This window comes from Nelumbo lutea, chromosome 2, assembly GCF_056320005.1.
Source record: "Nelumbo lutea isolate HS-2025 chromosome 2, American lotus-T2T, whole genome shotgun sequence".
In the NCBI taxonomy this organism is placed as follows: domain Eukaryota; kingdom Viridiplantae; phylum Streptophyta; class Magnoliopsida; order Proteales; family Nelumbonaceae; genus Nelumbo; species Nelumbo lutea.
In genome coordinates, this window is record NC_142685.1 from 6582527 (window position 1) to 6726229 (window position 143703).

General features: G+C 41.3%; 7 protein-coding genes and 3 pseudogenes across 17 annotated transcripts; 4 read left to right on the forward strand and 6 right to left on the reverse strand.

Moving 5' to 3' along the window:
* The first annotated feature begins 5819 nt into the window (after positions 1 to 5819).
* Positions 5820 to 11314, forward strand: LOC148868304 (uncharacterized). The gene is made up of 9 exons (XM_088970258.1): positions 5820 to 6303; positions 7831 to 8040; positions 8117 to 8383; positions 8717 to 8751; positions 8837 to 8932; positions 9201 to 9348; positions 9451 to 10157; positions 10276 to 10603; positions 10686 to 11314. The coding sequence occupies exons 1-9, from the start codon at positions 6183 to 6185 to the stop codon at positions 10835 to 10837; spliced, it is 2064 nt and encodes a 687-aa protein (XP_088826384.1). The 5' UTR covers positions 5820 to 6182; the 3' UTR covers positions 10838 to 11314.
* Positions 11315 to 14405: 3091 nt separating this feature from the next.
* On the reverse strand, positions 14406 to 16640 carry LOC148868305 (small ribosomal subunit protein uS12). Its single transcript, XM_088970259.1, has 4 exons — positions 16555 to 16640; positions 15113 to 15268; positions 14916 to 15042; positions 14406 to 14783 (listed from the first exon to the last, which is right to left on the reverse strand). The coding sequence occupies exons 1-4, from the start codon at positions 16557 to 16559 to the stop codon at positions 14643 to 14645; spliced, it is 429 nt and encodes a 142-aa protein (XP_088826385.1). The 5' UTR covers positions 16560 to 16640; the 3' UTR covers positions 14406 to 14642.
* A 5540-nt stretch (positions 16641 to 22180) lies between these two features.
* LOC148868306 (interactor of constitutive active ROPs 2, chloroplastic-like) lies at positions 22181 to 29659 on the reverse strand. Of its 3 annotated transcripts, XM_088970260.1 has the most exons (7): positions 29119 to 29659; positions 28295 to 28405; positions 27774 to 28095; positions 26299 to 26401; positions 24877 to 25057; positions 22609 to 24285; positions 22181 to 22526 (listed from the first exon to the last, which is right to left on the reverse strand). In XM_088970260.1, the coding sequence occupies exons 4-6, from the start codon at positions 26316 to 26318 to the stop codon at positions 22621 to 22623; spliced, it is 1866 nt and encodes a 621-aa protein (XP_088826386.1). In that variant the 5' UTR covers positions 26319 to 26401; positions 27774 to 28095; positions 28295 to 28405; positions 29119 to 29659; the 3' UTR covers positions 22181 to 22526; positions 22609 to 22620. The 3 variants fall into 3 exon arrangements, with proteins under 3 accessions (XP_088826386.1, XP_088826387.1, XP_088826388.1); XM_088970261.1 differs by lacking the exons at positions 28295 to 28405; positions 29119 to 29659 and having other exon boundaries at positions 27774 to 28267; XM_088970262.1 differs by lacking the exons at positions 27774 to 28095; positions 28295 to 28405; positions 29119 to 29659 and adding an exon at positions 26510 to 26686.
* Positions 29660 to 32277: 2618 nt separating this feature from the next.
* On the reverse strand, positions 32278 to 35940 carry LOC148868307 (low temperature-induced protein lt101.2-like). 5 transcript variants are annotated; one of them, XR_016107306.1, is made up of 3 exons: positions 35729 to 35940; positions 35510 to 35643; positions 32278 to 32375 (listed from the first exon to the last, which is right to left on the reverse strand). XR_016107306.1 is itself a non-coding variant. In XM_088970263.1 (2 exons), exons 1-2 carry the CDS (start codon positions 35807 to 35809, stop codon positions 35560 to 35562), a joined length of 165 nt encoding a protein of 54 aa, XP_088826389.1. In that variant the 5' UTR covers positions 35810 to 35940; the 3' UTR covers positions 35396 to 35559. The 5 variants fall into 5 exon arrangements, 1 of the variants encoding a protein (XP_088826389.1); XR_016107307.1 differs by having other exon boundaries at positions 32278 to 32443; XR_016107305.1 differs by lacking the exon at positions 32278 to 32375 and adding an exon at positions 34297 to 34613.
* An 8643-nt stretch (positions 35941 to 44583) lies between these two features.
* Positions 44584 to 46373, forward strand: LOC148868308 (tetraspanin-3-like). Its single transcript, XM_088971543.1, has 2 exons — positions 44584 to 45343; positions 45822 to 46373. Exons 1-2 carry the CDS (start codon positions 44831 to 44833, stop codon positions 46164 to 46166), a joined length of 858 nt encoding a protein of 285 aa, XP_088827669.1. The 5' UTR covers positions 44584 to 44830; the 3' UTR covers positions 46167 to 46373.
* A 1666-nt stretch (positions 46374 to 48039) lies between these two features.
* LOC148868309 (tRNA-splicing endonuclease subunit Sen2-1-like) lies at positions 48040 to 55598 on the reverse strand. Of its 4 annotated transcripts, XM_088972851.1 has the most exons (5): positions 54863 to 54981; positions 54497 to 54580; positions 53893 to 54192; positions 52277 to 53045; positions 48040 to 49609 (listed from the first exon to the last, which is right to left on the reverse strand). In XM_088972851.1, the coding sequence occupies exons 4-5, from the start codon at positions 53002 to 53004 to the stop codon at positions 49447 to 49449; spliced, it is 891 nt and encodes a 296-aa protein (XP_088828977.1). In that variant the 5' UTR covers positions 53005 to 53045; positions 53893 to 54192; positions 54497 to 54580; positions 54863 to 54981; the 3' UTR covers positions 48040 to 49446. The 4 variants fall into 4 exon arrangements, with proteins under 4 accessions (XP_088828977.1, XP_088828974.1, XP_088828975.1 ...); XM_088972848.1 differs by lacking the exon at positions 53893 to 54192; XM_088972849.1 differs by having other exon boundaries at positions 54497 to 54892.
* On the forward strand, positions 54752 to 55980 carry LOC148868310 (UDP-glycosyltransferase 89A2-like; annotated as a pseudogene).
* A 15465-nt stretch (positions 55981 to 71445) lies between these two features.
* Positions 71446 to 95050, reverse strand: LOC148868311 (uncharacterized). The gene is made up of 10 exons (XM_088971155.1): positions 94211 to 95050; positions 93724 to 93754; positions 93484 to 93632; positions 92329 to 92420; positions 92211 to 92218; positions 92030 to 92101; positions 90672 to 90839; positions 88871 to 88966; positions 87287 to 87409; positions 71446 to 71867 (listed from the first exon to the last, which is right to left on the reverse strand). The coding sequence occupies exons 1-10, from the start codon at positions 94228 to 94230 to the stop codon at positions 71769 to 71771; spliced, it is 858 nt and encodes a 285-aa protein (XP_088827281.1). The 5' UTR covers positions 94231 to 95050; the 3' UTR covers positions 71446 to 71768.
* A 5619-nt stretch (positions 95051 to 100669) lies between these two features.
* Positions 100670 to 107136, forward strand: LOC148868312 (carbamoyl phosphate synthase arginine-specific large chain, chloroplastic-like; annotated as a pseudogene). Its single transcript, XR_016106775.1, has 4 exons — positions 100670 to 100953; positions 100986 to 102164; positions 103937 to 104629; positions 105299 to 107136. The product of XR_016106775.1 is annotated as a carbamoyl phosphate synthase arginine-specific large chain, chloroplastic-like (transcript).
* Positions 102814 to 102908, reverse strand: LOC148868313 (U6 spliceosomal RNA; annotated as a pseudogene).
* Positions 107137 to 143703: the final 36567 nt, after the last annotated feature.

A 143703-nucleotide genomic window follows, 5' to 3' on the forward strand; every position in this document is an offset into this window, starting at 1 on the left:
TACCCGATTTGGATCGTCTGGTCCAACCATTATTCACACTACTCGACTCGACTCAACACAAGCTGACCCGGGTTGAGCCAAATCCAAAACGAATCGAACCGGTGGGGCCCGAACCCTAAACCACCCCGCTTGCTTTGTCTGTTTTGGATCGTCCATTTTGGGTCATATCCATATGGACCGACCCAATTTACTTCTTTTGACCCGCTTCGGCCCCAAACCTATACACAAACCTGATATGAGCCGACCCAAGTCAATCCACCATCGACTGAACCGATCCAGTCTGGCCTGACAAAAATGAACAGATACCGGTCCGATCGGATTTGTTCGACCGAACTGAACCGGTTCAGGCAGGGTCTAGTCCGACCGGACTGGTCCGGATCTAAACGGTTCAACCACTCTTGAACTTGATGTGATTACCTCGAAGATAATCCAATTAAATAGTTCAAGTTGGTTTGACTGATTTGCTGCTTGTATAAAAATAATATGCATGTAATGTAATTTGAACCTTCACCACTTGTGTAAATAGCAACTACTATTACCACTAAGTGTTAAAAAAGTATTAGTTTTTATTTTTAAGTACATAAATATAAGATTAATGGGTTTAGGTGGATTGAATTGAGTTAAAGTGGGTTTGGATTGAATCCAACCCATTTAATTTTATATAACTGGATCATTGAGGGATTGGCGAGTTAAATGGGTTGGATTGAAACTCAACCTAAACTAAATCCAACCCAACCCGCCCAATTGCCACCACTATGCACAATACAAAATACAAAAATTTCCACTCTACATATTTGTATTTATTATACTCCTTCCAAATTGAACCGTTTGAAACTTAGATAAATGATTTTATGCCTATGTTGAGATTGTCTACGCGATTTATATATAACAGCTTTCGAGACTGCAAATTGGCCCTGGTCTCACCCAAGCTAAGTTCAAAGCCTAAATTGAGAAGCCCAAGCCCAAATAACACCTTATGTTGGCCCAAGCTAGGCCAATTTTAGTAAATATATATATATATATATATAACATTATATCCATATTGATGATATGCATATTATCTAATCAAAGTTCAGGTCAATTTTCATTCCATCTTTAGAGCTTGAATAACCAAATCCAGTCTGTGCAAAACCTCCGTTGCCTAATCATTAACTAGATATAATCACCGCCTTGTCCTTTTTATTGTCATCATCATCATCAAAGTCTTATCCCTAATTGGCTATATGACCATTGTTTCGCTATTCTGTTGCATTCAATGGCAATGCAATATTTTTTTTGGTAAAAAGCTGATTTCATTGAAAGAACATAAACAACAATAAGAGCGAAAACAAAGAAGAGAGCTTGAGAGCAATAAAACAGAAAAAACAAACTACTACGAAACAAAAGAAAAAGCAACAACAAACGCTAAACAACGAAGAGAACTACTAAATACTAGACAAAAGCCACACTGGAAAATCTCCTTCCAGCCACAACATTGAACGAGCACCTAGCTTTGCTAGCTCATGGGCAGCAGCATTCACACTTCAAGGACACCACAAGAATTTAACTTCCAGACCTTCACAAAGGTTCACTAAATCTTCTTTAAGAAAGACCATATCTGCTGGGCAAAAAGACGAGGAGTTGTTGAAGTAAGAAGTAAGTTTTTGACAATCAGATTCAAAGATCACCCGGGATAAACTCTTCCTCTTAGATGTCTTCACTGCTCCCACAAGCCCATAGCCTCTATCAATAAGGGAGAGTTAGTTGAAAAGGAGTTGCAGGTAGCTCGACAACAAAAACCAACTGAGTCTCTCGCAGTAAATCCATAGGAAGCTTTATTGGGAGCTAGAAAGCCTCCATAAACGTTGATCTTCACAAAACATTCATTAGGAGGGCAACAACAAACAGAAGGAAGGTTTTCCAATTTCTGTTGCAAAAGCAGAGATGTCTCTCTTGTCAACTTGTTCATAGCATTGATTACATTCAAAGGATTAGAAGATGACTTTTCAAATAAACCTCTATTCCTGTCTTTCCATATCTCCCATAAACCAACAAGCAAACTAATAATGTTCTCTAAGTGAGAAGATAAAGCAGATTTGAAAGTTATTGTAAACCAAACAATAAAGGATAGGGAAGGATTAATTAGATCGACCAACAGACCCAAACTTGAGCCAAACCAAACACACTTGATTTTTTCACTTAGTAACAGAGCATGCATCACATATTCATTCATTCTCTTTCTCACACCGAAGGCATATCGGAGATTGCAAAATCTTCCACTTGTAAAGATTTTCATTCATTGCTAGACTATTGTTACACCATCTCCACATAAAGTTTGATTTTTTTCCCCACAAGATCTGCCTCTGTCTGGATTTGGGTCACACAAATCCTGGGAGGCAAAGAAATATGCTTATTTAACTGTTAATTGTACTTACTTAGATCCAATCCAAATAGGTTTGTCACTTTGTCCTCCCAAGAATTTAAGGGAATCCTCATCTAAAGAATCTCTTCAATTGTTTCATCAAGAAACATATGTTTTACTACTTGGACATTCCAAGATATGGAACTACTATTTATTAAAGAAGAGACACATTGATTTTGCCTAGATCTTGGGGCTAGTCCCATTGGTTTGAGATCCTCAATGCCTGGAATCCAAAGATCTTTCCTGATGTTTACTTTATTAGAGCAAACCTTTCTCTAACACCTCTTTTTCCTCTCAAAATACCAGTCCACCCCCAAGATTGGCCATTTCTGTCATTTGCTCTTAAAAAGTGAGAACTGGGGAAATATTTAGTCTTTATTACTCTTGCCCATAAGCTTTGAGAATCATGGCAAAGCCTCCAAACATGCTTTGCTAAAAGGATAACGATTCCTAAAACCCAATCCACCATTAAACTTATTCTTACAAATTTGATCCCACACAACCCAGAGTTTTTAAGATCACTCTTTGTTAGTAGACCTCATGATCTTTTAGGATGAATAGGTTATTTTGGAGTAAAAACATTCATCTTTCAATAAACTAGGGCTAAATTAGAGACGTCCACCCCAAGTGAATTTTACCAGTTGATTGGTCGTACGCCAGTGTCCACCATGGGAGCCGTAATTCATTTGTTCTTTTGGCATGGACAAAACTTCAGCAACACTCTAATAAATCTCCTCCAAAGTCAGTGATAGTGTAGCGGGACTTGATTCTACATCTCTAAGTGACAATTTAGTTTACATACCAACTGGGCCACCACTTAGTTGACTATTTGTAGTTGAAGTATTTTGGATTGATCAATACAAATTGGCAATAGATATATTTTGTTTCATCACATATGAGAGTCACTACAGGTAGAATGATTAGACTTCGCCTCATTACAACTGAGTTCATATTTACTCATCAAGAGCGCACCCCACATCGACCTTACAGCATGTTTCAACTGTTCATATGGAACATCTCCGTAATTGTCATGGGTGATCTTCGAGATGCACAACTGAAACGTGCTGTGAGGTTAGTGTGCGAACTCATTACAACTCCCTCTGACATTTGCATTTTTAAGGTAATGCCTGTTTCATCCATGAACAACATCAAATAGCAATTGTGTATCAATTAGAAGGCCAAAATTATTATTATATATTTTAATTTAAGAAAAATGATTATTATTATTGTTGTTATTATTATTATTATTATTATTATTATGATGATGATGATGATGATGATATGGTTGAAAAACTCCTCCATGAAGGCTAGAGGGTTCAACACGACCTCCCCAACATAAGTCGGGATGCCAAACATCGTAAACTGCTGCAGTGAACTGGATGGCTGAATCGTGGTTGAAAATTTGAAGTTGCTCTAGGTTGAACTGTTTGATGTAGTCTCTGAGCTTATCGTCAAGTCACTAGACGACATTGAGCAGGCAGGTTGCGGACTTCGAGCATCGCTTTTTTGTGGCAAAGTGTATGGGGAACATGTCAACTAACTAGTTCTAACTCTTAATAGAGCCCATGACCATACCTGTACACCACATCCGAGTTGTGGTGATCCCATGCAAAGGCTCGCATCATTTGCCCCATGTAGCTGTGTCAGGGCCTGAAAACTATCAAGGTGGTTGACCAGGTTAGTTGTTTCGTCGTATGATTCCAAGTTAGGGGCCTTGAAGTCTTTCGGCCATGGGGCCATTAGGATCTCACGTCAGGGCCTAAAAGCTGTCGAGGTGGCTGACCAGGTCAGTTGTCTCGTCGTATGATTCCAAGTTAGGGGCCTTGAAGTCTGTCGGCCATGGGGCCATTAGGATCTCAACAGCCAGTGATGAAGTTAGGACACTAGTTGTGTTGAGGAGGTGGCTTCCTTCTCTTATTTCTTTTCCACCTCTTCATTGTCATTTGGGGTGAGGCGGCTTCTTCCTAGGGCGTGGCGTGTTTGTTTGCGATGGCTTCTTCACAACCCTTTGGTCGAGCTGGTGGCTCCAGTCCCGGTCGGTGTTGTGATCTGGCTTAGTTCCTGGATCAAGACCTGGGTTCTGATTCTGATCATCAGACTACTGGTTCTAGTTCTGGTTTTGCCCAACGACCTAATCTCGTTGGTGTTGTTGCTGTTGCATCCCTACTAGTGCAACAAAACAACCTTCCCATGTCCTCATTTGTAGGTTAATCCTGCGAACGAACTGCACCAGCTCGTTGAATTGGCAACCGTCAACTCCAATAGGAACCACGAAGGGCTCGATCAGTGGAAGAGGTGCATTCACAGTGGGTAGAGGGAGGTTAGGGTTCTGCGTAACAGGGACACCTAGTAAAGCCAGGGCTACGATGAATTGCCCAATAGTAACAGAGGGGACATTAGTATGCATGGCATGCTGGTTTTGCCCCCCCCCCCCCTATGACTATTCCATCGTGGTTGTTAACGTTGTTGACGGAAGTGTTGCTAGAAGATGTCATTGAGAACATACTTAAAAAGGAAGTGTGAGAGTATGACTTTTTTGTAGCATTCCCATAAATGACGCCAATTGATGGTGCACAATTTGGTACTCCTTGCCGGTAGACAGCTCGAATGTCGAATTGAGTAGGTCGCCTAGCTAAGCTGCAAAGAAAGAGATCAGAGTGTTCAAGATGCTTTACTCGGGGTGGGCACTCCGATGCTTAAGTCAACGAAGAGTTTTGAGAGAGCTAAATCGTGCGTACATTTTTCTATGAATGAGGATGCCTTTATATAGGTAAGTTGTTGTGAGGCTCATGAAGTGCATCCGAGATCTCTAATGCATCTGATTTGGAGGTGGTTTTCATGCCTAGAGGTGGACTTCGTGTAACCGGCTCTTCCAACGTAGCGTTGTAAGTCGGAGATGACACTTTTCCTGTAGAAGAGGTCGCTCAGCACATTAGACATGTCGCTAGCCGAACTTGGGTCAGGTCGGCCAAAGTAGGCCGCCTCTTACATTAACCTGACATCTTGCAGGGCCGTTCATAGTTTGGCCTGTCGAAGTAGTATCGAGGTCACTAGGGTGGTTGCAAAGTGTCCGAGGCACTTTCGAGGCTTACTTACGTGATGTTGAGGTGTCAATTGATTGTTTTGAGGTACCACATGTCATCACGTCACTGGAGGGCCAAATCACCCCTCATCAGGAGGGCTTTTGGGGTTTTCAATTAGACTCCACACTAAAACATGACTTGCAAATTTGTGTTTGGTGAAAATAAGAGAAACCAAATCAACCTGGCCGTTCCAAAAACCAGAATTGTGACTATAACATAAATAGTTTATCCGGAACACGGATGCTCACCCAAATACAGAAGCAGACCCAAACGGGACCCTAGGAATAACTTCGTGTGTTTTGCTAAAATAAAAAGAGAGAATGAAAATAGAAATTGAAGATAGAAAATAGACAAAGTAGCCAAAATTTCCCGCCCGTTGGGCTGTCAGTCCTCATTTAAATGTTAAATTTTTTTGGGGAAAGAGAAGAATACAAGAAGATAGTAATACACAGACATCTTGAAAAATGGAAAATGGCAATCGATTTGGTTCTCTCTCCGGCTCTCCTTCATTACATTACTAGCACGGTACTCAGTTATAGCTTTTGATAGTTTTTTGGCTGAAACCAGTGCGCCTTCAAAGCTCAAAGTTCCTATATTCTCCGTGACTTTACGCGTTGTTCTTCACCGATCATCTTTTTTATTCCGGAATTCCACACGATTCCCCTAGAAATTATATCTCTTCCTTCCGTATACCTGCTATGGATATAAGGGAGAAAAACAGCGTGGAAATGAATAAGGTTCATCTGATCGATGTTTCTTCTGAGGACGATTGTCTGATCGCCTCGCCTTCTGGAAGCTTACCGAACCTGCAATCTTCTGGTATCTGAGAGTCTTCTTTTTTATTGATCTTGATCTATTAGATGCGTTGGATGCTTGGTTCTGATAGATTAGTCTATTTCCTTCCCATCGATTTTTAATGCTATATTTCATTGTTCTAGGGTTTTACTATTTCATCTGACACTTAAACTTTGTTGTTGTTGCTTCAGATGATGATGATGACGATGATATAATTTGGTTATAATTTTGTTATATTTCTCTTCTTTAAGGGCAAAACCGTTACTTCTCTTTCGTTTTAATAATTTGTTCAAATTGCAGTGCTTCTTGATCGTGTTTTCTATTTGTTCTAAATTGCATAATAGTAAACAGTCCGCTGCATCACCGGTGTCTTTCACGTTGTGATAAATCAATTATGGCAACCTAATTATAATGCAAAGGAAATTTCATCCTTTTTCTTTAGCTTTGTCATTTCTAGATTTTGGTTTCATTGGAGGAATTGAGGGGAAAGGAAGACTTTAACAGCACCGAGTTGCAATTATCATAGAATAATTAGATGCCCGTCTCTGTCTATTTACGATTAGGATATACTGGCACTTTTGGTGAAAAATGAATAGGACATTCTGGTGTCGAATTATATTTATATGGGAATTAGGTTTACCAATATGTAGCCATGTATCCATTGGATTTGCCTACGAGTAAATACAAGTTTTGATTGTTTCACTTAATACATTTCATCGTTTTAGATTAGCCTGCCCAATTGACTGAAGCTATTCATCTCTTTTAGCTACGTAAAAAGCAAATAAGCTGTGCAGTGCTTTAAGTTGTGGACTTAATTCGGTGCTATTCTGGAAAAAAGGCCATTACCCAATGTTAGTCCCGGCTATCTGTGGTCTTTGGAGGGGTAGACTGGAAATGGTCCTAACCTTTTTCCTTTTTCTTTTTTTAATACAAAGTGGCCACTTTCCGACTCACACCTGTGTTCTCCCACTTTCCAGACTGAGATAATACCATTACACCTCCGGTGTTTCAGGAAGCCAAAGTATGGGAATGGCATACTTGCCTAATGAGATGTAAAAGGATTAGATTTATGATATGCATATTTTCAAGATGTTGGCCCATTATGGTCTGATCGTAAATTGTCATGGAGTAGAAGATGTTCAACTTGTTGAAGAGGCAGTGTTCTTATTCTTAGAAATTTTCATCAAGTTGGACTTTTAAGTTCACTGAAATTGAATAGCTTGTTTGTAGTCATTGCTTACCTGTTAAGACAATTAACTACATTCCAATTTCCAACAACATCAACAAACTAGAAAATGACTCTTAAAAACTCAAATTTACGAAAACCTGAATCACCCAAAGATTGGGAAATTGCCATTGGTTCAATAACTTAGAGAAACTAGATATTTCTTTCATGGTTTCTTCTCTTTTGCCACATCTTAATTTGCATAGTCATGCGTGGAAGGATATTTGCATCATATATTGCTTGGAGAAGGAATTTCTTGGTGACATCCTATTTTGTTTAGTACCTGAGTTACATAAGACTATTTGTACCTTGACTTAAATTGATAGGATTCTTGAAAAGTTCAAAGGAGCGTGACAACCTTGAGCTGTATGAAGCTGAATGTGCTCAGGACGACAAGAACGTATCCGATTTACCCCAGGAAGGGGAACTGGCGCCTCCTTTATCTGAATCCTTTGAACCTGAAAGAACAAGAAAATTTGGCAAGTGTAATCTGCGCAAAAGTTTAGCCTGGGACAGTGCCTTTTTTACAAGTGCAGGTATTCTTGTTCAGCAACGTCTTTCTATTTTCATTGAAAATCCTAAATGAAAAGTTCCTTTCTGAGCATTTCCCAGGTGTTCTTGATCCTGAGGAGCTGTCAATGATAAATGATGGATTCAAGAAGGCTGAAACACATCCATTACCAGCAATTCAAGAAGATATGCGGCGATCTAATGAGTCAATTTCCACATTAGATAGTGACAATTTGACGTTGGAATGCCTTGAGGTTGAATTGTTTGAAGATATAAGAGCTTCCATCCAAAGATCCAATGGAATGTCCACTACATCATCTCCTAGTAGTAATGTAGGATCAAGAGAACCAGCCAATAGAAGCATTCCCTGTGAGTATTTTGCTATGTGTGCTCTCCCATTTGTAGAATTGTTTTAACTTTTTGTCAGACTTCAGTATCAAGATCTTTTGCATGCGCAAACTGCACATGCTTGAGATGCATCATATCAATTATTTGAATGTAAAATTGAGATGGATCATCTCAATCTAGGATTTAGAAAATGGTCTGCCACCATCTCTTTGCTTGGGTATATCTGCTGAGGTGTGCTGATAATTTCTAGGTTACGTTTAATTAAATGGTTTTACATGTTTTATGCTTTTCTCTCTACATGTCTTTTTGTTGTTATTTTTTTTTTCTCAAAGTAGTGTGGATTTTTCCTTTCAGCTTCAAAGAAGGTGGAGCTTGCATCTCGAACTAGGGTAAGTACTATTTATAGCTGTCCTTAATGGTCAATATTTTGGTATTCCAAGAGCAATTTGCTATTTATTTCTCCCAAAATCTCAGGCGAAGCAGATAGCAACTTCCAAGAGGCAAAGTATTAGCTTGCAAGGCTCAGATAAATATACAAAGGAGTCTTCTGTTCGTCAACGAGCTATACAGGTATGTAAAATCTAAGCACATGCTCATTACGTATTCATGCTCTGGAGTGTATTCGAGGAATAATTTTGGAAGTGCCAAATTTTTGGCTCATTGAATTTTCTTTATGAGATGTAACAGAGAATCTGGGATTGTTGTATCTAACAATTTTAAAATCTTAACATCAATATAAAGCCTTGATATTGACTGTTTATGGTAGCAATGGCAGTAGTTCTCCACAATGGTGTTTCTGGGATATGGTTTATCTAACATTCTTTAATTGATTTGAAAGGCTGCTGCTAGAAGTGGAGAACAGAATCAATCATTTCTTAAGCCACCCAGGATATCAGGGAATGTCAACCCCACCTCAGCAGCACCAACAAAAAGAACATCCTTGGATCGTGCAAAGGTGGACAGCATTACGGCTAAAGCTGGATCAGGTAAAATGAATTCCATCAATACAGATTAATTTGTCTTACAGATGCATGAACATGCCTTTCTTGATACTTAACTAGTTGACTTTGAACTCGTTACATTTGCAGCTAGAGGAGCATCTGCTATGCCATCCAAGAAGCCTGGTTTAGTTGCTCCTTGCATTGTTACCCCTAGGTGTACACCATCCCCAAAACCTTCTTCAGTTTCTTCTCCCTCTGCCACAACAAAAGTGGAGTCAAAAGCTTCTTGTTCCTCCAGCAGTAGGTCTGGTACCACTTCATCTGATTCTACTGGAAAGTCTCCCCCCAACTCCCGGAGGAACAAAATTCAGTCTAGAAATACGAATCCAGCTTCCTCTGCTTCAACCATCAAAACACCTCTGAAGCTTTCATCTAGAAACAAAACTACATCTGAAAGTTCTCGTCTCTCAGCCTATCTGATGTCTGTGTCTAAGCGCTCTTCGAGCATATCACCTGCCAGCTCTATTGATGGGTGGTCTACAGAATCATCTTCATCAACTTCTACTGTCAACCAAAGATCCAATAGTTCAAAGGCCAGTATTGACATTGGTTCTCCTCACAGAGGGCTCTCTCTTGATGCTAATGCCCCTCACGCATTAGACCAGCAGAAAAATGTACACGATCAGCCTCCTCCAGAGCTAGAGAATCATGAAGCAGCATTGCCAAGTCAGTGTGCCAAGAAAGCTTCCTTGGTAACTGGCATACATTCTCGTTCAATTTCCAATGATATTTCTAGAAGTGCTAAGCCCTCTGGTCTTAGAATGCCATCACCAAAAATTGGATTTTTTGATGCGGTTAGTTTTTGCTCGATTCTTCCATGCTGTATTCCATTTTCCTTGTTCGCAATATGTGAATTTGAATTTGCTTTTCTAGGAAAGTATACACCAAGGTAAAATTCACTTAATTTTTCAGGAGAAATCCTTGGCGCGCACTTCCAGTGGAAGTCTGCAATTTCATTCTGGAGTACGAAGTGGTTTGCCCAAACAAGGACCTGGAATTGGTAACCTTAGCGTGAGTGTTGTTAAGACAAAACCCAGTAAGATTCAGCCTGCAAATACGGTAAGAGGCCCTGGGATCCAGCATGCTGGAATGCTACACCCTACTACGTTAGGCATGAAGTCTACATCTTCATCGCACCATCATGAATCATCAAAGGCTTCACCTAAGTTGTCTGGTACTTCAGCGCCTGCAGATGATCGTCATTGCGTATCCTCAGAGGTTCAGGTGTCTTCTAGAGATGGTACGGAGAACTGATAAAAAACTAGTGAAATTGAAGAACTGCCTGAGATTTACACAGGGTTTAATTTCTGGTTTCATTGCAGAAAATGGAAGCGAAGATAAATTGAAGAGTAAACTGGTTGCAGCAAGTAAGGGGCAGGGGCATGTATTCGCTATTGACACAAGTCTTGAACAACTTCATGGACATCATATTTCTGACGGGAAGGAAAATTTGTTTCATGTTGAACAAGTATAGATCATTAGGACAGGCGTACAACAACTTTTCATCCGAATGTGGATGCAGTGAAAGAGCTTCTAGTTATGGTGGTGAAGAAGGGTCCTCTTTTACAACTTGATGGTAATAATAATCCCAACGGAATTAAAAGAAAAACAGAAAGCATAACGGACGAAGTTTGGAGCTGAACCTCAACGTCGATTTCTTTAACTATGCCGAGAGATTTTCCTTTTTTTTGTTATTTCCTATGGCTGAGTTTGCGTTGCACCAGTGTAAATACATGGGAAGTGCAAGTAGGATCGTTGTAATTCTGGTTTGCTTCTGCTTCATGTTTGACTCTTTTTTTTGTAGAAGTAAAATAGAGTAAAATACTGAGGTCTCCGCAAAAGAGAACCCAAGTGGGTCATTTGCAAGGCTCAAAATATTGATACTCGATTTTTGCGTATCTGAGAATTCTGTACCATCTAAACTCTGGCTTAATTTTTCCGTTGACAGGTCGACAGTGGAAAGTGAATGTTAGCTATTAATGATTAATGATTGAAATCTTAAAGTTTAAACGCTTAATATAACATGCATTGTTGATCTTGGAATGGTGGTGCAAATTTTGCAACCACAGGGACGTTGCAATATTTTCAACTTACTGCAAAAATTGAGTATCGAGATTATCAATAATTTGAACTATATCATCACTTAGATAAATCAAAGTCCAAACCAGTTTCAGGTTTTGGGTCTTTACCCAGTACTTTGAAAATATAGAAATAAATGTAAACAGTTTCATATTAAACATTTTTTGGGCTCCATGGGTCTATACAACGGGGTAGCCCATCCCTCGAACCCATAATCATCCCTCCCCCAAACCTAACCTTCGTGCAAAGTCTTTCTTACAAAGACATTACCAACCAGCCAGCTAGCACCTTGCTTATTAAACAACAGATGCAACAAGATGCTTAATTTCGAGATCCCATCATATTCTATGCAGTTATCAAGCAGAAATCTGCCTAGGGATCTAAATAGGGTCAAAACAATTAAATTTGGTTAGATATTGAATAAAGTGATTAATTGGTTATGTGGACGTACCCTTAATTATCGAACAAAAGGCACAACATACGGTAGATATCATTGTAATTGTAATCCCCTGGAAAGGTGCAGCTGCAAAGTTTAAAACTCAGATCATTCACGAAGAGCTTATCTTGTGTGCAACTACGTTGACTGATTTAGGTCATGTTTGGTTTGTCGCTCTGTGCCTTATTAGAGTATTTGGCTATAAAATTCTTGCCATAGCATAGGGCTCATTCTTTTAAAAATGAAAAATCAATTCATAGCGCAAAAATTGAGACCTGCAATATGAAAAATAATCATGCCCCATCTAATTTATTTTCATTCTTTAAAAAAATCCTATGCCAATAATCATTAATCACCACCCTAAGTCTACAAAATTCTTATCATAGGACTCATTATTTTCAAAATGAAAAATCAACCCATAACCAAGGTTTAAAGTATCAGAAACGCAAGGTGTATCGGAATGTTAAGAAATTCAAAAAAATCATAAAAAATATATTATTAACAATGCTTACAAAATTTATATGATTGTAAATAAATCATTTAAATGCAAAAAAAAACATAATTTAACTTTTATATAAAATGTGACATATCGATACATAATTAGTAGTCGTTGAAAAATGATGGAATAACTAAAATGTGAAAAAAAAACAAAAAAAACTAAAATATAAATGTATATACATCAATTTTCAAATAACCGATATAATTATCACAATATTTATTAATATATAAATTTTAAAAATTAATTTCCGCATTTATTAATAAGCACCACTAAGAAAAGAAAAATAATTGACTTAAAAATAAAAGTGCATGTAAATACACTAAATAAAAACAAATTGGATTGGTTTAGTGGCGAAATTAAGTGCATTAAAATTTGGTGACTAGGGTACGAGTCTCGCTATTGTAAATATTTGTAGCTTTTACACTAACAAAACGAAATTAATGAGAGAGAGAGAGAGAAAGAGAGTCATTAATTAATAGAATTAATGAGATATATATTTAGGCACTAAAATTTAAATTTTCCTTAAATATAGGAGTAATTAACTAATTAATGAAAAAGTTAGACTTAACTAGATAAGTAATAAAAGACATTAATGAGAGATATTCGGTATTTAATACAGATTAATTGAACAAGGGAAATCGAAATGATTCGGTTTGTATCGGTATGTTTCGGGATTGTAAAGGCCGATATAAATCCGAAACGGCCTGATACGGGTCCATATACATATAAGAAAAGATACGGAACACATGAATTTTACATGTTCCATGTATCGGTTTCTTATGGAAACGGTTACGATATTTTAAACTTTGCCCATAACACAAATATTGAGACATCTTGTAACATAAAAAACAATCATGTCCCATCTTAATTATTTTCGTTCGATCATTAATCACCAGTTCACCACCCAAGGTCTACAAAACCACTACGATTAATGTTTATTGGTTTACGTAACACCTTGACACCACCCTTAATGTTTATTGGTTTACATAACATCTTGGCACCACCATTAGTGTTTATTGGTTAACTGTCATGAAAACTTATGCCAATCGAACGGAGCATCCACTAGTAAACATCAAGGCGACAATTTTGGAAACTTAGGTTGTCAGTTTATGACCACTAGACAAGTTTGTTTAAGAATGGATATAACCAAGGCACTGACCAATTTGAAAAAAAAATCACATTTAATATTAGTGTTTGTTCATACACTATTTTCTTATCCAATTCAATTTTACCCATTCTTGTCCATATTAATGAGTTGAAACAAAAATAGCTTAGTGTTGTTCTAAGTTTTGGGGTTCCATGAGGCTAACACATGAGGTGACCCATCCACAAAACCGATATCCTCCACTTTTGATGAATGCAGGATTCAAAGAACAGTAAGTCTGCAATTCTGCATTTGACATTCCTTATTATTTAAATGATTAAAATAAGAAATGCCAAATGTAGCATAATACCGCACTAAAAAGTGAGACATTTCCAACTTCAAAACAATTTGAAATTTTATATCGACGTATTTGTCCAAAACATGACAAAATCTGAAATTGCGATGAAGAGAGGTTGCGAAACTTGCGATGAGATCAAACCAACCTGCGATTAAGTGAGAGACTTCGGCGCAACCTTAAAAGCGCAGTGGCTCTAACGTAACTTGGAACCAGAGGAAAAAAAAAGCCTTCATTAATATCTTTTTAGATACATGAGGTATTTATAATTACAGCTGATGCTCAACTACTTGGCGAACAAGTGACAAGATCAATATAGTAAGAATACTGATTAGCACGTGTTCTTGATGTTGACAACTAGAGAAGCTAAATGGCACGTGTTTTGATGTCGTAATAAAACAGGTGAGGCGTGATAGGAGGTGTCAACGAGGAACTAGGTCCCAACAGGTAGCTCGTTGGCGTAAACTTGGCCACTACGATCTTGGCACAATATCTATACATAAGTTAATGGCGCCTTAGTCATCAAATATTTGGTAAGTTTCAAAGCTATGAAAACTTTTAAGAAATAATCAGGGCACCGAGCAACAGAAAAAAAAAATGAAGCCGATCTTATCCAGCAATTGAAAACTAGAAATAACAGATTCAAGGCATTAAAAGGAAGAAGACGACCGAGAGGGATTGTATCGGAGAGAACTACGACAGAGAAAAAATATTGTTCAGAAAATCCAAACTACTATCTCCATCAAGCTTTTCTGAAAATGAGCAAAGGAATGAAATTTCGCATTAATCCTACAACTCAGCATGTAAAGAGCAGTTTTTCCTTTGCTTAGGACCTTGGCTTCTCCTTCTTCTCCTTGAAAAGAGCTAAGAGAGAGACTCCAGATACCTTAACAACCTTGAATCGAACTCCAGGAATATCTCCCACGGCATGCCCCTTACGTCCAAATCCAGCAATCAATACTTCGTCCTGCACAAACACATTAATCAGTACTCCAGGTTCACAAAGCAAATGGAGAGAATCAGTTTTTCTTTGTCATCCATCTCTTTAGAGGTTTGAACAGAGTTTTCTTATTCTTTTTTTTTTTCAAATTTAACTCACATTCTCCTCTATGTAGTTTAAACAACCGTCATTGGGCACAAAGGCAGCAATCTTTTTTCCATTCTTTATCAACTGAACTCGAGCACACTTTCTGATGGCAGAGTTTGGCTGCTTAGCTTCAATTCCACTGTGCAAACAGTTCAAGTCAGTTAAGGAAAAAAAAACCAAGATTGAGAATCACATAGTTAGAGCCTTACATCTTTTCAAGAACAATGCCTTTGGCATGGGAAGACCCAGCAAATGGCTTCTTCCACTCATTGCCAAGGTGGGATTTCTTATATGCCTTATCAGCCCACCTTTGCCTCCTGCGATGGGACTTGAGCTTGCGACCAGCTCCCATTCCCCGAGTTTTCCTGCATCAAACATTTTGTATAGTTTATGAACGTATGATACTGTGGCTTGAGCTGTGAAGCTTATGCTCATAAAGCTCACTTAATCAACGCCGGACATACTCCAATACATGTCAATGACTACTTTAAATTCTAAGGTTGTGTTTTGTACAATTGTTGTTTCTTGCTGAAAAGTTTAGGGTTGATAAATAGAAATTGGTGTTAAAATATGAGTTGCCATGTAACATGATCAGAAACGTTTTGGGTTGATCAGTGCAATGGTACCAAAACAACCTAAAACTGTAGCAGATAATATCACTGCTTTATAAACAATTCACACCTGGACTTGCCTCAATGAAAATCAATAGAATCACACCAAACTTCCCAAAATAAATTTCCTTACCATTCTCCTATATATCTCAAGAAACCAAAAGGAAGCGGTCCATCAATAAAGTAATCAAACTTGGGCTGCAAATGTTTCCCTCTGTTTTATCATGTCTGGAAGCAACACTCCAGGAACTCACAATCATAGAGATACCCCAATTGCTAAGGGTGGGCAACAGGAAGAGTTTTATCAATAATGATAACCACATGACAGACATGTTAACAGAGCCCCCTAGAATAACTCGACTGAACCCATGGAGGTATGGAGCTAACACGAGATTTCATACAAACTTGAAGACATGTGCACTGTGATTGGGGCACGTCGATACCACAAACACGTTTACTCAGCTAACTTTAACCAGAAACTATTGTACTGAGATGATCAGGAGGCACTAAAACTTTCTATTTTTCTTCTATAGTTGTATTGAAGACCGATTCATGATTCACAGTGCTAATAACACAGAGGCTAAGACTCATTGCTTAACTGAAATATTAAAAATGAAGATAAGGGGATAGATAACTAGCTACAAATATATTCAATTCTATTCCAGAGACGGTGTTTCCGACGGTTAACTGTGTGCGGTTGTCAAATTTTGTTACAGTAACCACATATTCCATCAAATGAATCAGAAAACAGCGATGGAAATAACAGAGCAAAACACTTAGCTTGGCAACATAGGCAAGTGACACGGATATAGAAGCAACCGAATATATTGAAGAACCACCGATTTAGTTCCATGGATCCTATTAAATTACCGGATCTAAAACTACAGAAACGAGAAACTAGAAAGTTTTAAGCAAAACAGTAGAACGGCAGAAGGAAACTATAAGCGAAACGAACAGAAAAAAAAAAAAAAAAAAAAGAACTGATTTAGATGCATTCACGGAAAGCCAAGTCATAAAGTAAGGAGAAGAAATGTTCTTACCCCATGGCGACTGGAGGATAAGGCTCTTCGACTGTGACGGAGGCTAGAGTGCTTCAAAGTTCAGAGACGAAGAGGAAGAAACCGCCGAAGGAAACCCTAATCTAAACCTTGCATTACATATACACTCGCATGCCCTATTTAATTAGAGGAAATTACAGAATAACCCCAAACGTTTCTAGAATTATAAATCAACCCTACATTATGCTAACAACATGTAATTTACACCTGTCCCCCAGGTCCTGTAGGACTCACTCCGTTAGTTAAAATGGACCCCTAAATCCCTAACCAGTAACCATTCCCTTCTTTTTCCAGAAAATGACTTAAATCTCCCTTGAATTTTCCGTTTTATATTAAAATATCCCTTCACTTCTCAAATTAGATTATTAAAACTTACCCTCGTAGTGACGTCACCATAAAAAAAGTTTCCCCTATATTAATATTCCGTCCAAGATCCGTTAGCATGTGACATCAGATGCCGTTTATTTTTTTTCCAAGATCCAATTCTACCCTTTCTTTGCCCAGTTGCTCTCTTAGTGTTGGATGTGCAAAAAATGTAATGAAACACTACAACCGCACATCAGGAAGGTCTTCATTAATTGCGACATAAAGTAAAAGTGATGTTCCGAATGTGCGGCTGTAGGATATTGTTTCCACTGTTTTGTGGTCTGCAGATCCTGACTTAGCACCATAACAAAAGGGATAACAGGGACCATCTTGTGTTGGGTGTACAAAAAATGTGATAAAACACTAGAGCCGCACATCAGGAATATTTCCCTTGTCTTCAAGAATTAAAGTGATGTTCCGAATGTGGGGCTGTAGGGTATTGTTGCCACTTGCCAACACCCTGGGCCTGAAATGTAACCCAGAACCTGGGCCTACACGGGCCTGACCAGGACCAGCTATTAGCCGTGTTTTCCCCCACTGCAAGTAAGTCTGGATCAAGACGTTTCAATACCCTCCCAACATAATCCCACACCACACTTTTCATTTAGCAAGTTTCACTTTTATGGTGTGTCTCAATCTCATGGTGAGATGTATGGTGTCAGATCATATTGGGAGGTGTGTCTCAATCCCACACCACAAAAGTTTCACTTTTGTTAGCTGGTGATCCCAATTCATTGCAAGTTCAAATTAGGATAGCCCATAACCCGGACTTTTGAATAGCTATTCATCATGTGACTTTTTCCCAATATCTAATCTGATTATGGCTGCAACTTGTGTTGGGTTGGTCCAAACCCAACCCAAGGCTGAAGTTCGGGTTTTGGTAAGGGTTATGACCTTAACCAACCTGATCGAACTCAAACCTGACTTAACTTCATATTGCATATATAAATAAATATTATATAAATATGGACTTTTGACTAGCTATTCACCATGTGACTTTTTTCCCAATATCTATCTGATTAGGCTGCCACTTGTGTTGGGTTGGTCCGAACCCAATCCAAGGCCGAGGTTTGGGTTCTGGTTAGGGTCATGGCCTTAACCAACCTGATCGAACCCAAACCTGACTTAACTTCATATTGCATATATAAATAAATATTATATAAATATGAATTTATGCAAGTAAGTACTTACATGTGTATAAATATTCATTCGTGTAAGTATAAATATGCGACCATGCATCTATAAGTGTATATTTTTATATATTTACGTGTATTTTATTATAAGTATTTATTATACATGCATTTTATTTATAAATTATGTCAAAATTTTTAAATTTAAAATTAATTTTTAAAAATATGATAATTATGTTCTTTTACACATGATAATGTTAATATTAAATTAACATGAATCCTCATAATTTAAGAAATAAGTACATTTGGCAAATAAGTCTAGCTAGCCTGAGACCAACCCAAACTCAACCTAAAGTTTTAAGCAAAGTCGAAAGCATTGATATGTATTGGCCCATATTGGCCAATACATATTGTGCTGGTAGCTTCCCGATACACTCCTACAAAGATTGTATCGGGTCAGACCATAGTTCATAAAATAATCAAAATTTAAACTGATCCCTCTAAACCAATTTAAAAAATAAATAAATAAAATATTAAGAAAACACCGACACAGGCCAATACACATTTTGATAATTTGAATCTTGATTTTAAGGTTGGATTATTGGGGTATTGGATCATGTTAGGATTGACCTCAATCCGATATAACTTAGCCCGACTTATTTTTATGATGGAGTCGTCAACAGTTGGAGATTGTGAGGATTGACCTTAGGATCATGTTAGGACTGACCCAGTTCAGAAAAAATATGGCAGTTTTTTTTTTTCAGAAATTGGCAGAAAATTCCATAAAAAAGAAACAATTGAAACCCTTTCAATAAATGAAACTGGCATGTAGGTTATTGCATTTAATCAAAAGAGCTTTCCAAAATATATTATTGCATGAACCATCTCATGGTAACATGCATGGTTATTTAATCTATTGACAACGACCCAAGTGCCCGAACTGAATGAATTTATTGTTTTGTCTTTTAGCGAATAAAATATAATTAAACGTTTTATTTTATTTTATTTGCAAAAATATAATTAAACGTTGATGTTGATCCACTCAATTTCAGCTGCAGCCATCAAGGAGCTCACAAGTCACAACCACTTGAATTTTATTCACTGCACATTCGGTTCAGCCACATGAGCTGTATTTAAGGACCCCTCAGGGAAGCTTTCTTAACCAAAATCGATGAGATTTGAAGTAGGCTTTGATTTCTGAACCTCATGAAATATATCATTTATCATTTAAATTGTGTTTGATTTGATAGAAAACAAAAACAAGAAAAGATCTTAATGAATTTTACAAATTTTAAATGAATTTTCTCTAAACTTTTATGCTTCTTTCTTAGTTTATCAGACCAAACATAACCTTGCGGAAAAGTAAGAAACTGAGGCTGGGATATTTTCTAAGGATCTCTTATAGCTAATGATATAAAAAATGGAATTTGTCCAATGGTTGAGCAATTTCCAATCATGCCTAATTTGTGTAGGCTAGGTCTTGTATTATAACCGGTGGTAGGAAGAAGAGGAACTGGTTGCCAAGGTTCATATAAAATAGGACGGTTGCATATTATTATACATATAATTTGCATATGTTATATGCACCGGTAGTGGCTCAATTGATAAATTCTTTGGTTAGTTGTAGCAGAGAGTTTTGGAGATGGGCTACCCCCGGGCGGGTTGTGTGGGAGACCTGTTCACAGGCTGGGTTTTAGGCATACATATAGTTCGTATTGGCCTCATATTTTGGGCCGGGTTCATTTAAATGTTGAAAACAATCAAGCCCGAGCCCCGCCCATGAATAAGTCTATTGTGTAGTCCCTTGAACCATTTGTTATGCATAAATAAAGTTAGTTCCATAAAAGAAGAGGATTGCATTTAATGGGCACAGCATTCAAACTTTTGTCAAATTTTTACGAACATGGGTTTAATTGTTACTTTAGGTATATGTTTAAGGGTCCATTTGTTTCACAGTCAGAATCGGAATTGGAGTGGTGTATAATGGTGGATCTAGGACCTTTAATCAGTGGGGGCATACCTTATGGTTTTACCTCTTAGGCCTTTTAAAATCATTAAAAAAAGACTTCAATTAAAAAGTCAAATTTCATTTGACCCCCTACTATTATATTTGAGTAGGGGCAATTGCCCACACTGACTTCTACTCATTGATGGTGTATTCTTATATTCTGTTTGGTCCAAACAAACATCGGAATATGAAATGGAATCAGTTGGAATGGGATTTCATTCCTAAGGGATGGAGAGGGAATGGCCATTTCCTCAAACGGGAGAATGCCATTCTGCCAAGAATGAGAATGAGATTTTAATTCCACCCAACCAAACAGTTGAATCGGAATGACCCATTCTAATTCCGATTATAGACCCCTATTCCAGCGAACCAAATGGAACCCAAGTGTTCTCAAAAAAATGATGTGGTACACTGGGGTTTGACTATGATATGGGAAAGATATGATATTTGAAAAACTTCTAACCAGTCAACTGGAATCATAAACATGGTAGCTAATCAGGTGTTATTTATCAAAATTCATGGATGGATTTTGATTGGTCAAAACTCTTCCCATACCATGTCTTTCCCGCATCATAAATTTTCCCGATACACTGTAGTCCAAGTTCAGTGAGAAATAAACAATGGTATAAATAGATGCCATGTCTAATGGAATGAAAAAACGGAAGGGGATTCATTTATGGAGGTGTTTCACTTTAGCTTTGTTTGGAACATGTAGTTGGAACAGGGTAAACCCCCATCTACTCAAGTTTAAAGTTGAAGAAATACAGAGATATATAGAGTGCAACACCTTATATTTTGTATTATTTTATATGTATTTGTACTGACATATTTAACCGAGCCTTAATATCTAAACTTCATTTTGTGTCAGATTCTCCCTTGAACTATTGCAAAGTTAATCAAATAAATACCTCTGCTAGCACGCATTCCTTCAATAAACACCTAAGCTTTCCTTCTGTACTGCTACTTGCTAAATCCAATTTGATGTGATTATGTATCAAGGGAAAAATGTTCCTTTTTCGTCCTAAATTATGAAATAAAGAAGACAAGGACAATATCATCCAAAATGGTAAGTTGAGCATTTAAAAATGTAATATTTTCTGTCCATTCCCGATGGAATGCTAATAGAGGTATTTCTTTACGGAACTTGTGATAATTAGTGGTGAGGCCACAGCAATGTAATGACAGCTACAATTCAAGAAGCCTTAACCCTGAGCAAATGTGAACTCCCCATGTATGGAGTTTACCCAGTTGGAAGATGGTGATGATGTACATAAATGCTTTATGTGGTTTCACCTTCTCGAATCGGAAAGACAGCCAAAGGCATGAGTTGATCTGTTTTTGGGTAGAAAAAGGTATGAATTAATTGAAGTTAGACAGAAGTGTGTTTCAAAGAAGCCTTCATCTTTTGAACGGAAGAAAGTTGGACAACAGTGGTTTTGCCTATCTTGGCTTGTTTTACACCAAGGTACATTCGATAGCAATCCGTTGGTCTAAGACACGTTCTCTGGGGGGAAATCAAAAACCAAATTTGGAGGAGCATGAGAGATCAGAATTTAACTGGCATTGCTAAATTCTTCTAAACTTGTTCGAAACCTTTTAAAGGCATCTCCTGTGCTGGCACTTTGCAGACGAGTACAAATCTGCTGGCCACATTCACCCAACTGAACATTGCCCGCACATTGGAAACATTTCTTGTACTTTATATCACCGATAATCTCAATGTGTGGCGGGATGAATGTGGCCAACAATGCGTTGTGGTAAATAGATCCAGACTCTGCAAACTCTACAATGATACGTAATTAGACGACAACCCCCCACCTGTGATCCCAGAATTCCATTTTACTCAACGCATTGGTTTGGCAGTTGCCAAATGCGTAACAATCTCAATTCAAAAACTTCAACGGCGTGGAATTCCTATTGACATCTGGTTCTTCAGAAACCAAGAACCATTTGTATCGTATTACTTGTTACAGACTTTTATTTTCAGGTCTGCAATCTCAGTTCACAAAGTATACAAGGCATGGTTAAAGTAAATGTCCTTGACAGTACCGTGAAACAGATTTTTAGGTAAATTTAATCAAGAGGCTGTACAGACTACAGAGAATACGCCCAAAAGAAACATCCCAAAACCAAGCTCATACTACAAATAAAGATAGATTGTTGCTGAGGACCCAGCTACCCTCCGTTTCATATTTAATAATGCTGGATAATTGAACAACACTGACAGACAATTTTTTCATACCATTAAAGCGAAAATTCTCTAAGATTAAAACAAATATTTACCACATCTAGCTGACTCCTCCGCAGAAGAGAGAGAGAGAGAGAGAGAGAGGGAGGGGGGGGGGGGGGGGGCGTAAAAGTAAAGGAAATAAAAGCTTTCCGGTTTAAGCTTTACAAGGTAGCCCAAATGCCCAGTAATGGAATTCAGCTTCTCCTACTCACAAAAAAACCTGCAAGGGAAAGAATTCTGTTGTAAGTTACCAAAAAAGAAAAAAATATGAAAAATAAAATCATTCTCAACCTAATGCCTACCATGAGGTCCATCTATTTCTGGCCCTTCTTCCACAACACCCCAATCTTCTTCAGCATGTTGTTCTTCTTCTTGGGTGAGTCATCATCTAGATCTTCTGAATAAGGTGAACCCATATTCCCAACAGGATGGTAACTGTCCAAAGACCCTGATCTATCCATAAATTTGCCATTGTTCCCAGTTGAAAGAACTGCAGCAGCTGCCTCAGCTGCCTTCCTCCATTGGTCCGACTGCACCTTCAACCTCCTCAACTCTGCTTCCATTTCCAAATTTGCTGCCCGAGCTTCCTCCAACTGCTCTGCTACCCTTGCTGCCCTCTTGCTGCTTTTATCTGCCTCCTCAGTTGCATAACCAAGTTTCATCAGAGCTTCTTTCTCTGCAATCCTAGCAGCCTCTACCTCGGCAATGGCCTCATTTCTAGCTTTACTCCTTTCTATTTCCTTCTGGATTTCCACCTTCAGCATCTCATTCTCTTCAGATATATTCTGCAATTCTGTTTCCTTGTCCATTAAGTTTGCTTTCAAATCTTCTACATCTGCTTTGGACTTCGTCAGTTCCATTTCCAGTTGGGATTCCCTCTCCCTGGACTGGTTCATCTTGATCTTAATATTCAACCCTTCATTTTCCTCAGAGATATTCTGCAATTCAGTTTCCTTATCCATCAGGTTCGCCTTCAACTCTTCAATACAGGTCATACTTTTCTTTAGTTCTGCCTCCAGTTCAGCTTCCCTCAGGCTAAATTCAGATTTTGCTTGTTCCACTCGTTCATAGGCACTTTGAATCTGCATTGTGCTCCGAATTTGTTCCTCCTGACACCTGATCTCAGCGGCTTCCAAGGCAGACTTCAGTTGTCCCAACTCTAACTTCAGTGAATTAAGCTCCACCTTGACTTCATTTGATTCTGCAATCTCCTCACCTTTCTCACTTTCTCCTTTATCATCACAAGAAGGCTCTACTACTGACACTTTGCTGTTAGCACTAACCAGATCTTCCCGAAGGTTGCTCACTTGTGCCTCAAAGGAACTCACTTGATCCCTCGACTTCTCCAGCTCTGAAGCCAGAGAACTGTAAGACTCTGTTGCTTTAAGGCTATCTGATTGTAACATCTCAACAGTTGATTTGGCAGTTTCCAGTTCTAGTAAAGTTTCGCTTACCAGTGCTTGGGCTTGAGCCTCAGATTCTTTGCAATCCTTGACTTCAGCTTTCATGTTCTCCACAAGAGAAAGGGCTTCTGCCAGGTCCTGTTTTAAATTCTGGATCTCAGCTTGTGCTGTTTCAGCACGCTTAGTTTGGGCAGCTTCAGAGTCAGCCACCATTTCCAGCTGGATCTTAAGCCTCTGGATCTCATTCATGGCAGACACCAAGGTAGCTGAGTCCACTGAGTGCTGCTTCTGAACAGCTTCCAGTTCAGACTGCCATGCCCGATCCCGCTCCTGAGAAATCTTCCGGAGTTCTTGGATTCGGGCTTCTTCTGAAGCAGACAAGTCCAGAAGCTGCTGCTGGGACTCTTCGAAATTTGCAGTCATGGCTAAGAGCTGCTTCTTTGCCTCTTCTGCCTCCTGCTGGGCTCGCTTCTTCCATGTCTCAGATGATGTAAGCTGATCCTTTGCCTTCTTCAAATCTTCTTGGAGTTGAGCAAGCTGAGACTCCAACTCAGAAACTCTGCTTGGGCGCTTCTTCTATATTTTCAGTAGAAGAGAAAGCATGGTTTAGTAAAGGTTATTTCTGTATTATTTGAGGTTAATTTAGACAGCCAAGAACAAAAATGAAATTTTCATCTTGCCTGAACATAAGAAGAAAATTTGAATAATGATAGAAAAACTGCTAAGGATTATGCAATTTTTCAGATATCTAATGACCACAGACATGGTGAGACTCAAGGAAAGGCACATAAAGGACAAAGGCAGACATATCTATTCATGGGGCCCATCTTGTCTGTAGGGCAAGGAATTCATGGAGTAGCATGAATGCATTATTTATTAGCATTTTTCTTCCTCACTATGCCCTACGATAATTGGGACACCCATTCCTTGCACATTCTATACATTGAGATGAATTTACACATCTTTCATTCATCACAACACAGTTAAGCCTCTGAGACCACTTACCTTTCATTTTCAAGCCTTTGTGTGACATTTAAGGCTATGCATTTGATTATAGAATCTCGAAGTTCCAAATATTTCATTTAAGTTGGCAGTTCAATTAAGGCATTTTAGTAAATTCCTCCTTGAACATGGGTGGATTTATAGTTATTACTTGCTAATTAGTACCTCAGTTACAGGGCTTCTTGGTGACCTTCGTTCATTAACTTTAGGGCTTCTATCTTTTGGTGTCCTGCTCACTGGAGTTGCTGAAGAAACTGAATCAGAGTCAGATCCAGGAGTCTTGAGTTGCCGGGCAGCTCTAGGAGTCCCTTGTGATGTCCTCTGAGGCACCTCTGAGGAGCCACTTCTGTTCTCAGAGTCAGTGGAATGATAATCAGAAGACTATTAACAGAAGAATGTATATTTAATAATTAATGAGACAGCAATCTTCATCACATCAAATGCAAAGGAATTAATGGAGCGTTTAAAACAAATTTCCTTTGACATTGTAGTTCAAATCTGGAAATCAAGTCGTGATCTATAAATTAAATTGAAACATTTATTATATTGTACATTGCAAATCATAATGGAAACTACAATCGTCTGGCTCTTTTTTTTTTCTTTGGGATGAATACAGATTATAGGGTGGCCTTACTCATAAAAGTAAAGGGACCAGACATTAATTGGACTACTCAACAGGTAAACCATGGTGGACATGGAACCTTACTAATAGGAACAGGAGAAAGCATGGCAAATAGTTCTAGATCCAGGTGGGTTGATGTACTGGTAAAACCATGTCCATTGCAAGACATGGGTATGATGAAGAAAGAAAGAAGATGCATAGGGTAGTTACAGAATACGATAAGGAGTGAAAAGATGCACAGAGAATTTGCGAGGTACAACGATACATGTTCAGCACTACACATGCACACAACGCCTTCTATGGAACATATGAAGGTGGGTCGAGGCTTCAAATCAGTACAAACCGATAAAATACCAATAAGACCTAGAACAATTTACAAACACAATAATTTAGAAAGACACCTCCATATTAGATTGCATGAAATTAACTCCACTTGCATATTTCTGGTAGCTTTTTACTTGGATGTGCAGATGTCAAGTGAAAGGAGAAGATTCCAATGTTTTCAAACTGAAGAAGCAACCGAAATTCAATTCATACTATATCCAGCAATGAGGTGCTTCAGTTATTTCTAAGTACAAAAGAGAAGCATCAAAAATAAAACAAACAGGCATGGAAAGCAACTTAAACAAAATAGAAAAAAGGTTGTTTAGAAATTACAATGAAGAAAAGAAACCACAGTCATTAGTTTCTAGTTGAGTTGATAAAACGGCCATAGTTAAAAATTAAAAACAAAAACCACCTTGAGTTTATAAATCAATATATGGTCTATGGCTTCAATGGCCTTTTAAAATTCTAATTTTCTAAACATGAAAGGCATGTAGGTCACATGTGTAACGTGATCCTATCCTACTATTATTTAAAGACGTAGCAAACGATATAGAACTCAAGGCCTACCCTCATAAATACAGTAGCTAGATTCCACAAAACAGTCTTAGATAGAGGCCTGAAATGGATCAGAAAATTACCTTGTTTTTGGTGTCTGCATGTTTTACGACCCCTTGTGGTAACAAAAGGAGAGAATGCAAATTAAAGTTCACTCACTATAACAGCTCCCGGACCCACAAAAGCCTGCAACAATGCAGAGAAATCACAAGTTGAGAAAAGATCAGGCACAGGAATCCGGCGTACACGCACATGAAAAAATAAATGGGTGGAGCGCTCCTCATCAGTACGTACAAGCAACCCAAGCAAACAACATGATCCCTTCAAACAAACTCATCCACGGAAACTACCACCACTACTTCCACCAAACCACACCGAAATAAATCAATGAATCAATAAAATAAATAAAGATATTAGATAAATTTTCGTTCACAAACGGAAGCCTCTTTTCCTCTTTCTCCAATTTACTCCAACATCAGTACTTGCTTATACAGTGTTCTAAATTCATCATTGCGACCACGGGTGCCCACGGAGAAGGTAATGGGCAAGGAAATTTCCTAAAATGCCCCTAATGGTTATCATTTGTCGACTCGTGGACAATCCATCACTCACGGGACGAACAGGGTTATTTTGTTCGCAAGTAGGGGCATTTTTTTGTAGTTTGAAAGACCAAGGGAACAGGGGAACGAAGGCTTTGTCTAATCAGTAATCTCCGGGGCCTCCCTTCTCAGTCCCCGTGACTCAAGGAACCCCGTCCAACCATAGTTTCTTTGCTGATTCTTCAACACTCATATCGTAAGAATGACCACTAACCGCTCAAACGAACAAACCAGAGAGAAATTTTTAGGATGAAAGCACGGCTTTCAAGGAGAGAATGGAAGCACATTTTATGCTTTTGTTTACAGGGGAAAAAATTTGAGGAAGATTCTGTAATCTGTACGTCAAAGGCCTTCAATCCAGGCCCCTGCTTCAAAACAGCTACCACTACCGATAACCGGATCCTAATTACGATGTGAACCAAAGTATGAGAGAAGTGAGGAAGAAATCAGTAGATTCAAGGGTTACAACAGGAAAAACAGATAGAACGTCGACGAGCCGTCGTTCTTTGCAAAAGTTTCAGCATCAGAGAAATGTTCTCGGAAAAGAATAAACCAGAAAACGAAAAGTGGATGAAGAATAATTTAAACACACAGAAAAGCTTTTATCGGTGCGATATTTTGTCTAACGAGAAAAATCTTCGAAAAGCATGAGACCTTCAAGCTCCCAAACTCGAATACAAGCCGGCATTATCTTTCCACGCCATAGCTTTTCCAAGAAATCAGGTTTCTCCAGAAAAGAAGACCAAAAAGCAGCATTCAAGAGCACAAAAAAAGTAGCAGAGCTCAAAATTCGTAGCTCGAACAACGAAAACCACATTAAATCCCCAAATAGCACAGATTTACCACTTTCGCTCGCATTAAAACCAATAAATGGGGAAAGCACATCTACAGAAAAATTAGCTCCAAGAACGAACAAAGATGAAGCAGAGTAACATACTAACATCTGCATTTGTTCTTACCAGCAAGCAGATCTATACCAGAAGCTCGTCAGTTTGTCCTGAGCTACCAAAGTCTCGGTCCAAACGCACTGGAAACGTTGGTTTTTGGATGAAACCAGGAAGACCTGCGAGGGTTCCACGCAAACGTCGCGTCGCTGCTGCTCCTTATCTTCTTCTTCGTTCTTCCTTTTCCTTCTACTTCTTCTACCTTCAGTTCCCGAGGCTCTCTGTCTCTGTGTAGGTGTAACTAGAGACCAACGAATAAGCCTGAGCCGAGCCGTATACGGTGAAAAAAATATGGGAGCGCGATTTTGTCGTTTTCACGTACCCCTCTGATCTCTCTCTGTGCGATAGATTGGATTTAATTAACTAAAATGACCGATTTGCGTCCGAAATTCAATTTATATATTATTCATTTATCAGAGAGAAATAAAATAATTCGGGATAATCAAATCAAAAGAGAGAAAATTTGAATCGATGATGTCTTGTTTGGTGCAAGTGACAGCAGCAGAGGCGAGACCTCCGTCTACAATTAGCATCACCTGTGGTTGGTGCGAGTGAGCGGATAAGATGTATCCGGTCCCACCCTACTGATCGAGCGGATTAGTTAGATGGACCCACAACAAGCAACGACTGTCGTGAATACTAAATGCCTGACAAACACAGAAATCAAATGATCAGGATTCAGGAAGCAACGCCAACGCGTCGCTGGTAATGCAGTAAGCCAGTAAATTTGTTGACTAGTTGACTTACCTCAGTGGGGGAAAAGAATACATAAAATAAGAAGGAATAAAGCTGGCGAAAACGTTAGTGGTTTCTCTCTGTTTCCATGAAAACAGCACGGACGGAGAGGCCGTATGTTTTATCTGGGTTTGGCTCCATCCGTTTGTGTTCGTCGGTCGGTTGTACAATCTACAACCAAACACTACTGTAACAGGTACAGACCGGAGAGGAGCTCAGAGCTCTCAGCCTCTCGGAAAAGGTAAGTTTTAGCAAGTGCCCGTGCCGCCGATGGGACCACCTTAGTTAAATCAGAAATGAAACGAAGGAAATAGGTGATACGTGTTTCTGACTAGAGCATAATACACATATTCTAATCGGACGATTTATGAAGCTATTCTTTATGTTCCACATTGACCGTTAGGATTAATAGATTCCAACTTTTACGGTGAGCCCATGAACCACACATTGCTACTGCATGTCCATGTGATACGATGCATCAATCACCTTGACAACTTCATTAGAGGGGCTCGCTTCACGAGAGAAGACTGTGTCGGACGGACATGATTTAAAATGAAGTGCTCTCGCCGATTTGGATTATTTTAATGTGGAAATTAGAAAATGATTCGGAAAACACATAACTTACAACAGTTGGGAATGTCGTCCTTCTTGTACCATTCATTGGGAATGAATCATCGGATCCCGATTCCAGCTTCCGGGGCTGCACGTCAGCACGTTCTTCAGTTGAGCTTTCCCAATCAGATTTCCCAAATTATCCAAAACAGGCATAGAGGGGAGCAGTTAGCTTCTGAGCTTCGGCCTTCAGCGGTTGTGTCTGGCCTTTGTGCTTTGGAGTAGAAATTACAAAAAGCGTTTTATGGGAATCGGAGTTACGAGGTCCGGCTTTTGTTTGATATCAAGTTTTCAACTATCGCTCTCCTTCGCTGGTGGGGCTTTTGATAGAAAATTAAATGAGAGAGTTGAGTGAGGAAGAGGGCAGAGGGAGTGTGGATGGGCACAACATGTGGCGGTGGGATGGAATGGAAAGCCACTTCCCTAGTCGCTGCTTTTTGAGTTGGGCTTTGGTTGGAGGCCTCTTTTCCTTTCCTTTGCTTGCTTTGCAATGAAAGCAACACCTAATTCTTCCTTTGTTTGCTGAATCAATGCTTATGCTCTTTTCATTTATGCTATAAAAAAACAAATAATATCAACGGTGATTAATTATACATCCCATCAATACAATTAATACGACCAAGGCATTATTATTTTAGTGAAGAAAATTTAATTAGAGTATCGAGTCATTGCTCACTACCGAATTTAGGATTGCAGCAAACAGTGCTGCTACGATTGCATCTGCTTCTCTCTCTGGGCAGACTGCAGGGAACCCGGATATAGAACCCGGTCTGTCCGAAGACGACTGCAAAGCCAGGTCTCTTTTTAAGGAAAAACAGTAAAACACAACGAACTGCCTTGATCTTGTCGGATTTTCAAGAAAAAAAAAAAGGATCCAGATCCGCCGAATCCTAGGATTACCTAGGGATCAAGGACAACTAAATTTAATAATATTCAAACCTTCCTACACCGACGCTCTAATTTTGTTCTCGAATGAAACGCGCTCAAGAAGGTGAACAAAAGAGAAAAGGAATATATATGTATCAAAATATATGGAAATTTACACGATTACAGACAAAATGGCAAAGAAGTTGGCTCATCCATGCAACAACCAAGAAGCAACCTTGAAGAGCATCGATATTCACGTGTTCTAAGCAAAGCAAAAAAAAAAACAAACTCCATGTAAAAGTAATTCCAGCTCATAATACATGTAATAAACCCAAAGCTATCATGTCGTATTGGGATAAGGGTTTACCAAATACCAACAAAGGAATTGGATGTATAATTAATAAGGCTATGGTTGTTTGTTTTAAAGTAATTTTGTGTTGCATCATAAAATAATGCTTTGGTTTTTGGTAGTATGTATTGATGTATTCGAGATGTTTTGAATTGAGGATACAATCAATGAAGGGATGAGAGATTCATCGTATGGATGTTTAAATCTTGCAGAATAAATGGGTGAATTTCAAAAGAATTTTTCTCCCTTTCAACTGGGAATCGCATTCCGTATTTAAAAAATCATATTTTCAATGATCAATCTTGAACCATAAACTGAACCAGATCTGAACCAAAAGAAATAGAAGAAGATTATATTTGATACGGAGAAACAATATCTCCCAATGAAGGTGTTCATGCCCAAAAAAGGATCCAAAGATTGCTCCCACTAAAGATGGTATAGTGCAAGATGGAGCAAAATCAGCAGTATTCTTCTCCAAGAATTATGTCATTCGCAAGAAACAACAGGATGACACGTGAGTACAACTTCCTATCAATTCTTTCTCAAATAACTGATGTCAAGATTGAGTCTTGACTTCTCCCACAACTGGAAATCGATCTGGCAAACTGGGCGGCAATAAAGAATTTTGCAGGGTTGCTTAATTCTTTCTTCTGTGTTTTCCAGCTCTCAAGAGGATGTGAATAATCTCTATCAAAGGCTGCCACCCCTTTATTCTCTTGTAACCCTAAAGGATCAGCTCCTAATCCAATTAGGACTTGCTTATCCAAATCTGATTTGGATCAGACATCCCTTTAGGTGATAAGGATAAAACATTATCTTATCTGTGACGGAAGAGTTTCTGTGGAGGTGGAGGTGAAGGTGGGGTATTCGAAGTTGCTGCAGATGGCGAGGCTGCCAGGAGTAGCGGTTGGTGGGGTCACAGAAGCTAGACTATTAACTTCGAGTTTCGTCCCTTGGTCACAATGTCCATTACTTCTACAGATGAGGTATCTCTTATTTTAAGGATTTATCTCTTTTTCCTAATTAAAAATTCAATGTTTATAAGGGCATTTTAACTGTAAGGAGAGAAGGGAATGCCAATCTTAATACTTCTAATCATTGAAGCACCATATCAATGTTAATCAGTTGCGGCAACTTTCCAAATAGGATGCCAGGTGCAGGTGGGTCCACGTCCGTTTAGACATTCTTGAATCAGGGGGCAATTCAAGAAATGTCAAATTTATGTTTCATCTGAAAAGCCGGCCACCGAAGAAGAAACGTTTTTTCGACGTTTTTGGGTCCAATTGCTTGTGAAATTCTTCCGTGCCAAACACCCACTTGATGGCTGATGTTAAATAGTATTTAATACAGTCATCAAGTGCAACTAATCCTGACAGCATAGAATTATATGATATTCTGCGCCACACTGAAAACATTTCCGGTACTTGCATGTTGTTGTTATGTGTGCGCGATTGGTGTGAGGAGCGCTATGTAAAGAGCAGATCCGGTGGTCTCATACATTAGATACATAATCGAGTGGAAATGGCAGCCAGCAAAAGACGCATATCATGAGATTCAGGAGATCAACTTCGGTCAGGGACTCGGGGTAAGTTCGTGCTTACACCATCCCAACAGCCACTTGCACTTACATCATATAATTGGCTAATGTGGGCCCAACCTCAGGCCTATCAAGATGTGCCATAGTCCGTTTAGACTATGGACCATGGGCCAAGAATTAGAGAAATTTGGTTATGGGAAATACTACCAACACCCAATTACTTGTGAAAAGAAAAGGCTTAGATCTTTCCAACGCCCATGGATGATGGGCCATAGCCCATTTAAATTAAGACTTGAGAATAGATAATGACGTCGAAATCAAGTTGGTAAGGCATGGGCCATGGGCCACGGCTAGGAGAGATCCGGTTGGAGGAAGTACTACCCTCTAGAGAGTAGAGATTGAAAACACCCTTAAAAATCTGGCAGTGAGAACAAATGCTTATATCTTTCCAATTTATCATTCAAAACGTCTCCAACGCAGAAATCAGTCGTCCATGAATGCTTATGAAAGCAATAACCTACACCATTCGATACGAAAAGAAGCAGTAAATCATTATAAGTGGCAAGAAGTACTGTGGTTCAGGACCTGCACCCATTTGTGAAAATCAATTTTACCATATTGTAAAATCCAAAAAGCGATCAAAGTAAAAAATCGGTGCTATCAATTAGGGGTGGCCATGAGCCGAGTTTATTACGACTTATTCGAGTTTTGCTCGTAAAAAATTCAGCTCAGCTCAATTTAAATTGAGCTTCGAATCGAGCTCAAATATGATACATAGGCTCATTTGCTAATTGAATCGAACTCAAGCCTAATGAAGCTTGCAAGCCTAATATAATAAATAAATAAATTTTTATTATATTCATACATACATACATATATATATATATAAATATATATATAATAAATAATTTTTATTATATATAATATTTTTTGTATAATGATTTTATTTTTTATGTATAATACTAAATAATTTTTGTAATTCTTATTTTGTTGTATGTAAAATAAAAAAAATATTTTTAAATATATAATTTTTATTTTTTAGAAAAAAACTTGACTTGTAGTTAAACTCGAATCAAGCCTAAGACTATTTCAATGAGCCAAGCTCGAATTTCCAAACAAGGTTCAAAATATCGATATGCCTGATACGTCATACGGGCAAATCAATACTGAATTTTGTGCCCTTTTTTATTTTTTTCACAACTGGTTCAAGGGAACCGGTTTAAAGCTCCTCCACCCCCTGAACTGATCAAACCCCTGATTCACCCACTGTAGGGGCGTATCAGAGAAATCCCAAAACGATATATATTGACTCATATAGGCCGATACGTGTCGACACTTAAAACCTTGTAACCAAGTATTTGACTCAACTCGAATCCACCCCTAGCTACCATTGCACAAAAATTCATTTTATCGTTTCTTGCCATGGTAATTCTCACATAACCCAAAGTAACTGAAGTATAGATGATAAACATCCATGATGTGGCATATGTTTTCTCAAAATCTCAAAAAATGTCTTTGGGGTTGGGGGAGACCAACCAGCTGGAAGCTGCCAATCGCATAAGGTGAGACCTTACAAGGCCTCACATCTGCTCCAAGCCTCCAAATATATTTGTATTTATCATGGGCTGCATATCAATCACTAGTCAACATGCCAGTATTCCATACACTCTACCGTGGTGATCCATGCTGGTTGGTTGGTAAGATCTTCTGTACTTGTAACGGTCTCTTAGGATCCGTTTGATTTGCAGGAATAGTGGTCTGAAATTGTAATCGGAACAGCTTATTCCAATTTTAACTGTTTAATTGGGCCGACTCGAAATCTCATTTCTATTCATACTGGAATGGCATTCTCCCCTTCGAGGAAATGGTCATTCCCTACCCCCTCCCTTAGAAATGAAATCATATTCTTGCTAATTTTAATTCTCATTCACATTCCTATTTGAACCAAACAAACTATGAGAATGAACCATTCCAATTCCAATTCCAGAGGATTTCAATTTCGATTCCGACTACGAACCAAATGGACCCTTAGAATCGAATCCCACCACCTGAATTGAGGGATGGACTACCCATTGTGTAGCCGCTTGGAGAAAAAAAAGCGTGGTAACTCATGCAATGTACAGGTTTCAATAAACATTTGGTAGGAATATGATGAAACCTGCGTAGTTGCAGCTTCCCCATGGCAAGACTGGTGGACCTCACATGCACCCTGCTCTGTCCCCACCCTAAATCCTTAGTAATGTATTTCATAATACTATATAAAAAAAAAAAAGCCAAAACAGCCATGACACTAGAAGAGTTTTGACCAATTAAACCCTCCATGATTTTTTTAATACCAAAATGGAGCTGGTCAATCCAATATCATCCATGATCCTTACCCATATTTTACAGGTTTGGAAGATCAATACGACAGTTTTCAACAAAGCAGCCAAAATGCATGCTTGAAAATTCCAACACTTTTTCTTTATTCAATTCCAAAACCTGACCATGAAGGCCAAATCAAAATAAAATGCAAAATATAAGTGATAATGGCAACTGCATATGCCACAAAAGATTTTACGAAGACACATAATCTGTGAGAAAGCAAAACCTTATTTTACCAAAAATAAATATAAAAGAAAAATATGCGACATAATTAAAATTTTAACTAAATAAACTATCTAAGGCTTTATATGAACCGAGGAAATATCTTTATTTGCATTGCCACCAAGGTAGTTATTGGCTCAATTTTTTGTTCATCCTCCAGATTAACTACCTGTAATAACAAAATAGAGATTTGAAACAAAGAGCACTAGAAAATAAAATTTATATAAGCAAGTTAGACAAAAGATTTTTATTGTATAAGTTTCAGATTGGCCCTCTGCCTATGATTTTTGGGTCTTTTTCTGCAACTGTGTATATGAAGTCTGTATCATCCAAGTAGTGGAAGCATTGGATCCATTTGGTTATTAATGCATACCATGCAAAAGATTCATACATGGATTGTGAAAACTCAAAAATATTTATTTGAAAAGCCCAAAGTTCAATCGCGTCATAGCAGGATCACCAATAATTAACATTAAGGGCGCATTTGGTTTGCAGAAATAGTGGTCTGAAATCAGAATTAGAATAGGTTATTCCGATTCAAATTGTTTGGTTGGATGGAATTGAAATCCCATTCCCATTCTTGGTGAAATAGCATTCTCCCATTTGGGGACCCTCCCTTGATACCTACTCGAACTCGAACAGATTCCAGTTTCCATTCTATACACACAAATAGACCATTCTGATTTCGATTCTGACTATAAATTTCAAAATTTATATGCAAGTTTTGATTCCATCCCGTTGGTTGGGCGAAATCTGAATTACAACTGAAGAATGACCATTCCCTCCCCACCCTTGGGAATGAGATCTCATTCCAGCTGATTCCAGTTCCGATTTTGATTTCCATATGAATCAAACGGACCCTTAGATGTATGCAATTAACCAACCAATAAAAACCTCTCCAACAGATAAATTAATCATCCATGAATGCTCATAAAAGCAAAAGCCTAAATCAATATGAAAAGGAGCAACGAATCATTATAAGTGGCAAGAAGTAGATCCTGATCAGATGAACAACTACTGTGATTCAACTAAATGTTCAAAGAAAAAATAAAAATAAAGAACAACCTATGTTATTTCTGTAAATTCTGAGAGGACCTGCACCCATCTGTGATCTGTCATCCGACTAACACGTAGATTGCATATATGATTCCAGGAATATAACCCAATAGTGTGAGCAGCAAGTCGATCCAGAATTCAATCTGCAATTCAGAAGGAAACTATAAAAAAGTCTGGACATGCATATTGAATGAAACCGTTAAGTAACGGGCAAGGAAGAGTTATTACTCCACAGCCATAACGAAGGAAAACTCCAACGGGTGGTAGAAGTATTGCCAGCACCACTTCGATAAACGTTTCTGATCCCATTCTCTCTCGCTCGCTCTCTCCCTCCCTCTCTCTCTCCGCTGGGAATTTACTTCAATTCTTCTACGTTGGGAAGGAGACGTTACAGATTGGGCCGTGACGGGGGAAAAGAGATGATGGCAGCCAGAGACAGAGAGAGATGGCAATGCATCGATATCTGGGGATGCAGCTGGAGAGGCCACGTATTGGGGCAAGTGCGACACGTGTCGTGTTCTCATGCAGATGGTTACTTGAACCGTTTCTGTTTGACTAACTTCAGCCGAAAAATATGGCCCATGGGCTTTTCTGCCGTGACCAATGGCCTACATACGTGTGTTCCAAAAAAAAGGATTAGAACAACGTGAGTGATATGGATCCTTTTTCTTTACATAAATTCGAACGGGAAAGGTTGTAAAATGGGAATTGGAATATCTTTACTTTATTTTCCCTATTTTTTTTATGTGTTTGGATTCGCCTCTCAAAGTTTCATCCCGAGGATAAACGGATAAAGGTGATGGATGCATGGAATCTTCCCTTTTTCCCAAAAATCAAACCGACCGAAAATGACGAATGCCAAGATACTGTATCGATATAATCAGTGTTTGGGATAAGGACTAATAGGAATCCTGATCAGGATCGGGATTAGGGATGGGATTGAGGTCCCCAACCCTCATTATATATAATTTATATTATATATATTAAAACTATATCATTATATTATTTACATTATATATTATATTTTTAAAAAATTATTTAAAATTTAAAGTTTTTATTTATTTTTCAAATAAATATTGTTATCTAAAAAACTTTTGGGGATTTGGGTCCCCATGGGGAATCCATTCCCATTGGGGGTTAGGGATGGAGGACAAATTTTATCCTCGGCGGGGATCGGAGACAAAGGATGGGTTAATTTCATAATTGGGGTTGGAGACGGGGAATATGATCCCAACCCCATTGCCATTCCTAGGCAACTGGTTTCACTAAGCCTTGGCAAAAAAATCATTAAATTAGTCAGAGATTCATTAACTCGGGTGGTCAAAATGTAAACCCATTTGACATGTTCAATGGTTTTAACCATTTTTTATTTTATTTTTATTTTTTAAGTAAAACATGTCATCCCTTCAAATTAGACGGTCAAAATGTCGACCCATAAACCGGTGGTCAGAACAGTTCTCTTTTCGGTCATTTTTTAAAACCTTGGATATAATAGTAAATAAAATTGATTGGATGTAGCATTCTCTCTCTCTTTATGCATGTATGCATACTAGCAAAAGAGAAAGAGAGAGAAAGAAAACGAAAGACAGAAAGAGGATTTCACATTTGCCCCCGATAGAGTGATAAAACACGCCCGAAGAAGCAAGAATGTTTATCTTAATGTTCATTAAGAACAATTCCCATACTTATTGATGTAACCGTTTTCGGCCACGTACCAATGTTTTGTGATGTAAAATTTTTTGGCAAAGTACCTCGTTATTCGACCCGGTGGTGGCGTGCCTTAGTGACGAGCTACTTGGTGGCGAACTGCTTGGTGAAGAACTGCCTGGGGCGAACTGCCTGGTGGCGAACTCCCTGGTGGCAAACTGCCTGGGGGCGAACTGCCTTGGTGGTGAACTGCCTGGGGGCGAACTGCCTCGGTGGCGAACTCCCTGGTGGCGAACTGCCTTGGTGGTGAACTGCCTGGGGCGAACTGCCTTGGTGGCAAACTGCCTGGGGACGAACTGCCTGGTGGCGAACTCCCTGGTGGTGAATTGCCTGGGGGCGAACTGCCTGGGGGCGAACTGCCTTGGTGGCGAACTGCCTGGGGGCGAACTGCCTTGGTGGCGAACTGCCTGGGGGCGAACTCCCTAGTGGCGAACTGCCTGGCGTACTCCCTACTAGGTGGTCGATGCCTTAGAGAATGTTGGAGCTCCCTGGTGCGGCGCAATTCGACTGCCCTCAGCATGAGGTGGTCTTCTTTCCTTTGTAGGCTGCGGGAGATGAGGGACCTGCGAGAACTTCATCTTTTCCTCCTCTTTGTAGGTGGCGAGAGTTGAGAGACCTGCGAGAACTCCATCTTTTCCTTCTCTTTGTAGGTGGCGGGAGCTAAGGGACCTCCGAGAACTCCATCTTTTCCTCCTCCTTGTAGGTGGCGGGAGCTGAGGGACCTCCGAGAACTCCATCTTTTCCTCCTTGTAGGTGGCGGGAGCTGAGGGACCTCCGATAACTCCATCTCTTCCTCCTCCTTGTAGGTGGTGGGAGCTGAGGGACTTCCGAGAACTCCATCTTTTCCTCCTTGTAGGTGGCGGGAGCTGAGGGACCTCCGAGAACTCCATCTCTTCCTCCTCCTTGTAGGTGGCGGGAGCTGAGGGACATCCGAGAGCTGCATCTTTTCCTCCTCTTCGCAGGCGACGGGAGCTGAAGGACCTGCGAAAACTGAATCAGAGGTCCCGGGGGTATTTTCCTGGTGGGGGCACTCTGATGCTTAAGTTAGCACTCTTATTGTAGAGAGCTTTGAAGATAATATGAGAGAGCTATAGAGCAGGGTTACTTCCCTTTCTTTTTTCCGCCCTCCCCTTTGGGGGGGTGAGGTCTTTATATACCGGAGTCCTCGCGGGTTAGGTGGGTGAAAAACCTCCAAACGGTAAGACTCGTCGCATCCTGTCAGAACCGGGGTACGGTGGTGAACTCCTCGAGATCGTCAGGCTGGCGCTTGTGTCAGGCGGCCAGGTCGGCGCCTGGGCCGGGTAGTCAGAGGGGTGCCTGCGTCAGTTGGCGGGTCAATGTCTAGGCCAGGTCATCAGGTCGGCGCCTGTGTTAGTCGGCGGGTCAGTGTCAAGGCCAAGTCGTCAAGTCGGCGCCTGTGTCAGTCGGCGGGTCAGTGTCTAGATCAGGTCGTCGGTGGGCGCCTTGGCTGGATAATGCGCTAGGCTGGTCCAGGTCGCGCAGGCCGCGCACTAGGCCGCACGTAGGTCGCGCCAGGCCGGCCAGACTGGTGCCCGGGTGTGTCACCAACTTCGTAAGTTTGTTGGCTGGGTGTTTTCCTAGTTGTCACGAGGTGCCACGTGTCACAATTTCATTGGAGGGCCAAATCTGCCCTCATCAATAGCCCCCCACTCCCGAGCTGATAGTAACTCAGCGAAGGGAGTAGATTTCTTTTGGCCCGTAAGTCGATGAGCTAGTAAGTGTTGATCCAATTACTAGTGTGGCCCGTAGGCTTTGGGAGCGACTCGTAGTCTATTCTTTTTTGACTTTGCCCGTGCTGGAGGGGTGACCGGGTCTTGAGCAGTAATGTGGCCCGTAGGCTTTTGGGAGCGACTCGTAGTCTACTCTTTTTTGACTTTTGCCCATGCCGGAGAGGCGACCGGGTCTTAAGCAGTAATGTAGCCCGTAGGCTTTTGGGAGTGGCTCGTAGTCTACTATTTTTTGACTTTTGCCCGTGCCGGAGAGGCAACCGGGTCTTAAGCAGTAATGTGGCCCGTAGGCTTTTGGGAGCGACTCGTAGTCTACTCTTTTTTTACTTTTGCCCGTGTCGAAGAGGCGACCGGGTCTTAAGTAGTAATGTGGCCCGTAGGCTTTTGGGAGTGACTCGTAATCTACTCTTTTTTTACTTTTGCCCGTGCCGGAGTGGCGACCGGGTCTTAAGTAGTGATGTGGCCCGTAGGCTTGGCCTGCATCAGCTTCGTAATGCCGGTCACCTACTCGTACAACAAGCTACTAGGGGCTCGACCTTCGGGGGCAACACCACTAACTTTAGGGTGCTATATCACACGGGAGCCTTGGAAGGCTCGACCAGTAAGGGCGCCTATGTAGTCAGTTGGCCGCCAACTCCCGCGGAAGCCATGAAGAACTCATCTTTGTAGGGGGGACCTTGCGGAGAGGACTGATGTGGCATTATCTGAATTGAAAGTAAGGTTGGTAGAGCTACTTAGTCCGTTAGCTCCCTGCATAGTCTCCGAGTTCATAAAAAATGTAAAACTATAAAGCGATAGCTTCAATTTCTAAAAAATGAGGACTTAGTTTTGGCAAGATGAGAACTTAGCTTTGGTAGGATGAGAACTTAGCTTTTTGTAGCGTGTTCCCACAGACGGCACCAATTGATGTAACCATTTTCGGCCACGTACCAATGTTTTGTGATGTAAAATTTTTTGGCAAAGTACCTCGTTATTCGACCCAGTGGTGGTGTGCCTTAGTGACGAAATACTTTGTGGCGAACTCCTTGGTTGCGAACTGCCTGGGGGCGAACTGCCTAGTGGCGAACTCCGTGGTGGAAAACTGCCTGGGGCGAACCGCTTTGGTGGCGAACTGCCTGGGGGCGAATTGCCTGGTGGCGAACTCCCTGGTGGCGAACTGCCTTGGTGGCGGACTGCCTCGGGGCGAACTGCCTTGGTGGCAAACTGCCTGGGGACGAACTGCCTGGTGGCGAACTCCCTGGTGGCGAACTGCCTGGGGGCGAACTGCCTTGGTGGTGAACTGCCTGGGGGCGATCTGCCTTGGTGGCGAACTGCCTGGGGGTGAACTACCTTGGTGGCGAACTGCCTGGGGACGAACTACCTGGTGGCGAACTCCCTGGTGGCGAACTGCCTGGGGGCGAACTGCCTTGGTGGCGAACTGCCTGGGGCGAACTGCCTTGGTGGCGAACTGCCTGGGGGCGAACTGCCTGGGGGCGAACTGCCTGGTGGCGAACTCCCTACTAGGCGACCGATGCCTTAGAGAATGTTGGAGCTCCCTCGTGCGGCGCAATCCGACTGCCCTCAGCATGAGGTGGTCTTCTTTCCTTTGTAGGCTGCGGGAGATGAGGGACATGCGAGAACTTCATCTTTTCCTCATCTTTGTAGGTGGCGGGAGCTAAGAGACCTGCGGGAACTCCATATTTTCCTTCTCTTTGTAGGTGGCGGGAGCTAAGGGACCTCCAAGAACTCCATCTTTTCCTCCTCCTTGTAGGTGGCGGGAGCTGAGGGACTTCCGAGAACTCCATCTCTTCCTCCTCCTTGTAGGTGGCGGGAGCTTAGGGACTTTCGAGAACTCCATCTTTTCCTCCTTGTAGGTGGCGGGAGCTGAGGGACCTCCGAGAACTCCATCTCTTCCTCCTCCTTGTAGGTGGCGGGAGCTGAGGGACTTCCGAGAACTGCATCTTTTCCTCCTCTTCGTAGGCGGCGGGAGCTGAAGGACCTGCGAGAACTGAATCAGAGGTCCCGGGGGTATTTTCCCGGTGGGGGCTCTCCGATTCTTAAGTTAGCACTCTCTTTGTAGAGAGCTTTGAAGATAATATGAGAGAGCTAGAGAGCAGGGTTACTTCCCTTTCTTTTTTCCCCCCTCCCCTTTGGGGGGTGAGGTCTTTATATACGGGAGTCCTCGCGGGTTAGGTGGGTGAAAAACTTCCAAACGGTAAGACTCGTCGCATCCTGTCAGAACCGGGGTACGGTGGTGAACTCCTCGAGGTCGTCAGGCTGGCGCTTGTGTCAGGCGGCCAGGTCGGCGCCTGGGCCGGGTTGTCAGAGGGGTGCCTGCGTCAGTTGGCGGGTCAGTGTCTAGGTCAGGTCGTCTAGTCGGCGTCTGTGTCAGTCGGCGGGTCAGTGTCTAGATCAGGTCGTCGGTGGGTGCCTTGGCCGGATCATGCGCTAGGCTGGTCCAGGTTGCGCAGGCCGTGCGCAGTTCGCGCAGGATGCGCGCTGGGCCGCACGCAGTTCACGCAGGCCACGCGCACAGGTCGCGTGTGCCGCGCGCAGGTCGCGCAGGCGCGCGTCAGACCGTGCGCAGGTCGCACTAGGCCGGCCAGACTGGTGCCCGGATGGGTCTCTAACTTCGTAAGTTTGTTGGCTGAGTGTTTTCCTAGTTGTCACAAGGTGCCACATGTCACAATAGGGCCAATTCTGCATTCATCACTTATCATTTAGAGAATTCTCAATATGTGCTTTGAGACGTTTTTTTGAGTGCATTCAATAAGGAGTAGATGTTAAAAGAAAGAGTGATGTGAAGGACGAACCTCCACTGCGGATGCCTTTAAGAGTCATGAGAATGAAATGAATAGAGCATGCACCGCAACAGGGATATATCATCATTCTATGATTCTAGAAACCCGGTTCAGATTTCTCACCCACAAGAATTCTGTCCACATGATAGTATGTAATCCCAGCCACATATGAGAAACATGTGCTTGTTTGTTATTCTGTATTTAGGGGATATACAAATATAAAGTTTGTTGGTAGTTATTGTGGGTAAAGATCCGGGTCCTATCAACAGCCCAACCCAATAACCCATAACCCATATATTATATTCAATTGAGAGGGGAGGGGAGGGCTGGTAATTGTGCGGTGTAGCTGAGGTCCACCGTCCACATGACACATGTGACATGAGATGATAATGATGACAACTCATCAATTCTTCATACATGTTTTATTACTTTACCTTTCTTGTCCAACCCATCTATTCAAGTTTCAATTTTCCAACAAGAAGTAGAAAAAAGTATTATTAAATAATTAATTTTAAAATTATTAAGGGAGAAAAGGGAAAAAAGATTAATTAAAAGGAACTCCACCCACCATAATATGATCCCTCCATGTGCATGTGGTGGTGCTTCCCTCGCTTGACGTTTCTCTCGAAAGCGACTTCGTTCGTCGCGCGCGTCCCATCTCGCAGTCAGTCTCATCAGTCCCACCCACAACACACAAGTGAAGTGAGCCCAGTGCCCAGAGGAGAGCAAATCTGGAAACAAAAGATGGTGGAGATTTGCTTCTGTCTGATGCATTTCTTCCTCCCTTAATCCCTAATCCCTGCTGCCCATCCATCATCACCTACTACTCAAAAACAAAAAGGGTTTTCGAATCATCGATCCCGTTGTCTGGTCGTTAGATACAGATGAACCAACACCTTCACTTCACCTTGGAGGAGAGAGGAATGACCAGGGGGTGGTCGATCCTCGATCGAGACCCACCAGTTTTACTTTGTTTGTTTGTCTCGGCCAAACGCCACGTTGTCACTCCACCAGTTCTGATATTTTTCCAACCACATGACACTGGTAATCGCGCATCGGGTGAACAACAAAAACGAAAAAATCAAATTGAATCGATGGCTAATCGAATTAGTCAATCAGTTAATCAATCGACTTTCATTCAATTTCGATTATCGATTTTCAGAAACCGATAATTAGGAGTGAGCAAGAAAAATAAAAAAAACTAAATTAATGATAAAAATCGATCGAAATTAAATAAAAGATTGGTTAATTGAATCGATTGGTTGGTTTCGGTTAGATATTTAAAAAAAAATTATAGGTACTGATATAATTTCAGTTAACTAAAATAGAAAACCGGTGGTTAATCAAGTGATTGATATAGATATATTTATATATTTTATGTATATTATATATATATATATATTATTTTCTATACATAAATATGTATATATATATATTTATTTATAATATATTACTTATTATTTAAAATATAATATTTTATATATATCTAATATTTTATTATATATTCTTATATTATATATTACAAATAATAAAAAACCGATGATTAACCAAACCGATCAACCGATTAACAGATCAGCTTCGATTCAATTTTGGTTATCAGTTTTTCCAAAATCCAGTGACCCTGGTTCGATTTAAAAATAAGCCCACGGTATGGTTTTCTATTAACCAAAAACTGGGCACCCCTACCGATAATACCGTTTTCTATTACAGTGAAATACAGACAGACTCATTGCAGAATTCTAATTTCCACTGCAGATCAATTACCCCCACCCTATGCATTAACATAATTTCCAGCTGACACCTACCCCAATATACTTTGGGCCTATGATTGTGACCCTGGGCTTAACCGTCATTCTCCCTTTCTATTAACCCAACCTTTAAGGCTTGAACCCCCTGACTCTGAGTGGTAGTCATGAAATCTTCTGGTGATTGATTCTCCCTCTCCCACAAACTAGGTGATTAATGGCCGAAGATTTCTCCCACTTTATGATGGGACTTAGGAGGGTCACGATTTAATACATAGCCTTCACAAATCAAAACCCTCCACTCCCCGTCTCTCCGAAGGGTGATGCTGTGCTTTTCTACAAAGAATATACCCGAGACGGGCCTCTATACAGGCTTTATCCATCTGGGGCCCAGGCACAGGCCCTGATCCCTTCTCGTATGACAAACGTAGAGAACGAAGTAATCGTACGCTGTGCTTTTATTATACGTCCCGCAAATTTAGTTATCTTATAGCTAAAATACTTAAATCACCCTTTAAATCTGTCTTAAATATTGAAATCTCCCTCTCTCTCTTCAAAATGGACAAAAGAGCTCCCTTCCGTTATCAATCCGTTTCTATCCGCGCGTGTGAATTTTTTGAAAAATCTAACCTTGCCCCTTTCTCAGTTCACTATTCTACATTTGCCAAACTTTGCCCCTGAACGAGGAGGAAGAAATTAATAACGCAACCATGGAGGATCTTCCTGCTTTTGTTTTTACCCAACAGAGATAAAATTGGTTTCATTTTAAACATAGAGGCGAAGTTTCAGCATTTACAGGCAAACCTCGAGGGAGGTTTAAGTCTTTTATCCTTATTTCGTCTTATCTATCAAAAGTCAAAACGCCACTTGTCGTCTATCCAGTCCATCGATTTCATTAATCAGATGGTTATAATTGATCCAAGTGTTCTCTATTAGTTGGGCCCATCAGAAGGATATTGGTCGACCGAGTGGGAGAGAGAGACCCCAACTGAACTCAAAGTAATTTTCCATACAATGAAGCATGCTGCCCCATGTGCATTCAATTCGTATAGAGAATTAGAAAGAAAGTTAACAAAAAACCACACATAAACAACCAAAGAATTCTGGGAATCAAACAAATTAAATAAAATAAATAAACCCATCACCTCACTTCATCTATCTCCACTCGGTAGTCCATTCTTCACTCAAAAACACCAAACCAAACCTCCCAAGTCACCCAACCATCAAAACAAAACACAAACCCAGCATCCTCCTTCCTTCACTTCTCCAAAGAACCACCCTGAGTAACTGAGGATCAGGAAATCTTCAAAGTTCAAACACAGACAGATATAGGCAGAGAGAGAGAGAGAGATGAGGGCCAGTAACAGTTTGATCGGAGCCATAAATTTCTTGACGTTTCTACTGTCGATTCCCATACTGGGAGGAGGGATATGGCTGAGCAGCAAGGCCAACACTACCGACTGCATGAGGTTCCTGCAGTGGCCTTTGATCATCATCGGCGTCTCCATCATGGTCATCTCCCTCGCCGGCTTTGCCGGTGCCTGCTACCGTAACACCTTCCTCTTGTGGCTCTACCTCTTTGCCATGTTCTTCATCATCGCCGCCTTGATCGGCTTCGTCATCTTCGCTTACGTCGTCACGGACAAGGGCTCGGGCCGTGTCGTCATGAACCGGGCCTACTTTGATTACTACCTCTCCGACTACTCCGGCTGGCTCCGAGATCGCATCGACGATGACAGCTACTGGGCCAAGATCAGCTCTTGTATCAGGGACTCCAAGGTCTGCGGAAAGATGGCTCGCCAGTATAATGGAGTACCCGAGACTGCTGACATGTTCTATCTCAGAAAGCTCAGCTCTATCCAGGTAACACCAACCAAACCAACATTTCTTTGTTAATTTTGAACAAGATTTGTGCTGCTTATTCAGGTAAACTCTGAGAATTCTAATACAACTACGATCTGATCATGGGGGCAAGTAATCAAACGCCTCGTTTTCCCCCGATTCCTTTTCGTCTCTGGTGATCAAAAAACACGAATCCTTCTTCCTTCTTCCTTTTTGTTTTCTCCCTCCCTGATTAACAAAGTTTCAGGGGTTCTTGATAACTCGATATGCTCCAGTCGAACTGGCGGGGCCGATTAATATTGTTAATAATTCGTCTTTCAAGCTGGTCTGGTCCACTGGTAGCCGGGTTTTAGAAGAAGACCACTTCTGGGCGACTGGTCCAGCTCTGGCCCATTAAGTCTAAAGCAAATGAATCCTTGTTATTTGTCAGCGCAATGGATTAATTTAAGCCTCTGACCAATACCCAAAATTGACGAAATTATTCCATTACTGTATGTAGTCCGGTTGCTGCAAGCCACCCACGGAGTGTGGGTACGTGTACTCGAACGAGACCGTGTGGAACCAGGGAGCAGGGTTGATGGGGACAAACTCGGATTGCTTGAAGTGGAGCAACGATCAGGAGCAGCTCTGCTACGCCTGCGACTCGTGCAAGGCGGGTGTGCTGGCGAGCCTGAAGAGGAGCTGGAGGAAGGTCTCGGTGATCAACATTGTGGTGCTCATCATCCTGGTCATCGTCTACATCATCGGCTGCGCCGCCTTCAGAAACAACCGGAGAATCGACAACAACGAGCCTTACGGCACGGCCAGGATGACAAAGGCTCAGCCTAGTAGGATTCACTTCTAATTCTCGCTTCGTCCTTTTTCTTTGTAACTTTCTTGTATGGAGAATGAAAAGAATAGATCAATCAGTTCATCAGTTGGGTTGGTTCCTGTTTTTTTGCTATGTTCTAAGACCATTTTTTTTTGTCTATAGCTTTGGTTGTTTCTTTGTATGAAGAAATTGAAATTTGATGGGTTTCTGTGTCATTAATTAAAAGTCTCACTTATTCTATTGTGATGTCGGTGTAAAGAAAAAGGGGAAATTAACGAAAAGCTAGGTAGTAGTTTGGAGGTAGGGAAGCCTTGTTTGACGGACTGGTGTCTCAGGTTCTACAAACATTAACAAGTTGAACATTATTTAATTAGATTTTGTGCCTTTAATTAATTTAGCTTAGTTAGTTTCAATGTTGGATATTAATAGTTAATGGGTGGGCCGTGGGCATCAGGGTCCTCCCTGTTCCCACTTTCCATTTGCTTGCACGTGCAACCTTGAAATGCTCCCGAGTCCCAACAAACAAGAGAATATGGACCTTACTTCTGCTGGCCTGGCCTGTTTAGTACCGGGCCGAACCGGAGTGGAACTCGGGTCCGAACTGGTCTGGCGGTTCACCAGTTATCAGCCCTGCCAGCCCACCACACAGAATGACAGAAAATAGCCAACCCGAAGCAAACTATACCAATTGAACTCACATAAAAAGATTTAACTCTCTCATGGGCAGCTCTCCATTACCATTAAACTGCGGCTGTTTGATAAGAGTGAAAGTAGCTAAACTGAATTGTTTTTTCAGTAGATAAAATAATCAAAAAATTTCTATGGTATAGTAATCAATCCGAGTTCAGTTTCATATACTAAACAACTCATAATTTCCTTAAGAACTTATTCACTAATTTGGCTTTTATTGGAGATTCACAAAACTCCTTGTCCTTGAATTTGACTTTCATTCTTATTTTCTATCAAATTCCACTACTTCCAACTATCATCAGACCGCCCCTAAGACTTGAATCTTTTGGGATTGGTTCTCCTAGACATGGTTTACTGTTTTTTCCCTTTTCCATGGATCTTCTGGTACTGAGAATCTCCTGGCTCAGAACTCCTACATCACAGCTCTTATACCTTTTTTTGAAAGTTGAAACCTTAGCCCCAATAACCCAAAATGATAAATTTTTAATATAAAAAATTGGCTAGCGTTTGAAGCATTCAAGTGAAAGGGATCACGCGAGGTTGGGACTTGGGATAGCTGATCATGTGATTGGATTCACTGCATGATAGCAGATCCAGACTCCCATCTTTTAAAATGGAGTGGTGTCTGTTATGGCTCTCTATCTTAGGTGCCCTAGATTTAACCCTTACTCTACATTTCAAATTTCACTCCTAACGGAGGGGGAGGGAATGGCCATTCTCTCAAATGAGGGAATACCATTCCAGCAGGAATATGGAAATGGGGTACCGGTTCCACCCAATCAAACAGTTAGACCATTCCGATTCCAATTCCCAACTCTTGTTCCTGCAAACCAAACGGGGCCATAGTTTTTGTTTTCACCATTTGCAAGCTTAGACCTTTAAGAATCTGAGACATTGGAACGTGTTACTGCCATAAGAAGCTTTTGAAGGAGTAGGAGAAAGTCTCTATTTCTCAGGATTTGGAGCTCCATTCTGCTTTAGTTTAAACCAAGATTCTAAGTATTGAAGTTCTGACCAGTTCAGGGGGTGGCGGAGCCTTAACCCGCTCCCCCTGAACTGGTTTTGAAAAACAAATAAAAAAAGTAAAAAAAAAATTATCAATATCGCCCGATACGCATCTATATTTTGAACCTCGGTTTAGACATGTCCTTAATCGGTCCTTCCTGCAGTGGGGTTGTACATAATTTGGAATGAGAAATTGTATTTGCAAATAGAATGAGAGAAGCAAAGCTTATTAATAATATTAGGAGGAAGAAGGTAGTAAGTATTAAATACATGGTGAGTGACAGGTGCCACCTTCACTGGTTGGAGACATGACAATCCCCATAACCATTTATTTATTTTTGATTGATAATTAAGAAGAGTTCCGCAGGAGTTGAAGCCTTGGAGCACCGCTGTTACATAACAGTAGTCAAAATAAAGACAAATGCAACCTGTACGGGCACCACCATTCACCGACCCGACCCTACATCCATGAACCATAATAATGCTGAGTCTGTCCACAGGCTCTCTCGCCATGTGGTACGTCCAAATAGCCATGCTTTCAGCAGTAGTATTACTGTTGCATGGAGCTCTACATGAAATGAGAGGACTAAAGTCTCATGCAGGACAAGAGCTCTAGCCTCTACGGACAGAACATGCAATCCGAGTCTCCCACGCCCTTCACCAACAAGAATACATTTGCCATGGATTCGTCCGATCTGGCATGAATTTTTTTTCCCTCTTTTTTGCAATCAAGAGATTTCATTAACAGAACAAAGCAAGACAAAACAGGATACAAATATCAAGAGACCCCTAAGAGGCTTTTGACCCAGGAAGGAAAATTGCCAAAGAACCGCCAACCCCACCCACCTCCCCCCCTGTCCCGCAAACCTCTTGGGGCTACACTATGTGCAACAGAATCACCTGTTCACAAAATCAGAATGTCTACACTTAGACACTAAAGCGACAATCTTTTAGTGCCACAAACCTTTTGACCCGAGCCACAATTCTTGATTACTGCCTGAATGAGGATTTAGTGCCAGGGCCTCAGCTTGGAAAGGATTCAGTGCAGAAATAGAACCAAAAGAAATCGCATCTGGCATAAATATTTGCCAAAGGACTTGTCAGATCAAGGAATCCATCCAGACAGTATGTATGTTCACTTTGGAGCCTGGTCTTTACTCTTTTTTGCCTCCCAATAGCCAAAGGGTTGTCTCCACCTCCTAAGAGATGGATATCACACAAACAAATCCCGAATCAAATCACAGCTATTGCTGAGAGTCTGAGACATAAAAGTATGTTTATCTCCTTGGGTAGGTTGAATGAATATAGTGGGGCGAGCTCATTATTGTTTCAAAGGCGGATAAATGAAAACAAGGTCAAGGTGTAACCCCTCTTATAATTCAATAAATTCTCGAACCAGTGGTTTGTGTGTAGGGAACCGCAATTTAGATAACACAAGGAGAGGGAGAGCAATCCATCCAGTCAAAACAAGTGCCTTGCTGACAAACCGTACCAGTACCACTCTTGTTTTGATCAGAACAATGAATGGGCTTGGGGGAGACACCCCAAAGTCTGACAAGCGCTAGAGGGAGCTTGTCATTGTGGGTACCACCTACCATAGATGTCTTCATGTTTTTCTTCATTTCTTATAGAAATTTAACTTTTCCAGTTTTTCTTTTTCTTCTTCTGGATCTGCATTATGCCTTTGTTCATTATCTTGGGCAATTTCTTCTTGGTATTTCACATCTCCCACCCTCATTTTTGCGTTATTGTTGCAAGCTCTAGAAACCATCCTACAGTCGCTGCACATAAACAAGAATCTTCAAACATTATAGATTCCGATCGTGAAATTTTACAAAATTTTCATTAATTAACAATTGTGAAGGACTCTTTCAAGCAAAATAGAGTGAAAATAATAAAACACAAATTTTCCCATGATCATGAATCACTATAGGTTTGATGGTGAACTTGCAGAAATAAAATGTACGTTAAGATCACAAAACTGCAGCTCATCCCCCAATCTAGTTCACTACATGAGTGACATCAGATAAACTTTCCATCACATAGAGATGAGTAGATGACAAACAATGAGAACAAAGAAATGAAGTGGCAGTGGCTTTTAACTAGATCAAATAAATTCCTCAAACGAGTTGAATTAAGCCTGGAATGAAGAGGCAAGTGATTTCTGAACATTCTTAATGACCCCAAATTTGGAAAATAGATGTGTTTGAGCAAGTTATAGAATTGTGGAGCTAGAGCTGTGAGTAGGAGTGCAACTTGGGCAGGCCCAACCCGAGCCTGGACCGACCCAGCCCACAATTTTATATGAGCTGGGCTTAAATTTTAAGTCCTCGGGCTCAAAGGTTTGGACTTTTAAAATTTTCAGGAAAGCCTGAACCTTGCCCGGTCCCAGCCCAACCTTATCCCAGCCTGAGCCCTGCCCGATTATAAACATGTATATGTGCATATGTAAAAACACATATATGCATGCAAGTATGCATATATATGCATGATCCCCTCCCCCCTCGGGCTTTATAAAGCTGAATTTTGATGGCAGCAGCGTAAGGAATCCAGGGCCCTCTGGGATTGGAGGAATTTTCAGGAATGAGGAAAGGATTGTTACTGCTTTATTCTCTGCCCCTATTGGAGAAGGTAACTCTCTTAGGGCTGAGATCCTTGCAGCGCTTGAAGGTATTCGAAGAGCAAAGGAATTAAATATTAGCCGCTTGATTCTAGAAGGTGATTCGAAGGTGGTGGTTAGTTGGTTTAAGACAAAGGACAGTGGTTTGTGGAACTTTAACAGTGAAAAAAAAAACAGTTCTTATGGCTGGGTAGGGACATTGAGATTCAGTACAGCTGGGTGAAAAGGAGTGCCAACTCAATTGCCGATGGGTTGTCCAAGCAAGGAGTGAATAGGGAGGCTGTTTTTTGGGCTAGTTTTTAATATTTTTCTTTGCATTCCCTGTGTTTTCTGTTTTTGGGGAGCTAAGTTATTTTATCTCCCCCTTTGTATACTTATTCCCTCTCTTCTCTTAATTTAATAAAAATGATGTTTTTGATAAAAAAAATGCATATATATGCATGTTTTTCTGATAAAATATACATATATGCATACATGCATACATATTACACACACATGTATATCAATTTTTAATGTGGGCTAATTGACCAACCTAAGCCTGACCAGGGGCTGAGCCCAACCCGAGTACATCAAATTTTAGTGCGGGCTGGGCTCTTGGGCTCGTGCTGAATAATTCATGCTTGACCTCGGGCTTGGGCTTTATTCCCAATTCTTAGGGTTGGAGTTCCAGACTTAACAACCCTCAAAGTTTTGGATCGTCTCTAGAATGCATATGCACATACCAAATCATGTCTTCAACCTGTGGTTGAACTGGCCAGTTAGATTAGTCAACCCATCACCCAACCAGGTTTCTAGGTCTATTTAGCTCCCAAATCATTTACTTGACGCAGCTGGTTGAACACTACTGAACAATCACTGATTAGACATTAATCATCTTTTCTGTTTTTTTTTTTTTGTATTTTAGCCATTTCCATCATCATTAATAACAATTATTCTCATTTATCACAGTTATTTTTGTTTAATATGATGAACATATAATATTTGAGACATGCAGCACATGCCCAATTTTCTATACTTTCTAATATTTTTTTCTGTAATTTATCTATTCTTTATATTTATTATATAACTTATAATGTCACAGGTTAACTCATTTGACCCAGATAGTTAAACCACCGACTGCCATCTCGATGGAAAAACAGTTAGATGAGTTGGCTTTCATAACATTGTGTCGTATAGGTATCCAGGTACCATAGTATATCTATTAGCATTTATTTCTTTCCTTTATATCCTTTCCGGTTTTAACAAAGAGCAAAAAGGAAATTGCAATTTATTAAGATAGTTGCATGTCTAGTTCTATGGGGGATATTTTGATTGGATTGTTTGGTGACGAGGTGAATGCCAGTCACCCCATTTATATTGTTTTCCAATTAATTATAGTATTCTTGATAATTACATCAAAATATAATAATAATATTTTTTGTTGGATAATAATTTGCTTTTTTATGAAAAGAAAAGAAACATATATAGGTCTGATGTTTTGACTATGACCAGGTCTTTTTACTTTGAGAATTGATCATGTTTTTGTCTCATGAACAGTGAGTGATTCTGGCCACTAAGATGTGATGTGTAGTCAGTCTGCATATTCTTCATTAAGTTAGCGTATAATGCTTCAGAGTCACAATGTGTTTGATAGTGAACTTGCAAAATAGCACAAACAATTACAAGCAAGTTCAACCATGAAACAGCACTTAATCCCCCAACTAAGCAACATAAGTTTCGCCAGATAAACATGAAGCATTAGCAAAGTAACACTTTGTTAGATCAAATAAAATTTTTCAAACATATTCTTTGTAGCAAGAATAAAAAGACAGATAATTAAAAGTCTTACCCAGTTCTTTTATTTATTGTCTTCTCCTCACGACATTGCTCTGGATTCCATCTTTTGATCGTATATTCCTCAACATTGCATTTTTCCAAACATAAAGGGGAAACTGCAAGGTAACCATCACTTCTATTGATCCTAAGAACCAACAATGTCTTCACAACACTGCCGCATAGCCGAACCATGCATTTAAGATCAGACCACACATTCAGCCGGCCATTCACATCATCACTGCCTTCTGATAGAACAAGGATGGCATATTCTGAATGCACCAAAGCTGGATGGTAGTGGTAAGCAACAAAATCTACACCATACTGAAAACCTGAACGCACAACCCAATTCTTATCACGTAGATGGGAGTAAGCTTTATAGAAATAAGGAAATGCAGGTTTCTTGGATATTATATACTGCCATATTTCATCTTCATTTTTCAAACGCTTATCTTCCCCTGCAATCTCAAGACATCTGAGAGAGTGGAAGAGGTAAAAAGACTCTTCCAGACTCAACTCAAACCATTGCTTATCTTTCTCAGCTGTGATGATGGGTTGACCAAAACATGCACGGATCAGCAAATCCATACAATCAGCCCCTGCTCCAAGAAGTACACTACAACCCAAGAGCAAGCCACGTGTCTTGGAATGAATTAGACATGATTGAAGTTGTTGGACAATTTCTGACATGGGTTCTGCAAGAGCTCGAGCTTCTGAATCTTTCCCCTTCCATCTTGGTCCCATAATTTTCTTCTTCACAGATTATGAAAGAAGCCGTGTGGTTACTAGGCAACAGAACATCGAATATGATGACATCAAAATCAATATTAAAAATCAAGATGCATGAGAATGTGTGTGTGTGTCCATTAAATAATAAAAGAAAAGTAAAGGACACAATGGTGCTAGAGATAAATTAAATTAAGTGTTCTAGATCACCCAGGAATTTTCCATGTGATAGATTAGATGCAACATGAGTTTTGCCCAATAAGCCCCAGCGTTTTTCTTGTTTAGACATGAAGGTACGTCAATAACGCTAATACAAGACATGTGCAACACTGAAAACTAAGGTTACACCGGAAAAACGGTATCATCTACTCTCAACATCAACCAGGTTGTTGAGCAACAAGGAGAAGTCAGACTTGCCAAGCAGCACTGCCTTGGTCTCGGTTACCTAGATTAGGCTTGTGACACCTATTTCAGGAAAAGAAGAAGAAAGGGTCTGGGGTTGCTACTTGTTATATGGAAAATAAGAAGAAAGAAGAAACGATAGTGTGATGGCTTTTTTTTGACATAAATCACAAAGAGGGAAGACTAGGTTGTTGTTTTTTTCCACCTTCCACTTCCTTGTATTAGGCACAAAAGGTAGACTGGAACTAGAGCTTTCTTCTATTCTATCGGTTCTCATAACAAACAATTAGAATGCAACGATTTATCTGTATGGGAACCATATTTGACTTTCGTGGAAGTCAGATGAATAAACCAAATGATGACAAAAGAATAGTTAATGGCTTGATGCAGTCAAACTGTAATAAACGTTTGGAGGATAATTAGAACAAACCAGTTAATGCATGTGGAGAATTATAGAACAACCGAAATCAATATACAATATAAGATGATAAATCACTAACAAACCTGGACCCTTGATGAATAAGAGGGATACTCGACCACCAAACAAGGAATGCCCAAAATTACCAATTTAATGAACACCAACAGTCTCACATTCTCACTAATGACCATCGACTCACAGTGGTCTCAGCCAGTGAAAGCCGAAGACACCATCTTGGCCAACCAAAATATCATCCTTTACGGAAATGTAGGCCTGTAATCGGATTGAACTCTGATTGGATGTACATAAATCCAGGTTTGATTCGAGAATGAAAACCCTCCATCCGAATTTAATCCGAACTCCCATCGGATGCATGAGAGACCATTCTGAGTTCAAGTTCGATCGGATGTATCGGTTTTCGGATTTCATCCAAGTTCGGTATTAGACAAAAAAAAAAAAACAATGAGAAGAAAAACAAAAACCGAACCAGAACTAAACCCTTGAAATACAAAGTAGAAATCAAGACCTAGAAAGAGAGGGGGAAAAAAGAAGAGAGAGATGTATACGTTAATAGTCAAAACTCAACGAGAAAATGACAATATAGAAGTGGCTAGTGCAAGCAAAACAAGGCGGAGGGATTAGGAAATCAGAAATCAAAAGATGTAAAACAATAACAATGATAAAACTCACCTTTGCTGAGAAGAAAGAAGCGCTCATGTCAAGGGAGAGGTGAAACTCTCCATATGTGAAGCCAAAGCAAAGAAACGTTAGCCTCTGCATTTAAGAACATTGAAATAGACCATGAAAAACATTGTAGGGTGAGCTACTGAGCAAGAAAAATCGAAAAATCGACCGAAATCAAACCGAAAATCCGGTTAATCAAATCGGTTGATTCGATATATTAAAAAAAAGGTAAATTAGAAAGACCCCTATACTATCAGGTCTATGAGAAAGACCCCCTGTACTTTGTTTTGCAATAAAGACCCCTTATACTATGACTGTGAGACAAAGACCCCTTCCGTCCGCCGTTGTAATATTTTTAAATCACCACACTACCTTATAAGAAAAATACTATTCATCTTCCCCAACCTCACGATACACGAACAGCAGATTCCTTCTCTCCCCTTCTCTTTCCCTCTCTCTCCCCCGATCTCTCTTCTTCCCCTTCCCCTTTCTCTCCTCCCCTCTCTCTACACTAACAAGATGTCGACGAATCCCTCCGGCGGTGGCACACACATACTAGTATTTCCTTTTCCTGCGCCTACCGCTTCTGTATCTCACCCACCAGTTGGCCATTCGTAGCTTAACCATAACCATACTCATCACACCCAACAACCTCCCCTTTCTACATCCTCTTCTCTCCAAACCCTCGTCTTCCCTTTCCCCCATCACCCATCTCTTCCCCCAGCGTTGAGAACGTCAAGGACATCGGAAACCGCGGCAATACTCCCATCATATGCGCCCTTTCTGCACTTTCCGATCCCATCACCCAGTGGAATACTCACCCTTCCCCACCCGTAGCCAACCTCTCTGATTTCTTCCTCTGTTGAACCCAGCACCTCGCTCGTCGCCTGGGTGTACCCCAGATTGCCTTCTACTCCTCCGACACATTTTTAGCCTCCATTCTCGACGTTCTTGTCCGAAACTCGGAACTCTACATCCCTCCACATCTCCCATCTCCTTCCCCAGCCTCCCACATTCCCCTTCCTTTCCTTACAACCACCTTCCCTCTATAATCCATCTCTACAGGGAATCAGATCCCGACTGGCAAATCGTCAAGGATGGCATGATCGCAAATTCCTCGATGGCAGATCGTCAAGGATGGATTTTGAACACGTTCGATGCGCTGGAGGGCGTGTATCTAGATCACGTGAAGAAGGAAATGGGTCACCACCGTGTTTAGGGTGTGGGCCCTCTGGCTATGATGGAGGGTGCTAGAGCTGGTGTTGGATTGATGAACGAAGTGGGCTCAGTACGGTGTAACCTGTTGTTGGGTGTGGGTCCAGCCCATATGGTGGGGCCCACCCCTCCCTAAAGAAAAGGGAATCGAATAGTTTGTGTTTTTTTGAGTGGCGTCAAACTAATAACCACCGAACAGAGAAGAACTAAGAAGAAAGATAAAAATATATAAAGAACCAAAAAAGAAAGTTTATTCTGGTTCTTTGAGTTTTGTGAAAAAGAGGAAAAAGGTGGCTCTTGTTCCATTCAAGATCAAGTTTAGAAGTGACTTTCAAGCCTGTTCTTGATTATATTAAGTGCTAGAGTTAAGAATTTCACTCTAGTTCAGATTTGGTGATTATTCTTCTTTTTCTTTATTTCTCAGTTTAGATTTACAACAACTTGGTGAGATTTAAACTTATGTTTGTGTTGTATCCACCTTGCATTTGGTGATGTTAATATTGTTCTTGTGAGCCAAGGATTATTTCCTTGATGTTTGTATGCCTCTAACTGCAACTAGAGAAAACTATTGTACCCATTAATTTCTGAATTAGCGAAAGACTTTTACGGACCATAGGTCCCATGGTGTTTCCCCGATCTTAGGGTTTTCCACGTAAAAATTCCAATGTGCTATTGTGTAGTGATTGTTATCTGTTTTTCTATTACTTGGCTGAATTGTTTACTTGTTATTATTATTGTTGGCAAACCCATTTTGACACAAATTTGGGGGAAAGGTTCTTGTTGTCCTATGATTGGTTTTACATTCATTTTTGCTACTATAATGTAACTTACCCAACAATAGTATCAGAGCCAGGTTGGCTGAAATTAATTGTTTGTGTTGATACAAATGGAGAAATCCTCGGGTATTATGATAAAATTGACTTCACCGAATTATGCCATTTGGAAACCTAGGATGGAGGACATTCTTTATTGCAAATATTTGTACCTACCCATAAGAGGTGATGAAGTAAAGCCAAGTGACAAGTCAAGTGATGAATGGGGAATCATGCATAGAAAAACTGTAGGCCAAATCCGACAGTGGATCAACCACAGCATTTTCCACCATGTTGCACAATAAATTATGGCTGATGTTTTATGGAAAAAATTAGAGTCTATGTATGAAAGAAAAACAGGTTTAAACAATGCTACCTTGATTAGAAAACTAACACACTTGAGATATAAAGATGGGACTAATATGTCTGAACATTTGAGTGATTTTCAAGTTTTGATAAATCAATTGACTACTATGAAATTGAATCTGGATGATGAAGTGTGGGCCTTATTGTTACTTAGTTCCTTGCCTGACAACTGGGAAATTTTAGTTAGTAATTTAGCCCTTAATGGTATAAGAAGGCAAGAAATAAGGAAAAAATACTACAATTGTTGCAGCCGAGGATGATGTTATTGTTTGTGATAATAATTATGTCAACTTTGCATGCCCAAACAGTGATTGGGTCATTGATTCGGGTGCTTCTTTTCATGTTACTCCCCATGGTGAATTTTTCACAGCTTACACTACAGGTGATCTTGGACATGTTCGCATAGGGAATGCTGGTACATCCAAGATCGTTGGCATGAGAGACTTTTGTTTAGATAGCAATACTGGTTGCAAATTAATTTTAAAGAATGTTAGACATGTTCCTGATATCCGCCTAAATCTGATTTCCACTAGCAGGTTAGATGATGAAGGTTATGCAAATACCTTCAGTGATAGAAAATGGAAGCTCTGTCTTTGACAAAGGGTAAAAAGCATAATGCCCTTTATGTGACGCAAGCAAGGTTGAGCAAATGAGAGGTGAATGCAGTTCATGATTCATCCATTGAGCTTTGGCACCGAATGCTTGGACATTTGAGTGAAAAAGGGATCCAGATACTTTTCAGAGAAAATCTTCTTCCTGATGTGAAAGGTATGCCTCTTGAAACACGTGTACATTGCTTAACTGACAAACATAATAGAATTGCATTAATAAATTTACTCCATCTAGAAAGCCTCATGTTTTAGATTTAGTTCACACTGATGTTTGTTACATGAAAGATAGATCTCTTGATAGTGCATTATATTTTGTGACATTTATTGATGACCACTCCAGAAAAGTGTGGACATTTGCCTTGAAATCTAAGGATCAGGTGTTGGATGTTTTCAAGTATTTTCATACCAAAGTTGAGAGAGAAATAGGGAATAAGTTGAAGTGCATCCAAGCTGATAATGGTGGTGAATATATGGGTTCTTTTGAAGAATATCGTAACATACATGGTATCAAACTTGAGAAAAGTGTTCCTAAGACTCCTCAACATAATGGAGTAGCAAAGAAAATGAACAGAACAATTACTGACAAAATCAGATGTATGCTCTCTCATGCTAAGTTACCCAAATCCTTTTGGGGTGAGGTTATGAGAACTACAGTTGACCTCATCAATATTTCTCCTTCAGTTCCTTTGAATGGAGATACTCCTGAAAGAGTTTGGACAGGGAAAGCCATATCATATAGTCATTTGAAAGTGTTTGGTTGCAGGGCATTTGTTCATATTCCTATAGATGAAAGATCCAAACTTGATGACAATGCTAAACAGTGCATCTTCTTAGGCTGTGGGCACGAAGAATTTGGGCACAGGTTTGGGATCCAGTGGACAAGAAAGTAATCAAAAGCAGTGAAGATATAGAGAAAATTTAGAAGCCAAAATTCTTTGTTGATGTTCCAATTAACTTGGATCCGGTTTTTCCACCTACAGTTGATGGTGATCACGGGGAAGCTGTACTAAATGAACAAAATGATACAGTTAGTGATGAAACTCCTATAAATGAAAATACGGAGAAAGTATAAAATGAACATGTATCTCCAATTCCTTCACCACAGGTTCAGCTTAGAAGATCAACTAGAGAGAGAAGAACTTCCACTAGGTATCCTCCACATGAGTATGTGATGCTGACAGATGGGGGAGAGCCAGAGACTTATCAAGAGGCTATGTCACATGATAAGAAATATGAGTGGCTGAAAGTAATGCAAGAGGAATTAAAATCCTTGCATGAGAATCACACTTACGATTTGGTGAAATTACCAAAGGGGAAAAGGGATCTCAAAAACAAATGGGTTTATAAATTGAAATCTGATGAGAGTGGCTCACAACTAAAATACAAGGCAATGTTGGTTGTGAAATGTTTCAATCAGAAAAAGGGTATCAACTTTGAAGAAATATTCTCTCCTGTGGTGAAAATGTCTTCTATTCGAGTTGTGCTTGGACTAGTTACAAGTTTAAATTTGGAAGTTGAACAGCTTGATGTGAAGACTGTCTTCCTTCATGGTGATTTGGAAGAAAAAATCTATATGGAGCAACCAGAGGGATTCAAAGAAAATAAGAAAAGAACATTTAGTGTGTAAATTAAAGAAAAGCTTGTATGAGTTGAAACAACCACCAAGACAATGGGACAACAAATTTGACTCATTCATGGTTAATCATGGGTATACTAGGACCACTTCAGATCATTGTGTATTTGTAAATAAATTTTCTGATAGTGATTTCATTATTCTCTTGCTTTATATTGATGATATATTGATAGTTGGACATGATTCTAACAAGATTGACAGGTTGAAAAATGAGCTTAGCAAGTCTTTTGCAATGAAGGACTTAGGACCAGCTAGATAGATTCTTGGTATGAAGATCTCTTGAGATAGACAGGATGGGAAGTTATGGTTATCTCAAGAAAAATATATTGAAAAGGTTCTTAAGAAGTTCAACATGAGCAATGCAAAACCAGTGACTACTCCACTTGCAAGTCATTTCAAGCTCAATACTAGACAATGTCCTACAAGTAAGAAATACAAAGTTGAAATGAAAAAAGTGCCTTATGCTTTGGCAGTTGGCAATTTAATGTATGTTATAGTGTGCACGAGGCCAGATATTGTTCATGTTGTTGGTATAGTTAGTCGATTTCTCTCTAACCCCAACAAAGAACATTGGACAGCAGTAAAATGGATATTTAGGTATCTCAGAGGTACTTCTCAGATATGCTTATGCTTCGGGAATGGTAAAGTCATGTTACATGGGTATACTGATACAGATATGGCTGGTGATATTGATTCCCAAAAGTTCACTTTGGGATATTTAATGACTTTTGTAGGGGGGGCAATTTCATGGCAATCCAAACTTCAAAAGTGTATTGCATTGTCTACTACAGAGGCTGAATACATTAGAGCTACAGAAGCCTGTAAGGAGATCCTATGGTTGAAGAAGTTCTTGCAACAATTGGGCATGAAACAAGAAAGATATGCTCTCTATTGTGACAATCAAAATGCTATCCATCTCTCTAAAAATTCAACTTTCCACTCGAGATCCAAACATATTAATGTAAAATACCACTATGGAGGAGGCCACCCCACCTTCATTTGCTCCCTAAATAAAAGGGAGCCGAATAGTGGTAAAGTGGTTTCTAGTTCTTTGAGTTTTGTGAAGAAGATGAAAAAGTTGGCTCTTGTTCCATTCAAGATCAAGTTCGGAGGTGCTTTTCAAGCCCGTTCTTGATGATATTAAGTGTTGGAGTTAAGAATCCCACTCCAGTTCAGATTTGGTGATTCTTCTTCTTTTTCTCTACTTCTCAGTTCAGATTTATAGCAACTTGGTGAGATTTAAACTTATGTTTGTGTTGTATCTACCTTGCATTTGGTGATGTTAATGTTGTTTTTGTGAGCCAAGGATTATTTCCTTGATGTTTGTAAGCCTCTAGTTACAACTAGAGAAGACTATTGTATCCATTAATTTCTGAATTAGTGAAAGACTTTTACGAACCATAGGTCCCATGGTTTTTCCCCGATTTTGGGGTTTTTCACGTAAAATTGTGGTGTGCTATTGTGTGGTGATTGTTATCTGTTTTTCTGTTACTTGGCTGAATTGTTTACTTATTATTATTGTTGTTGGCAAACCCACTTTGACACACAAATTTGGGGGAAAGGTTCTTGTTGTTCTGGGATTGATTTTACATTCATTTCTGCTACTATAGTGTAACTTACCCAACACCTGCTGATGTGCTAGAGTGGCTCGACCGTTGCCTGGACGAGTTTGTGCTTTATGCGTTTGTTTTGGTGGTCAAGTGATGTTGCTGAAACGACAATTGGAGCCGGGTTGGAACGAAGTGGAGTCAGATTTTTTTGCACCGTTAAGATGATAATGTCAAGACAGGAAGCAGACGATCAAGAAGTTATCCTTAAGGAGATCGAAGACGGAGAGAGGTTTGATTATATGGGGATGGGCCCCACAAGTCCCAATATTGAACCATGGAGCCATGGGCGGGTTCCTGACTCATTGTGGGTGGAATTCGGTGCTCGAAGGGATTACGACAGGGGTGTTGTTGCTAACCTAGCCGAGAGAAGCTGACCAGTTCGTGAATGCCGAGTTGCTAACGATTGAGAGGTTTAAGTTGCAAATCCTTTTATTGTTTTCCTTTTCTGACTTTTTTCATGAAGGGATTGCAAAACCAGTAGCTTAGCTCAGGCGGTGGAGAGAGAAGATCAAGGAGAGTCTAAAGACTAGACAGCTTGGACAGAATAGAGGAAAGCGGGAAGAAGAGAGATGGGGGAGAGAGAGAGAGAGAGAGAGAGAGAGAGAGAGAGAGAGGGAGAGAAAGAGAAATGTGAAGGAATCTGCTATTCGTGTATCATGAGGTCGGAGAAGATGAACATTGTTTTTCTTACAAGGGTAGTATAGGGATGAAGGGGGTCTTTGTCTCACAATACAGGGGGTGTGAGCATCGAAAAATGACTCACTTGGGGCTGTTTTAGAGTCGCCACCCACAATTGGGAATGAATTGGGAGTGATGGACCTCCCGGGGCTTTTCCACTTAAAATCATTTTGGTCTTTTAGTAACTCCATGTGTAAGGTACCAATCTAACCGCTGCGATAAGACCTGCATGGGAGGGGGAAGGGATTAGGCATCCCTCTCGGGGTCCACATGGGGAAGTCAAAAATCATACACAAATGTACAAGCCCTTATCAATACATGTGAATCGTTGCAAAATACAAAATGGCAATTATATAGCAAAGCAAATAAAAGGGATGAGACAAAATAAAAAAAAAAAAGAACATTACTTTGATAAAAGAAAACTTTTTTAAAAATGAAAGGATAGAGAAATTAACTACCTAACTAAAATGAATGATATGTGCATGAACGGGAATGATAGTTGTTTAGTGCCTTAGAAGGATAAATTATTTTCCATTGTCCTACAGAATTACACATAACAAAGAAAGATGAAAAAGAAAAAATAAAAAAACTCTAAAAATTATTTATTAATTAATAGGACGGAAGGAGTTAATCAGCCATCTAATAAGAAATATTCACTACCCACAAGATGGGAATCATTCCTACAATTAAAATGACATCAACATAACCGTAACTATCCGATAACTACCTAACTAATTTCCATTGTGTTTCTACCCATTAAGCAAGCATTAAGGCTAATGACAATCGTTATGTCAACACCTCTTCAGAATGTGGCAACACAATCTAAGGAAACTCAGCAAATAAATAAATAAATAAAACAATTACTACCAATACATACATGATGTCAGTGATTCGGATTCCTAACCAAACTCGGTGTAAAACAAACAGTCTCAATTAATCTACCGAGCATGCATTTAAACGAAAGAGACTAGAACCAAATCGTTAATAATCCAATTCAGATGTCCTTAATTCAGCCCAGAGAACTGCTGCTTGCTCATGAATGAATTAGGAATGGCATCAGATAGAGAAAAAAAGAACAAATCGTTAATAATCCAACCAGTGCACGGAAATGTTGTTAAGTTAATAGATTAATAGGAAAACAATGCAAAATTATAGGAGAAAAGAGAAAATAAAGAAATAAACCAAAGCTAATGGAGTTGAACCAAAAACCGGAGAAGTTCGCTTTGAATGTTGCCTTCAAATCAAAATTCAGAGCCACGATGTTGGTGTTGGATAGATAACTGCATGCTTTTGAATCGAATACCAGGTCATGGTTGGTTCATAGATGGTGGGCCCTTTCCAATCGTCACGAAGCCTGAAACTGGTTACAAACCAAAGCAGAGATGTTACTCTTCCCGGTTGACACCTTGGATTCTCATCGGTTACAGAAATTGGCCAGAGATAAAGGAGCCTTGGAGGGGTGTGCTCTGTCTAGATTGTTGCAGCGGTGAATAGAGAGGAGGAATGAAAGAAAAAAAAAAGGAAGAGAATCGTTGCTGTGGTAGCGGCGGTTTCAAGGGGAATAGAAGGAAAAAGGAAAAGGAAAAAGAGAACAGTAAAAAAAATTACAAAGAATAAAAAGAATAGAGAGAGGGGGATTTCCGGTGGAGAGATGAGTTGCAGTGGAGGGATGATCTGTATCGGGAGGAGGAGAACTTGGGAAGAAGCTCGCCGCCACTCTCTTAGTGTCGAGAACTTGAAGACGAACAGTGCGTGGGTGCTGGCTTGTGAGAAAGAGAGGAGGAGGGAGAATGAGAGAAGGAGAGACAAAGGAAGTGACAGAGGGGAGAAAATGAGAGAAAGGATAATGAGAGAGGTGGCCGATCAAGGGAATGCCGCCGTTGCTAGCAGTTGCAGCGGCGGTGATCGTGGAACAGATACAGACAGAGAGTTGGGGAGGAAGAGAGAGAGGAGAGGAGAAGCCAGAGAGAGAAAAAAGAAACTACCGCTATTGTGAGCTGCAGCGGTGGTGGAGCAGAGGAGGGTGGAACAAAAAATGAAGAAGAAGAAAGAAGATTGGGGGAGGAGAAGAAGAGAGGAAGAAAGAGGGAGAGAGTTGCCGCCGCTAGGTTGGAGAGCTTGAAGGAGATCCCCGGTGAACAGTGCCTCTATGGCCGATCTCCCCTAAAACAAATTGGATTTTATAAAGGGGTAAAGGGGTAATTTTGTAATTTTATGACATTTAAGGGTATTTTTATCAAACGATTAGAAAAGGGTCTTATTTTTGGGTGCATTTTGATAGGGTAGGGGTTTTGCACATTCTGATCATTGGCCAAGGGTGCTTGGATCCAGAGAATTTGACATACGAGCATTCGAGAATAACGAAAAAGGTCAAAATAGAATCTTTGTTCAATGTAGGGGTACACAGTGCAATTTTAAGTTGAAATTTAATAATATGAGGCTTCTAAGGTACTGAACGAATTTGTGGGTTTTGATCAACTCAGATGTGTTTACATTGGGGGAATGAGAGGTACGGGTGATCTAACCAATAAGAACATCCAAAATATAATCTTTATTTGATGGTGGAATTTTGAGTTGAAATTTGACATAATGGTGTTTCTAATGGGCTTGGACAAATTGGCAGGGTTTGATCAGTTTAAATGTGTTCGGATTAAGGGAATTTACAATACGAGCAATCCGATCCATGAGAAAGCCCGAAATAGAACCTTGTTCGATTGATGGGCAGATCGAGGGATTTTGAGCTAAAACCTTGCAGAATCGGATTTCTAAATGTCTTAGATAAATTGATAAGATTCAATCAGTTAAATGTGTTTGGGTCGAGGGAATTTGAAGTACAGGTGGCCGAGCCAATGAAATGGCTCAAATCTGAATCTTTTTTGTAAGAAGGGCATAATGGAAGTTTTAGGTCTGAAATATGGCAGATAGGTGATCGGAGGGTTAAGGAAGACTTTGGTAAGGTTTAGAGGCCTTGGAAGAAGTGTCATGATGTAAATCTTTGATTTTGGGAGTAACGAGTGATGAAAGGGCTCAAATCATAATCTTTTTATGAGAGGGGTAAAATGAGGATTTTATGCAAAATTTAATGGATGGGTGATCAGGGGTTAATGGAGGTTTTGACGGGTTTGGAGGTGTTGGATTTTACGTTAAAACGGATATCTTGAATTTAGAAAGTGTACAAATAAGAATGATTTATTTGGAATGCTTTTAAATGAAGGGCAAAATGGTCATTTTGATATTTGAAATTTGATGGATGATCGATCGGGTGGACAATGAAAGTTTCGACCATGTTTAGGGTATTTGGACTATAGGTTTTGGTCATAGTATTTGGTTCGTCAAAATGGAATCTTCAATGAGTGGATGGTGAAATCAAGGAATTTAAGGTTAAGATTTGGATCGTGGGTTTTAGTCATAGCATCCTCCAGTTCATCAAAATGGAATATTCGATGGGTGGATGGCAAAATCAAGGAATTTAAGGTTAAGATTTGGATCATGGGTTTTAGTCATAGCGTCTGGTTCGTCAAAATGGAATCTTTAATATGTGGATGGTGAAATCAAGGAATTTATGGTGGAAATTTGTTATAATTGGATGTTTATAGGTTTTGTTTCATATGATGTTTATAGGTTCGTGCCAGGTCGCCGGCTGGGGCACCATCATCTTGGCTAAGGCAAGTTGCTGCCTAAGTGGTTCCGGATGTCACCTATTTGTTCCAAGATGCCATGTGTCACAGTGTCATTGGAGGGCCAAATCCACCCTCATCATTTGCCCCCCTCCCAAGCTGAAAGTAACTCGACGAAGGGAGTAGATTGCTCCTTTTGGCCTGGAATGACTAATTCGATGAGTCCAAGTGTTTGCAACCTTGGGCTCTGGGAGCGACTCGCAATCCACTCTCCTTAACCTTGATTTTGCCCATGTCAAAGAGGCGACTGGATCTTATGTGGTGACGAGATCTTTTATCAGCTCGGTACTTTAGCCCTTGGGCTATGGAAGCGACTCGCAGTCCACTCTCCTTACCCTTGATTTTGCCCATGCCGAAGAGGCGATTGAGTCTTATGTAGTGTCGAGATCTTTTATCAGCTCGGTACTTTAGAGTTACAGTTGCACTGCATCAGCCTCGTTAGTGACGCCGGTCACCCACTCCTACAAAAAGCTACTAGAAGCTCGACCTATAGGGGCAACACTACTAACTTTAGGTCACCACCTCGCGCGGGAGCCCTCGAAGGCTTGACCAACAAGGGTGTCAATGCAGTCCATTGGCTGCCAACTCTCGCGGGAGCCACGAAGAGCTCATCTTGTAGAGGGTACCTCACGAATAGGACTGATGAGGCTTTATCTGAGTTGAAATAAAGTCAGCAAAGCTGCTTACTCTGTTGGCCATTAACTTCCTGCTTAGTCTTTGAGTTCATAAAAAATGGAAATTAGAAAGTGAGAGCTTTAGTTTCTAAAAGGTGGGAACTTAGCTTTCTGGAAGAAGAGGACTTAGCCTTTCAGAAGATGAGAACTTAGCTTTTTGTAGCGTTTCCCACAGACGACGTCAATTGATGAATCAATTTTTTGGCTAAGTACATCATCATTCGGTCTGCTTCCAAGTGGTCAATGACTCAGAGGCCGAAGTGGAAAATTTTGTTGAGTGAGGACCTGGATGTCGAGTTGACCAGGCCGAGCAGGGACTAGACTAGGTGTCAAGCTGACCAGGCCAAGCTGGGGGCAGATTGGATAACAAGTTGACTGAGCCGAGCTGGGCAGGTTAGGTGCCGAACTGACTGAGCCGAGCTGGGTAGGTTAGGTGCCGAACTGACTGGGCCGAGCTGGGTAGGTTAGGTGTCGAACTGACTGGGCCGAGCTGGGCAGGTTAGGTGCCAAACTGACTGGGCCGAACTAGGCAGGTTGTTGATCTTCGTAGTTCTTTAGAGACCTGCAAGGAATCAATGTCAGAGGACCCGGGGTGGCTAACCTGGTGAGGTCGCTCTGATGCTTAAGTCAGTACTCTCATAGTAAACTGCAAGCTGAAAATCACAAAGTATGAGAGATAGAATATGATTACTTGCTCCCTCCATGCCATTGGGGTTGGTGCCTTTATATAGGCATTGTTTGGCGTGAGCTTCACGCACCGTATTCGAGATTTTCGAGAGGTCGCCTAAGTGGTTCGAGATTCCCGAAGGCAACTGCCATGCACGTTGACCACCCTCTGGATCGTTCGGTACGTGGGCCAACTTCCAAGGATCGTGAGAGTGTTGGGATATGCATGCCGAATTTGTTGGCGAGCACGTCTTGCAGGTCACCAAGTCGGCGCTTGTGCCAGGCCGCCAGGTCGCCAGCTGGGACACCATCATCTTGGCTAAGGCAAGTTGTTGCCTAAGTGGTTCCAGATGTCACCTATTTGTTCCGAGATGCCATGTGTCACAATGTCATTGGAGGGCCAAATCCTCCCTCATCAGAGCGCAATCGTGGCAATCATAAGGGGATAGTGTAGTTTTAACAATGGATTTGAGGGTGCTTGAGTCAAAATGTGGTCTTTTATGGTTTTGACATGTTCTAGAGAGAATTGTAGGGTCTAATTAGGCATTTGAAGAGTAAGGAGTGGGTTAGAGAGGGGACCAAGCAAAAATCGGATGCTAACAGGGGGGTCTTTGTCATAGACCCCATAATATAGGGGGGTCTTCGTAATTTACCCTAAAATATCTGAAGCTACAAGTTCGGTTTGGTTAACTAATCTAAGAAAAATGACAATTAATCAAGCCAACTAATATACATATATTTCTATATATTTTAGGGAAAAATTTACACTATACTTTGGTTAGAGTGACCATTTGGTCTCTGTAATCATTCATGGAGAGAGAGAGACTAGAGAGAGAAAGAGAAGAAGAGGAAGATATGATTGAGAGACAAAAAAAAACAACTACTTGTGGTTGTCGCCGGTTTAGTTATTTATATTAACTTAATATAAAAGGAATGGGAGATTACAAGTATGCCCCTGGTAGCACTCCCTATAAACAAACTAATAAGAAAGAAAGAAACTAAACGATTGACCGCCTCTTAAGCTGACAAACCACTAACAACAACTATAAAATAACAATTAAATAATCCTCGCAATAGTCTCTAAACTTTAAAATGTGATAATTTAGTACCCGAACTGTCGTTAAGTAACATTTGAAAAGTAAAAAATGCCCTAAGAATGCCATATAATTCTCTTTTCCAACCATCCAAACATTGACAATAAAATGAACAATCCCAAATTCTAGATTCTTCTAAATAGTCACCAACTTTTTTGAATAGAAGAGGCTAGGATTTGGGACTGTTCAGTTTTTTGTCAATGTTTGGATGGCTGATAAAGAGAATTAGATGGCATTCAAAGGGCTATTCTAATTTTTCAAATGTCATTTAACGGTTGATTAATGGACTAGTTAACGGTAGGTACTGGATTGTCACATTTTGAAAATTTGGGTACTTAACTGTTGCATTTTAAAGTTCGAGGACCAAATTGTCACTCAAGCCAAAGTACATGGTACCAATCAAATTTTCCCTATATTATATATATATATATATATATATATTATTTTATATATATTATAAATTAATTAATATGCATTATATATAATATATAATTGATGAGGGCAGATTTGGCACTCCCCTAACATCATGACAGATGAAACAGTTGAATGACACCCTGGCACCACCTAAGCGATTACTTGCCTTAGCCAAAATAATAGAGTCCCAGCTGGCAACCTGCCTCTGTCACCGACCTGACAACTTGCCTCCGCCGTCAACCTGGCAACTTGTCTCTGCCGACCTGGCGACTTGCCTTCACTGGCCTGGTGATCTGCCTCCGCTGACCCGATGGAAACCTAGCTAGTGACCTCGTCCACAACTTATGGCAGCTAGCAGCACCTCGTCCAGGGCTGACCTATGGTACCTTGTTAGTACCGGTCGAAGTGACCTCGACGTGAGAAGCGGTCTCCCTCAAAGGCTTGTCGAACTGATCGAGGTCCAAGTGGTGACCTACGAGACATGCTCACCGACAAATTCTGCATGCATCCTCACTCCTAGGTCTCTCAGAAGTTGGCTCCCACATCGAATGTTCCTTAGGATACCGAATAAGGCGCAAAGACCGGTCTACGTGCACGACTACCTCCGAGGACTTCGAACTAGTTAGGTGCATCTTCCCAGAGATTTCGAGCGCAGTGTGTAAAGCCCACGCCAGACAATGCCTATATAAGGGCCCTACCTCCAACCTCACAAGGGACGTGTGCAATTTCGCTCCTGTAGCTCCCGTAGTTCTCTTATCTCCAATTCGCTAACTTAAGCATCAGAGTGCCCACCCCGGGTAAAGAAACTTGTGCACTTTGACACTATTTCTTTGTAGGTCGCCCCAATAAACTATATAGATAGGAACTGTTCAGCTAGGTGCCAAAGCCACCTTCCAGGTAGGAATTCTTCAACCTAGCATCCGAGCCACCTTCTAGGTAGGAACACTTCAACTAGGCATCCGAGCCACCTTCTAGGTAAGAACTCTTCAACCAGGCATCCAAGCCACCTTCCAAGTATGAACTCTTCATCTAGACATCCAAGCCACCTTCCAGGCTTCCAAGCTGTCAACATGCGCATCATTAGTAGGTAAGCCACCTCGAGTCCTCTGAGCTTTCCTCTTTAGTAGTTCGACCGGAGCAAAGTAGACCGATGTTCCTGCCCTCCAGCTAAGAGCATCTAGATCGCACACCATCAATAATATATTATTTATTATTTAAAATATAATATTTTATTATATATTTATATATTATTTATAATATATATTGTAAATATAAAAAACTGATGAACCGAACCAACAGTTAACTAAATCGATCAAAATTAACTGATCGGCTTTGTTTGATTTATGTTATCGATTTTCCAAAAACTGGTAATATCAATTTGATTTATAAAAAAATAATCCCATTGTTCTATTAACCAAACCATGAACAGCCCTAATTGTGCCCATTTGTTTGTCGTACATTTCACTAACCACACCGCTAAGCACATGTTAATAGGCTGCCATTTGTCCCTCTCATGTAGGAGCCACTCGCATGTGCAAAACTAATCAAGTTCATAATTCGTAAATAAACTAGGCATGACCCTATACTAAGTACGGGTCCATGATCTTAATTATTTCAATTTTTAAACATTCTATATTAAAAATTTTGAATCATCTATTAATTTAAATATTTTGAAAGAGTGATTTGAATTGTGAATTTTATTTGAAAATATAACTAATCACTTCTAAAATATTATTTTCTAAGAAATGAGAGCACCACGTATTTGAACGGAGAGGCTTCAGCCTACCTTCCTTTAATATAAATAATAAATTATAGAAAAATATATGATATCAAAAAAAAAATGACCAATCAAAACCTCTATGAATATTGATGGGAGGATGAAAACAACTCGTGCTCCATCTAGGAACCTAGACAGGAAACCTCCATGAATGTTGATGGGAGGATGAAAACAACTTGTGCTCCATCTATCCTAGATGGGAAGGCTCCTCCCAATTGTGGACCCTGACGATGTTTAGGAATCCAATAAGCACTTATTACTGTTAGGGGAGGTGCTTTTTCCAACTATTTTCAAAATAAATACCTATTTGTATTGATCATTTGGTTAATTGTTCATCCATAAATGCTTATTCAATGAAAATAACAATTATAGCTCTCGCTTAATATAATCACATATTAGATAATATTTGAATACTATATTATTACATTTGGATGAAAATGACAATTCTAACTCTCCCACTCATGTAACATTTGATGGATGTATATGAGATGATGAAGGGATTACAATTGGAAGGAGCAAGACCAAATCAATTTCTGGTTAGTTGGTGGGATGAGTAATATTTTTTAGGGATAAGTAGACTGCACTCCGCCTCAGAAATAAAAAATTACAGCCCCCTCCTAGTCTATTAGTAGCCCCCTATAAAACCACATATTGCCTATGGATTTGGCATCGATCCACGGTTAGGATTCACCCCACCCCTATGATGGAGCTAAGATTTGTAAGGGTGGATTGAGCGATAAAAACCCCTATTTTTTAACCGGTTTTTCAAGCAGCTAGAAGGTTTTGTTTTTCTTTTTGAATGATGATTTTTCCTTCATTAAAAAAAAAAATTGATCTATTCATGAAATGGTTGAATCACTGAAGTTGGTCAACCAATGCAGATAGGTTGTATTTGTGCCTTGAATTCTTTGTGGCGACCCGCCTTATGAATCCGCTCCAAAATAATTTGAGAAAAATCGAAGGCAAAATTTCATTGTGATTTGTGATGGAAGCATAAGGCAGATTATGGGTCAGAACCGGATACGAAGAATTATTTTTGGGGTTTTTGTCTCTTGTATACATAGTCTTTCTCTTGTGAGAGAAGAGAGAGATATTGATTGTAGTTTGGAGTTTAGGGTTTTTCCTATGAGAAAGGTTGTGAGTGCACAATTCTGTATTTCTTTTTCATTGCTGACTATATAATGAATTCCTACTCCGTGCTTAGACGTAGGCTATAAGCAAAAACACGTAAATCTGTGTGTTCTTTGTACTTACTTTTTTTATCTCTGTTTAAATTCTATTTGGATGTATTCAAATTTGTTTTCTTGGGCTTTTTCCACAACAAGATTCAATGTATGCCTTCTGATATCTTTGTAGAGCGTCTAATGGGATGTGGCCTAATTACTAAGCAAAGGGTTAACAATAATGACTTTAACAAAGCATAGGCGAGAAGATGGATTACCCATTGGCTGGCATGGACGGGATTTTCAATTAGGATGATCTGGTTTATGTCTGAATGGGCAGAACATTCAAATGGAAATTCATATTTGGTGAATATAGAATACATTACAAGTCTGAGGTTATATTGAAATGGACAGTTGAAATGTATAAGATCACATGAAAAAAATATTACATGTTTGGCCCACCTACACAACATTTTCCCTTTATAGAAATTGAAATAGTTAAACAGGGGCGGAATTCGACGCCTTTGGAGAGGTAATTATTTGGGTGAAGGGGATAAAAGATTAATTTTGAATAAATATTTTTTGCCTTTGGTAAGTCTAAATAAATAATGTAACTTGTAATCTTGTATATGTTGTACAAAATCTCTTCATTTACAAATTACTAAACTCTGAAACCTGATAAATTGACTAGTTAGGAGATTACAAATCAGGCCTGGTTTTTATCCCTAGACCACAGCCATCTATTTAATACTTCCTCTATTAATCACATTTGCACCTCCGGATGCTTGACCATATAATAAATATCATTTCAGATATCAAGGAAGCAATGATGGGTCGGTGCTGGGTCATCAGTTTCAGTTTGAAGTAGGGATCCCCAACTGTAATTGTTTATAGCCTGTTTGACTGCCTGACAGACCACTTGCTTTCAATTGAGCCTCTCTCCTCAAGCTCTTCGTCACTAGCAACCAAAAGTTCTTTGCCAAGTTTCTGTTGTGGCAATAAAGAATTACAGACAACAAATAGTGAATTTTCCAATGAAATGGAGTAGAATAAGAACGATGAAATTGATAAATAATAAGACCTTTGATGAAATTGATAAATCACATACAAAAAACTAAGCTGCCACTCTGCCACTGATTTTTCTATTTCTCATCATTATGTTAGTGCCAAGTCCAAACAGATTATTCAGAAATGCTAAAATTTATCAATTCATTTGGCGTTCTGCTTTTTTTGTTGTAGTTTTGACAAGTAACTTATGGATTGATTGAAAGTAGAGACTTCTAAGGTACATACAAAAAATAGGGGTCAAAACAGACCCCCCCGCCCCCCCCCCAAAAAAAAAAAAAGATTAACATGTCCTACCTGTGCTCTACTCACCCCATCTTTGGCCATGGAATCAGCTAATTTTTTACAGACCCTTGGAAACAATTGCAACAACATGTAATATTCTTTCTTTCCTAATGGTCCGTTAAAAATCCATTTGGGCTCAATCAATGAGCTATAGGTCAAAACTCAGTATAGTCTCTCGGCTGAACAGTCAAATGGCATGCCTACACACCTTGACTAGACAACTTTCTCTGTTTGGCCCACTTAATGGCAATGCTTCAACTGCCCACCATGACTAGGAGTTGTCCAAACACATTTTTTCTTTAGGTCTATGATGGCCCTAAAATAAAGCCATAATTTCATGCTTCTTGAAAGCCCACTTCTCCCAAAATCCAGTGTAGTCTCTTCGCCAAACAATCAAATGGGATACCAACCCACCTTGATGCTTCCACAAATGTCAGCACCCAATTTTAGCCACCCTATCCTATCCCAAGCACATGATCTAAGCCTATCCTCTCTCCAACCAAACTCTCTACAGAACTCCCAAAGATCCCTACACTAGCCTTAGGACTTGACCCAAAATCCCCCAAAACACAAATTTAACCTTCCAGTCACTTGAGCCCCAAAACGCCATCAAACACAGTCCTTTTGTACTAAAAAGACTCATCCAAAACACAAATTTAACGTTCTCTTGTGCTTCGTTTTTTGAAACCTTAACTCAGTCATCTGTCCCTTCTGGTGTGTCCTTTCAGATTAAGGAATTTTGTAGCAAGCCCATTCCTCCTCGGGTTGGGTTTTTTTGTTGGGAAATTTTCCTGGAAAGAATAAATACAAATGATCTACTTCAGAAAAAGAGACCCAATTCTTGTTTACTTCCTAATAAATGCTCTCTCTGTAAAGATGATGGGGAATCCGGTTACCACCTTTTGGTCTCCTGTAAGGTTACTGAAACTGTTTGGGAGTGGGTACTTTCTCGCTTTGGGTGTACTTGGAACCCTCCTGAGAGCGTCCAAGGTTTGTTCTCCCCTTCGTTTTTTAAATGGCCTAAGAAGCGAGGGAAGATGATGTGGAGGAGTATTAGAGCAGCTGTGTGTTGATCACTATGGGAGGAAAGAAACTCTTGAATATTTTCAGAAAAGGAAAGATCCCTGGAAGAACTATTAGACCTAATACTTTTAAGGGCTACCCACTGGCTAAAAACTATGGAACTGTTGTTCTCAGACTTTCCTATTGCTGACCTGTTAAGAAACTGGAAAGAGAATTTTGATGGCAGTAGCATAAGGAATCCAGGGCCCTCTGGGATTGGGGGAGCTTTCAAGAATGAGGAAGGGATTGTTATTGCTCTGTTCTCTGGCCCTATTGGAGAAGGAGACTCTATTAGGGCTGAGATCCTTGCAGCTTTGGAAGGAGTTCAAAGAGCAAGGGAACTAAATATCAGTCGGCTGATTTTGGAAGGTGATTCAAAGGTGGTGATTAGCTGGTTGAAGAAAGAGGAGAGTGGCTTGTGGAGTTACAATAATGAAAAGAAAAAATTCTTATGGCTATGTAGAGGCATTGAGATACAATACAGCTGGGTGAAAAGGACAGTTAATTCTTTTGCAGATGGGTTGGCCAAGCAAGGGGTGAATAGGAAGGCTATTTCTTGGGCTAATTTTTAATCTTCTTTCATTGTATTTTTCTGATGGGGAGACAAGACTCTTTATCCCCCCCCCTTTTTGTACCTAAAGCTTCATAATTCTTAATAAAGCTTCTGTTATTGATCAAAAAAAAAAAGGACACCTTGAATACCCTGAGTAAGACCCCTAATATCAGCTTTGAAGTCCTAAAATGAAACCTTGAGGCAGATCCCAAAAAATTCATTCCAATAGCCCTAAATCCCCCTTCAAAATGCCCAAGTCAAACTTTGAATAACCAAAATGACCTCCAAGACCCTCACAAGCCTTCTAAATCCCCAAAAAGAAGCCCCAAAATAAATAAAAGAAAAGCCAGCCAAACCCGTTTGATTCTCTTTTGATACACCTAACACCCAAATCAGTCAATCAAATATCATCTTTGAAACTAAAAAACCAAAATCCAATCACTCCAAATTTCACAATTACACTCCACAGATCAACCAAAATTTTATGTGAAACCTTTCTGATGTAGCGCGATCCGGGCACTCCTAGCTGACGCTGACTAGCTCCTTGCTGGCAACGGGCGAGACCTAAGAAGAGGAGAGGAAGGATTCCCGGTGGGAATACTCCGATACTTAAGTTAGTATTGTGTAGGGAAAATGAAAGGAAAGACGAGGGCTAAGAGTGTAAGTCGTGCAGTGTTCCTATACTCAAGAAATTTTTTAGTCTATATTTTCCAGAAGAAGTTTCTCCTCTGCCCTGAGGGCTTTTATAGGGGCGCTCCTTGGAGGATTGGGCGTAACCGCCACCGGATCTCCTGTTGCAGCCGTTATCTGCCAAGGCTGCACAAGTGGCCGTTGGGGCGTACTCCTTACCTGGGCGAGTGACACATCTCCAAGGTGACAGGCACGCCTCCACCTACTGAGAGACGTGGGTGCAGACTGCAGAAAGGACAGGGACTACGCCGTCAGTAGGTGATATTGCGTAGTTTGACCGGTACGATCTGTCAGATAGAAGATTCATGTAGAATGCTCGTGCGATCCATTCGCGAGCTACTTTGTAGCGAGCTAGGAATGCTTCAGGAGTGCCATTAGTAAACTATTCTTCAGGACTTCTTGTCCGATTGGGAGTTCGGGCGAGTTGGTTTTCTCAGCTTGCGAGCTGAAGTTGCCTCAGAATATTCCTTTGGGGGTAGCTCGGGGAACCGGGAGCTAGCATCGTGGCGAGCTGCTTTTGGGGTCAGTTTACTTAGCTATACCGGACCACAATGCCGAGCTATCGCTTACGTTGGGTCAGTGTCCACGTGTCGCTGTTTCATAGATCAGGTCAAATCACCCTTCATCAATTGCCCCCCACTCCTCGAGCGCCTTAGCGCGGGGAGTTTATGAAGCGCGATGGACTGATTTGACCAAAATTCAAACTTGATTGACTACCCCCATTAAATGTGTTCGCGGGAATCAAGAGGTCTTCTGTCTTCCCTGACTTTTCGGATTCCGAAAACGTGCTGAGGTGGCCTTTAATTCCGAACGGCGTGCGGCTGCGACTACCTCGATCGTGGAGGACGTGCTGCTAATCGCCTTCGGTTTTCATGAGGCGTGCGGTCAGGAAATCTACGGACCGTTGGATCTGCTTTGATCCGGGCCGTTAGTTTGAAAGGGCGGGGGCTATAAGTAGGGCCCCCCCTCAGGCCCTATCTTCTTCCATGCCGTCCTTTGGATTCTGAGGTCGCATACTTTCGCCTAGCTTTCTCAAGTTCTTCAGTCAGCTTTGTTCCATCTTACTCTGGTGAGTCCCAATCGCCGTTAGCCATGTCCGGGTACCCACGTCATGCTCATCATAGGGGCGATAGCCAGGATGACGACGCTCCCTCGAGCTCAGGGGGAGCCTGGGAGCGTGTTCCAGAGGCTCGGGAAGCCTCTGGCGATACTACATCTACTTCCAGGGCAAGGGAGCCTGATACCTTTTCGTCTCCCTGGGGACCTGGTTTATAGCCTCCCTACCGGCAACTTCCCTTGGGAGCATGGTCCCAATGACAGTAATTTTTCAAGAACAGCTCAAGGTCAGTTTGCGTCTCCCCATGCACCCCTTGATAGTGGAGGTGCTAAATCACTTTAACGTCACTATTGTCCAACTTCATCCCAACGCCATTCGGAATATGGTTAATATCTTTGTGTTATGAGTATTGTCTCCCTTTAGATCTTGATATTTTTGCATCTATCCTCTGTATAAAGAATGTTGCTCATGGGGATCCTCCGGAGAGGCATTTTTATTACCTCTCCCCCCGTCACGGCTATAAGCTCTTATACGAGCTGCCGAATAAGATTCCCGCCTGGAAGCTGGACTATTTTGTGGTCCGTAACCCCGAGGGGTGGTCATTTCCTACTGCTTGGAGGGGCGTTGTCCAGGACCCTGGGCCGAGCTTGACCCTGCCACTTGGAAAACGATGTTGTCCTGGGCGTCGGTAAGCTTCCATTGCTCAGACTACTTAGCCTAGGAGAAGCTCGTGCAGGCAGGCTTGAGCCCGGGTAGGTCGGTCTTTTAGGTCGCATAGTGCCTTGCGACTTGTGTACACATGCATTGTTTATTATCGGACTAATACCTTGTGGTCTTGTGGCAGCCATCATGTCTAGTGCTGATTCGCGTCGTCTTCTCTCGAGCAGCCAGAGACGCCAAGCGAAGAGGACGCGCCCTGACCGAACCCTGCCTTCGAGGAGCACTGAGTTCAGGTTCGCCGAATCGATCCTTCCCTCTCCTTTGCCCGAGGTTCCAATGCCCCCCTAAGGGGACTAGTGGGCTAACCCTGGAAGGAGCGAACACCCTCAGGCGGGGGAGGCATCCGGCAACCCCATTTAGCCCCGTCCTTACCCCCGATTCCCAGTGGGGAACTGGGAAGGGGTAAATGACTATCTGGTGGCCCTTCGGAGGAGCCAAAAAGCGATTACCAATGAGGAAATCGATCAGTGGGGGAACATGGAGCCCGGGGATTTATCCACGTTCGCCTCTGCTCACTGCATGGAAGCAAGTGACCTTTCTTCTTCTCTTGTTTTACCCTTTCCCGTTGTCTTCTGATCTTTCTTGTCGACAAGTGAATACTACCATTCATGCCATGGCTCTCCAGACGCACATCCATCGCGTCGACGCTCTCGACCAGCGTGCCACTAACCAGAGGCTCCAGGGCGAGCTCGACCGGCTCCGGGGCGAGCTCCAGCATACCCGCAAGGGGAGCGAGTCTCAGGAGTTGCTCGTTAATGACCAGGAAGCTCAAATCGCTCGGCTTACTGAAGAGAGCGCACACTACAGGGAGGAGTTGTCGAGGATGGTGGGGGAGAGGGAGCTTCTCAGGCAGCAGATGCAGGAATTGGAGTCCACCCTTCTGAATCGGACCCGAAACTTTGATCAAATGGTGGAGGCTGAGCGAGAGAGAGCGGTCTGAGATTTTAAAGACTCCCAGAAAGTTCACAACCTCCAGGCGAAGTACGATTCGGGTTCATACCGCTCAGGGTTTAAGCTCTGCCGGTGGCTAGTTCGGAAGAACTTTTCCGGGCTCAACCTCAACGGCATTACTATGAAGGGTCTGTCTCCTGAGACAGCGGACTAGGCGGATGAAGAGGAGCCCGATTCTCCGAAGGAAGAGGAGGCAGATTCCTGAGGTGGTGTTTCTCTGGGCTTTCGTGGCTTCCGGGTGCTATAAACCCGGTCTTTCACAAGTTTTTCAGTTGGGCGGTTGTGCCCTATGGCAATGGAACCTTGCCCAAGCTCGTTTAGCTCGGTTATTGCACCCGTCATTCATTTTTCATCATCATTTTTTTTTTGAATGAATGAATGAATTCTTCCTTCTGAGTATGATGGACTTTACTTTTACTAGAGCAATCTCATCACTTGAACTGTTGAAATTACAAACCTGAAGTAGGGCTCTTTGGTAGGCATTATCCCGATTTGTCACGTTTAAGGCCCGCGTGCTATATCACGGAGTGATTGCAACATATGCCCAAACTAAGCATCGGTTGGCTTTTTCTCAATTCGACCAACGTATTGGAACAAACTATGTTTCGCGGGGTTTATACCCGAATTACTTATGCTTTTAATGTTTTCATGCCTTTGCCATTGTCGTTTCACGCTGAGGTCTTTGTCAGCTCGGTGTTCTGGCCCTTAGGCTTTGGGAGGGACCATGGTCCGCTCCTGAATTTCTCCCAGACCGAAGTGGCAATTGGGGTATTCTTGTGCCGAGGTCATGTTAGCTCGGTATTCTGGCACTTAGGCTTTGGGAGAGACTCATGGTCCGCTCCTGGATTTTTAAAGGTAATATTGCCTCAGGTTGACAATATTCCATGCTCGAGGTACTTATTTCCCTTCGAGGGTCTCGAGTTCATATGTTCTTTCTCCGAGCACTCGTTTCACTCGATAAGGACCTTCCCAGTTGGTCCCGAGCTTGCCAGCACCGGGCTCAGGCACCATAACTTTTCGAAGGGCCAAGTCGCCAACACGAAGATTTCGCCTCTTGACCCTGGCATTATAGTATCGAGCTACTCTCTGCTGCTAGGCTGCAGTCCTAATGTACGCGAGGTCCCTCACTTCATCGAGTAGGTCGAGGTTGGTACGTAGCTCATCTTCATTGGTTTGATCGTTGTACGCTTCCAGGCACAACGTAGGTACTTCGATCTCTGCGGGAATCACTACTTCAGTGCCATAGGTGAGGTTGAAGGGTGTTTCTCCCGTGGCGGTCTTTTTCGTGGTTTGGTAGGCCCATAAGGCACTCGGTAGTTCGTCTGCCCACAATCCTTTAGCTCAGTCCAGCTGTGCTTTTAGTCCGCGGAGGATAGCTCTGTTCGTGACTTCTGCCTGACCGTTTGCTTGAGGGTGCGCGACTGAAGTGAAGTTCTGTTGGATCCCCATGTCTCTGCACCAATCTTGAAATTTGATGTCTTCGAACTGTTTTGCCATTGTCGGAAATCAATACCCGAGGTAGTCTGAAACGGCATATGATGCTCTTCCAAAAGAAGTTTTGGACATTTCGGGTTGTGATCGTCACGAGAGGCTCGGCTTCTACCCACTTGGTAAAATAGTCCACCGCCACTACTAAGAACTTTCTTCCTCCCGTTGCTGGCGGGAATGGCTTGAGTAGATCGACGCCCCACTGCACGAAGAGCCACGGGCTGGTGAGATACTTGAGGTCAGCAGCGGGTTGGTGGTGAATATTGGCATTTCTCACATTTTTTGACGAGCTCAATAGCATATGCCATTGTTGTTGGCCAATAGTACCCTTGTCGAAGTGCCTTTTGGGCGAAGGCCCTGTCCCCCAAGTGCCCACCGCACAGACCCTTCTGGCTACATTGCGGTCTGCATGGAGGTTCCCATGTAGTAAGAAGCTCGCACTCGGGTCAATCCAGCTCGGCTCTCCTCTATGTACACGGTTCTCATGGTGATGTCGCTAGTACTGGCTAACTTGGACAGGGTGTCGGCCTCAGCGTTCTCCGACCTAGGGATATGTCTGATGAAGTGTGATTGGAAGTTGAGTAGGGTCTCTCTGACTTTGGCTAAGTAGGCGATCATGGTCGGTGACTTGGTTGACCACAAGCTGGGAGTCGCTGCAGATAACAATGTGTTTGGCTTTTACTTCTCTGGCTAGAGTTAGTCCAGCTATCAACGCCTCGTATTCTGCTTCATTGTTGGATGCCTCGAACTCGAAACGTAGCACGTACTCTAGTTTTATGCCGCTTGGGCCACGCAACACTATTCCAGCATCGCTGCCCTGTTGGTTCGAGGAGCCATCTACGTGAAGGATCCAGGGCTCCTCATCCCAGCTCGCGGTTGGCCGAGCTAGGAGAGGTGCCACACTGGCTACTACTTCACGGGGTTCGTGCTCGACCGATCCGAGAGCTCCGAGCTCACCCGAGGGGGAGTCTCGCGCTCGACCGGACTGGGAACTTCGGAGCTGAACGTACATTCGGCTATGAAATCTGCCAAGGCTTGGGCCTTAATGGCAGTTCATGGCTTGTACTGGAGGTCGTACTCGCTGAGCTCAATGGCCCACTTCGTCAATCGGCCAGAGACCTCGGGCTTAAGCAAGACTTGTCTCAGAGGTTTTTCGGTAAGGACAATAATAGTGTGAGCTTGGAAGTACGGGCGGAGCTTCCGAGCTGCAATTATCAATGCGTATGCTAGCTTCTCCATCTCTGGGTATCTCGTTTTTGCTCCCTGCAACACCTTACAAACATAATAGATGGGTCGTTGGACCCGATCTACTTCCTTTATTAGTACCGAACTGACCACTTCGTCGCTCACCGAGAGGTACAATTCTAAAATGTCGCCCTCCTCAGACCAGGTTAAGGTCGGCACACTAGAGAGGTAATTCTTGAGCTCGTCAAACGCGAGCTGACAGTCTTGGGTCCACTGGAACCCTTTGCTCTTGATTGCCTTGAAGAACGGCAGACAGCGGTCTGCCGATTTGGACATGAAGCGGCTCAGGGCGGCTATGCGTCCATTCAGCATCTGAACCTCCTTCAACTTATGGGGTGGTCTCATGTCTAAGACGGCCTTAACCTTATCCGGATTGGCTTCAATAACGCGCCGGTTAACGATGTATCCCAGGAATTTACCTGAGGTCACGCCGAACACACTTGTTCGGATTTAATCTCATGTTAAACTTACGCAAAATTTCAAAAACAGAATGCAAGTCTTGTATTAATTCATATGAGAATTGGGTTTTGACGACCATGTCGTCTACATAACATTCTACTTTTTTGCCGATTAACGGCACAAACAATTTATTTACAAGTCTCTGAAAGGTTGCCTCTGCGTTTTTCAACCCGAAGGGCATAACCTTGTAATAGTAGAGGCCGAACTCTATGATGAAGGCAGTTTTTTCTTCGTCTACCGGGTTCATCTTGCTTTGGTTATAGCCCGAATAGGCGTCCAAGAAACTGAGCAACTCATGCCCTGAGGTCGCATCCACCAGACGGTCGATTCGGGGTAATGGGAAGCAGTCTTTTGGGCAAGACCGGTGCAGGTCGGTGTAGTCGACGCGCATGCGCCACTTGCCGTTGGCCTTCTTTACCAGGACGGGGTTGGCTACCCAGCTCGAGTATTGGACTTCTCTTATGAAGTCCGCCGCGAGGAGCTTCTCGACTTCCTCGTCGACTGCTTTCCACCGTTTCGGGGCTAGGTTGCGTTTCTTCCGTCTAATGGGCCTAACTACAGGATCAGTGTTCAGCTTGTGAGTTATAAGTCTGGGGTCTATACTGGGCATTTCTGCCGCGGACCATGCAAAAATATCTAAATTTCAAAGTAAAAAACTTACATGTTTGGATCGTAGAGTCTCTTGGACGGAAGCGCCGATCTGAAGCGTCCGAGCTGGGTCCACTATTGAGGTCAGAACCGACTCTGTTCCTTCCGTGGGCACGGCTCGCTCTTCGCCTTGCTCCGTGGGTCGTTCCAGTTCGAGGTCGTCGGCCACCTTGGTTTTTCCCTTTAGGGCGGCAACGTAGCACTTGCGGAACTCAAGTTGGTAAGTAGAGACCACCGTCCGTAAAACATGGGTGATCGATCAACCTATTATGGCATTGTAGGGAGAGGGGGTCCCTACCACCAGGAAGTTATGTTCGAATCTGACCACGCAAGGCCACGTGCCGATCTCTACAGGTATTGTTATCTTCCCAAGGGGGCGGACTTCCTCTCCGCTGAAGCCCACTAAGGGGGTGTCTGTAGGCCTCGGATCACTTCTTTGCAACTGAAGCTGGTCGAACGCAGCTTTAAAGAGGATGTCGGCCGAGCTGCCTGAGTCCACGAGTACACGCCTGACCTCGAAGTCGTTGATCCTTAGCTTTATCACAAGTGCATCATCATGGGGGTAGTGGACCCCTCGCGCATCATCTTCCGTGAAGAAAATGGGGTCTCCCATCTTCGGCCGCTTTGGGGGGTTCTACTCTTCCCGGGCGGCCTCACGAACTGACGTCCGAGCTGTTGTTGAGGTGTAACCCGCAACAATCGAACCTCCCACTATCATGTGGATGGTTCCTCGAACTGGCCTCTCGTCCGGAGGCTGCCTCTACGGTTGTTTGGCTGGCATGCTGCTGGATTCCGGAGCGTCTATGCCGTGCTCCGCTTGCCGACCTGCTCTACTATTGTTATTATTAGTATTAGTATTATTATTTTGTACAAAGTTTCTCAAATATCCGCGACGGATGAGCTCCTTTATCTCGTCGCGGAGGTTTTTATAGCTTTCGGTGATGTGACTGTGGTCTTTGTGAAAACTACAATACAAACTCTTATTTCTTTCATTGGGGTTCCCCTTCAGACGGGGTGGCCATTTCACGTATGGGGCGTCCTTGATTGCCATCAGGATTTCGGCCCGCTTCGCGTTCAATGGAGTGTAATCAGCTCGGTCTGGTGCAGGAACTCGGAACAATTGACCCGGCTTCACACTCCGAGTTGTTTCCTTCTTTCTTCGAGTGTTTGCTTGAATGGGTGGCTCTTCTCTTTTCTTTTTTTCTAATGCGCCCTCCCCCTTCTGGTTGATCTCTTCTTCAGTGGCTATGAATTTATCAACAAGTTTTAGAAACTCGGTTATGGTCGCGGGTTGGTTGTCGACCATGTACCACTTGAACTCCTTATGCTTCACGCCTTTCTTGGCCGCTGCCAGGCGTACAGCAGGGTCCAGGCGTGGTATCTGCATACAAACATCGTTAAACCGCTTGATATAACTCCTGATGGACTCTCCCTCCCTTTGTGATATGTTAAGGATGCTTTCTTCAATTCGCGGGCACCGCTTGCTGGTGACGAAGTGCGACGTGAAGGCTTGTGCAAACTGCGCCCAACTTCTGATTGACCCGGGCGCCAAGTTCTGGTACCACGTGCAGGCTGCTCCCCTAAAAGTATTGGAGAAGGCCACACAAATGCACGACTCGCTGACTCGCGCTAGGTGCATCTGTGACTGAATGGCGTCTACGTGATCATTCGGGTCGAACGACCCGTCGTACTTATCAAGAGGAGGGAGTTTGAAGTCTTTGGGCATCAGAACCGCCAAAAGTTCGAAGGACAGGGAAGATTGGACTAAGAGAAGGGGAGCTTTGGCTTCGGCCGAACGTACCTCTTCTTTGCCCATGAGCTCGGGCAAATCGCGGGTGACGGACCAGTGAGCTCGGCGTCAACGCTTCTGCTTCCTGACGGGCTCGACGTTTGTGCTGCTCACTTCCGTGCTATCCAGGACTGTTTGCGCTGGGGTAGCTCGGTCCGCTGAAGATGGTTGCGGACAGAAGGAGCCTGCCTGGAGTCTGCTGCTAGGATTTTGAACCAGTTCTCCAAGATTGGGGTTCCAATCTTTGACTGTCGGGGCAACATAGACTTGCCCGGCCGGGGTCCTCCCGACCTGTCCGCCCGCGACGAGATCTGGGTGGCCGATCTCTCCCGTTTGTCGTGGGGGGAGGCCTGGTTTTTTGGGAGGTTTTGGGGGGCCTCTCCTCGGCCAGAGTGCTCGTTCTGGTGGCGAGATCTGGCTTGCTGCGAAGCCAGGCGCTAAGGCGAGAGTCGAGGCTGTTGAAGCTGAGGCTGGGGCAGCTGGGAGAACTGCTGCTGGTACTGATACTGGGAGACCTGATCCAGTACGTGTTGTTGGTAGAGTTGAAGTTGTTGGAACTGTTGCATTTGAGCCTGCATGGCCCTCATGCACTGCACCAGGTCCTCCAGCTGGTTCGGGCTGGCCATTGGGGGCACGACCGAAGGTTCAATGAAGGTTGTCCCGACTGTAGCAGGAAGTGGGGCGATGACAGGTGCCATTGCAAGAGGCACGCTTAAGCTGGGGATTCCGTCCGCTGAGAGGGGGACGGTAAACTGTCCGATACAAACAATAGGAAGCTGGGAGTGTTCCCTGGAGTTATCCATCTCCGTGCTTCGTCCTGCGTTGCTAGAGGAGGCCATGAGCGTTGGACTGTTTCAAGGAAGAAGAAAGGACTGGAAAAGTTTAGAGAGAAAGGCCTTTTGAAGCGTTTCCCACAGACGGCGCCAAATGATGTAGCACGATCCGGGCACTCCTAACTGACGCTGACTGGCTCCTTGTGGCAACGGGCAGACCTGAGAAGAGGAAAGGAAGGATTCTCGAGGGTTTTCCCGGTGGGAATACTCCGATGATTAAGTTAGTACTATGTAGGGGAAATCAAAGGAAAGACGAGGGCTAAGAGTGTAGGTGGCGCAGTGTTCCTGCACTCAAGAGATTTTTTAGTCTATATTTTCCAGAAGAAGTTTCTCCTCTGCCCTGAGGGCTTTTATAGGGGTGCTCCTTGGGGGATTGGGCGTAACCGCCACCGGATCTCTTGTTGCAGTTGTTATCTGCCAGGGCTACGCAGGTGGCCGTTGGGGCGTACTCCTTACCTGGGTGAGTGACATGTCTCCAAGGTGACAGGCACGCCTCCACCTACTGAGAGACGTGGGTGCAGACTGTTGAAAGGACAGGGACTACGCCGTCAGTAGGTGATATGGCGCAGTCTGACCAGTACGATCTATCAGATAGAAGCTTCCTGCAAAATGCTCGTGTGATCCATTCGCGAGCTAGGAATGCTTCAGGAGTGCCATTAGTAAACTATTCTTCGAGACTTCTTGTCCGCTTGGGAGTTCGGGCGAGTTGGTTTTCTCAGCTTGTGAGCTGAAGTTGCCTCGGAATATTCCTTTGGGGGTAGCTCGAGGAACCGGGAGCTCCCGTCGTGGCGAACTGCTTTTGGGGCCGATTTACTTAGCTATTCCGGACCACGATGTCGAGCTGTCGCTTACGTTGGGTCAGTGTCCACGTGTCGGTGTTTCATAGATCGGGTCAAATCACCCTTCATCACTTTCCAACAATCCAAATTAAAAGAGCTAGTAAAACATCAAATCTGTGCCCCATAACCACCATTATTAGATCAAACCTCACTCACATCCTCAAAACACTGAAGTCAAACACAATATCAGCCCATGCCAAAAGATCTACCATATCCACCATTAATCAGATCCAACAACTTGATTTAGAAGATTGAAATACCCCCCTCATACTGAGTTTCAGCCTCAAATTCCAATGATCTCATCCCTTTTGACCTTAGATTCCATTTTAGCAACTCTGATAAGTCAAAAACCCCACACCCCAAAAACTTCCCACTTGACACACTTTTCAACCGATTGAACCCTACCACTAGATCCAAGAACTCAATATCTACCATCCTGCCACAGTTCTTATCATAACTCCTCCACTTGACCCCTGAATCAACTTTAGCCTCGAACACTTTGTGCAACAAGATCACCAATCTTGTCCACCTAATTGAATATCAAACTTTTCCATCAAATTCCAAACACTATAAAATATCTGCCTATTAAAGTTCATCCATAATCTCCCTCATTTGAACCCCCTCTCCATCAAACCAAGATTCCATTTTTGCCTTTCCCATTAGCTAAAACCCTCAAACCTTCATTTAAATTTGCCCCTCCAAAACCTCTATGGACCAATTAAACACCACCATTGAACTCCAAACAACTATAAACATCCAGCCATCAAATTTCACTCGAGGTCTCCCACACTTGACCATTGATTAAACAAAGATTCCATTTCAGCCTTTCCCATTGGCCAAACCCCTAAAACCTTAAATTTGCCTCCCCAAATCTACTCTAGACCAATCAAATGCCACCACTGAATTTTAGACACTTAAAAATATACACCCATTAAATATTTTTTGATCAGCAATATCCACCCATTAAATTCCATCACAAATCCCCCTCATTTGACCCATAATCAATCCAAGATTCCATTTCAGGCTTTACAACCCCTGAAGCTCCCTCATCCACATTTTTAAACCTATTAAACAAACCGCTAGATACAAAGACGACAGCAAAAACATTGAGCCACTAAACTGTATTCAAAAATACTCTCATTTACCCCTCCAATTAAGCAATAAGTCAATTCATCTTGGCCTTCCATTTGTGATCTTGGGGATCCCCAAAATACCCCCACTTTTCCCAATTAACCCAACTAATGGACCTAATGGACTAACCCAAGATAGCCAAGCAAATACAGATGGTTAATAATGGGGCAATACAAATATATATGATTAATCGATCCACAACTCCTAAGGAAAAGGGACGAAACATGCACGAAACAAGTATGACACATGCAATCAGATATGCATAATTTAGGTAGGGAAGAAAGAATCAACACCTTCTTCACCTGATAGGTAAAGGGAATCCTGAATCCTATTTAGAACTTTAACAGATATAACAAATCTGCTAGTCTAGGCACCATACTGACTATCAAGAATGAACTTCACAAAATGGGAAAATCAACTCCTGACTTCAGTCCTGGTTCTAAAAATTGGGTGCCAAGGTACACATGGGTGGTTTCTTATGAAGCATGTAAATACCATACAGTTTGATGTTTGCAAATACATGTTTATCTGTTTATATAAGTTTGGTGGAAAGGTTCTCAGCCAGGTGCAAACCTAACATAATGCTCCCATATCCAGGTTTGGGACCAGAAGTGCAAGGCTGCAAGCTGGATTAAGACAAGGGGTTTGATATTTCTATATACATAGCTTAATTTTCAAAATGAAGGATTCTTTACATGACAAACAGAACAACATGCTCCAAGGGCATAGAGTGGTACACCATATCTTGGTATACAATATACAGCCAAATATCCAATAGAAGGCCTGGTAGAAGTATCAAAACAGCATGGACTAATTTTAACATATAAAAGGAAGACAATGATCAATTAAATCAACAGATAGGAATAATTGAGCATTCAGAAAGGACAAGCAATTGACCACCAACTTAATACTATTTTGATTTTTAAATGGGTCTATTTAAAGTTAATGAAAAATAGAAACCATGACAGCTAGCTCAGGAATGAGAAAACCAACTTCTGGTTTGAGGCTGAGTCTCCAAATCCAATTCAGGTTTCCTACCCACACATACCCACATGACACTACAGCTGTATATTGGGAACATCTCCCCATGAATGGTAACATGCAAAATATGGGAGATGTTCTCAATTTATAGCTGTAGTGAGGCGTGGGTAGGTGTGGCTAGGGTTCTTGTGGGTAGGAAATCCGAACTGCTCCAAATCTGAGTGCTATTGCCCACTTTTCAGTTTCCCTTCAAATCATATAAATATCAATGGCAAGATAATTGCAATAAGTTCACCAAATTATCATTTAATTTTGATAACCCAGATTTCTTATTATTCACATAAGCAGAATATGTACCCTGTGATGTATCCAGAACACATATCACAACTCACAAATCCAATACAGGCACAAATCTAAAATAGAAGTATCAACTAAATTTTAAATAGCAAAGCTTCAATATCAAAGGATGAAAATAAAGCATAAATTGAACTTTCCACTATTATTTGTTAGAGCACAGCTATTTTTTATCTTTTTTGTTTATGAAGAAGATAATACATTGACAATTTCAAATATGTCATGGATAAGTTATCAAAGTTTAGAGCTTTACTACCTTATTTAGTGAAAAATCACTTTGTCGCTCGAGCTCACGTATCTGTTCAATGGTCATCCCAAACCACTCATCAATCCAAGCAAAGCAATTGGCATGGCTTTCCAGGAAAAGTGCTCTTTCACCCTGTAGGAAAGGAAGATGAAAAAAAGGTAAAATACTCAACACATAAGGAATGCTCCAGTAAGAATATTAATTCAAGTATAATGGGGGCATAAACATATCTAAGGACCATAACCCAATGATGGTCCTCACTATCAAGGGTCTTGGGAGTGGTAAACTGGATACAGACCTAACCTTTGGCATTTTTTTGCACAAAGTGGTCACTCACAGACTTGAACCTACATTCTTATTGCACCAAGCAATGGCCTCTAGGGCACCAACATATCTATAGTTCAAAATGATTGTGACTGACTTGGAAAGGAAACCTGCATATTACAAATGATTGTGGCAAGGAAGTTTTTATTTATTGTCATCAAAAGAATGTTTATAACAAAACTTAGAAAATAAATTTATGAATGAAAATATGCAGTTTTTTCTTCTTTTTTATTTTGATATAATATTACCAGAATGTTTTGATAGGTTGTCTCCATTGGAAGAAAAATCTCATTTGAATTTAAAGGCCTAAGGTTCAAGTGGCTATATGCAGCAAGGTAAGCTTACAATGACTATATATGTGAAACATGATTATTCCTTAATATGATGATTAAGACAAACAACAAGAGAGTTAACAACACAAATTCATTATTCATTTTTTGTCAGTTCTCTGTTCCTAGTAGTTCAAAACATGATGTCAAAAAGTCATGGTATTTTCTATTCAATTGGAGGTTCAGTTCGGGAAAAAAATTGCTTGTACTTTCTATTCAAGTGGAGGTACAGTTCAGGAAAAAAATTACATGTAATATGCATTTCAAAACTATTGCCTGAAATATGCTTTCAATCATCTACATTGGCATCCAAGAGTCAAGATAATACCAGTCAGTTAGCTGCCTAGCCTCATCAGAGAACTCACACAGGCCAATACGGGACGAAAAATTTTGCTTTTATCAACTTATTTAGTAAATCCAAGCATTCCTAATAAGAAATTGATTTATCTAATAAGTACTTAGATGTCCTCACAATAAGGATTCAGCACATCAGTGATATCACAAGCAACCTTAAGTTGAAACAACTTGAATGAAAATTCCATTGGTGAGAGGTGAGCAAGGTAGCAAAATTGAAAAATCAAAGCTTTTACTAAATTACTGTAATTTGATCAACACAAACTTTGCAAGGTTAAAACAAAAAACTTAGAATTAGAAGTCTACAGTTACTTTTTATATAAAAAGCCCTGCCCATGTTACCTCTAAATTTCCTGCCTGCCAAAAAAAGTTACAAGAAATTCTTAGAATCAAGCAACTACAAAAAGACATTTTTAATCAGCTACCAAAAGACAATTTGAAAGCATATCCTCCATAACGTAACTTATATTTATAAAAGAAGCATATGGTCATGCACTAATAATTTTTTAGATGCCCCATGATAGCTTTAGCAAGAGTATGGAGGACAATAGTTCAGTATTCAATCTCTCAAACATCAGATACTTACTGCAAGGAAAGCTTGTTCCAGGCGATAGCCAAATCCCCAGTATGGGGCATCTATTGTCACCAACTTGTATGCCGTCATAACTGGATCACACCTATCCTATGCAATAACAACATGGAGACATAGTTTATAAACTCTCAATCAAGTTGAGACAAGGATTAAAGAGATAATGAAAATAAAAATTGATGGTCTAACTGGCACACTAACCAAACAACCCTCATTATTCTCATAATAAACAAGACATTGCATGTGAATAAATTTTTCTTCATAATGTCATGTTAAGCCTTATTTCAATATTTTTTATTTCTAGGTCAGTTCACTTTCTATGAAATAAACACTTGGTTGCACTACATATGTGAGTTAATTGATTTTAGCATACATAAAAGGCCATTAACCAATGTTGATCACAGATTTCCAGGGTACATGGAAAATAACTCAATAGGGTTCCTAAATAACTTAAATAATATTCTAGTAAGGACTTTAAAATAAATGTCTCTTGTAAAAAACATAATAATAAACGAAGCAATGAAATGACAAAATGGAATACTGATGTGGACGCTTTTATTGGGATGACATATCACCACCGGCAGCAGCAGTAAAAGGAGCAAGATTTGCTGATTCTCGTCTTATCTAATTCTAGCTAGATACAGTCCTTATCTTATCTTATCAGTTCAGTCTTATCTTATCTTATCAGTTCAGTCTTATCTTATGTTATCAGTTCAGTAGAATAGATTAAGGGAGTCTTATCTTATCTTATCAGTTCAGTCTTATCTTATCTTTTCAGTTCAGTAGGATAGATTAGTAGGGAGTCTTCCTAATTAGCAAGGAGTCTTCCTAAAAGTAGGACTCTCCTATTTAAGGAGCTGATATTATTCAATAAAGGCATCGAAAATTTCAGTCAAGAAAAGAGTGAAAAAAGTTGGTGATCTCTTGAACAAATCACCATTAAAGCGCCAAAATAGGTTCCTCAAGAAAATGGAGGAACAAGGGAAAACAAGAGGTTTTCCCCGTGGTCCGACCCGTGACGAGATCCTATTCTTGGGCCCATAAAAATACTAGGTCTCAACTGCAATGATTCAAATTGTATGAATTATAAATCATGAGATTTTTTAAGAAAAAGATTCTGATGTGATATTCGATTTGAAACTCTTGGGATTCATAACTCAGATCATGAATTGTATTGTAAATCAGTTCAGTAGAATAGATTAAGGGAGTCTTATCTTATCTTATCAGTTCAGTCTTATCTTATCTTTTCAGTTCAGTAGGATAGATTAGTAGGGAGTCTTCCTAATTAGCAAGGAGTCTTCCTAAAAGTAGGACTCTCCTATTTAAGGAGCTGATATTATTCAATAAAGGCATCGAAAATTTCAGTCAAGAAAAGAGTGAGGAAAGTTGGTGATCTCTTGAACAAATCACCATTAAAGCGCCAAAATAGGTTCCTCAAGAAAATGGAGGAACAAGGGAAAACAAGAGGTTTTCCCCGTGGTCCGACCCGTGACGAGATCCTATTCTTGGGCCCATAAAAATACTAGGTCTCAACTGCAATGATTCAAATTGTATGAATTATAAATCATGAGATTTTTTAAGAAAAAGATTCTGATGTGATATTCGATTTGAAACTCTTGGGATTCATAACTCAGATCATGAATTGTATTGTAAATCATAGCATTTCAACAACTATACTTCATTGACTGCTATATATTAGCATCAACTAACCATCCACCATTAGAATACAGCAAGATGTGTAGAATGATTTTGAAATAGCAGATTTCTCAAATAAACATTTAATGGAAAACTTACAAACCTGCCATCCCTCCAGAAGAGGTCCACGGCCTGTTCTCAGTGATCTGAATTTGGTAAAGTCCATGTTATTGGATCCAACAACATAACTCCAACAGTCCCTTGCAGCAGAAGCTATATCAATAATTTCCACTTGCCTTGCTGCCAATGGATCCTTGCTTAAACCATGCACCTAGTTTGTGAATAAGCAATATTAAAATAGAACAACCAAAGAGAAATCAAACCATCAGTATTTAGCTTCACTTCTTTTATTCAATTGAATACAATGGGGAAAAGAACATAAAAATCTAGGAAATTTGAAATTTCCACCTGATTTTAGGGCTTTCATCAAGCTAGGAACAGGAGCTAACCCACTCAATCAGTTTACCTCCCCAAAAAAATACAAGCAGATTATCCTCTCAATCATGAAACATGAATATCACGCAGTGATATTTTTTGGAGAAAAAATATCCCGTAGTGATTTTTTGGAGAAAAAAAAACACATATCACATAGTGATATTTCTGCTTCATTTTTTCTTCTGTATCTAATTAGATCAACCTCTTCGTCCACTGCAATGCAAAACATCTAGTAACAGCCCCATTGTCACCCCTCACCACAATCTAAGAGTTGAATTCAAGATATTTCTCCATCTCACTCTCTACAGGCTTTATTTGCCTTTTTTTGTATAAGGTTTGTAGATTGTAACAAAACAGATTTGGGGTTCTTTTTTTTAACTTTCCAGTTGCTACTATTTTTTAAGTTTCCACAAACCTTCAAAATGGTCCATTCCTTCAGAGACAGAACTCCTGGAGAATCAAATATAAATAAAGGAAGGAGTTGTAGGTTTCCTAGCAATTGTGTACAATATCTGTTTGGAAAACTGGAATGAAATTTAAATAATTTATAGCTCTTAGGCTGTGTTTGGTTTGACAGAAAATAAGAGAGAACAGAAAGTTGAGGGAAATTTCTAAGGAATTTTGTGAAATTTCTTAGGAATTCACCCTCCACTTTTTTTCTCTCTTTTTCTATCAAACCAAACCTAACCTTAAAGACTGTTCCAGAACTCTCTTTTGGCATCAGTTTGAAGCCACTGGCTTCTATTCGTCAAATGTGAAAGAAGGATAGACTTCCATCTTGGGTGGGTCCAACTAGATGAATGAGAAAGAATAAGAAATCAATGTTTAAATGTTTATGGTCTTGGACCTCCTTCTTTGAAATCTTCTTAGTTTTCTTAATATCAAAGGATTATTTCTGCCTGTATGTCTAGAGGGCTATGTGTTTTTTCTTTTTGGAGAATGAATATCTGAAGTGTAAATTTAGCTAAGAGTCCTAAAAATCAGGAGATACAATTAATCTTACTTAAAACTTTTGAAGAAACTTACATTCTCTGAGCACCCGTTATCAGCTTTATGAACAGTTTCAATGGTTAAAGAGAACCTGGTAAAGTAAGGGCACTGCAAAAATTAAAGGAAAGAAAGGGATCATTCATGTTTTCTAAAATCCAAAGGTTTGCTTGCTACCAGGAAGTGTGAAAACATAAATCATAAAAGTAAAAGATTTTACCTTGATAACTGTGTAATATCCCATCCAATTTCAAGGAATCAAAGAAGGTATTAATCAGTACAAGCTTCAGGAAAGGAAAAGGACAAGTAAACATGGGAGGATTATTTCTGAGGCAAACCTGTTTTGCATCTTGGGTATGCATTCCAAGCTTCCTCTTGCATGAGGAGAGCATCAGAGGGTGCAAAAGTTGTGAGCCAAGCAGGAGCCTTGCTGTAGAAATTAGTGAATGGAATTAGAAATTGTAAGTCTTCCATTGGAAAAGTAAAAGGTACAGATAAAAGAGAGGTTAACCATGGTGTTGTTTCTGTGAAGCAACAAACAACTTACGACTTCTACGGTATACTTTATAGTGTTAACAATTTAACACTTCTAAGATACATAAAATGATTGTTTTACCAAATTATACTATAAAAGATGTAATATATATATATATATATATATATATATACATTAGAATTTTAATTAAATTTAGGTTGCTTAGCTTCAATAAACCAAATGCAGAAGCATGGCATAGGCATATTAAATGCGACACCCATATATGTATCCATGTCCATGTTGGCATCTGCACCCAGGCATCATAGACTAGTATGATTTAGTTCAAACTTCAAAGTGAAGTAGGATATGTGGGCCTCAACCTTTAAGAACAGCACAATACTGTTAGTTTATATGTGTATCTCATTCTTGCTGCTTGATTCATATTACTTTCAAAAATCTCAGGTTCCTTTGTATGACCCTTCATAGAGTGGAATTGTGAAACACGAGTCATGCATCTAATCCCATATATTGGGACAAAGCTTTGTTGAGTAGACTGAATCCAAAATACAGAATCCCTAGAGATATAATGTGTTTGATCAACTTTTTGCAGATGAAGTAATTGAAGACATATTTATCGGACTACTATAACTAATAATTGAATTGCCTATCACTATCCTTTGTGGTACTTTGTGGTATGGTCAATCTACCTAGCAGAGTCCACGAATGATGCATGAATAGAAATGAACATATTAATCACTGACACTCCCACTTCTGGTACCTAGTAATCATGCAATAGATATAGATTACTATAGTAAGATTTGAACAGTTCCAGACTTCAATGCTGATGCAAGGAGATAATTAAGTTTATAAATTATTCAAGTATAAATGTGCCAAGTCAACTGGTCATTAACTCAGTTCTGTCCTATTGTGAGATAATGGTTGTATATATTGCCAATAGACAAGCAGGTTACAAAAGATAACAGCAACAATAATGTTATCGCATTTCCCTGAGGAGTACCTCTGCAAGTGATAAAATTTTGATGTGTATTGCCCCTTTCCCAATACCTCATCTTCAAAAGGTCTGTTCTCCAAAACCTCCACCCCTTCATTACTCGTTGTATTCTGTTGCTGCATCTTCATGACCATGTACATTTGAGCTATCTGATACTGCAAACAAGTGTCAACTGAAGAAGCATTAGAAGAAAGGCAAAAGCAACTTATATGATCAAATAAAAATCAAACGCAATGATTCTCTGACTTCATCCAACGACATAGGCATGACAATCCGACTAGGCCAAGGGCATCAGCAAAAGTTCAAGTCAAGGAAAGCTCTTAGACAAAACAATTTAAGGTCTTTGATGCGAAGTAAAAACACCAATACCTCTTTTTTCAGAACTACCTTAACACCTTTGTAAGAGAAAAATAAGCACGAATGACATAAATTAGATAAAAGAAGTACGACTTAAAAAATTAACTAATAATTAGCATAATAAAAAAAACAGTACGATAGAACGATTAGGCATTAGCAACATCCGATATTAACAACCAAAATTCTTTCAACTGTTAAGCCAACAGCAGGTTCCATTACGATTCCTCCATAAATATTAACAGGGAATTGTATAAACTGAAATTGATATTAAATCAGAGGAACAGCAGAGAAATATATTAATCATTGTGAACCGAATATACACATGTGACATCGAAGTAGCTCGAAGTTTTCTTCGTTCTACGGATAAAAAGGATACAATTCTCTTATCTGAACCATTTCGAACCCGAGTTTTTGTAGAAAAACAGTTTCACTCCTCAATCAAAGGGATAAATGGTCTCGCCTGCGAAAAATCAACGAAAATAGGGTTTCTGAACTTGATTGAAAGAGAGCTGAAGAGTAGACGATGTTGGGGAAGATATATTGACAGAGGTGATAATGGAGACTCGGAACTCGGAAGACTTGACACGAGGAAATGTAAGATAAAGAGGAAATAGCTTTCTCGTTGGGAACAACGATCCTCCAGCGCATTTTAGCTCTAAATGTTCTTAATGCATGTATTTTGACTTTGATTGGGAGCAGTTCAGACACGGAAGCGCACGCGTTACGTTAGTCTTTAGACGCCTCCGTCAATCGAGAATCCGAAAAGCTTTATTGGATTCTTCGAAGTTCGGACCGACTCTTCTCCTTCCTTTGTTTGGGCCGTGCAGCAGGCAAAAGCAACGTCGAGACTCGACAATCGACACGGACTGATTGGGTGTTGGACAATTATAGTGCATATTATGGTCGTATTCCCATCTGATGGTCATAGGATGCAGTCGTGCGGGGCCGCTTCCATGAACTACGATACAATCTGGGGAAAGATTCTAATCGGTTGGTTTGACGGGATATTATTCTTTTACGCACAAACCGTCCCGAGTTTTTGTAGAAAAACAGTTGCCACTCTTCAATCAAAGGGATAAATGGTCTCGCCTGCGGAAAATCAACGAAAATATGGTTTCTGATCTTGATTGAAAGAGAGCTGAAGAGTAGACGATGTTGGGGAAGATAGATTGACAGAGCTGGTGATGGAAGAGGTGATAATGGAAACTCGGAACTCGGAAGACTTGACACGAGGAAATGTAAGATAAAGAAAAAATAGCTTTCTCGTTGGGAACAACGATCCACCAGCGCATTTTAGCTCTAAATGTTCTTAATGCATATATTTTGACTTTGATTGAGAGCAGTTCAGACACGGAAGCGCACGCGTTACGTTAGTCTTTAGACGCCTCCGTCAATCGAGAATCCGAAAAGCTTTGTTGGATTCTTCGAAGTTCGGACCGACTCTTCTCCTTCCTTCGTTTGGGCCGTGCAGCAGGCAAAAGCAACGTCGAGACTCGACAATCGACACGGACTGATTGGGTGTTGGACAGTTATAGTGCATATCATGGTCGTATTCTCATCCGATGGTCATAAGATGCAGTCGTGCGGGGCCGCCTCCATGAACTACGATACAATTTGGGGAAAGATTCTAATCGGTTGGTTTGACGGGATATTATTCTTTTACGCACAAACCGTTAGGGACCGTTACAATTACAGTTGGATGTGAGAATTTCATCCGTGCAAGTGCAACTTGGATTTGGATATTGGGACAGTATGCTTGGACAGCTCTTTCACTTTAAATATGGATTTGAGATCTTCTGCCGACCAAACATCTTGCAACCCTCTAAGGTAGTAAGTCCGGATTTCCTGCCCAGTGTTTGTCCACATAACATTGCAGTCACACATGGAGAATATATCATCGGTGTTTTCGATTCATGGGAATAGTGTTTTGTGAGTAGACTCTGGCAAGAGATCCTGCATCCTAAAGAGTCCAGATCTCCTGCCCATTATACCTTTGTCCATGTTCATCGCCACCACACATCTCATCCTCTACATAGTATTATGCAATGAGGGATGTTCTCATTTTATGGGAGATAATATATTGTGGGTAGGCATAGACAAAGTTCTCGTGAATAAGAAATCCAAAATCATCCAAAGGTCTCATGTGAGATGTGCCGTATGAGATTATGTTGGTATGGAGTTGGAAGTTGTTTTATTAGCAGGTGATCCGGATTCTTAAGTATGTATCCATTTGTTATTCAGTGTTCAGTCATTTTCCCTCTACCACAATTTTAAAAGATTTATACCAGGCCAGACATACCATCATTATTTAGGCTTAATTCCAATTATTCCGCCCATTCCATTGTGTTTAGTGTCATGTTCATCATTTATAAGCACTTATTTTGGGTATGGACCACGCCAACCAATAACCATTTATTCCCGTGTAGGAAATAAGTCCAGTATTTATTAAAGAAGTCCAAAATTCCAGCTATTTAAGTGTTTTGATAATAAGCACCATTGTTGTGAAAACCAGATTGGATCAAACGGTCATATCATTTTACCTGGGAACCAGTCATATTTTAGGTACAATTCTGAATTCAACTGCATTTTTGTGAAAAAAAAATGTTGATTTTGTTAAAGAACCGTTAAGCCAAATAGTTGAACCGTTAAACCGTTCATGGTTTAATGAAAATTTATTTAATTATTCTAATTTTGTAAGGGAATATTAGAGAGAGAAAATGAGATACATAGATGGGGGGTTGAGATGAGATCTCAAATCTGAGATCACTAAGAGATATATATAGAGAGAGAGAGAGAAACTAATAGATATTTCATTTTATTTCTTATTCCTTCCTTCCTTCATTTATTTCATTTCTCAGCCCCCTCCCCCACCCATTTTCATGTTATTTTTAAAATCTTTAATAAGCATGCTTGTGAGTATGACCTAGAGTCAAAGGCCTACAAGCTTTTGATCCAAACTTTTTATTAATCAAACTTGGGATCAAATAACTAATTGAACGTGCCTTAATATTCATATTCTATTATAATTGAACTCGAACCAAACTCTAATCAAACTCGAGCATGAACAATTCAATTATGGTCCTAGTTTGCCAATTGAAGCCGTTGTTGGGATAATAACCATGTGAAGTATGTTCAAATATTTTATTTATCAGTCATATGGCAAAGCAATAGGTGATTCGGTCTTGCCGCTTTAACCGTTAAGGTGTTCCCCCTCGGCTACATTTTAGGCCTTGTTCACTTTTTGGTAAATTATTTACCCGGGTAAATGCAGTTACTTGGGTAAGTATTTCTTGAGAAACACTTATCCGGGTAAACGGATTTATCCATGTTCTTTTTATTTCTCATGTAAATAAGGCAATGACCATTTTAGCCATAAAAATCAATTATTAAGAAGGGCATTTTTGCCCTATTCAATTGTTAGCAACTTTTCCCCCTGGGTGGAAAAGTTGTTTACCCACCTAGAATATGGGTATCACTTTAGTGATACCTAGGAAAATAAACTTTCCCTAGTCCCCACATAAATTTGAAAAAAAAATGGGATTCTTGGTCAATGGGAACCAAAATCTCATTGACCAATTCCCCCCCCCCCCTCTCAAAATCCGAAAAAAGAACGCCCCCTTATAGTTAAAATTATGATTTCACCACTCATCAATAATTTTACAATTGGCATCTGAATTGGGATCTGCTCATCACACAGAATGCCTCACAAGCACATCCCATCGTGCATTGGGAACATCTCCCATAAATAATAATACACAAGTACTGGAGATGTTCCCAATGCACGATGGGATGTGTCTATGAGGTTGGTGTGAGGAGCAAATCCGGTCTCCTGATATCTCTCTCATTGCAAAAGTCCAAATACATAAAACCATGTACATGTACTCCACCTTTAAACGAGAAATAAAGGGGCCAAACATAGTCCTATGCATCGTGAAATGATAATCTGAAATAGTGGAGCTGACCCATTTGAGCCTTTGAGGTGAAAAGAAATCCATTCACCCAAGGTGGGGGTGCAAATGCGATGAGGGTGATGGCAATCGTGCTACAACTAAGGTGTCTTGTAAGGGCCACAATCCAAGCTCTTCACGAGCTACTCGAGCTCAGCTCGGCTCGGTTTCAACCGAGCTCGAGCCGATATTACAGGCTCGATTAATAAATGAGTTGAGCTCGAGCCTAACAGAGTTCAGCTCGCGAGCCGACTCGAATATATATATAATATAATTATAGAAAATAATATATATAATAAAAGGATTATAATTCTTATTTTTTAAAATATCGAATAAAAATATTTTGTATATATAATCTTTAAATTTTATAAAATATTTTTCTTAAATTGAGTTCGAGCCGAGTCGAGCCGAGCTCGAGCTTGAGCTCAAGGTTTTAGCTCGAACTGAGCTCAAGCTCAAGCCTCATACTATTCGGCTCGACTTGGCTTGAATCTACCCCTAGTGTCTTGGCATGGTTTTAAAATTGTCGTTGACTTAGGTAGTCAAACCGATCCCCTATTTGGATTCGTTTTTACCTTGATGTAGGGGTGCAAATCGGGTGGGTTGGGTCAAATTTATGGTCAACCCAGGCCTGACTCTAAAATTCAGGCTTAAGGTCTGAGCCTATATCGAGGCCAAGGTCAAGCCCGATTTTCCCAATCCAAGCGCAACCTGCACTATAATTTGATGCACTCGGGTTGGGCTCGGGCCTAGGCTGGGCTCATATTGGTTAATGAATCCACTCTAAAATTATACATGTATATGTATTTATGCAATATATATATATATATGCAAAATATGTATGTAAATAGGTAAATATGTATACAAACACATATATCTATTTATATACATACAAATATGTATGTATATATGCAAATATATATTAATATAAAATTAACATATATACATATATGTATAGTTGGATCGGGTTCAGACTACCTAAGGGCCAGGCCTGGGCCTAACTCAAAAAAATAAAAAGCTCGATTTCTTGGGCCCGAACATAACCCGAGGACCGAAAATCTAATCCCAACCTATGTAAAATTTTGGATTGGTCCAGTTTGGGCTCGGGTTAAGCCCGCACAAGTTGCATCCTACCTTGATCCGTCTTTTTTTTTTCCAAAAAAACATTGAATTAGTCAATAAACCGTCGAACAAAATGATTTGGCTCGAACAACGATTTGTGATTCAATAAAAGAACATCTAGTTTATAATAAATTATAATGTAGAAAGATCTCAGGCCTTAGATCTATGAGAGAGAGAGAGGTGGGGGAGGGGGGGGGGTTGAGAGAAACAAGATTCAACCACCCAGACCATTACAATAACGTCCATTGAGCTGCTGCTGCAAACATGGGCGACGATGAATAACATAATGCCGCCTCAAATCTTAGATCATCATCATCGTCACCTTATCCTCCTCCTCCTCCTCAACCTTCTCCCTTTTTCCTTCTTTTATTTACTTCAGTTTTATTTTATTTCATTCTTTTTAATTTCTTTTATATCTTTCTCAGCCATCTTGTTATTTTATTCCCTAAATCTATAAGAATAAGCATAATACTACAAATGTTTGCCTCAATATTCTAATACGAGGGTTGAGATGTAAAATACATCAAATATTTGATTCAACGTTTTCAATCGTTTGACCTAAATGGTTGAACTGCTGATCTGAAAATTAGTAGCTAAAACAGTTCTATTTCTAAGTTGTTTTTTAAAATCTTGTGTCTTAGCAAATCAAATATCTACCAAGCCAAGACAAATTAAAATTAGGTGCCAGTAATCACACATTGATTCAGCCAAAAACCAAACCAAGCAAACATATTCATATTTGAATCGGACCCATGGCCACATCATGACTTGTGATGAGTTCATCCCTAGTTCGTACTATCTTGTTGCAGACATTGATTAGATAGTTTCGCTATTTTCATATTTCCTAATGGGCTGTTGATTTTTCACTAATTGTATTAATTAAAGGGTTTTAGTACTCAATCTCTCACAGATCTTAACTCCACGGTATAATTGGGTTAGGTGCCAATTCGGAAATGATGCCAATACACGAATAGATATTGGTGTTATAGGTGAAATATCTATTTTAAATTTTGAATTGTTGTAGATTTATAGTAAAATTCAAAATTGTAAGGTAGAATACAGTCTAAAAATCCCTATTAATTATTATCAAAACACCCCATAGCAGTTGTTAATCTTTTTAGTGATGAATACAACATGGGGTTTGGGGTTTGGGGTGAATGTCAACTCACTCGGTTACGGCATGAGAAAATCATAAAATTCTCTAACCTTTGCACGGATTCGCTGAGCTCGAAGCCAATATTTGTAAAAAAATATTTTATTTTTATCCTCGCCTTTCGATGGGGCGTTGTAGGGCGGCTTTTTATGGGGGCGGAGATGTGATCTCATGTTAGAAAAGATTCAAAGCAAGATGCGGCTGATACGGTTTACACTCTTTAATGATACATTATTGTGGCTCATCTTATGTTCATCCGATTAAAAGTGACCCCACATCAATACATCGAAGGCCATGGGTTTGCCAAAGAGATTGTTGAAGTGCCGGAGTGCGAGACACCAAGGCATCAACATTCGGACTGTAGTATGAGTGATAGCGAGCCCGCCAGAAAGTTCTGCAAATTTCCGAGGCTTTCGACATTTTCAAAAACCCTACACGATGTTATCTTCTGTTCCCCTAAAAGGCAAATACAACAACTGATAACTTCAACTCTCTTTTGTCTATACGTCCTTTCATTCTCTCATGCAGATTCTTTTTATCTTATGCTGTTAACTCATTAGCTGCAAGATTTTTTACCATTTTTTTTCTCTTTGTTGGGCAATTACAAGATATTTCTTAGCTCAATCATTTCTTCTCAGTCGCTGCTTTTCTTCTTCTGTTAAACCCTAAGGGGTTTCCAAAGCTTCTCCACCTCGAAAGCTCTTCTCTTCGGTTCTGTGGTACTCTGTTCTTCTCTCGGAGGGGGGAGAGAGATGGACATTTGCTTGAATCCCTGCGAAAGCTTTCATGCAAGGTCAATTTCGTCCTACTCGGCTTCTATATCCAAATCGACTTTACTGAAAACAACTGGTTTCCCCTTCTTCCTGTGCACGAAGAGGACCGGGAAGAAGACAAACGGTGTATCTTCGAACTTCCAATTCTGGCGGTAGCTTGTTCTATCAATCGGACCAATCGACTTACCACTGTTTATTGCGAGCATGGCTCGGCTGCAAGCCGAAATGATTCGACGAATGGCTCCTTCAGTGGGTCTCCGGCTGGGAAGCGGACTGACCTGAAGAAGATCATGATACTCGGCGCTGGACCCATTGTTATCGGTCAAGCCTGCGAGTTCGACTACTCGGGCACCCAGGCATGCAAGGCTCTCAAGGAAGAAGGATACGAACTGGTTCTCATCAATTCCAACCCGGCTACAATCATGACTGATCCTGACATAGCGGACAAGACCTACATCGCCCCCATGACCCCTGAACTAGTCGAGCAGGTCATTGAGAAGGAGGGGCCCGACGCTCTCCTGCCCACCATGGGCGGACAGACAGCTCTCAACCTTGCTGTGGCATTGGCAGAGAGAGGGGTCTTGGAAAAGTACAGTGTCGAGTTGATTGGAGCGAAGCTCAACGCAATCAAGAAAGCAGAAGATAGAGATTTGTTTAAGCAAGCAATGGAGAATATTGGGATCAACACTCCTCCTTCAGGAATTGGTACCACCCTGGAGGAGTGTTTCCAGATTGCCGACTCTATCGGGGAGTTTCCTCTCATTATACGGCCTGCATTCACGTTGGGTGGCACTGGAGGTGGGATCGCTTATAATATAGAGGAGTTTGAATCAATTTGTAAGTCTGGGCTTGCAGCCAGTTTGACATCACAGGTTCTGGTTGAGAAGTCTCTCCTGGGATGGAAGGAGTACGAGCTTGAGGTAATGAGAGATTTGGCAGACAATGTGGTCATCATATGCTCAATTGAGAATATCGACCCCATGGGGATCCATACAGGGGACTCGATAACGGTGGCCCCTGCTCAGACCCTGACAGACAAAGAATACCAGCGCCTCAGGGATTATTCAATTGCGATCATAAGGGAAATTGGGGTTGAATGCGGGGGGTTCAAATGTTCAATTTGCTGTCAATCCTAAAGACGGGGAAGTCATGGTGATCGAGATGAATCCTAGAGTTTCAAGGTCTTCAGCTTTGGCGTCCAAGGCTACTGGGTTCCCAATAGCAAAGATGGCTGCCAAATTATCTGTTGGCTATACATTAGATCAGATCCCTAATGACATTACGAAGAAAACACCAGCTAGTTTTGAGCCTTCCATAGATTATGTGGTGACAAAGGCAAGTTAGCATTCTTTCCATATCCTGCATTTTAAGTTCTTTTGCCTGTTATTTTACTCGTATTAACATCACTAATAAAAAAGTTGATTAGCCGACTCTGCACGGTTATTGCTTAATTTTAAATGTAGTACTTGGAACTGATAACTAATAAAAAAGTTAGGAAGTGTTTGTTTTTGGTTAGCAAACAATAGGTAACATCACATGCTCTTTAAAAGATCAGAATATATTATGGTTAAAATCAGATGCACACATACCTGTCGTTTTTATCCAAATCCCCTATCAAATTGTCCATATTTAATTCCTTATTGTTCACATGTTTTTCTTTTATCGGTATAATGTTTATATGCTTGTGGTTTGAAGTATGGATAAATGATTTAATGGCATATAATTAACAACAAATATGGCAATGAACAAAGCAGAATGGTGAAAGAGGATCCATTTATTAACCTACCCCATGTAGTTGGGACAAGGCTTAGTTGAGTTGAATTTTCTTGCCGAGGCATACATTTATCATTTAGACATTATCTGAAGCCCATATGATATTGAACATGCATTGAATATGGATGGATCACTTTCATAGAATAACAATGCACCAAGTGCAACTAATGTGCAGTTTCGTGCTGTTTGTCTTTGTTTAATTTTCCAGTTGAGGAATGTTCATCACATGTTTGTCATCATTGTGCATGGGCCATGCTAATATTTTCTGTATTGTTCCAATCTTATCAGATGTCACCCTTGTGCAATGTTTACTACATTCTTATTTATGTTTTTGCCCTCCTTTTTAGCACTTATTTTCTATATTGTGATTAGCAATTTTCTATGTTGATTATCACTTTAAACAATTGAGGTGTTAGATGTGACTTTTGTGTGGATGAATATCTGCATACCTATTTTTGGATGGCGGTTTTCTGGATGTGTTTTTACAGACTTAATTTTAATTTCTATTTCTATCTGTTAGTGTGAGTTTTTTTTTTTGTTGGATCTGTGCTTACTGAACTTAGTATTGAGAAGTCATGCACCAGACCTAAGGCTTGGTATATTATTTGTTAATTCACTGTTGAGTGAGCTCTTTATAAGAATTAAAAAGGAAAAACAAAGGTTTTTTTTGGTAATTCTTGGATCTTATGCAATATCTTGCAAGGATCGAGATGACGCTTTCTTATAGGGCCATGAATCATCTCATTTGAGCCACAATTTGGAGAGTTTATTCAAATGCCAAGCTATGTCTCAGAGGGAGGGAGGGAGGTGCAATGGTAAAATATATGGGGATAAGAAGTGGTTGGTACCTGTCTCATACTTCTATATGGGGATAAGAAGTGGTTTGGTGCAATGGTAAAATATCAAGTTGAAAAGTGTGAAAACAGGATTGATTCTGGGATATTCCAATCTGTGCAAAAAATGCCAAAGGTTGGATCCATACCCAGTTCTCGTCCACCCTTGTTCATGGATAGCTGTGACCAACATTGCTAATGGCCCTTTTAATAGAGTTTGTTTTTTATTCTTTATTTTATCTATGCGCTTTTCTTGTTTTCATATTACACGATATCCTTTTAGTTATATGTTTGGATGGCTATCCATTATTCTTGGTGTCAATCAACTCAGAAATTGGTCCTGTCAATTATTTAAAAACAGTTTCAGAAAACGATCTCTTTTCATAATTTATCAGGAAAATTAAAAACCTCTGTTCATATGCTTATGCCTATTTCTTTCTCTTTCTGGTTATGAGAGCATCTAACCATGCCAACATGTTTCCTATCTTTTGGAAAGTTTAGATACCCCGCTTTGCGTTTGAGAAATTCCCTGGTTCACAGCCGATACTGACAACCCAGATGAAGTCAGTTGGTGAATCTATGGCACTTGGTCGGACGTTCCAAGAATCCTTTCAGAAGGCAGTTCGATCATTGGAATGTGGCTACTCTGGCTGGGGTTGTGCATATATCAAGGAACTGGACTGGGATTGGGACCAATTAAAGTACAGCCTCCGGGTCCCTAGTCCAGATCGCATCCATGCCATTTATGCAGCAATGAAGAAGGGAATGAAGGTGGATGAGATCCATGAACTGAGTTACATTGATAAATGGTTTCTTACACAGCTTAAAGAGCTAGTAGATGTGGAGAAATTCTTATCAGCCCAAAGATTGTCTCAGATGACTAAGGATGACCTATATCAAGTAAAGAGAAGAGGTTTCAGTGATAAGCAGATAGCCTTTGCAACCAAATCCACTGAGAAAGAAGTGCGATCAAGGTGGTTGTCTCTTGGGGTAACTCCAGCTTATAAGCGGGTAGATACCTGTGCTGCTGAGTTTGAAGCTAACACTCCATACATGTACTCATCCTATGATTATGAGTGTGAATCAGCTCCCACCAAACGGAAGAAGGTTTTGATTTTGGGTGGAGGACCAAATCGGATAGGTCAAGGTATTGAGTTTGACTACTGCTGCTTCCATACATCTTTTGCTCTTCAGGTGTGTGTTTCCTTATGATTTTCTTTTGGATTGTTAGCTTTTGTTTCAAGTAAGTTGCATACATATGGGGCCATTATTGGGTTTTCTTCCCTACATAGAATGTGTTCATTAATCTAGACCATCATGGCAACAAGGACAACCTATTCAATAGTACTTTGGCCATAATTGATTTTAACTGGATGATCCTAGCATCTGAGAGATATTTTTGTCCTAGGTAATTAGGGTGGCACTGGATGTATGTGTTGGACAATTAGTGATTTGTACAGTGACTCTCAGATTTATTGATAAAAAATTGACATTTGGATTTATGTCTACTCCAACTGGTGGCCCATCAGTTGGAGGTTAAATCAATAAGCGCATCCAAGGTTCAAAGCACAGTCCGGCGTGTATTGGTACTTTTTTGGTAGGTTTTATTTATTTTTTTCAAACTGGTTCAGAGGGTTGGTTTAAGGCCCGCCTACCCTCTGAACCAGTGTCTGACCCGATACAACCCCTGGAGGGGCGTATCGGGAAGCCACCGACACGATACGTATCAGCCGATATGGGCCGATACGTATTGATACTTTGAACCTTGAGTGCATCATATATAATGCCTTCGATGTTGTGCTTTTTTCCTTGGTTTCATAAATTATTGCATCTAATTTGATTTCATCCTCATTTTCTCCTCAGGAAGCTGGATTCGAGACAATTATGATGAACTCTAATCCTGAGACTGTGTCAACTGATTATGACACAAGTGATCGGCTCTACTTTGAACCGCTAACAGTTGAGGATGTTCTGAGCATCATTAACTTGGAAAGACCTGATGGCATCATTGTACAGTTTGGGGGGCAAACACCTCTCAAGCTGGCACTCCCGATTCAACACTACTTGGATGAGCACAAGCCCTTATCTTCCAGTGGATCTGGTCATGTTAAGATATGGGGGACTTCGCCTGATTCAATTGATGCTGCTGAGGACCGTGAACGGTTCAATGCAATTCTAAAAGAACTGGAGATTGAACAACCAAAAGGTGGAATTGCAAAGAGTGAGACTGATGCATTGGCCATAGCCATGGACATAGGCTATCCAGTTGTTGTCCGGCCTTCGTATGTGTTGGGTGGGAGTGCGATGGAGATTGTGTATAGTGATGACAAGCTCATAACCTATCTTGAGAATGCTGTTAAGGTGGATCCAGAACGTCCTGTCCTGATTGACAAATATCTTTCGGATGCTATTGAGATTGATGTTGATTCACTTGCTGACTCACATGGTAATGTAGTCATTGGAGGAATCATGGAACACATTGAGCAAGCAGGGGTCCATTCTGGAGATTCAGCCTGCTCACTTCCCACTAAAACTGTTCCCTCCTCATGCTTGGAAACAATTAGGTCATGGACAACAAAGCTGGCTAAGAGGTTAAATGTGTGTGGGCTTATGAACTGCCAGTATGCAATCACGGCATCTGGGGAGGTTTTCTTGCTTGAGGCAAATCCCCGTGCATCACGCACAGTCCCTTTTGTCTCCAAGGCAATCGGGCACCCACTAGCCAAGTATGCGTCTCTTGTCATGTCAGGAAAATCTCTCCATGATATTGGGTTCACAAAGGAGGTGATTCCGAGCCATGTCTCTGTAAAGGAAGCTGTGCTTCCATTTGAGAAGTTTCAAGGCTGTGATGTGCTGCTTGGCCCTGAGATGCGTAGCACTGGAGAGGTCATGGGTATTGATTTTGATTTCCCAGTAGCTTTTGCCAAGGCTCAGATTGCTGCAGGGCAGAAGCTACCAACTTCCGGGACTGTGCTCCTCAGCTTAAATGACTTGACAAAGCCACATCTTTCCACTATGGCCCGAGCTTTCTTGGGGCTTGGTTTCAGTATTGTTGCAACATCTGGCACAGCGCATGTGCTTGAGTTGGAGGGCATCCCAGTGGAGCGGGTGCTGAAGATGCATGAGGGACGTCCCCATGCTAGCGATATGATTGCCAATGGACATATCCAATTGATGGTTATCACAAGTTCGGGTGATGCACTTGATCAGATTGATGGCCGGCAATTGAGGAGGATGGCTCTTGCTTACAAGGTTCCCATCATAACAATGGTTGCAGGAGCTTTGGCAAGTGTGGAAGCAATAAAGAGCATGAAGCACAGCACTGTCAAGATGATTGCTCTTCAGGACATTTTTGACGTTCAGGCAGGGCGAGAGAGTTGCTACAAGTTGCAGCCTGCTTCGTCTTCTCTTTGATTCATGCAGTTGTTGCATGTAAGCAAATTTCTTCATTTTTTTCCTTTTTTCTTAATTATTTTCCTTTTATGTTATTATCTTGGATAACTTTTTGAATAAACCATATGTTTTATCTGTTCTCAATTTCCTTTCTTGTACCTATGTTTTTGTCGGGGATGTCCTAGTAGTAGGCTTCTTAGTCTCTTGATGTAATTTACTGTAGCGGGTGGAGATTTAATATATAGTTTTAAACCCTTGTAATCTCAGTTAATGAGTATGATTAGCAGCTAATGATAAAAAGTTCTTCATTTCAATTAACTTACCTTTCAAGATTTTGGAAAATTTCCGAAAGTTATTTCTTTTAGGCAAAGAAGATGTTGTCTTTTGATATCAGTAACTTTTGAAAGTTGGCTGAAATAGAACATGCTAGATTTTTTTTTTTGGGATCAATATAAATGCATCACACTCAATAGGTAATCTTAAGGGAATCATGACAATTCATTTTACTCAGGTAAAGTTTTCCAATCTTTGACCAAATTAAGAAAACCTAAGTGAGTAGTTTCTTTATGATTGCATTTTTTTTGCAATAATGATTGAAATTTTATTCATGATAATCAGAATGATATTACAATACAGCCTGCCCAAGGGAGGGGCACAAGCTGGTACCCTTCCACAACAACAACAACGTACTACCTCAGACTAGTAAAAGAAAGTTTACAGAGCTGCACAGAATAAATGTTCCCTCGATACCCCTTGTTTAGCTAACCCATCCGCTATGGTATTAGCTGTTCTACCCACCTACTGATAATTAACAGTCATGTTCCTTGAAAACCAATTAGCTTTCCTCATAATATCCTTGTAGCACCAAATAACTGAAGCTGGATTTTTTAACCAACCCACAACGACTTTGGAGTCTCCTTCAAAGTCCACGAGTGGGTATTGCACATTTGTGGGAGGAAACCTAGTGACCTGGAAAAGCAAGAAGCAAAGTGTGGTAGCAAGGTCAAGTGCTGAAGTTGAATATAGAGCTATGGCACATGGGGTGGCTGACGTTTTTTGGCTAAAAAATCTTCTAGGGGAGCTTGGAGTTGTTCATAATCCTATGTCTCTTTACTGTGACAACAAGGCAGCCATAAACATCGCCAACAACCCTGTCCTACATGAGAGGACCAAGCACATTGAGGTGGACAAACACTTCATAAGGGAAAAATTAGAAAAAAAGGGAAATATGCATCCCTTATGTCAATTCCAAGGAACAACTCGCTGATGTCCTCACAAAAGGGCTTCCATACTCGCGACACAATGAGTTATGTGACAAGCTGGGCATGATAGACATATTCAGCCCAACTTGAGCGGGAGTGTTGTGAGGATTATTTAATTGTTATTTTATAGTTGTTGTTAGTGGGTTGCCCTCTTAAGATGCTGTTAGTTAGTTAATTTCTTTTTTTCTTATTAGTTTGTTTCTAGGGAGTGCCGCCAGGGGTATACTTGTAATTTCCATTCTTTTTATATTAAGTTAATATTAATAATGAAATAACGGCAGCCAAAAGGAGGTTTTTCTTTTTCTCTCAATCATATCTTCCTCTTCTTCTCTTTCTCTCTCTCGTCTCTCTCTCTCTCTCTCCATGAATGATTACATAACTCTAGGAAGGGTTCTAGCCACCAAATTCCTCCAATGGTCCTCCCACTCTACATTAAAAAGGAATCTATCATGTTTGATGCAAAGGGGGTTTTATTTATGTTTGCATTTTCTAAATTATCTAGAATATCATCAATCCATTTTAATCATTAGAATTGATTTGCATATATCTAAACTTATTTTGACTTTTTTAGTTGAATGCTATATGACTCCACTCACATTAACATTTAATTGTAGTATGTATGTTTGCTTAATTTTTTTTTTTGATCAATAACAATTTCATTAATTCACCAAAGAGGTTACATAAGGAAGACAAGCATACTTATCTTCCAAGTACAATCAAGAAAAATTACAACTTAGCCCAAAACATTGAATCCCTTTCTGCCCCTTATTTAGCTAAACCATCAGCTAGAGAATTGGCTGATCATTTGACCCATCACATTTTAACTTTCATCTCCTGCACCAGCCACTTAGATTTCCTCCTCTGATTACTGTACCTCCATAAACCATTGCTGTCTGCGTTCAACCACCCTATCACCACCTCCGAATCCCCTTCAAGTAAGAGTTTTCTGATGTTCATCTCCTTGGCTTTCTGGACTCCTTCCATAACTGTAAAGATCTTAGCTCTAAGGGAGTCACCCACTCCAATTGGGCTCGAGAACAAGGCAAAAATGACCCCATTCTCATCCCTAAAGACACCCCCAATCCTTGATTGTCCAGGGTTCCCCTTACTACTCCCATCAAAATTTAATTTCATGAACCTAGCAGGTGGAGGTGTCCAAGACACTCATTATTGATTTGGTTTGTGTGCACTTTGCTATTTCACCCCACTTCCTCAACATGTCATCCACTGTGTAACTTGTGAATAGTTCCGAAGATTTCAGCCACTCTACATCCCTAAAATGAATGATAGCCTTTAGTTCTTCCACCCCTCCCCCAATTCCCAAGGGACCTGAGTTCTCAAAGCACCCCCATTCCGGATAATCCTGGATTACCCATGCTACTTCCATCAAAGTTCAACTTTAGTGAGCCTTTGGATGGAGGAGACCAGCTTGTAATTGATTTGTCCTTTAGAGATGAACACCTTGCTACTGTTGACAAATTTCTCCAAAGGTCATTAAAGGAGAATTGATGAAAGATTTCCAAGGTCTTCAGCCAAGGTATTGCCCTATTTAACACACAATCTTTCAATTCCTGACTGCTCCTTTCATTTTCTTGAAAAATTCTAATATTCCTTTCTTTCCAAAGAGTCCAAATCAAGGCAGCACAAGCACATCTCCACATAATTCTTCCTATTGTTGTAGGCCAATAAAAGGTAGAATGGTTGAAGAGCATGTGAACTTCTGCTGGTAGACTCCAACTACTCCCAAACAACGAAAGTAGCCAAGCCCAAAGATCTGCAGAAAAGGGACAAGATATTAATAGATAGTAACAATCCTCAACGTGAGCTCTACAGAGGATACACCAATTAGGAGAAATACAGAGGAAAGGTCTTCTCTTTTGTAGGTTATCTAGAGTGTTTACTTTCCCATGGAATACTTCCCAACAAAACGCCATAATTTTTTGGGGAACTGGCCTGCACCAAATTTCTTTCGACGGAAAGGGTTGGTGAGTAGAAAGTTGAGAGAGGACTTGAAGAAAGAAGCACAAGTGAAGGTTTCGTTGGGTCTAGGAGTCCATACCCTCTTATCTGGCTTGGAGGGATCCAAACAAACCTGATTAAGACAACCAAGCAAAACAGAAAGAGATTCAATTTCATCATCCCCAACTTCTCTACGAAACCCAAAATCCCAAGTAGGATCTAAGGGTGTTCCCAAAGGTGAGACAAATTTTGGGACCACCTCTTTTTTGTACAAAGAAACAAAAAATAGCGAAGGGAGTAGATCCTTTAAAGATGTGTCTCCTACCCAAATATTCTCCCAAAAATGGACAAAGTTGCTAGAACAAACTTCATACCTGATAAAATTGAGGAATTGAGCAAGTGTGTTGTGAATGGCCTTCCAAGGTGCTGCTAGGTTAGCTTGCCTTGATACACCAACATCCCATCCATTCTTTGACCTCCCATGAATGCTTCCCACCACCTCATGCCACAACCTCTCTCTTTCCAATGGCCATCGCCACAACCATTTCCCTAACAGAGCTTGATTTTTTCTAGTTACCCTCCCAAGTCCCAAACCCCCCTCTTCTTTACTTCTGCACACAATTTCCCAATTAACCAAGTCTTCATTTTTTTCTTGTTCCGACTCCCATAAGAAATCTCTCATCAACTTCTCCAGTTTCCTAGCTTCCCTAACCGGTATCCTAAAAACAGACAAAAATTAGGTAGGTAAGTTAGCCAAGGTAGCTCTTACTAGGGTAGTTCTCCCTCCTAAAGAGATATAATTCCTCTTCCATGAGGCTAATCTCTTCTCAAACTTTTCTATCATTGGGGTCCAAAATCTACTCTCCCTAGGATTTGTCCCTAAAGGAAGTCCTAAATATGACATAGGCCAAGCAGAGGTGGAACACTCAAGACACTCCGCAATAGCCTCGACCTCCCCTACCTCTAAATTTATACCCGCTATGCAGCTCTTTTCCAAATTTATTATCAAATTAGAAATACTTTCAAATCCTTTGATTAGCTCCTTTAGGTTTGCTACCTTTTCGCTAAAACCTCCTTTCACAAAAGATCATTAGGTCATCTGCAAACTGAAGTGGGTGACAGGGACTTGGTGTCTCCCTATTCTCCAACTCTTAATGGCATCTTCACTGTCAGCTTTAGTAATTATCCTACTAATCACATCAGCTACTAAGGTAAAAAGGAAGGGTGAGAGTAGATCCCCTTGCCTGACACCCCTGCAAGCTGGAAAAAAGTCCCTCACCATACCACTCACCAGGATAGATTAGTGACAAGTACAGATACACCAAAAAATCCAACTACACCACTTGTCCCCAAATCCACAGTTTTGCATAACCTCTAATAGAAACTTCTAGTCCACCAAATCATAGGCCTTTTCAAGATCCAATTTACAAATAAAACCTCTCCTACTAGACCTTTTCATTTCGTCCACACACTCATTCGCAATTAAGATCTGATTTGTTATTTGTTGCCCTTGAATGAAAGCCCCCTGGGCTTCACTAATGATAGAAGGGAGGACTGTTTTGATCCTCAACGAGAGCACTTTAGCCAAAATTTTATAGATGCTTGTCACTAGACTAATAGGCCTATAATCTTTTGGGTGGTTGGCATCATTCTTCTTAGGTATCAAGGCCAAAAAGTTGGCATTAATTCTAGGGATTATAGTGTGATTGTCTGTAAATTCCTTAAAGACTTCAACTAAATCCTCTTTCTGGACCTGGAGCCTTGGATCTATCCATTAGAAAGACAACTTTCTTAATCTCTTCTTCCTCGAAATCCCTTTCCAGCCACCTTGCCACTCCGTCATCAAATCTTGGCCATTCCACCCCTTCCACGACTGCTCTCTCACTCAAAGGTCTTCTATAAATCGATTTGAAGTAGTCTACAAATTTTCTGGCTATGTCATATTGGTTGGTAATCACCTCCTCTCCTATCTCTAGCTTGGTCACAAGATTCTTTCTTCGTCTCCCATTTGCCAAATCATGGAAAAATCTAGTGTTCCCATCGCCTTCCTTAATCGACTTGTGTCTAGATTGTCTCCAACTGATTTCTTCCCTCAGTAACACCTCTTCCAAATCCTTTTTCAATTGTCTCCTTAACACTTTGTCCTCGGTCAACCCATTTTGAGATTCCTTTACATCCAAGTTTTCTATTCGAGAGATTAGGCACAATTTTTGCTCCTCAATTCTACCAAAATGATCTCTATTCCACTCTTTTATTTTGGCTCTCAACCTTTTTAATTTCTTATGAAACTTGATCCCCTTCCATCTTACCTCCCTCTCCTCCTCACCCCACCATTCCTTCATTTTTTTCACAAAATCTGGATGGGTAAGCCACATATTTTTGAATCTAAAAGGTTTGGGTCCTATAGGAAAAAACTCAGTACCTATCTGGATAGGACAATGATCGGAGGTGACCCTGGGTAACGCCCTAGCAACCAAGTTTTCCAAACTATTCTCCCAGGCAAGGTTAAATAAGAACCTGTCCAACTTCGAACACAAAGGGGTTTCCTGAAGGTTGGACCAAGTGTAACTGGCTTGCAACAATGGTATTTCCTTCAGTTCACATTCTTCAATAAAACCATTAAATTTCCTCATGCTTGTTGTAATTACTTGTTGGGGATTACTGGTTTCATCAGAGAATCTAATGACATTAAAATCCCCGCCCAGTCACCAAGGGCCATCCCATAGCCCCTTGGTTGCATATAGTTCCTCCCACATCTCATTCCTCTCTCTATAGGAATTAGGGCCATAAACATTGGTTAAGACCCATACACACCCATTCTCTACATTCTTACACTTAATGGAAACTGAGAATCTGGCTATCAATTCTTCCACTACTTCCACCACATCCTCCCTCCACAGTGTTATGATCCCCCCCGAGGCTCCCCAAGAAGGAGATGAGCTCCAACTTAAACCACTAGACCTCCAAAAACTCCTCATCCATCTCCCATCTAATTCCATCATTTTGGATTCTTGTAACCACACATTATCGGGTTTTTCCCTTCGGAGTAGGTCTTTGATCACCCTTCTCTTTCTTGCACTCCCTAACCCTCTTACATTCCAGCTAATAATTTTCATCGAGACAAAATAGCAAAAAACCCATGAAAAGGCCATAATCTCCTCATTTTAGGCCCTTCCTCCTATCCCCTCTACCACTGAATTCTAAATCCCCCTCAATGTCCGAGATTAGCCTTTCCACTTCAGATCTTTTTTTCTTCTTTGTTCCTTTTTCTCCCCCCTTCCTAATACAACAATCATCCTTTTTCTTTTCTCCATCCTTTCCAGCCAATGTCTGAGGAAGAATTTTACCCTGCTCACACTTATTTTGGCTGCAACATCTCTCTAAGAATCCTTCATTTTTTTTTAGTTCCTCCATCATTGTACAGATCAACTCCCAAATTCTGTCCGCCTCCCCCTTACTACTTCCTTCCATCAGCCTCTCTCCTCCTTCCACTATCACCCTTTCTCTTGCATCGAAACCTCCTGGATGGGAAGCTGGAATATCTGTTACAGGCATAGCAGATAAGTCAGTACCTAAAAAAGAAATGACACCCATACCTGGTAGGACGGGGGTAGGACTAGAATCACTGGAATTGAAATGCTGACAGACGACAAATGGTTTTAAGGCCTTTCCCCTTTTTGGACAAAGTTGTGAAGTAGACATAGTGAAAGAATCACTTCCTGACGACCTACCCACTTGTAAAACCTTTCTTTGTGTTTCCGACACTGGAATACCCACATCCATCCTCACGGCCGATTCTTGTCCCTCTCCACCAACATCCTGTAATTCATTAGACTCAGGATCAGTTCCCTCGACGAAGGGAAGAGGAGTTTTCACAGCTTTAGGACCATTTTCTTCACCATTTCTAGTCTTCCCGCCACTTGCCTCTTCAATCTCTTCCTCTAAAAACAACAGCTCTGTATGCAACTTTCTATTTCAAGTAAATAATTGTTGCTTTTCGGAGACAGACTTCTCAAACTTAAAGTTTCGTGTTATGGATGCCTTCCTCGGGAAGACGTACCATCGCCGCCGGCAGCAACAGGCCCCGGGCCCACCACCAGCAGCAGCAAGGATTCAGTGATGCTCATCCTACCCAATTCGGCAACAACCTTATCTAGATTAGATTAGCTCATTTTGCTTGTTCTTATCTCTTATCTTATCTTGTTAATAGCTTATCAGATTAGGACTAGCTTAGCTTATCCTTAGCAAGATAAAACTGGAAGTCTCCCTATTCAGCAAGGAGACTCCCTTTGATTAGGACTCTTGTATTCTCCTATTTAAGGAGACCCCATTATTGAATGAGATATCAAATTATTCAGTCAAGAGTGAGTTAGGAGAGTTGGTGATCTCTTGGACAAATCACCGAAGGTGCCAAGATAGGTTCATCACGAGCATGAAGGAACAAGGGAAAACAGGAGGTTTTCCCCGTGGACCGACCCGTGACGAGATCCTATTCTCGGGCCCTCAACAACATGGTATCAGAGCAAGGTGTCATGGGAGATCTGGAGCAGCTACCTTCCAGGGTCCACGACCTCGAGCACCAACTCGTGGAAACCAGCTCCGAAGTTCGTGAAATCAAAGGTGAAGTGCGAGAACTGCGACGACTAATGGAGATGTTTCTTTCCAGCCGGGAAAGGAACTCTGACGGAGGAACAGCAGTTAACGACCGCCGGCCAGATCTGCCAGAGTCTTCCGACGAACAGCAGTCCGTCGGCCACGGAGCAACCATCATCCCCAAGTACAGCATGCTGGAGTTCCCATCGTACAACGGCAACGGAGACCCCCTAGGCTGGCTGTATCGCTGCGAGCAGTTCTTCCGGAATCAACGGACAAATGACCAGGACAAGGTAAGCCTAGCCGCCTTTCATTTAACAGAAGAAGCACAACTTTGGTTTTATCGGTTAGAGCAAGAAGAACCCGAGCTCAGTTGGCCCCAGTTTAAATCCTATTGCCTTCTTCGGTTCGGACCCCCATTGACCAGCAACCCATTGGGCGAGCTAATTAACCTTAAACAAACCAGAACAGTTGCTGAATACCAGTGACAGTTCCAAACCCTTCTCGCGAGGGCATCCTCCGTGCGACCAGACCAGCAAGTCGATATGTTCACAGCAGGGTTAGCAGAACCCCTGCGAGTGGATGTCGAGATGCAGAATCCCCCAAATTTGGTCACAGCCATGAACTTAGCCCGCGCATTTGAGCGCAAGCTGCAGCTCAGCCGCAGAATTTTTAATGTGGGTCGTCCACCGAACTCGTGGGTGCCCCCAAGACTAGCAGCAACGACCCCCTCTTTTGCTACCAGCCGGGACAGAAATGGCAGAGCGTCGAGCGAGAGGTCAATGTTTCAACTGTGATGACCTCTACTCGGCAGGACATAGATGCAAGAGGCTTTTTTGCCTTCTCATATATGAGCAAGAGGAGGAGGAAGGGGAACCCGTCACATTCGAACTAGAGATCTCTCTCCATGCGATCACCGGTATTAAAACCTCTCAGACCATGCAGTTACAAGCACAGATCGCAGGTCAGCCGGTGCGCATTCTCGTCGATTCAGGGAGCACACAACTTCATAAGTGAACATGCAGCCCTGCAGTTAAAACTACCAATGGAACTCCGGTCGTGACTACAGGTAGCCGTCGCAAATGGTGAAAAAATTCACAGTCCAGGGATTTGTAAGGACGTCCCAGTACAGGTCAATTCTACTATAATTCTTGTTGATTTATTTGTACTCTCATTGGATGGGTTCGATATTGTTCTTGGGGTCAAATGGTTAATTACCCTAGGCCTGATTTTGTGGGACTTCAGCACACTCACCATGACCTTCCACCTGAATGGCAAGCAAGTTTCATGGCACGGTTGCAGGGTTAAAGAAAAGACACCGCAGGTTCATGCACTCCAGATAGAACCGGCAGCCATGGAAAAACTTCTCGCCGAGTTTTCAGATCTGTTCCAGGAACTGAAAGGCCTTCCCCCTTCCCGAGCTTGCGACCATCGTATTCCTTTGGTGGCGGGTTCAGCACCAGTCGTTGTCAGACCTTATCGCTACCCTCACTTACAGAAGGATGAGATAGAAAAACAATGTACAGCGATGCTGAACCAAGGGATCATACGCAAAAATCACTCCCCCTTCTCTTCGCTGGTTCTGTTGGTGGCGAAGCAGGATGGAACGTGGAGGTTCTGTGTTGACTATAGAGAACTCAATGACCGGACGATCAAAGATAAATTCCCTATTCCCGTTGTTGATGAACTGCTGGACGAGTTGCATGGCTCCCAGTGACGTGAAGAAGACTGCTTTTCGCACCCACCATGGCCACTTCGAATTTTTAGTCATGCCATTCGGACTCTCCAATGCACCATCTACATTTCAGTCACTAATGAATGAGGTATTCCCGCCCCATCTGCGCAGATTTGTTTTAGTTTTCTTTGATGATATCGTCGTTTACAGCAAATCATGGGTAGAGCATGTCCACCATCTGAGGACCGTTTTCGTACTCCTACGCCAACACAGCTTATTCCTGAAACGGTCCAAGTGCTCCTTCGGGGAGCGACAGGTTCTTTACCTCGGCCACATCATCCATGGGCAGGTGTAACAGTTGATAGTTCCAAGATTCAGGCTATAACAGAATGGCCCAAACATCAATCCGCCAAGGCCTTACGCGGGTTCCTCGGTTTAACGGGTTACTACCGCAAATTTGTACAGAACTATGGAGTGTTAGCAGCCCCGTTAACCAACCTATTGAAGAGAAACTCCTTCCGGTGGGACGACGCAGCTGATGAAGCTTTTCTGTCACTGCGAAATGCACTGTCTTCAACCCCTGTCTTGCAATTACCTAATTTCGCCCTCGAATTTACAGTCGAGTGCGATGCTTCCGGAGTGGGTATCGGGGCCGTACTACAGCAGCAAGGGCACCCGATCGCTTTCTTCAACCGCAGATTGGCTGATCGGCATCTGAAGCTTCCAGCCTATGAGCGCGAACTAATCGGCCTTGCCCGAGCCATCCAGCACTGGAGGCCGTATTTGTGGGGGCGGTCGTTCATCGTCAAAACTGATCATTACAGCCTCAAATACCTGTTAGAGCAGCATCTCACCACTTCCCCTCAGCAGCATTGGGTTAGCAAACTGCTCGGGTTTGACTTCCGGGTGGAATATAAGGCAGGATCCTCTAATCGCGCAGCTGATGCCTTGTCTAGGCGAGAAGAAGACGTGATGGTTCTATGTAGCATTTCCCAACCTCGGATCTCTCTGTTTGATGACATTAAGAAGGCAGCACCACAGTCCCCAGAATGGTCGCTCTTACTGCAGAAGATCCAGACCGGCACGACCGACCTCGATTGGTCACTTCACGACGGGTTGGTATTGTATAAGGGACGAGTCCATCTTCCAGCAGACTGCCCGTTGATTCCCACCATCATCACCAGCATCCATAACTCCACCCACGAGGGCATTCAAAAACCACTATACCGCGTCCGGTCTGATTTCCATTAGCGAGGTATGAAGACTTCTATTCGAGATTTTGTCCAGAATTGCTCCACATGCCAACAACACAAATGGGAGAACCTACACCCGGCAAGCCTCCTTCAGCCCCTTTCCATCCCATCGCAGATCTGGGCCGACATCTCCATGGACTTCATTGAGGGACTTCCCAAGGTAGGGGGCAAATAAGTTCTCTTTGTGGTAGTCGACCGCTTCTCTAAATACGCGCACTTCATTCCTCTATCACACCCGTACAATGCCACTTCGGTTTCCCTTGCCTTCTTTACACATATCTTTCGCTTACATGGGTTGCCGAAATCCATCGTCAGCGATAGAGACCCGATCTTCACTAGTGCCTTCTGGAAAGAGTTATTTCGACTACACGGCACCACCCTGGCCTACTCATCAGCTTACCGGCCACAAACCGACGGTCAGACGGAAGTGGTTAACCGCACTATCGAGATGTATCTCTGCTGTTTCGTAGGCGATCAACCTCGACGGTGGTTGGAATGGCTTCCTTGGGCCGAGTACTGCTACAACACAGCCTACCATTCCTCCCTCGGCATGACTCCCTTTCGCGTCGTTTACGGCAGGGATCCTCCCCGCTTGCTGTCCTACGAGCCTGGATCTACTCGCTTGGACGCAATCGATCACTCCTTACAGGACCGCGACGCCCTCCTCGCCGACGTCTGCATTCGCTTACAGCAGGCCCAGCTTCGCATGAAGCTCCACTATGATAAGCACCACTGGGAACTGTCGTTCGATCCAGGACAATTTGTTTGGTTGAAGCTCCAGCCCTACCGGCAGCGCTCCTTGCACCACAAGGCTGCCCCGAAGCTGGCCCCTAAGTACTATGGGCCCTACAAGGTTCTACGACGGATTGGCAGTGTGGCCTACCAGCTGGAATTGCCAGAGACTAGCCGAATTCATGATGTCTTCCACATCTCCTTGCTGAAACCATTTACGGGTGTTCCCCCGGACCAAGTTCCCTCCCTGCCACCCTTGAAAGATGGCAAACTGGTTCCCCAGCCTAAAACTGTCACCCGCTCTCGTTTTAATCGTGGAATCCTTGAAGTCTTGGTGGAATGGTGTGATCTACCACCAACAGAAGCCACATGGTTCCCATTGGAAGAGTTCCAAGCCACATATCTAGCTTTCAAGCTTGAGGACAAGCTCGTAGTCCATGAGGGGGGTAATGTTATGGATGCCTTCCTCGGGAAGACGTACCATCGCCGCCGGCAGCAACAGGCCCCGGGCCCACCGCCAGCAGCAGCAAGGATTCAGTGATGCTCATCCTACCCAGTTCGGCAACAACAGCCTTATCTAGATTAGATTAGCTCATTTTGCTTGTTCTTATCTTATTGTTCTTATCTCTTATCTTATCTTGTTAATAGCTTATCAGATTAGGATTAGCTTAGCTTATCTTATCTTGTTAGTAGCTTATCAGATTAGGATTAGCTTATCTTATCCTTAGCAAGATAAAACTGGAAGTCTCCCTATTAAGCAAGGAGACTCCCTTTGATTAGGACTCTTGTAATCTCCTATTTACGGAGACCCCATTATTGAATGAGATATCAAATTATTCAGTCAAGAGTGAGTTAGGAGAGTTGGTGATCTCTTGGACAAATCACCGAAGGTGCCAAGATAGGTTCATCACGAGCAGGAAGGAACAAGGGAAAACAAGAGGTTTTCCCCGTGGACCGACCCGTGATGAGATCCTATTCCCGGGCCCTCAACATTTCGTCTCTATCAGAATCGTCACTGCATTTTTGTTCACTCAACCAATCTTCAAACCTTGTTCTGTTCAAATCACTAGGCTTTAGGTATCTCGGGTTGCACCTATCTGGTGAGAGACGGTTCACCAGGTTGGATGGGATCCACTGTAGAGAGCCTCGAGACTGAGAGTCTTGAGATTTTGCGTCTAAACTATTCGATCGAAAGGAGGGATTTGGGGTAGAATAAGATAGACGCTTAATCTCGTCTATCAGCTCATCCCTCCTTCCAGTCACGTGCTTACTTCAAGGGTCCCTTGGTCCATTTGTCTTGTAATGGGCCTTGGGCTCTAAACTTGTAATATAAGAACCCATCTTTAAAGCCTTTACTTTAGTTGCCTTCTCCGGCCAACCAGAAAAGGGATCCACTCGACTGGGCCCATTTTCTAAGTCTTTTCGTCCGACGTGACCTCTTAACAAATCACGTCCCCCTGTTTTAATGGTCGAACCAGCAACCCTCCTTGTCTGAGGTTGTTGGTTCAGCCCTCTCCCTTTAGACTGGTAAATTTTTGTCTATTTCCCTTGACACCACCTGCACAAAAGATTTGCCATTTGTCATATCCTTTTCTTGCTTTCTACAGGTTTGACCTTCCATCTACCCCAAAGCTTTTTGGCTTCCTAGAATTTGTTGGCCCTTTTTAGTGAAACATTCATTCCCATTTGAATTACCCAATCTCACAAGTCCACGTAATGCTTCTTCTTCCTCCTTCTCCCCTCCTACCATACAAGCCTCCTTCCACAGCCCTACTTCAATGGAGGATGCTAGCCACACAGAGACAAAACTCCCCTCTGTTTGTATCTCTACCTTTCGTGGAATGTGTTCTAGCTTCACACCACTTAGCATTTTTGCTACTGAATAAAGATCGCCCCCAGAAAGCTCCTTTCAAGATTCTTCCACACAATACTGCTATAGACCTTACTACTTCTTGTTTCCATAGATGAAATGGCAAGCCTATTACACGCACCACCACACCATCTTCGACAAATAAATCCTTGGAGTTGGATGTTGGATTCCATTTAAAGACTGTGAATGATTTGAAATCATCCTGAACATTGATAGCTGATGTTTCCAATTCATTCTCTATTGGATCTAGGAGGGCTTTACAGAAGGGGGTTACTATGAAGACATTCTTCAGCTTCAACCTGGTTGCTAGTAAGTCAGCTACCCTCCTCCAATCATTAACCTTTTCCTTGGCTTGTATCACAAACTTACTATCCCACTCTTCTCTCTCTAGACCTCCCACCATTCTGCATTGGCCTTTTGTTTTTGCCAATGACTACTGGCCCTTGTTCTACCCTGCTGTTGCTGAGATATGCCTTCTCCTCCCTTATGGAGGCTTTTTTATCATTTGCTACTCTTTGAGCTAAAAACTCTTTGAACAACTAGTCAACTTCCCCCCAACCTTGGTTCTGTTTTCCTGCTGGTAGACACATTAGTTGCCTTCGTCCCTTACCAAAAAATTCAGCCAAAGCTATGAAGAAGCCTTTTCTATTCCTCTTACATTCAACAACATATCTTCTCCCTTCTAATGTACTAAAATCTTGCCAGTTTATCTGCTTACCTTTTGAACAAGCTCCAACTATGAACTCTCTTAGCCACTTGATCACTTCTAATCCTTCCAGCAATATTGTACCATTTTTCGCTTCCCTTGCCTTCGGTCTTACCTTCCCCTTGATTCTCATCTCTTCGAACAGGAAATTTTTTGCTTCTATCTTCAAGGATCTCCTCCACTGACCTGCTTGCACGAACTCCATTTCTCTCCACTTCTGAAAGTCATAAGTCATAAGCCTTTTCCAAGTCCAACTTACAAACCACTCCCTTCTTTTTAGCCTTCTTAAAGTTCTCCACACTCTCATTAGCAATTAAGATTTGATCAGTGATTTGTCTTCCACTTACAAAAGCTCCTTGATTTTGTGCGCTGATGTCTGCCAAAACCTCCTTCAACCTCAATGACAACACCTTAGCAATGATCTTGTACAGGCTATTAACCAAGCTAATTGGCTTAAAGTCCTTCGGGTGGGAGGCGTCTTTCTTTTTTGGAATCAGAGCTATAAATGTAGAGTTCACACTCGGATTGATAATTCTCCTCCTGAAAAACTTGTCAAAACCAACAAAAAATCATCTTTCAAAATATCCCAACAGTCCTGATAAAAAGCCATTGTGAACCCATCCGGCCATGGAGCTTTTGTTCTATCCATAGAAAACATAGCCTCCTTAGTCTCTTCCAAATCAAATCTTCTTTCCAACCTTCTCCTGTTCTCCACCCCTACATCTGGCTAATCCAAACCTTCTACCCACACCTTTCTACTTACCGGCCTTCTTAGAATGGATTTAAAGTGCTCCACACAATCCCCGACTATTTCTTCTTGTTGTGTTAACTCAACTCCACCTACTACCAATTTGGAGATAAAGTTCCTCCTTCTCCTTCGATCTGCCAAAGAGTGAAAATAACTAGTGTTTCTATCTCCCTCATGCAACCATTTACATCGAGATTTTTGCCTCCAGTTTATTTCCTCCTTATGCAGGCAATTCTCTAACTGTCTTCTCAAGCCTCTCCTGAGTTCCTTATCTTCCCCTCCAAATTCTCCCCTTTCTTCTTTAGAGTCAATGTTTTCAAGTTGGTCCATTAGCGTTTTCTTTCTTTTTTCTAACCTCCCAAACTCCAAAAGATTCCACTCCTTGACCTTTGCTTTCACAAATTGTAGTTTCTTATGGAATCTTATCCCCTTCCAATCCACCATTGGGTTACAGTCATACCACCACTCCCTTACTTTATTGGTAAACCCAGGGTGGAGTAACCACATGTTTTCAAATCTAAATGGGGTGGGTCCTCCACTCTTTCTTTCCTCCTTACAAATCACTATGGGCCAATGATCCGAGGTCACCCTTGGGAGAGCCCTAGAAGCCAAAAGCTTATCATGGAATATGGGCCAATGATCTGGGTCCTCTTGTAGGTGTTTAACTTGCCATGAATGCAGATTTGATTTTCGTGGAATATGGGCATTGTTCAATTCAATCCTACTCCTATCTACTAAGTCAAAAGCTTTTCAAGCTCTACTACCAGGGATAATAAGATGTAGAAAAGATTAAGGGTGTTTTTTGTTTCATGTTTGCATCCATTTTCTAGCTGGTTCCAGGATGAAATATCCTGTTGTTGCCGGTTTTAATCCATGGTTCCTGAAAACATTGTTGATAGTTTTAATCTTATTATTGCTGTTTTTTAACACATTGATTTATGGCGTTCTAACCCAGAAAATGTTGTTTGATATCAACATGATACGACAGTTATATGGTGTCTCACAGACAAATAAAGCTCCAATCATAATATTTTTGGTGGAAGTCTTTAGACCTCCCCGAGGTTTCTTATGAATATTAAAACTTACTCTCAGTTTTATCCTAACCCTTAAACATCTCCTATTAAGGCCCCATTTTGTTTTTACGTACCTGCGTAAGTGCGTTTATCCGGGCAAGTGTTTCCTTGAGCATGCTTCCAGTGTTCTTGTACGCTGATAGTTATCTGGGTAAAGAGAGTCGGGAAGGAGAGTGCACTTACTGACATGATTAAGCCGATGGGGAAGTGATTTACCCATGTTGAGGGCACTTGGGTCCGGATTAGAGGGTGCTATAATCCAAAGTTTGATGTCTACTTTTGAAAACTTCAATAGATAGAAATTGTTGAATGATACGTGATTAATGGCATTATTTATTTATTTGGTTTTCATTTGGAGGGTGTTGGGTTGGGGTGGGACACTTGGTGATGCATATGCAAGACACTTTCATTTTATTTTGACTTAAAGAAGATAGATTTGGTTAACATTTACATATGTTCAAAGGTAAAGTGTATGTTTGGTATCATGGCCATTTTCATGTGAAATTGTAAAGTTGCATTGAGTTGTATGTATATTTTTATTATTTTTAAGTCAATTAGGTGCTACATAGACCAAAAAGTATGGAAGTTCTGACAAACATTGCTCAACTTCCTCACAACTGCTATTCTATAGCTGTTATTCTATAGCAGAATAACGGCTATAGAATAGTTCTCTGTCTTTGATTTAATGACTTTGGAGATTCAATGATTGAATCTGATGGATGGGAGGTTGGATCATTGAACTTGTTTATTGACTAGAACTATTGGTTTTGATGTTTGTTTATGTAGTGGATCTAGTTTTTTGTTTGCCACTATGTAAAGTATTTGGTGTATGTAAACGAGTTAAAACTCTTTTCTTGGGTAGAGGGTTGAAGGTTTAGCCGTTTGGGTGAATGTCTGCAAAGGTATTGTTTTGCATTGTGAATGTTTGTTATGTGGAGTCCTTTTGCTCATCTAATATGCAGTGGAATTTGGATTCAACAATGGAAACATGTGTTTTAGAGGGACCATATTTTGAGTTCAAATAGAAAAACGAGTAACCCAACTAAAAGCAATTCTGAGTTCCATGTCTTGTTGTCAATTGTGAGAATATCCTGTGATGATGGTCACAGCTGACAGCACTTGTGAGTTCTATGGTTTGGCTTGGGAGTTGGGACTTGATGACCCAATGACATGCCTGCACCATGATTTTTAGTCATTCCTATTGTTTTTCTTACTTAAACCATGCTATATGAATGGCTTAGAAAATTTCTTAGGCCTTAAAGTTAGATGATCAGGTTTCATTTTCTTATTAATAGAAAAGGAAAAAAAAGGAAAAAATGCCAAAGTTTTGGACTGTATTCAGTCTACCCCTCCCATGACCCCAGATAGCTAGGACCAACATTGGATAATGGCCTTTCTAGATGCCATTCAAACCCCGAAGTGAGTTGTTCTGTCGTCTAATGAATGTTTTGCATTTTTGGTCTTTCAGTTCTTGTGAGGACTCTTTGGGTTTCCCTGGATTATCACCCTATGAGAGGTTTCTCAACAGCTTCCCCTTAAGATTGAATTGCAATATGAGTATTCTACATCCTCTTCCAGTTTACTGCAAGGTGAACTTTTCCTCGACTGTTCTACTGACAGAGGGGGAAAAAGGGTTATTACCCAATGATGGTTCCAACTATCTGGGACTTGGGAGGGATATTACAATTCTATTTTCTATTTCTTTGTTATTATTAGATAGCTGAGGCCTGAGAGGAAGTTTTAAATAAATTTCCCTATGTTTATATATGCATGCAACACCTTTAAATCAGGGTCAACAAGTTAATTAAAATTTATATTATTAAGCAGGGAATTTTTAGACTTTCTTGTGGGTAAAATGGATTTGCAACAATCTTTAAGAGTTTTGAAAGGTCTTTTCTTCAATAATTAATGAAAAAGATATTTGTGAAGGGACAAATAGCTTGAGGTAATGTGGTAAGTTCATAAATGGGTGCCTGTATACTGTAAAAATGTTTATGTTACGATCCATTTGTCCCATGTTGGTAGTATGGGATGCTAATGTGAGGTATCAAGTTGTGATGGGGAACTTGTAAGTTTTTCTGCTCTCTTTTGCTAGGCAGAGTTTGTCTGGCATGGGTGCATTTCTTCAACGGTGATTTGGGCATCTTGTTTGACATGGCCACCGCCGTTGAAGCTCTTCAACTGCAAATGGAGAAGGCGATAGAGTGCCAAGTGTAATCGATGGAATTTTTAAAAATTTATGGTGACAGTTGTCCCACAAAAATGAAAAAAACATTTATTTTATAAGTACTTGAAATAAGTAGCTTTAGGCCAACTTATTTTCAAAATAAGTATTTATTCTTGGCTTTTTCGCCAAACATGAATAAGTATTTATTTGCCACTTGTAGTGTGGTCCCATCACTTATTTTAAGTACTTATTGAAGTAAGTGTTTAAAATAAGTGATATCAAATAGCCACTAAATATTATCAATCCAACCTTGGGAATGTCTTGCTAGGTGGGGGATAAGAAATCTTCAAACAAAATGTTGAGCTTGGTTGCATTTAGCACAAATACAGTTGATACATTCCAACTTTAGTTGGACCATACTATTATTTCTTTTTGGGTAAATTATAAAGACTCCCCTATCCTATGGAGCCAGTGATAAGTACCTCTTTGTACTTTCATTTGTGACAGATCTTTTGCTGTTTAATCAGGGCATGAAATGAAATTTTCAAAATGACCAAAATGGGCAAAGCCATTCCCTTACGCAACATATCATCGAACAACCATTTGACAAGAACCCTACATCGCTCTTTATTGGAAGTTTGTTGCCATCTCATTGGCAAAGAGCTACATAGAAGAATCCCTAGTGATACAAAAAACATTCATTTGCATTTTTTTATGCCATCGCTAAAGAAGGCATCTTTATTGCCGTCGTGAGAGAGGAAGAGCCTATGTACATATATGTACATGTATGTCATGCCATCTATTTTAATTACATGAGAATCAATATTTTCAAGAATTATTGAATTATCAAAGTACAAGAGAAAGGGTAAAATCACTTGAGCAACCAATAAAAGGGCAGTTTTAAGGTTTTATAAGATTTAAGCAGCCAAATGAGAATCTTTTATGAAGCTAACTGATAAAATGCTAACAGAGGGGGGGGGGGTTATTTATTACTGACCCATAATAAAGGGGCTATTCTTTATTTATTTATTGAAAAGAGTTGGACCACATTATTAATTGATCTATAATGAAATTTAAGATATCTCTTGCTGGATACTCTTTTGACTAATTAAATCCACTTATTCTTTTTCTTATTTTTTCTTTGGTGTTACATATTACATACTGCAAGGGGAATAACCAAAAGAGATGGAGACACATACAGGGGTAATCCTGGCCAAGCTAGGCTTTAGGCCTAAACTCACTAATTAACTTAGAGAGAGAGAGAGAGAGAGAGATCACATCTGCGCCCCACAACGTTTCACAGTACATCCCCACCATGTATTGAGAACAACCCCCAATGATAGACCAGAATCGATAATGTCATCATCAGAAAATATTCTTAATACACAGCGGGGATGTACTGTGGGATGTTGTGGGGCACAAATCTGAACTCATATATATATATACATACATACGCAGGTTGGACATGATCATCCAAAGATGGAGCAGGTACATATAAAGTCCACTAGCCTACACCTACAGTTACATATGTTTGATCCAATGCTTTCATATCTAGAGAGACTGAGTGTCAAATCTCAGCTATTGGGTCGACATTTTCTGTCCTTACATGCTGTTTACATCTGTGCCCAGGGTGCACCCTACAACGTCCCACAGCACATCCCTGCCATGTATTGGGAACATCTGATGATATCATTGGCTTTGGTACTACATTGGAGATGCATATTCTCAATATATGGCGGGAATGTGCTGTGGTATGTTGTGGGGCGCCCCCTTGTGGGGTGCAGATATTAACTCTTACATGCCCAGCCCAAATTTAAGACTGATCTTAACTTTTTGTTGGCATTGCTTTATTCCAAATTATCTTTTTAATTTTTTTAACAATGTTTATGCTTTTATTTATAATCCCATTATGTTTTTTATCTACCATTTCCAAGTTAAGTGAATCAACCTAGAATTAAAACATTTATTAATTATGCTAAACAAATCCACTATTTAAGTCGTATTCACTTATCATATCAAATATTGATGATCATAGTTGTAGCCCAAAATGAGATTCAGAGGGAAATGTCAAGACAAGAACAATTTTATTATTGCGAAGAGTAAAGTTATATGGCTATAATTAATCCATCAAACATGTTTCGACTTTCATTTAATACTAAGCCTGATTTATTTGACGAATCCGATTTTATTCGCATTCGCTTGATGAGATGGGTATAATGTCTACGCGTGCAGCGCATGCGTGTCCTATATATATCAAGTCCAAACCTTCTGACCAAGGCGACAGAATATATATATGAATATCGTCATCACTTCATTACAACTCTTTGGATATAATAGAGACCAGAGAGCAGTGCTATCACCATTGGACCCAGTAGTGCTCATTACGGGTTTTTCCCTTTTTCTCTTGTCTGAGTCTATATCCTAAATTTCATGGACGATTTTGCTCCGTTAATATTTCTTTGGTTTCTTGGTTGGTTCTGTAAACGAACGAAATCTAGCTACGTTTGTATCAAGAACAGAACAAAAAAGACAATAAGCTTTTTCAGCTTTCGTTTTCAAATTCTGTTGACTAAGTGTTGGAATCTATTCTCCTCTACCACCCATCTTCATCCATATATAAACTGAATCATTATCAGAAACCACGGTATAAGGGTCAAAATCCACGTTGCAAATGAGAGAATGTCAAGGAATTATACCTCCAATAATAAAGCAAAGTAATTAATATGTCATCTGATCAGTACTGAGTCTCCTGAGACGATTTGGGTGCTGATCGATCTAACATCATTGACCAGCCTTGGTCATGAAGTGGATATGCCCTTTAGAGTGTGACGTGGCCCTTTTAGGGCTTTAAAGCATTCAGAAGATGGCGACCCATCGTTGATTTGAATAGGCCCCACTGCGCCAGTTCCATGCACCAGAAGTCAAATTAATTCAGTAGGCGTTTTGCATGCATGGGAGTGTTTTACAAGCGTTCCGTTTTTGCTGATGTGATATTTACGATTCATCGGTATCTGTAAGAAAATAGTGTTTGGAAATATTTTTTCAAAAAAAATAAAAAAAAACATTTTTGCAATGATTAGCTTTGGGATTTGAGAAAAGAAGTATTTGTTGAATCTTATATTGACGATTGCTGAACATGTGTTGGATTTTATGGGCATTTATGGATGGAGTGCTTCTCACATAAACACCCCATAAAACTATTTTCCACCTCTACTTACAATGTGCCAAGTTAGCATTGCATTTCAATAAACATTGTGCCATTGAGAGAAACCAGAATTTCAAGTTTCCCCCAATGGTTCATGTACATAAATCCAAGTGTTTTTGTTTTCTAATGTTTATTTGGTGAATGTTGAATCAGTAAGGTGCTGATGTGGTGGCATTTTTTCAATAAATACACACAAAATCAAACATAGCTATTGTCTAAGTATCGCTTTAGTGATCTTGATCAATCAGTAAGGTGATGTGGTACATTGAAATTTAAGAAGGCTGACTTCTTTTTTAAGATGTCATGTAATTATCATTATACATATGTAATAATAATAATTGAAAGCTAAACACTTGTAAATCGGGTGCCAAACACCCTGTTAATCACTGTTAGTAATCAGATTCCTTTCTTCCTCCCCAAACACCTGGTGGATTGGTGTCACAATCACGACTATACAAAATCTGAACAAACATATGAGCATTCAGTTCAAACTCTCCTTGCTTTAGACACCTTAATTTGCTCCTATATGTACTTCTCTAATTGCCTAAGCTTTACCAATGTCGATCTGGAATGCTAATATCTATTGAATACAACAGATATTAAAAACTTTAATAGTTTCAAAGAAAAATTCAATGTAACGTACAACTTTATTACCGAATCAATTGTTTTGTTTCACAATGGAATTCATGCACCATTTATAGATTTTGTCTTTGTATATAAAACTAAGGGTGTCAATAGACTGGTTTTGGATTGGAATCCGTTCAGTCTAAAATTAATTTTAATGAATTTGATGGATGAATGAGACATATTAAATTGGATCAATTTGACCCAAAATATTTATTAGATTGGATTGGACCTGATCCATCTGTAATAAATTTATATTAGGTTGGATTGGACTAAGTCAATATCTGATTTATTAATATAAAATAAAAATGTGTTAATGGACTAGATTTGAATTGAAACTAATCTAAATCAAAACCAATTTAAACAGATTAAGCGATCCAAATAATGAATTAAACCGATCCAAAATGATCTAAAATATTCATTGAATTGAATTAGACCTGATCCATTTATAATAGACTCACATTAAACTGAACTGGATTGGATCCAATGGAGTCCAATTGACACCCCTGTATAAAACTTATTGTCTAGTAAATATACAATTGGTACGCAACTTCTCCTTGATGATCAGATAGCCTGATTTGGTTTGGGATGGGAGCCTTACGCTACACGTACATATGTATATATTTATATATTATATATTCTGCCCCTTATTTAGCTAAACCATCAGCTAGAGAATTGGCTGATCATTTGACCCATCACATTTTAACTTTCATCTCCTGCACCAGCCACTTAGATTTCCTCCTCTGATTACTGTACCTCCATAAACCATTGCTGTCTGCGTTCAACCACCCTATCACCACCTCCGAATCCCCTTCAAGTAAGAGTTTTCTGATGTTCATCTCCTTGGCTTTCTGGACTCCTTCCATAACTGTAAAGATCTTAGCTCTAAGGGAGTCACCCACTCCAATTGGGCTCGAGAACAAGGCAAAAATGACCCCATTCTCATCCCTAAAGACACCCCCAATCCTTGATTGTCCAGGGTTCCCCTTACTACTCCCATCAAAATTTAATTTCATGAACCTAGCAGGTGGAGGTGTCCAAGACACTCATTATTGATTTGGTTTGTGTGCACTTTGCTATTTCACCCCACTTCCTCAACATGTCATCCACTGTGTAACTTGTGAATAGTTCCGAAGATTTCAGCCACTCTACATCCCTAAAATGAATGATAGCCTTTAGTTCTTCCACCCCTCCCCCAATTCCCAAGGGACCTGAGTTCTCAAAGCACCCCCATTCCGGATAATCCTGGATTACCCATGCTACTTCCATCAAAGTTCAACTTTAGTGAGCCTTTGGATGGAGGAGACCAGCTTGTAATTGATTTGTCCTTTAGAGATGAACACCTTGCTACTGTTGACAAATTTCTCCAAAGGTCATTAAAGGAGAATTGATGAAAGATTTCCAAGGTCTTCAGCCAAGGTATTGCCCTATTTAACACACAATCTTTCAATTCCTGACTGCTCCTTTCATTTTCTTGAAAAATTCTAATATTCCTTTCTTTCCAAAGAGTCCAAATCAAGGCAGCACAAGCACATCTCCACATAATTCTTCCTATTGTTGTAGGCCAATAAAAGGTAGAATGGTTGAAGAGCATGTGAACTTCTGCTGGTAGACTCCAACTACTCCCAAACAACGAAAGTAGCCAAGCCCAAAGATCTGCAGAAAAGGGACAAGATATTAATAGATAGTAACAATCCTCAACGTGAGCTCTACAGAGGATACACCAATTAGGAGAAATACAGAGGAAAGGTCTTCTCTTTTGTAGGTTATCTAGAGTGTTTACTTTCCCATGGAATACTTCCCAACAAAACGCCATAATTTTTTGGGGAACTGGCCTGCACCAAATTTCTTTCGACGGAAAGGGTTGGTGAGTAGAAAGTTGAGAGAGGACTTGAAGAAAGAAGCACAAGTGAAGGTTTCGTTGGGTCTAGGAGTCCATACCCTCTTATCTGGCTTGGAGGGATCCAAACAAACCTGATTAAGACAACCAAGCAAAACAGAAAGAGATTCAATTTCATCATCCCCAACTTCTCTACGAAACCCAAAATCCCAAGTAGGATCTAAGGGTGTTCCCAAAGGTGAGACAAATTTTGGGACCACCTCTTTTTTGTACAAAGAAACAAAAAATAGCGAAGGGAGTAGATCCTTTAAAGATGTGTCTCCTACCCAAATATTCTCCCAAAAATGGACAAAGTTGCTAGAACAAACTTCATACCTGATAAAATTGAGGAATTGAGCAAGTGTGTTGTGAATGGCCTTCCAAGGTGCTGCTAGGTTAGCTTGCCTTGATACACCAACATCCCATCCATTCTTTGACCTCCCATGAATGCTTCCCACCACCTCATGCCACAACCTCTCTCTTTCCAATGGCCATCGCCACAACCATTTCCCTAACAGAGCTTGATTTTTTCTAGTTACCCTCCCAAGTCCCAAACCCCCCTCTTCTTTACTTCTGCACACAATTTCCCAATTAACCAAGTCTTCATTTTTTTCTTGTTCCGACTCCCATAAGAAATCTCTCATCAACTTCTCCAGTTTCCTAGCTTCCCTAACCGGTATCCTAAAAACAGACAAAAATTAGGTAGGTAAGTTAGCCAAGGTAGCTCTTACTAGGGTAGTTCTCCCTCCTAAAGAGATATAATTCCTCTTCCATGAGGCTAATCTCTTCTCAAACTTTTCTATCATTGGGGTCCAAAATCTACTCTCCCTAGGATTTGTCCCTAAAGGAAGTCCTAAATATGACATAGGCCAAGCAGAGGTGGAACACTCAAGACACTCCGCAATAGCCTCGACCTCCCCTACCTCTAAATTTATACCCGCTATGCAGCTCTTTTCCAAATTTATTATCAAATTAGAAATACTTTCAAATCCTTTGATTAGCTCCTTTAGGTTTGCTACCTTTTCGCTAAAACCTCCTTTCACAAAAGATCATTAGGTCATCTGCAAACTGAAGTGGGTGACAGGGACTTGGTGTCTCCCTATTCTCCAACTCTTAATGGCATCTTCACTGTCAGCTTTAGTAATTATCCTACTAATCACATCAGCTACTAAGGTAAAAAGGAAGGGTGAGAGTAGATCCCCTTGCCTGACACCCCTGCAAGCTGGAAAAAAGTCCCTCACCATACCACTCACCAGGATAGATTAGTGACAAGTACAGATACACCAAAAAATCCAACTACACCACTTGTCCCCAAATCCACAGTTTTGCATAACCTCTAATAGAAACTTCTAGTCCACCAAATCATAGGCCTTTTCAAGATCCAATTTACAAATAAAACCTCTCCTACTAGACCTTTTCATTTCGTCCACACACTCATTCGCAATTAAGATCTGATTTGTTATTTGTTGCCCTTGAATGAAAGCCCCCTGGGCTTCACTAATGATAGAAGGGAGGACTGTTTTGATCCTCAACGAGAGCACTTTAGCCAAAATTTTATAGATGCTTGTCACTAGACTAATAGGCCTATAATCTTTTGGGTGGTTGGCATCATTCTTCTTAGGTATCAAGGCCAAAAAGTTGGCATTAATTCTAGGGATTATAGTGTGATTGTCTGTAAATTCCTTAAAGACTTCAACTAAATCCTCTTTCTGGACCTGGAGCCTTGGATCTATCCATTAGAAAGACAACTTTCTTAATCTCTTCTTCCTCGAAATCCCTTTCCAGCCACCTTGCCACTCCGTCATCAAATCTTGGCCATTCCACCCCTTCCACGACTGCTCTCTCACTCAAAGGTCTTCTATAAATCGATTTGAAGTAGTCTACAAATTTTCTGGCTATGTCATATTGGTTGGTAATCACCTCCTCTCCTATCTCTAGCTTGGTCACAAGATTCTTTCTTCGTCTCCCATTTGCCAAATCATGGAAAAATCTAGTGTTCCCATCGCCTTCCTTAATCGACTTGTGTCTAGATTGTCTCCAACTGATTTCTTCCCTCAGTAACACCTCTTCCAAATCCTTTTTCAATTGTCTCCTTAACACTTTGTCCTCGGTCAACCCATTTTGAGATTCCTTTACATCCAAGTTTTCTATTCGAGAGATTAGGCACAATTTTTGCTCCTCAATTCTACCAAAATGATCTCTATTCCACTCTTTTATTTTGGCTCTCAACCTTTTTAATTTCTTATGAAACTTGATCCCCTTCCATCTTACCTCCCTCTCCTCCTCACCCCACCATTCCTTCATTTTTTTCACAAAATCTGGATGGGTAAGCCACATATTTTTGAATCTAAAAGGTTTGGGTCCTATAGGAAAAAACTCAGTACCTATCTGGATAGGACAATGATCGGAGGTGACCCTGGGTAACGCCCTAGCAACCAAGTTTTCCAAACTATTCTCCCAGGCAAGGTTAAATAAGAACCTGTCCAACTTCGAACACAAAGGGGTTTCCTGAAGGTTGGACCAAGTGTAACTGGCTTGCAACAATGGTATTTCCTTCAGTTCACATTCTTCAATAAAACCATTAAATTTCCTCATGCTTGTTGTAATTACTTGTTGGGGATTACTGGTTTCATCAGAGAATCTAATGACATTAAAATCCCCGCCCAGTCACCAAGGGCCATCCCATAGCCCCTTGGTTGCATATAGTTCCTCCCACATCTCATTCCTCTCTCTATAGGAATTAGGGCCATAAACATTGGTTAAGACCCATACACACCCATTCTCTACATTCTTACACTTAATGGAAACTGAGAATCTGGCTATCAATTCTTCCACTACTTCCACCACATCCTCCCTCCACAGTGTTATGATCCCCCCCGAGGCTCCCCAAGAAGGAGATGAGCTCCAACTTAAACCACTAGACCTCCAAAAACTCCTCATCCATCTCCCATCTAATTCCATCATTTTGGATTCTTGTAACCACACATTATCGGGTTTTTCCCTTCGGAGTAGGTCTTTGATCACCCTTCTCTTTCTTGCACTCCCTAACCCTCTTACATTCCAGCTAATAATTTTCATCGAGACAAAATAGCAAAAAACCCATGAAAAGGCCATAATCTCCTCATTTTAGGCCCTTCCTCCTATCCCCTCTACCACTGAATTCTAAATCCCCCTCAATGTCCGAGATTAGCCTTTCCACTTCAGATCTTTTTTTCTTCTTTGTTCCTTTTTCTCCCCCCTTCCTAATACAACAATCATCCTTTTTCTTTTCTCCATCCTTTCCAGCCAATGTCTGAGGAAGAATTTTACCCTGCTCACACTTATTTTGGCTGCAACATCTCTCTAAGAATCCTTCATTTTTTTTTAGTTCCTCCATCATTGTACAGATCAACTCCCAAATTCTGTCCGCCTCCCCCTTACTACTTCCTTCCATCAGCCTCTCTCCTCCTTCCACTATCACCCTTTCTCTTGCATCGAAACCTCCTGGATGGGAAGCTGGAATATCTGTTACAGGCATAGCAGATAAGTCAGTACCTAAAAAAGAAATGACACCCATACCTGGTAGGACGGGGGTAGGACTAGAATCACTGGAATTGAAATGCTGACAGACGACAAATGGTTTTAAGGCCTTTCCCCTTTTTGGACAAAGTTGTGAAGTAGACATAGTGAAAGAATCACTTCCTGACGACCTACCCACTTGTAAAACCTTTCTTTGTGTTTCCGACACTGGAATACCCACATCCATCCTCACGGCCGATTCTTGTCCCTCTCCACCAACATCCTGTAATTCATTAGACTCAGGATCAGTTCCCTCGACGAAGGGAAGAGGAGTTTTCACAGCTTTAGGACCATTTTCTTCACCATTTCTAGTCTTCCCGCCACTTGCCTCTTCAATCTCTTCCTCTAAAAACAACAGCTCTGTATGCAACTTTCTATTTCAAGTAAATAATTGTTGCTTTTCGGAGACAGACTTCTCAAACTTAAAGTTTCGTGTTATGGATGCCTTCCTCGGGAAGACGTACCATCGCCGCCGGCAGCAACAGGCCCCGGGCCCACCACCAGCAGCAGCAAGGATTCAGTGATGCTCATCCTACCCAATTCGGCAACAACCTTATCTAGATTAGATTAGCTCATTTTGCTTGTTCTTATCTCTTATCTTATCTTGTTAATAGCTTATCAGATTAGGACTAGCTTAGCTTATCCTTAGCAAGATAAAACTGGAAGTCTCCCTATTCAGCAAGGAGACTCCCTTTGATTAGGACTCTTGTATTCTCCTATTTAAGGAGACCCCATTATTGAATGAGATATCAAATTATTCAGTCAAGAGTGAGTTAGGAGAGTTGGTGATCTCTTGGACAAATCACCGAAGGTGCCAAGATAGGTTCATCACGAGCATGAAGGAACAAGGGAAAACAGGAGGTTTTCCCCGTGGACCGACCCGTGACGAGATCCTATTCTCGGGCCCTCAACAACATGGTATCAGAGCAAGGTGTCATGGGAGATCTGGAGCAGCTACCTTCCAGGGTCCACGACCTCGAGCACCAACTCGTGGAGACCAGCTCCGAAGTTCGTGAAATCAAAGGTGAAGTGCGAGAACTGCGACGACTAATGGAGATGTTTCTTTCCAGCCGGGAAAGGAACTCTGACGGAGGAACAGCAGTTAACGACCGCCGGCCAGATCTGCCAGAGTCTTCCGACGAACAGCAGTCCGTCGGCCACGGAGCAACCATCATCCCCAAGTACAGCATGCTGGAGTTCCCATCGTACAACGGCAACGGAGACCCCCTAGGCTGGCTGTATCGCTGCGAGCAGTTCTTCCGGAATCAACGGACAAATGACCAGGACAAGGTAAGCCTAGCCGCCTTTCATTTAACAGAAGAAGCACAACTTTGGTTTTATCGGTTAGAGCAAGAAGAACCCGAGCTCAGTTGGCCCCAGTTTAAATCCTATTGCCTTCTTCGGTTCGGACCCCCATTGACCAGCAACCCATTGGGCGAGCTAATTAACCTTAAACAAACCAGAACAGTTGCTGAATACCAGTGACAGTTCCAAACCCTTCTCGCGAGGGCATCCTCCGTGCGACCAGACCAGCAAGTCGATATGTTCACAGCAGGGTTAGCAGAACCCCTGCGAGTGGATGTCGAGATGCAGAATCCCCCAAATTTGGTCACAGCCATGAACTTAGCCCGCGCATTTGAGCGCAAGCTGCAGCTCAGCCGCAGAATTTTTAATGTGGGTCGTCCACCGAACTCGTGGGTGCCCCCAAGACCAGCAGCAACGACCCCCTCTTTTGCTACCAGCCGGGACAGAAATGGCAGAGCGTCGAGCGAGAGGTCAATGTTTCAACTGTGATGACCTCTACTCGGCAGGACATAGATGCAAGAGGCTTTTTTGCCTTCTCATATATGAGCAAGAGGAGGAGGAAGGGGAACCCGTCACATTCGAACTAGAGATCTCTCTCCATGCGATCACCGGTATTAAAACCTCTCAGACCATGCAGTTACAAGCACAGATCGCAGGTCAGCCGGTGCGCATTCTCGTCGATTCAGGGAGCACACAACTTCATAAGTGAACATGCAGCCCTGCAGTTAAAACTACCAATGGAACTCCGGTCGTGACTACAGGTAGCCGTCGCAAATGGTGAAAAAATTCACAGTCCAGGGATTTGTAAGGACGTCCCAGTACAGGTCAATTCTACTATAATTCTTGTTGATTTATTTGTACTCTCATTGGATGGGTTCGATATTGTTCTTGGGGTCAAATGGTTAATTACCCTAGGCCTGATTTTGTGGGACTTCAGCACACTCACCATGACCTTCCACCTGAATGGCAAGCAAGTTTCATGGCACGGTTGCAGGGTTAAAGAAAAGACACCGCAGGTTCATGCACTCCAGATAGAACCGGCAGCCATGGAAAAACTTCTCGCCGAGTTTTCAGATCTGTTCCAGGAACTGAAAGGCCTTCCCCCTTCCCGAGCTTGCGACCATCGTATTCCTTTGGTGGCGGGTTCAGCACCAGTCGTTGTCAGACCTTATCGCTACCCTCACTTACAGAAGGATGAGATAGAAAAACAATGTACAGCGATGCTGAACCAAGGGATCATACGCAAAAATCACTCCCCCTTCTCTTCGCTGGTTCTGTTGGTGGCGAAGCAGGATGGAACGTGGAGGTTCTGTGTTGACTATAGAGAACTCAATGACCGGACGATCAAAGATAAATTCCCTATTCCCGTTGTTGATGAACTGCTGGACGAGTTGCATGGCTCCCAGTGACGTGAAGAAGACTGCTTTTCGCACCCACCATGGCCACTTCGAATTTTTAGTCATGCCATTCGGACTCTCCAATGCACCATCTACATTTCAGTCACTAATGAATGAGGTATTCCCGCCCCATCTGCGCAGATTTGTTTTAGTTTTCTTTGATGATATCGTCGTTTACAGCAAATCATGGGTAGAGCATGTCCACCATCTGAGGACCGTTTTCGTACTCCTACGCCAACACAGCTTATTCCTGAAACGGTCCAAGTGCTCCTTCGGGGAGCGACAGGTTCTTTACCTCGGCCACATCATCCATGGGCAGGTGTAACAGTTGATAGTTCCAAGATTCAGGCTATAACAGAATGGCCCAAACATCAATCCGCCAAGGCCTTACGCGGGTTCCTCGGTTTAACGGGTTACTACCGCAAATTTGTACAGAACTATGGAGTGTTAGCAGCCCCGTTAACCAACCTATTGAAGAGAAACTCCTTCCGGTGGGACGACGCAGCTGATGAAGCTTTTCTGTCACTGCAAAATGCACTGTCTTCAACCCCTGTCTTGCAATTACCTAATTTCGCCCTCGAATTTACAGTCGAGTGCGATGCTTCCGGAGTGGGTATCGGGGCCGTACTACAGCAGCAAGGGCACCCGATCGCTTTCTTCAACCGCAGATTGGCTGATCGGCATCTGAAGCTTCCAGCCTATGAGCGCGAACTAATCGGCCTTGCCCGAGCCATCCAGCACTGGAGGCCGTATTTGTGGGGGCGGTCGTTCATCGTCAAAACTGATCATTACAGCCTCAAATACCTGTTAGAGCAGCATCTCACCACTTCCCCTCAGCAGCATTGGGTTAGCAAACTGCTCGGGTTTGACTTCCGGGTGGAATATAAGGCAGGATCCTCTAATCGCGCAGCTGATGCCTTGTCTAGGCGAGAAGAAGACGTGATGGTTCTATGTAGCATTTCCCAACCTCGGATCTCTCTGTTTGATGACATTAAGAAGGCAGCACCACAGTCCCCAGAATGGTCGCTCTTACTGCAGAAGATCCAGACCGGCACGACCGACCTCGATTGGTCACTTCACGACGGGTTGGTATTGTATAAGGGACGAGTCCATCTTCCAGCAGACTGCCCGTTGATTCCCACCATCATCACCAGCATCCATAACTCCACCCACGAGGGCATTCAAAAACCACTATACCGCGTCCGGTCTGATTTCCATTAGCGAGGTATGAAGACTTCTATTCGAGATTTTGTCCAGAATTGCTCCACATGCCAACAACACAAATGGGAGAACCTACACCCGGCAAGCCTCCTTCAGCCCCTTTCCATCCCATCGCAGATCTGGGCCGACATCTCCATGGACTTCATTGAGGGACTTCCCAAGGTAGGGGGCAAATAAGTTCTCTTTGTGGTAGTCGACCGCTTCTCTAAATACGCGCACTTCATTCCTCTATCACACCCGTACAATGCCACTTCGGTTTCCCTTGCCTTCTTTACACATATCTTTCGCTTACATGGGTTGCCGAAATCCATCGTCAGCGATAGAGACCCGATCTTCACTAGTGCCTTCTGGAAAGAGTTATTTCGACTACACGGCACCACCCTGGCCTACTCATCAGCTTACCGGCCACAAACCGACGGTCAGACGGAAGTGGTTAACCGCACTATCGAGATGTATCTCTGCTGTTTCGTAGGCGATCAACCTCGACGGTGGTTGGAATGGCTTCCTTGGGCCGAGTACTGCTACAACACAGCCTACCATTCCTCCCTCGGCATGACTCCCTTTCGCGTCGTTTACGGCAGGGATCCTCCCCGCTTGCTGTCCTACGAGCCTGGATCTACTCGCTTGGACGCAATCGATCACTCCTTACAGGACCGCGACGCCCTCCTCGCCGACGTCTGCATTCGCTTACAGCAGGCCCAGCTTCGCATGAAGCTCCACTATGATAAGCACCACTGGGAACTGTCGTTCGATCCAGGACAATTTGTTTGGTTGAAGCTCCAGCCCTACCGGCAGCGCTCCTTGCACCACAAGGCTGCCCCGAAGCTGGCCCCTAAGTACTATGGGCCCTACAAGGTTCTACGACGGATTGGCAGTGTGGCCTACCAGCTGGAATTGCCAGAGACTAGCCGAATTCATGATGTCTTCCACATCTCCTTGCTGAAACCATTTACGGGTGTTCCCCCGGACCAAGTTCCCTCCCTGCCACCCTTGAAAGATGGCAAACTGGTTCCCCAGCCTAAAACTGTCACCCGCTCTCGTTTTAATCGTGGAATCCTTGAAGTCTTGGTGGAATGGTGTGATCTACCACCAACAGAAGCCACATGGTTCCCATTGGAAGAGTTCCAAGCCACATATCTAGCTTTCAAGCTTGAGGACAAGCTCGTAGTCCATGAGGGGGGTAATGTTATGGATGCCTTCCTCGGGAAGACGTACCATCGCCGCCGGCAGCAACAGGCCCCGGGCCCACCGCCAGCAGCAGCAAGGATTCAGTGATGCTCATCCTACCCAGTTCGGCAACAACAGCCTTATCTAGATTAGATTAGCTCATTTTGCTTGTTCTTATCTTATTGTTCTTATCTCTTATCTTATCTTGTTAATAGCTTATCAGATTAGGATTAGCTTAGCTTATCTTATCTTGTTAGTAGCTTATCAGATTAGGATTAGCTTATCTTATCCTTAGCAAGATAAAACTGGAAGTCTCCCTATTAAGCAAGGAGACTCCCTTTGATTAGGACTCTTGTAATCTCCTATTTACGGAGACCCCATTATTGAATGAGATATCAAATTATTCAGTCAAGAGTGAGTTAGGAGAGTTGGTGATCTCTTGGACAAATCACCGAAGGTGCCAAGATAGGTTCATCACGAGCAGGAAGGAACAAGGGAAAACAAGAGGTTTTCCCCGTGGACCGACCCGTGATGAGATCCTATTCCCGGGCCCTCAACATTTCGTCTCTATCAGAATCGTCACTGCATTTTTGTTCACTCAACCAATCTTCAAACCTTGTTCTGTTCAAATCACTAGGCTTTAGGTATCTCGGGTTGCACCTATCTGGTGAGAGACGGTTCACCAGGTTGGATGGGATCCACTGTAGAGAGCCTCGAGACTGAGAGTCTTGAGATTTTGCGTCTAAACTATTCGATCGAAAGGAGGGATTTGGGGTAGAATAAGATAGACGCTTAATCTCGTCTATCAGCTCATCCCTCCTTCCAGTCACGTGCTTACTTCAAGGGTCCCTTGGTCCATTTGTCTTGTAATGGGCCTTGGGCTCTAAACTTGTAATATAAGAACCCATCTTTAAAGCCTTTACTTTAGTTGCCTTCTCCGGCCAACCAGAAAAGGGATCCACTCGACTGGGCCCATTTTCTAAGTCTTTTCGTCCGACGTGACCTCTTAACAAATCACGTCCCCCTGTTTTAATGGTCGAACCAGCAACCCTCCTTGTCTGAGGTTGTTGGTTCAGCCCTCTCCCTTTAGACTGGTAAATTTTTGTCTATTTCCCTTGACACCACCTGCACAAAAGATTTGCCATTTGTCATATCCTTTTCTTGCTTTCTACAGGTTTGACCTTCCATCTACCCCAAAGCTTTTTGGCTTCCTAGAATTTGTTGGCCCTTTTTAGTGAAACATTCATTCCCATTTGAATTACCCAATCTCACAAGTCCACGTAATGCTTCTTCTTCCTCCTTCTCCCCTCCTACCATACAAGCCTCCTTCCACAGCCCTACTTCAATGGAGGATGCTAGCCACACAGAGACAAAACTCCCCTCTGTTTGTATCTCTACCTTTCGTGGAATGTGTTCTAGCTTCACACCACTTAGCATTTTTGCTACTGAATAAAGATCGCCCCCAGAAAGCTCCTTTCAAGATTCTTCCACACAATACTGCTATAGACCTTACTACTTCTTGTTTCCATAGATGAAATGGCAAGCCTATTACACGCACCACCACACCATCTTCGACAAATAAATCCTTGGAGTTGGATGTTGGATTCCATTTAAAGACTGTGAATGATTTGAAATCATCCTGAACATTGATAGCTGATGTTTCCAATTCATTCTCTATTGGATCTAGGAGGGCTTTACAGAAGGGGGTTACTATGAAGACATTCTTCAGCTTCAACCTGGTTGCTAGTAAGTCAGCTACCCTCCTCCAATCATTAACCTTTTCCTTGGCTTGTATCACAAACTTACTATCCCACTCTTCTCTCTCTAGACCTCCCACCATTCTGCATTGGCCTTTTGTTTTTGCCAATGACTACTGGCCCTTGTTCTACCCTGCTGTTGCTGAGATATGCCTTCTCCTCCCTTATGGAGGCTTTTTTATCATTTGCTACTCTTTGAGCTAAAAACTCTTTGAACAACTAGTCAACTTCCCCCCAACCTTGGTTCTGTTTTCCTGCTGGTAGACACATTAGTTGCCTTCGTCCCTTACCAAAAAATTCAGCCAAAGCTATGAAGAAGCCTTTTCTATTCCTCTTACATTCAACAACATATCTTCTCCCTTCTAATGTACTAAAATCTTGCCAGTTTATCTGCTTACCTTTTGAACAAGCTCCAACTATGAACTCTCTTAGCCACTTGATCACTTCTAATCCTTCCAGCAATATTGTACCATTTTTCGCTTCCCTTGCCTTCGGTCTTACCTTCCCCTTGATTCTCATCTCTTCGAACAGGAAATTTTTTGCTTCTATCTTCAAGGATCTCCTCCACTGACCTGCTTGCACGAACTCCATTTCTCTCCACTTCTGAAAGTCATAAGTCATAAGCCTTTTCCAAGTCCAACTTACAAACCACTCCCTTCTTTTTAGCCTTCTTAAAGTTCTCCACACTCTCATTAGCAATTAAGATTTGATCAGTGATTTGTCTTCCACTTACAAAAGCTCCTTGATTTTGTGCGCTGATGTCTGCCAAAACCTCCTTCAACCTCAATGACAACACCTTAGCAATGATCTTGTACAGGCTATTAACCAAGCTAATTGGCTTAAAGTCCTTCGGGTGGGAGGCGTCTTTCTTTTTTGGAATCAGAGCTATAAATGTAGAGTTCACACTCGGATTGATAATTCTCCTCCTGAAAAACTTGTCAAAACCAACAAAAAATCATCTTTCAAAATATCCCAACAGTCCTGATAAAAAGCCATTGTGAACCCATCCGGCCATGGAGCTTTTGTTCTATCCATAGAAAACATAGCCTCCTTAGTCTCTTCCAAATCAAATCTTCTTTCCAACCTTCTCCTGTTCTCCACCCCTACATCTGGCTAATCCAAACCTTCTACCCACACCTTTCTACTTACCGGCCTTCTTAGAATGGATTTAAAGTGCTCCACACAATCCCCGACTATTTCTTCTTGTTGTGTTAACTCAACTCCACCTACTACCAATTTGGAGATAAAGTTCCTCCTTCTCCTTCGATCTGCCAAAGAGTGAAAATAACTAGTGTTTCTATCTCCCTCATGCAACCATTTACATCGAGATTTTTGCCTCCAGTTTATTTCCTCCTTATGCAGGCAATTCTCTAACTGTCTTCTCAAGCCTCTCCTGAGTTCCTTATCTTCCCCTCCAAATTCTCCCCTTTCTTCTTTAGAGTCAATGTTTTCAAGTTGGTCCATTAGCGTTTTCTTTCTTTTTTCTAACCTCCCAAACTCCAAAAGATTCCACTCCTTGACCTTTGCTTTCACAAATTGTAGTTTCTTATGGAATCTTATCCCCTTCCAATCCACCATTGGGTTACAGTCATACCACCACTCCCTTACTTTATTGGTAAACCCAGGGTGGAGTAACCACATGTTTTCAAATCTAAATGGGGTGGGTCCTCCACTCTTTCTTTCCTCCTTACAAATCACTATGGGCCAATGATCCGAGGTCACCCTTGGGAGAGCCCTAGAAGCCAAAAGCTTATCATGGAATATGGGCCAATGATCTGGGTCCTCTTGTAGGTGTTTAACTTGCCATGAATGCAGATTTGATTTTCGTGGAATATGGGCATTGTTCAATTCAATCCTACTCCTATCTACTAAGTCAAAAGCTTTTCAAGCTCTACTACCAGGGATAATAAGATGTAGAAAAGATTAAGGGTGTTTTTTGTTTCATGTTTGCATCCATTTTCTAGCTGGTTCCAGGATGAAATATCCTGTTGTTGCCGGTTTTAATCCATGGTTCCTGAAAACATTGTTGATAGTTTTAATCTTATTATTGCTGTTTTTTAACACATTGATTTATGGCGTTCTAACCCAGAAAATGTTGTTTGATATCAACATGATACGACAGTTATATGGTGTCTCACAGACAAATAAAGCTCCAATCATAATATTTTTGGTGGAAGTCTTTAGACCTCCCCGAGGTTTCTTATGAATATTAAAACTTACTCTCAGTTTTATCCTAACCCTTAAACATCTCCTATTAAGGCCCCATTTTGTTTTTACGTACCTGCGTAAGTGCGTTTATCCGGGCAAGTGTTTCCTTGAGCATGCTTCCAGTGTTCTTGTACGCTGATAGTTATCTGGGTAAAGAGAGTCGGGAAGGAGAGTGCACTTACTGACATGATTAAGCCGATGGGGAAGTGATTTACCCATGTTGAGGGCACTTGGGTCCGGATTAGAGGGTGCTATAATCCAAAGTTTGATGTCTACTTTTGAAAACTTCAATAGATAGAAATTGTTGAATGATACGTGATTAATGGCATTATTTATTTATTTGGTTTTCATTTGGAGGGTGTTGGGTTGGGGTGGGACACTTGGTGATGCATATGCAAGACACTTTCATTTTATTTTGACTTAAAGAAGATAGATTTGGTTAACATTTACATATGTTCAAAGGTAAAGTGTATGTTTGGTATCATGGCCATTTTCATGTGAAATTGTAAAGTTGCA

Excerpts from the sequence above, each read along its gene's own strand:
- LOC148868304 (XM_088970258.1), top strand. The coding sequence starts at position 6,183 with ATGGATATAAGGGAGAAAAACAGCGTGGAAATGAATAAGGTTCATCTG. Across the intron at positions 6,304-7,830 it reads ACCGAACCTGCAATCTTCTG|GATTCTTGAAAAGTTCAAAG; the intron begins GTATCTGAGAGT and ends TTAAATTGATAG. Across the intron at positions 8,933-9,200 it reads TTCGTCAACGAGCTATACAG|GCTGCTGCTAGAAGTGGAGA; the intron begins GTATGTAAAATC and ends TTGATTTGAAAG.
- LOC148868305 (XM_088970259.1), bottom strand. Across the intron at positions 15,043-15,112 it reads GGCATTGTTCTTGAAAAGAT|TGGAATTGAAGCTAAGCAGC; the intron begins GTAAGGCTCTAA and ends CTGTTTGCACAG. Across the intron at positions 14,784-14,915 it reads TAAACTACATAGAGGAGAAT|GACGAAGTATTGATTGCTGG; the intron begins GTGAGTTAAATT and ends GTGTTTGTGCAG.
- LOC148868306 (XM_088970260.1), bottom strand. The coding sequence starts at position 26,318 with ATGCAGACACCAAAAACAAG. Across the intron at positions 25,058-26,298 it reads ATGCAGACACCAAAAACAAG|AAGTGGCTCCTCAGAGGTGC; the intron begins GTAATTTTCTGA and ends CTCTGAGAACAG. Across the intron at positions 24,286-24,876 it reads CAAGAAGCCCTGTAACTGAG|AAGAAGCGCCCAAGCAGAGT; the intron begins GTACTAATTAGC and ends CTGAAAATATAG.
- LOC148868307 (XM_088970263.1), bottom strand. The coding sequence starts at position 35,809 with ATGGGATCAGAAACGTTTATCGAAGTGGTGCTGGCAATACTTCTACCA. Across the intron at positions 35,644-35,728 it reads TCCTTCGTTATGGCTGTGGA|ATTGAATTCTGGATCGACTT; the intron begins GTAATAACTCTT and ends TCTGAATTGCAG.
- LOC148868308 (XM_088971543.1), top strand. The coding sequence starts at position 44,831 with ATGAGGGCCAGTAACAGTTTGATCGGAGCCATAAATTTCTTGACGTTT. Across the intron at positions 45,344-45,821 it reads GAAAGCTCAGCTCTATCCAG|TCCGGTTGCTGCAAGCCACC; the intron begins GTAACACCAACC and ends TACTGTATGTAG.
- LOC148868309 (XM_088972847.1), bottom strand. The coding sequence starts at position 53,004 with ATGGGACCAAGATGGAAGGGGAAAGATTCAGAAGCTCGAGCTCTTGCA. Across the intron at positions 49,610-52,276 it reads ACAATAAATAAAAGAACTGG|CGACTGTAGGATGGTTTCTA; the intron begins GTAAGACTTTTA and ends GTTTATGTGCAG.
- LOC148868311 (XM_088971155.1), bottom strand. The coding sequence starts at position 94,230 with ATGGTTCAGATAAGAGAATT. Across the intron at positions 93,755-94,210 it reads ATGGTTCAGATAAGAGAATT|TCGGATTGTCATGCCTATGT; the intron begins GTATCCTTTTTA and ends CCCTTGGCCTAG. Across the intron at positions 88,967-90,671 it reads CTCTTCTGGAGGGATGGCAG|GATAGGTGTGATCCAGTTAT; the intron begins GTTTGTAAGTTT and ends GTTATTGCATAG.